This window comes from Peromyscus leucopus, chromosome X (assembly GCF_004664715.2).
Source record: "Peromyscus leucopus breed LL Stock chromosome X, UCI_PerLeu_2.1, whole genome shotgun sequence".
NCBI classification, from domain to species: Eukaryota; Metazoa; Chordata; class Mammalia; order Rodentia; family Cricetidae; genus Peromyscus; species Peromyscus leucopus.
Window position 1 is genome coordinate 16,717,016 of NC_051083.1, and position 121,896 is coordinate 16,838,911.

Consider the following 121,896-nt stretch of genomic DNA (forward strand, 5'->3'; position numbering starts at 1 on the left):
TATCCCAAAGTAAGATGTTGTGGGTATTTTGAGTCTTTTTAAAGGCAGAAGGTTTTAAAATGCTTTGACTATGTTCTAAGATTTGAGTTTGAGGTATGTCTGTGTTTGATGTATGTGGACATGGAAATCTGTTCCATGGTTAAGTCTGACTTATTTGTGAGGTCTGTGTTAAAGGCCTAGAGACATATTTTTATAGAACCTGTGTCCAAGTTTGGTTTTGAGGTATTTGTCATCCAATATTAGAGCACAATGTCCTCAAGCTCTTTGAGAGTCTGTGCTCCAATTTTGAGCCGGAGATATGAGAGGTTTATGCTACTGGTGTGTCGCCTCTGGAATATTGGAGGTTTATGTTTTAAGACATGAGCCAGAGGCTGAGGATGATATCTCAGGGGTAAAGGGATTGTATCTAGCAAAATCTGGTCAAGGTATGAAGTCACTGTTTGGTGCTGGGGATGAATTCTCTTTTAGCACATATTCATTTTTTTTTTTGATTATGACTGAGGTATGGCAAAGCAACAGATTAGGAAGTGTCATTGAAAAGATGGTGTGTGCTAGCCACAGATGCCAAGGGAAAGGGTGCATCGTGGATGAATTTGGATTTGAAAAGTCCTTGACTATTGTAAGCAGAGACTGATGAAACATTCTGGAGGGAATTTAGAAGACAGGATGGAAGAGGAAAAAAATGTGAACTGTCAAGACCCAGCTTATGAGGTTTTAGAGGGAAACAAGTGTTCTTGGGAACTGGACTAGTGGCCATTCAGGTCATATTCTACAATCTGGCTGCATTCTGCCTATGCCCCGATGAACTGAGTTGAGACTAGATTGAAAGGTAGCATCCTAATTTGCTGGAGGAAATTTCAAAGCTGCACCCCAGCAGGTTGTGTCGTGGCTGTTTCTCACTGTTCTCATTCAGAGGTACAGTGTGGAGAGCAACGAGTGGAGAAAGACAGTTTAATACATTGAAATAAGAATGAAAACACGTGAAGTTGGCTGAAGAAAGGTGTGCAGGTTAGCTTTTGTGAACTTGACACAAGCCATAGTCACCTGGGAAGAGGAAACAGGTTGAGGAATTTCCTCCATCAAATTTGACTTGTGGGTTTAACTTGGGGGCATTTTCTTGATTAATGATTGGTGTGGGAGGGACCAGTCCACTGTGGGTGGTGGGTGGTTCCACTGCTGTGCAGGTGGTCCTGGGTTCTATAAGAAAGCAGGCTGAGCAAACCATGGGAGGCAAGTCAGTAAGCAGCTCCCCTCCATGGCCTCTGCTCCTGCCTCCAGGTTCCTGTCCTGACTTCCTTTGATGATGAACAGTGACATGGAAGTGTAAGCCAAACAAACCCTTTGTTCTCCAAGTTGCTTTTTTTTTTTTTTAAATACAGGTGTTCCTGTGTAGCCTTGGTTGTCCTGGAACTCACTCTGTAGACCAGGCTGGCCTCGAACTCACAGAGATCCGCCTGCCTCTTGTCTCCCGAGTGCTGGGATTAAAGGAGTGCGCCACCATGGCCCAGCTTCCAAGTTGCTTTTAGTCAGTGTTTTATCACAGCAACAGCAGCACTAACGTGAACAAAAGGTGTGTGAGTACACTTGGAGTTTCAGATAAAGAATTTGTAGGCTGGGCATTGTGGTGCACACCTTTGATCTTAGCAGTTGGGAGACACACTCAGGCAGCTCTGTGAGTTAAAGGCCAGCTTAGTGTAGATAACAAGTCCTAGGAGCCACATAGTCTTTGATTTGGGTATTTAATTTTGCAGTTCTTCATATATCCTAGATATCAACCCCATCTTATGTATAGTTGTCAAATATTTCCCTCATTCTATTTTCCTATAAATAAATAAAATTTAATTTAATTTTAATTTTAAAAAATCTTTATTTTTTAAAAAAGATTTATTTATTATGCATACAGTGTTCTGTCTGCATGTATGCCTGCACACTAGAAGAGGGCACCAGACCTCATAGATGGTTGTGAATCACCATGTTGGTGCTGGGAATTGAACTCAGGACCTCTGGAAGGGCAGTCAATGCTCTTAACGTCTGAGCCATCTCTCCAGCCCTGGGGTGTCTCTTTAATATCAAGAAGTCCCATTTGTGAATTCTTCAGATTATTTTCTCTGCCAATGGAATCTTTTACAGAAACTCTTTGCCTATGGTTATTTCTCAAAGTTTCATTATGTTTTCTACAGCACTTTCACATTTTGGTTCCTACATGAAGATCTTTGATCCATTTTGAGCTGACTTTTGTTTAGGGTGAGGGATATGTGTGTGTAGTTTCCTTTTTCTACATGTGAATATCTGTGTTTCCCAGCACCACTTGTTGAAGAAGTTGTCTTTATTCCAATATAAGTATTTCATACTCTTGTCAAAAATCAGGTGTCTATAGCAGTGTGGGGTTATTTCTGGGCCCTTAATTCTGTCCCACTGGTCCACACACTTCGTTGTTGTTGTTCCAGTACCATGTTGTCATGTCACTGTGGCTCTGTAGTATAATTTGTGGTCAGGTATATGTGTAAGTAATTTATATATTTTGATTTAAATTTGGTATGTCATATGTATTTGGGGGTTTCTTCATTTTGGATTTTTCATTTTTTTGCAATGTAGCTTTTCAAAGTATTTCCTAATGAGTCTCTGGATTTCATCCATGTCTGTTGTATAACATTCCCATGTTTACCTCTAATTTTAATCTTTACTGTTTCCATTGTTTAGTTTGGCAATCTCTTTTTTTTTAATCTTTCCAAAAAAAAAAAAACCATTTGTTTCTTTGCATTCTTAATTTTTTTTTTTTTTTTGGTTTTTTGAGACAGGGTTTCTCTGTGTAGTTTTGGTGCCTGTCCCGGATCTCGTTCTGTAGACCAGGCTGGCCTCGAACTCACAGAGATCCTCCTGGCTCTGCCTCCCCCTCTTTGCATTCTTTTAGTCTCCATTTCATTAATTTCTAATTGAGCTTTGTATTTTCTTGCTATCTACTGCTTTTGGGTTTTGCTTCTTTTTGATTTTCTAAGACCTTGAGATACATCATGAAGTTATTTATTTGATATTGTCCTGATTTTATAATTCTATGAATTACTTATGAAATATTTATGAAATTATAATGTTGTTTATCAGGTGTGGGTGTAGGTTCCTGTGGTTCCTTGGAAAGAAGTTCAGAGGCACCTCAAGGATGAATTTTAGCCTTTCTCAGCTGCAGGGGCATTGTCTCTATGGATTGGTCCACCCTAGCTTAGCAAAGGGCCCTTTTATTGTTATACAAGTCACACCTTTAGCAAGTTAATTTCTAGATCCCCAAACCTCTTATCTAAGCCCCCCAAAGGGACAATGCCAAATGCAAATTCTCAGTAAAGCAATACCACAGTGTCCTGGGTTGTCCCTAACTAAGTTTGTATAGGCTTTGAACTCCTAGGAAACTCAGATAAGACTTCCAACAGAAGGTACTGGAGACAGGAGGTAGCAATCACAAAGGGCAGATCAAAGCTAGGTGCTAACACTCCAGAGTCAAACCGGCTGTAGCTCTGTGGGAATCTTCCCATCATATAAGCATTCATAAGTATAAAATTTTCTCTTATAACTCTCTTAGCTGTATCCCAGAGGCTCTGATAAGTTGTACTTTCATTTTCATTTGATTTTATAGATATTTTAAATGTTTTCCCTGATTTCTTCAATGACCCAACCCCTCATTGCTAGATTTCCTTTTCTACTTCAGTGGTTTCTAAAATCCAAAAGCTTCCAAAACAGGGACAGGACATATAACATAGGAGGCCACACTGAGGATCCCCTATGTAAATTAGTATAGCATGTGTGTTAGCTCTGTGCTGGACTGCCAGTCATTTTCTGAGTCAACCAACTTCTTTTTACCTGTCAATATGAGCAATTACAGCACACAAATGACAGTGGAGATAGCCAATTCTTTTCTTTTTTAAGATTTATTTTCCTTATTTTTAATTATGTGATGTGTGTATGTATGTGTGTGTGTGTGTGTGTGTGTGTGTGTGTGTGTGTACATATGTGCATATGTGAATGCATGTGCCCAAAGAGGCCAGAGGATGTGGGTCCCACTGGAGTTGTAGTTACATGCAGCTGTGTACTGTCTCACACACGTGCTAGTAACTGAACTTGGGTCTCTGGAAGACAAGTTCTTCACTCCTGAGCCGTCTCTCCAGCCTTCTTTCCTTTTCTTAAGCTTACATTCTGAGACACTTATGAAATCAAGGCATTGTCAAGAGCACTGTTTCTCTTTTCTCCTCCTCCAACTTTTTTTTTTGTTACAAACATCATCTGCTAGTCTTTAAAGTATAAATGATCACCTCCTCTCGCCCTCCACAAACAGGAGGGACCTGAGAAGTCCAACAAAGGGGAGACCAAGAAAGGCATGGGTGCTCTGAAGTGGATTTGTTTTCCTCACAAGAACTGACCTTCCAGAGAATGAATATGGAGACATCCTTCCTCTTCTTCCTTGTGCACCCCAGGAGCCAGTACCCCGATTTGTCCTTATTATCTGAAACCAGCGTGCATCTCTTCTCACACTGAGCTAGCACATTTATTAACAGTGACTAATCAAAAGCTTGGGTTGCTCAGGAAAAGCAGTTTCGGCCGTGAATCATTCTTCTGCTTATAGAGGAACAAAATGTCTTTTTCCTTTACAATTTTTTTCCCCCGATACAGAGCTTGCTGTGTTGCCTGGGCTGGTCCGAAATTAATTCCTGGACTTGTACCTTCTTCCTGCCTCTGACTCCCAAGGACCACTCTAAGGCACACACCCATCTCATGTTCACTAAATCTAACACCTCAGGTAAGGCCCAGTGTGGTGATAGCAAGTGTGGTCCTCCCAGGCAAGCAGAATGCCCAGCTTGCACATACTATTCATTTTCTTCCATGCTTCCATCAAAACCCCCAGATCTGGCTATGTCATCGTTGAGGTTTTAGCTTTTTGAGACAGAGTCTCATGTTGCCCAGGGTCTCGTGTAGTTCCAAACTCTCTATGTAGCCAAGGATTATGGTCCTCTAACCTCCACCTTCCAAGTGCTGGGATTATAGACATGGACCACCATGTTTGGTTTTATACAGTGCTGGGGAGCAAAACCAGGGCTTCCTGCATGCTGGCCAAACTCTGTATCAAATGAGCTACACTTCCAAACCCTTCAGTGAGGTTTCTGTGTTTAGCCTTAGTCCGTGAGGCATGAAGAAAAGAAAAAGAAACTGATCTTGGGATGTCTGCAAATCTGTACTGAGTAAATGTTCCATGAGAAATCTTGAATATATGGCCTGTAGTAAGTAACATCGGGTCTTTCCCAAAGATGTCTCCCAGTCTGTGAATGTGATGTTATGTGGACACAGGGGTAATTAAGTTGAGATTATCCCAGATTTATGGTGATGTCCTTATGGGAAAGAGAGGGATGTTTGAGGTGGAAATGGAGGGCAGAGCGGTGCAGCCTCAAGCCCAGGGACATCTGGAGCCACAAGAATATGGGTGAATGCTGGGCAGTGGTGGCACATGCCTTTAATCCCAGCACTTGGGAGGCAGAGCCAGGCAGATCTCTATGAGTTCGAGGCCAGCCTGGGCTATAGAATGAGTTCCAGGACAGGCTCCACAGCTACACAGAGAAAACCTGTCTCAAAAAAACCAAAAGAAGAAGAAGAAGGAGAAGGAGAAGAAGAATAATTTGGGTGAAGCAGGGCAGGACTTATATTCCTCAAGCCTTAAGAGGGAGTACAGGTCCGGCCACAGCCTTATTTTGGAGTTCTGGCTTCCAGAACTATGAAACAAATACCCATTGTTTTAAATCACCATGATTGTAGTAAATTGTTAGGGTAGCCACAGGACACTAATACATGGCCTGAAGGAAGGATGATTATTCATGTACTGGCATGTCCAGAGAAACCAGCATGCATGTTTGCTAGTACATTTCCATCTGTTATGCTGAGAGGCAGGAACCCTCCCAACCATCTGGTCTCTCTCCCTGGCTCCAGGCAGAGTTGCCCTCTACACATAGATGGTCCTATCTTTTGCTCTGGTTGTAAATGATACAGTTTCTGACCACGATGCTTTACATAGGGGATAGCCGTGCACCTCCTCATGTGTAGGTGCAACAAACACACAGCCTTGTAATGTTTGCCCGGACAGTGCTGGGCAATGCAGGTGTGACGCAACTGTGTTTCCCTAGGAACACAAACGACTAGCTACCACAGTGCTAATGAGTAATTCATAACTTGCTTCCTGTTTCTTTCCTTTAAAATATTTCTTGAAATTGCTTTGGATGAAACAGGATCAATACTATCAATTACAAAGGAAAGAAGAAAAATATTGCTGTCCCCTGGGTGTGTGTGTGTGTGTGTGTGTGTGTGTGTGTGTGTGTTTATGTCTCCCTCCACCTCCCAGAATTCATAGGAGCACGTGGAAAGCAGGAGTTAGAATGCTAAGTCCATATGTTTTGAAGGGAAGATAAGGAAGCCGGAAGCCTGCTGGCTCCCATGGACAGCCCTGTGTCTCCACCTGCAGGTACGCAGTGTGTATGTCAGGGAGAATCCAACCGCCGGTCCCACAAGTAGTTGTCCCTGTCACGCCACGCCTTGACACTGGGGAAAACCTATTTGAAAAATCTTGCATCTGAAAGTGCTAAAGTGTTTAGAGCTGGCCTGTGAGGCCCTGAAGCTGAAATCAACCAGGAGAGAGCAGGGCTCTCAACACTGCCAAAGTCATGGCTACTCCCCAAAGGTGATATCAGGGAGGGGAAACCCGTGGCCTCCCATTCATTTGCTGGAAGCCACTTTAGTATCTTAGCACTGAGGTACACTTTGAGGAAGAGGGAGAGCAATTTTGGGAGTTTTGACAGTGGATTCAACCTTCTCTCGCCAGGGAAGTGGAAGGATTTACTTTCCAGAAGAGCCAACTGACCCTTAAATCACCGTGAATTCTGTCCATCTTTCTCAGTGGTGCTAACCAGCAGGGCTGCTGTCCAAGTACAAGGAACAGGAGCAAAATCCCCAGCAGCCAGGAGTCCGAGTGTTACTCACCCTGGGCACATGTTCATTTAGTGCGTGTAAAGAAGCACAGTCACCAGTGGAAAGACGCCGGGTGTGAATCTGTCATGTCCTTCGTCATCCTTGTCCAGTTCCTAAAATCTGACAGAGCAGAAATGTTTGCACAAGTTTGGGGAAAAGAAACTCAGCTTTATCTTCTTTCTCACTTTTTTATTTTTGAGATTATAATCACAACATTTCCCCCTTCTCTTTCCCCCTCACAATATCCCTCCTTGCTCTCTTTCAAATTCTTCTTTTCTTTCTCTTGTTTTTTTTTTTTTTTTTTTTTTTTTTTTTTTTTTTTTTTTTTTTTGATAAGAGTGTCATTATGTAGCTCAGGCTGGCCTGGAACTTACTATGCAACCCTGGATGTCATGATTCTCCTGTCCTGCCTCTCAACTGCTGGAGTGACAGGCATATGCCAGTACATCAAAATAGCCTTAAATTTTTATTTGGGTAGAACCAAGGCTATCTGAAAGTGTTTAGAATGTTTATCTTACCCATGAAATACACACACACACACACACACACACACACACACACACACACACATCAATATATATCTCAATGCAGAGTGTGCATGCATGATGCAATTGTAGGCATGCCCATGTATGTTCGTACTGGAGGATACAAGAGTGTTAGAGTATTTACACCTTCTATTTGTTGATCCAAAATGACTTACAAAGTTAATCTTGCCACCTGCATAAGTAATATAGTCAGAGAATATTACAGAGATCCACAAATGTTTAAAATGCAGAGAACAAGTGCTTATGGGGTTCACAGCTCCCCATGGAAACATCTACAACACAATTCCTACACCTAAGGTTTGGGGAACACAGGGGTGCGGCAGGGAGAAGATTGTAAGAATCTAAGAAACAGGAAATCTGCTGTGAGATTGTGTCTCCTAGAAACATCAGAGAAGTTATGCCCATGATACCTCACCAACATGGCTGCCTAAACAAGACCTCAACAAGGATGATGCCAATAGACACGCTAGTGTGGAAGGGAAACACATTGCTCCTGGTATTTGTTGGCCATTTGTATTTTATAGTTCTTTATATGTCTTGGATATTAATCCCTTGTCTGATGTCCCACTCTGTATGTGGCTTTTGCTGTACAGAAGCTTCCTAATTTCATGGAACCCCATTTATCAATTGGTGTTCCTTCTCATGCTACTGGAATTCTGTCCAGAAAGTCCCTGCCTTGCCACTATTTGAAAGTGTTTTTACCTATGCTTGTCATCTATCAGTTTCAAATTTTCAGGTCTTACATAAAGGGCACTAATATGAAGTAAAATGAAAAATAGAAAAATTATAGACGCACAGACTATTGAGGAAGCTACCACACTCAGTACTGTGAGCTCACTTCACAGACAGCCAACAGTTTTAATCTCCTTGGTAGCATAATGGAAGTCAGAAAATGGTAAACAGAGAATTTTTTAAATGTCTTTTTCTTTCTGAGATTGTGTACATGTGATGGGTTTGTCAAAATGTCACAGGGGGCAGTGCTTCTAAGAGCCGGAACTAACACATCCTCTGTCAGCTTAGGAGAAACAAATTCCAAATATGCATGAAGCCAGGGGCCAGTGAATATTCACATCCTCATTGCAGCTTAACCTTTATTTGTCACCTTGGCCTTGGCGAATTCCGCTTAAAGGAAAGCAGGATTCTAACACTTTTCTCCATTTATAGCTAAGTGAGGGGCTGAAGAGATGGCTCGGAGGTTCATAGTGTGTACCTGTGCTTCCAGAGGACCAGGGTTCAACTCCCAGCACCTACAGAGCAGCTGCCGCATACATGTGATGCACTTACATACAAAGAGGCGAAACAATCATAAATTTTTAAAAATAAAAAATAGGTAAGTGTGAATATTTACATAAAAGGATTTGTAAAATTATTGGAATACTAGCTGATATATACTCTCAGGTGGCAGGAGTGCACTCAGCACATGCATGTGTTCATGCATGTACACACAGAGAGACACACATACACACACAGACACAGACACACACCATTTGATATTCATGGGAGGTTTGTTCAAGGATCCTTGTATATACCCAAATCTACACGTGTTCAATCCACAGCCTTGTTCTCTGGCCTTGTCACATTTGTTTAATGGAACCTTAGCCCTTTAGGGTATATGTTGGCTCAGTTCACAAAATCACCGTGAGTGATTTCATTTGGCAGAAATGTTATGTTATTAAAGTATTTTATGGAGTTCCTTCATGAAATGTATACTTCTGGGAAACAGAGGTAAAAGCAAGTGCACAAGGCAACTCACTGTTGTTTTACTTTCTGCCTTCCCATTACCAAAGAGTCAGAAGAAGTTTACATTAAAAATATTAATAATAGGCTGGGCAGCAGTGGTGTACGCCTTTAATCTTAGTTCGAGGCTAGCCTGGTCTACAGAGTGAGTTCCAGAGCAGCCAAGGCTACACAGAGAAACCCTGTCTCAAAGAAACAAAAAAATATGAATAACAATCTCAAACAGTCCAGAGGAAAGTTTGGGCAAAGAAGTCTATGGGAAGCATGTCTACAGGAATAATGACTGACAGATCACTATTCTGTCTCTTTGTCTCTTTCTGTCTCCTTTCTTTTTTTATTCCTACTCCCTTCTTGGTTTGTATAAATCCCTTTCTCTCTTCTATTTCTTTTTTTTCTTTTCTTTCTATCTGGTTTAAGGCAAATTAAGCCAAGTTTCTGAAACCTGCAGCCAAATAGCACTCCCGGGGACATGTCATTTAAGCCTCTGACAGTTCATTAGATCTGAACTATTATTACCCTCATTGGGATGATGGAGAATCTAAGGAAAGAGGACCTGAAAGCTTGCCTAATGTCACATAAATGATGGAGTGAGGGTTTTTAGCAAGATAGTCTTCATCCAGTGACTGCACCATTAATCATTATAACATATGATGGCTTGATTATTAAACCCTGCTCTCTATAATAAAATGATGATTAAGATAATGATAATAACAGTAATATTTAGGTAGCGGACATTTTAAACTTTTCCAATGCAGTAGCATTAGTCTAAATTAGAAAAGAACTCATTAAAATAAAAACTGTGAAGTAGGTACCATTGCTGCTCACATTTTAGAAATTCTCATGTCTATTTATACCCATAAACTAAAGAACGGGTCATTTATTTTTTTAAAAAGAAAATAAGATAAAATTCACATAACATAAAAATTACCTTTCCTAAGTATATGATTCAGTGATTTTTTTTAGTATGTCTCCTGTTACACAGCCATTATCAACCCTCTAATTTTAGAACATTTTCATCATCCCCAAAGAAATTGTGTCCATTAGCAGTCACTCTCCATTCCGTCTTCTCTCCAGGCCTTAGCAACCACTAATCTACTTTCTGTCTCCATGGATTTACCTATTCTGGATATTTCATATAAATGGAATCATAGACTATGTGATCTTCTGTGTCTGGCTTTTTTCACACGGAACAGAGAAAAACAGCTACCTTTTAATGGTTGCTATGACAACCGTGGCGCAAGCACCATTATTGGGAGCTTTGTGTGCATTATCTTTAATCTTCCAATAACCCTGTGGCAGAATAGAAGTATGCTCTTCATTTTAATGAGGAGACACATGCATAGAGCTGTTCAGTTAGTCCCATAATGCATTACAGCTCATAAATGACATAGTTAAAATGCAAACCCAGGTCAGTCTGTCCTCCTGTATCTAAATTCTACACCTTTTGCACTCCATCTCAAGGTTACATGGATGTGGGCTAGTAATGTGGCATTACTCAAGCAGGGCTGTGGTGGGTAGTGCAGTTTAAGCCCTTGGACTTGGTGCCTTGTAGTATGAGGAGGGCCAAGGACGGCCTCTTTCAAGCTTGGCCTCCACAAATTTGTCTGCTGAGGTCCTGCTTGCCTTATATTCTCTGGAGCTCCATGGAGGCCTCCATTGCATCCCTTAAATTTTATTCAACTTAGATGTGTTGTTTGAAGGGCTTGTGTGGTGGAATTTCTGTAATTCATCCAACTTGGGGTCACACAAGCAATCACATCAAAGCAAGCTAAGATCTCTACACAGTGAAGGGGGGGTGGCGGGAATCAATGAAGTTTCTTCAGACATTTCCACAAAAAACTCTTAGTTCAGGAACATTTCCCTCTGGGCTTCACTGAATAGCAGCAGCTTGCTTTCTGGGGATGGACTCCCAAGGCTGACAGCTGATGTTTGCTTCTACAGGAGGAGGTATCAGAGTCTCCCAAGATTTGGTGTACAGAGGGGCTTTTGTGCTGTTAAGTGACACTGGCACTTTCTCTGAACATAAAGCTCTTTACAGTGTGGCCTGTGAAATGTAGGGGAATGCACTTCACAAAGAAAGGATTATACCCAAACTGATAAAGCTGAGATTTTCACCATATGGTGGTGATAATTATTCCTTAAATAGCACTGGAGGATTTCATGTGAGAGTGAAAACCATATCTCAAACAGCAGCCTCCTAGAATGTTAGAGCTAGAGGTGACCTTCAAAACAGTGTTCCACTTTACTCTTTAGAGACAGCTACATTTATCAAGTCTGAGAAGACAGTGTGGTGGGGAGGGAGTGCACGGGAGTATCCACAGGTGTCAAGGAGACAGCCACAGGGATTATCATGCTCTGGCCACTTTCCAAAGGGAAGCATACTGTGGCACCAGTGATTCCTCAACTTTGGTGACATTCATGTCAATGAGCCTCAGTGATGATGCTCTTTGTGTTGTGGGCTCTCTTCGCTCTTGGTACTGGTATGCCAGTCAATGGTTTTCTTGGGTGATAATGGGGTCTCTACAGGGTGGCTCTTAGTGACTACCAAGAACACTGATAACGAGAAAAGCCGAAAGTGGTGCAGATGACATCTGCTTAGTGATTTGCAAGGCTGCCTGGGGTATTAACCCTCCTTCCCTTCCTGACTGCCATCCCTTTTCAAAGCCGTTCACTGAATTTATTCCCTCTTCCTGTTAAGGAACACCAAGGTGGTGTAACAGCAGGAGAGGAAACCACAAAGGCCCACAAAGCAGGACCAAAAATCTTAGTTAACACTGACAGCTTTGCCCTTGAACCAGCCTGGGGACTCTTTTGTCTATCATGCAAAGATGTACATGTTCAAACCAATACTTAGGAGCGATAAATAATTAAGTGGAGTTTCCTATCCTCTGTGTAATACAGTAGAGAAGTAGATACTTGTTTTCCAGAAGTAATGCCTCCCAAAAACATTTGTTCAATGATTCAGAAAATGTAGGTCCAGACAGCTCATTTCTTCAGATCACTGAGCCGATGTGCCGTTAGTGCAGCTAGCAACCTCTGAGAGTCACTGTGGAGTTCTCAAAGGAATTCAGATGCTGGCAGAAAATACAGGTTCTGAAAGAAATTTTTACCTCTTTGAAATTAGGAATAGTGTATCTCAGCTTCTCTTTATCTTTGTTTCAAGTAACTATGGGATTCATATGAAATGTCTGTCAGGTGTTGATCTTGCTATAGTACTATTAAATTACAAAAGTTATTTAGATTTTAACCATCTTGCATCGCTTTTTTCTGTTCAGGAATGGAGGACAGGCCTACATTGCATTTGTTGTTAGTTGTATCATGTCTTCCTATCTCTTTCCAGTCTGTGACAGTTCCTTGGTCTTTCCTTGTCTTTCATGAACGTGGCATTTTTGAAGAGTAGTACTTGGACATTTTGTAGACTGTCCCTCAATTTGGGGTTATGTGATGGTTGTCATGGATGGGATAGAAATTTCTCATGATTAGACTGAAATTGATTGAAATTAAAGGCCAAATTTAAGGGAGGAAGAAATTGTTTTTCTCTGGCCTTCTCTTTCTTCCCTCACTGTCTTTTGTTCCCATCTCCAGCTTACCCTCTCTATCTTCAATGGCCAACCCTTTCTAAGCACTGGCTGAATGTCCAACTCCATGATAGAAGATTTAAGTAGTGGAAAAGGATGGGCCCACCTCTCTTCCTTCACCAGTCCTTCCAACGAAGCTACCAAAACTCTAGGAGAGAAGCCTTGTCTCCTCCATAGAGAGTTCATGGAAGCAGCATGCTGCTCATTTTGCAAAGGTTAGAACATGGTGGGGGTGGGGTGGGGTTCCTCCTACAGCTGTACTCTATCACTGCGTTATTTATTGGGGAGAAAACAATGCACCAGCAAATTATTAGACCTTCAATATGTGCCCTGAATTCTGGAGAGAGCCTTGAGGTTGCCTTGGCAACTGAGCAGTGTGATGTTTCATTTCAGTGTTTCTGACTCTTCCTAGTTTTGTGGAGGGGAAAGAGTCGTCTTAGGTTTCTGGTGCTTCCAGAGAGATGAGAAATATGGAATCTTCAATTTTGTCACTTAAAACATGATCTTTTTAAGTCATGCCAATGCTGAAAAGGTATTATTTTCTTCCAATAAACTCAGAACATTAAAAAATTATCATAAGCTGTAGACTTTAGTCGTGGACTCATACACAATACCCACCTACCCAGGAATTTTTCTCCAGGAGCCCAGCCCTCCAGATCTGGACCTCTCATAGCAACTAGGGAACCCTAGCTTCTCCTGCTCAGACCTGCTTATGCTACTGGGGAACCTCCTATACCAGGAGGCAAAACCCTGCTCCCTGCTTCCACTGTTTAGGGTTGCCTACAATGCCCAAGAACGTGCTCCAGGTTCCAGCTCGTGGCTTCTTGTTCCAGGCTCACCTACAGCTCCCAGGAATTTCGCTCCAGAGCCCGGCCAGTATAGTCCCCTGCACCAAGTTAGGAGGCACCAGCTGCCCTCTCTTGGTCCACCTGCAGAACTTCCTATACCAGCTTCACAAGTAAAAATCTAGTATACAGCCGGGCGGTGGTGGTGGTGGCCGCGCAGCAGCGGCGGCGGCGGCGCGGCGGCGGCGGCGGCGGCGGCGGCGGCGGCGGCGGCGGCGGCGGCGCACGCCTTTAATCCCAGCACTCGGGAGGCAGAGGCAGGCGGATCTCTGTGAGTTCGAGGCCAGCCTGGGCTACCAAGTGAGCTCCAGGAAAGGCACAAAGCTACGCAGAGAAACCCTGTCTCGAAAAACCAAAAAAAAAAAAAAATCTAGTATACATACCTTCAATATGTGCCCTGAATTCTGGAGAGAGTCTTGAGATTGCCTTGTCAACTGAGCAGTGTGATGTTTCATTTCAGAAGTTCTGACTGTTTGTAGTTTTGTGGAGGGGAAAGAGTCCTGTTAGTTTTTCTGGAGCTTCTAGACCTCCAGAAACTAAAAGCAGCATTTCAAATCTACTAAAATGTAGTCCTCTCCTGAACATTATAAACACCTTCACTGAATGAAGAAAAATGACTTGAACAAAGAAAGATAGAAGGGGGAAAAACCCTCAACTAAAACTACTCCAGATGAGCAAGTCTAGGCACAGAAACAGCCTGAAAAACCAAGGAATTACTAATCTTATAATAATAGTATAAGTGGTGGTGGCTCACGCCTTTAATCCCAGCACTCCAGAGGCAGAGGCAGGTGGATCTCTGTGACTTCAAAGCCAGCCTGGTCTTCAGAATGAGAGCCAGGACAGGCTCCAAAGCTACATAGAGAAACCCTGTCTCGAAAAATCAAAAAAAAAAAAAAAAAAGAATAAATAATGAAAATGACCAGGAAGAACTTCCAGACAAACAATTCAAAGGACCGAATGTAAGTATGTTCAAACAACTCAAAGAAGTCATGAATATTCTCTAGGAGGAGAGAGAGAGAGAGAGAGAGAGAGAGAGAGAGAGAGAGAGAGAGAGAGAGAAATGAATAAGGAAGTCAATCTAAGATAGAGAATTACTGAAGAAAGTCCAAACAAATAATATTAGAAATGAAAAACTCAATAAATCAAATAAAAACTGCAGTGCAAAACTGCCTTACCTATAGAATAGATCATGTAGAAAAGAGAGAATCAGGGCTGGAAGACAAATTAGAGGAATAGGATCAGTCAGTAAAGGTCTTATGATAAATTAAGAAAAAATGAACTAGGGGCTGGAGAGATGGCTCAGGGCTTAAGAGCACTGGCTGCTCTTGCAGAGGACCTGGATTTAATCCCCAGTATCCACACAGTGGCTCAAAGCAGCCTGTCTCCTGTTCCAGGGGATCTGATGCCCTCTTCTGACCTCTACAGAGACTAGGCACACAAGTGGTGAACAGCCACACATGCAAGGGAAAACATTCATACAATAAAAATAAATAAAGGTATGAAATTTAAAATATGTGAAAAGAATGTGAGACAGCTCTGGGACGCCTTTGGATTATGGGCATAGGAGAGGGAAGAAAACATAGTGAAGATAGAGAAAATATTTTCAATAAAAATAGAAGACAATTTCCGAAACCTAGAGAAACAGATGTCCAGGTACAAAAGGACTGCAGAAAACCAAACAGGATCAGAAAAGAAGTTCCCCACAACCTATTATAATTAGAGCATTAAAAAACACACATAGTAAAGAAAGAATAATGAAAATTGTAAGAGAGAAAGGTCAAGTCAATTATAAATGCAGGCCTGCCAGAATAACATCTAATTATTTAACAGAAACTTTTAAAGCCAGAAAGGCCTAGAAAGATGTATTTCAAGTGATTAAAGATCACAATTCTCAACTCAGACTATTGTACCCAGCAAAACAATCTATTAAAATTGAAGGAGACATAAAAAGTGTATTAGTGACTTTCCTGTTGCTGTGATAAAATACTCTAAAAAAAGCAACTTAAGGAAGGATTTATTTTATCTGCTGATTCCAGAAGTATAGAGTCCATCCGTCATGGTGGGGAAGGAATGGTGACAGTCAGGAAAAGCATGATGTCAGGAGCAGGAAGCTCAATGACCACATTTTTTTGTACCCACACAGAAAACAGAGATCAGGAAATGGGAGAATTCTATAAACCCTCAAAGCCCTCAACAAGTGATGTTCTTTCTCTATAACCTCTCTGTTGTGGGATGTTCTCTATGCTGTAAATGTGTTGCCATGATTGATGGATAAATAAAATGCTGATTGGCCAGTAGCCAGGCAGAAAGTATAGGTGGGACAAGCAGAGAGGAGAATTGGGGGAACAGGACGGCAGAGTCAGAGAGACGCTGCAGCTGCCACAAGGAGAAGCATGATTTAAGATACTGGTAAGTCACGAGCCACGTGGCAAGGTATAGATTTATAGAAATGGGTTAATTTAAGATATAACAACTGGACAGCAAGAAGCCTGAGCCATTAGGCCAAACAGTTTAAATAATGTAAACGTCTGTGTGTTTATTTTATAAGTGGGCTGAGGGACTGCTGGGGCTTGACGGGAGCTGGAGAGAAACTCTCCAGCTACACCTCTCCAAACAGCACCACCAACTGGAAGATCAATTGTTCAAATCCATGAGCCTATGGGGGACATTTTTTCATTCAAACCACCACACATAGCTATTCTAATATCTGACCAAACAGACATGGAAACTAGTCAGAAGAGATAAAAAGCTCTACTCCATACTCATTAAAGGAACAATTCACCAGAAGAATATTGTAATTTGAAATATATACATACTGAAACAACTACATCCAATTTAATAAAATAAATACTATTAAATAAAAAGTGATAGATAAACACCAACATAGTGATGTGGATGACTTTAATACCCTACTCTTATAGGTCATCCAGACAAAAACTAAACAGAGAATATTAGAATTACATGACAATGCTAGTCAAGTTGACCTAACAGACATTTGCAAAATGTCCTACCCAAATGCTAAAGAATACATTCTAAAGAATGCACATTTGTAGAAGGGTATAGTGGTGCAAGCCTTTAACTTCAACACTTGGGAGACAGAAGCAGGAGGACCTCTGTGAGTTTGAGGCCAGCCTGGTCTACAGAGTGAGTTCCAGGATAGCCAGGGCTACAGAGACAAACCCTGTCTCATAAACACCCAAAACAAACAAAACAAAAACAGAAAAATGCATTCTTCTCAGCAGTCCATGAAACTTTTTACAAAATAAAGCACATATTAGGACACAAAGCAAGTCATCAATCAATCCTGCATTCAATCTGACCATGATGGGATAAAGCTCAGGGATGAATGAAAGAGAAATTTAAAAAGATACAAAACAAGAATGAATGAAATGAAGACTTTAGTCTTTGAAAAGATTCACAAGACTGACAAGACTTTAGCCAAATTAACCAAAAGAAAGAGGGAGGAGGTTCAAATTAATAAAATTAAAGACGAAATTGGAGAAATTACAATAGACACAGAGGACATTCAGAGAGTCATAATGACTAGCTTTAAAAATGATGCAACTGAAGGCCTTGGAAAAGCAAGAACAAACAACACCTAAAATGAGTAGGTGGGAATAAATAATCTACCTCGGGGCTGTATTCGACTAAACTGGAAAATATAAAACAAATGGATGAATTTCTAGATTCACATGACCTACTGAAGCTAAATCAAGATGAAACAAAGAATTTAAACAGACCCTTTACAACCAATGAGATAGAAGTAGTTCTTGAAAAACTCCCAACTAAAAAAAAAGCCCTGGGCCAGATAGATTCAGTGCAGCATTCTACCAAACCTCTAAAGAATTGACCCAACACTCCTCAGTTTATTCTATAAAATAGAAAAGGCAATTTCCAATTAAAAAAAAATTATTTCATGTGCATTGGTATTTTGTCATGGGTGTTGGGTCCCCTGAAATTGGTGTTACAGTTGTGAGCCACCATGTGGTTGCTGGGAGTTGAACACAGGTTCTCTGGAAGAGCAGTCAGTGCTCTTAACCTCTGAGCCATCTCTCCAGCCCCCTCTTTTTTTTTTACAAAGCCAATATTACCCCAATAACAAAACCAGATAAAGACACCCCCACTTCTGTCTTAGTCAATGTTCTATTGCTGTGAAGAGACACCATGACCATGGCATATCTTATAAAAGAAAACATTTAGTTGGGGCTTGCTTACAGGTTCAGAGGTTTAGTCCATTATCGTCATCATGATGGGAAGCATGACAGCATGCAGGCACACTTCCTCCAACAAGGCCACACCTACTCTAACAAGGCCACACCTCCTAGACCCTGTCAAGTAGCGCCACTCCCTAATGACCACGCATTTAAACATATGAGACTCCAGGGGGCATTCTTATTCAAACCACCACATTTCCCCCAAAAGAATTATATGGCCTATATATACTCTCCCTAACGAACGTAGATGCAAAATGTCTTGATAAAATGCTCGTAAGCCAAATTCAAAAACACATAAAAAAGTTCATCCACCATGATCAAGTGGGCTTTGTCCCAGAGTGGAAAGGATGGTTTAATACATGTAAAGGATAAAAATTCTACAGCTGATAAACACATACAAAGTAGCAGGATACAAAATTCACATAAAATTAGTAGCCTTCTTATATATAAATGACAAATACAATGAAAAAGAAATGAATGAAATGGTACCAGCCATGATACCCTCAAAAGTATCTTGGAATAAATCTAACCAAAGAAGGGAAAGACCTCCCCTGCTCCTGGATTGATAGGATTAATATTGTGAAAATGGCCATACTGGTGGTATCATCAGCAGTTTTTATTTATTTATTTTTTCATTCAGGATTGCTTTGGGGTCTTTTGTGTTTCCATATAAAATTTAAGATTCTGTTTTCAATTTCTGTGAAAACTCAGGATCTAAGTTAAAATTCTCAGAACTTCTGAAAAGTTGGCACTGGCCTTGCAGGCACCTGCCACCCCACACTGCAGTGGAAGGAGACAGGCAGGTCACTGGGGCTGCTGGCTGCCAGTCTAGCTTGAGGTTCAGTGAGGGACCCGATCTCAAGGGAATGAGGCAGAGAGTGGGGGAGCAGGATACCTGATGTCCTCCATTGACCTCCACACACACCCCACACACGCCACATTATAGAAGGCCCCAAAGACCATGTAGAAAAGGTTGAAAGACTTAGGGTCCATGGGGTGGAGCAGTATTTACAGAGGCTTAATCTGACTGAGGTCTGATGAGGGGCTGATTGCACACTGAAGAGTCATTGCCAGGCAAGAGTGATAATTATTCCATTTATATCCCAGAGGTAACACCAAAGTACTGTGGCCTATTAGCAAGACAAGTGATTGGATAGGAAAAGAAAGCTGTGCTATATCGAGCCAGCAAGAGAGACTTTTTGGAGTAAAGTATCCCTGGGTGTTCCTTAAATTTTAATTGAAAAACACACTGGTTAACATCCTTAAAGTATTTATTATGTGCTAGCCCTTACTTCTGAGCATTTGTTCATGCACTCAGAACACCAAGGCTTGGAAAAGAAGCAATTTCCTTCTCATCATAAGGGACTGCAAATATCCTTGTAAAATCGCCCAATTAATAGACCTGTCTGATTTCAGGGTCCTATCTCCCAACACTCCCAACAGGGCTGTATTATTTCTTCTATGTTAAAGCTGCAGGAACCTGAGAATTGTAGTCCAAACTTGGTTTTAAGGACAAGCAGGTTGAAATTCTGAGAGGCAGAGAGGTGCACCTAATCCAACATTTTGCTCTTCAGAATGTTGTCTCCAAATATCCAGGTTCTAAGGATGAGATCTCCTTCCCTCCCTCCCTTCCTTCCTTTATCCTTCCTTCCCTCTCCCCTCCTCCCTCTTTCTGACAGGGTCTCCTTATGTAGCCCAGGTTGGCCTAAAACTTGCAATTTTTTCTGCCTCTGCCTCCCGAGTGCTAGAATTACAGGCATGAAGTAACTTGCGGGGAACAAACCCTTTTGAAAGAGCCCAGGTTTTTAGATCTTGCTGATTAAAGTTGGGGTCCACATGTTTTCCACCGGTCATACCTGGAGATCCGGTTATATAGGAGGCTTAAAGGGAGCCCAGGACTGCATACTCCATGTACCCGGAGCTAGGTAACCAGTGGTGGGGCTGGTGGGAATGGAAATTCTCCAGCGTTTGTATCTTCCCCTTTCATTTGGTTAGTGCTTTGCAGCCCCTGCATGTCTTCTAGACATGAGCTGCCACCGCAGGGGACACCATTCTTCCTGCTCAGTTATTGGGTTCCTATTATATGGCAGATAGATTCACACTTGCCACATTTCCAAACATTATGGGCATATATAAAGGGTAGGCTTGGGGCCAGGTATTCACTTACTAGGATTAAGGCTCCATTCCTTACCAAACTTTTCACCCTCCCTCTGCCTGTTAGGGCTTCACCCACTTATGAATATTGTATTGTAATGTTTTGAAAGTGTGGGGCCAGGCCTGGTAGTGAGGGCCAGTAATCTCCGTTAGTGAGAAAGCTGAGACAGGAATATCACAAATCCAAGGCTTACACAGCCCCGCCTGGACAACTTAATAAGACCCCATCTCAAGATAAAAATAAGAAAGAAAGGGTTGGAGATATAGCTCAGTGTCACACTGCTTGCTTGGTATATCAGCTCTTTTTCTTATTGCTCTGGCAGAAGCAAATTAGGGGAGATAAGGTTGATACTTTTGTGGCAGGAAAGACATCACAGCTAAACTGTGTGAGGCCCTGGGTTCATGGAACAGTACTGCTCATCCCCCCAAAAACCACTGCTGGGGAGAGGGTTTCAGTGTATGGAGAAAAGAAAACAAAACTAAGTGCACAATTTTAGAATTATGTTTTATATTCCATGCCAAAATTAATCTAAGGTAGATTAAACATGGACATATTTTAAGAAACTTAAAATCGAAAGCAGCTTTACTAATAAAGAGGAAAATGAGGAGACAACCAGGCTAATAACCAAATCTATGGCCTTTGAATGCAAAAGTTTCACTTCTAAGAAAGTAAATATTTATGAGAAGGTACTCAAAAGGATTTCATTCTAAAATACGAACTTATGTGATACAGCACACCCAGGGGAATCCCTCAATGTTTATGTTAAAAAGCTCCTGACTTATCTGAGAACAGGCTTAGGCATAATTTATCCAATGTATGGATGTGGCAAACATAGGTTGTGGATTTATATGACATTTACTAGGTGAATATACATTGCTAAGCTGTAACAAAAATTGCATGTTAATTATGCCTGACCTATCACAGAGAGGTACTGGCAAGTCCTATATTAATTACAGCTTCTAGTGTGTAGTAGATGCTCAAGCTTTGTTGTCTATTCATATGCACTATTTTAACTTATTCATCATTCTAAATATATATGATCAATAACAAAAATAATTTATTATGAATTGAGTTTTAATTACATATCAGGCACTACACAAAAGCAGCTGTGTTTATTAACTCATGCACTCTTTACAAAAAACCAATGAGGGTGAGACTATTTATTCCCTTCCTTTGACAGAAAAATGAAGTGGAGACATGCGGAGGAGAGCAAATGTTCTAAAGGTCACCAAGCCTAGACTCTTTCAAATATTCCACATGTCAGATAAGCTTGGTGAAGATTAGCATGATGCATGACACGGGGTCTTGAGAAAAAAATAACTTGTTTTAATCTCAGAGGCAAGTAAACTCATGTACACAAATACCTAACATGAAGTGTCTAGAATCTCCAAGAGTGTACATGTGGAATGTCATGAAGTTTCACAGAAAGAAGCTGCTTTCAAGTTCTACGATCAAGCCTACTTCACACAGAAAGCGTATTGCAGATGTAAAGTTGAAAGAGAAGAGGGTTAATGATGTGGTTCAGTGGTAGAGTGTTCTCCTTGCATGCCTAAAGCCCTGAGTTGATTCTCTGGTGTCACACACATCAGAAGATGTAAGAGTCCTAGACAGAAGGCATTGAAGAGTTACCATCTGGAAAATATAAAGCTTCCAAGTAGGAGCTGATGTAGAGGGAGTACTCAGTATTTTCATGGACTTCTACTATTCTAGCTATTGTAACGCATCTTTCCTCCTGCAATTACTATTATTATCACTGTTAGGGATCTATGTGTGTACGCACATGTGTATGTAATGCTTTATAGCATTTATGATGAGATTCTCTAAAGTCACAAAGTAGATACAAACCCATCAATGTCACCTTATATGTCCATGTGGTCATTCTGGGGGACTTAATAAAAAACTACCTTCCAGATATGAACTGCCTCCCCTGACACAGTGATTGTCTAGAAGACTATGAGATATCTTACGAGTTTTTTTGAACTCATCCAAATATTGTTTCAACTATAGAGTTGAGATGACTACTTCCTTTGGAACCACCTCTGAGGTCGAGGGTTACATCACAGTCCAGGGGTGCTTTGTGGAAGTCTTTTTTTTTTTTTTTTTTTGGTTTTTCGAGACAGGGTTTCTCTGTGTAGCTTTGCGCCTTTCCTGGAACTCACTTGGTAGCCCAGGCTGGCCTCGAACTCACAAAGATCCACCTGCCTCTGCCTCCCGAGTGCTGGGATTAAAGGCGTGCGCCACCACCGCCCGGCTTTGTGGAAGTCTTATTGCAAGGAATTTCTTGACCGCATTCACAGAATAGGTGCCATCTTTCAGAGGATGATGATAACTTGCCAATCTTTTTTTGCAGGTATTTGGATTAATTTTTCCCTAAGCTTTACTAATACATCAAGTAAACCAAAATATGTAGGTTTGGAGCCAGGCAGACTTTCAAAAGCCTGGGCAGTACAGGGTAAAGGCAATAAAGCCATGGGGCAGAAAGTAAATTAATAGAAATGGGTTCATTTAAGTTATAAGAGCTAGTTAGAAACAAGCCTAAGCTATTGGCCAAAATAGCCAAGAAGTCTCTATGCCATTATTTGGGCGCTGGCTAGGGCAGAAAAATATACCTACAATAGATGCCATCAAAAAAATCAGAGGATTTGCATTCTAGGATGACTCAGACCACCAAACAGTAAGTAGATAAATACCAGACACAGAACTAGATCTCAAAAGTCAGTGCTATGGGAGAAAGACCCTCCAAGAGCTGGAAGACTTTATTCTACTCATAGACTAGGATATGTTAAGAACTCAGAACCTCCCATCCTGCATGCAAACTCCTAAATAGTCAGCACCCTCATACTCCCAAAGTAGGCTTTTCACAGATACCAAGGATACAGACCCCAAAGAAGTCCAAAACCTCAAAAGTTGGGATACAGGTTCTCCCAAAAGTACAAAAGAAAATATCTACATATCACAGACTTTACATCCTGAATTCAGACTACACAATTCCATGCTAAAAGTTTGCGACAGGGGCTCATAAAATTTCAAGTACCCTCTGTGTACTCTCCTCTGGAACACAGATACAAATTCCTCAGATTCATACCCTGAGACTCAGATTCTCAAAACTCAAGCTCCACACAGTTCAGAACATATGTACAGTTAGAACATATGTACAGTATTTTCTAAGAAAAATAATCTTCAATGTGTATCAATATACAAAAATCCATACAAATGGAAAGTATCTAAGACTAGTAGTTGCTTTTTAAGTTTAAAAGTAGATTCAATAATCTACCCTTTTATCCTGTCATTTCTATATAACCACTTTTCCTTTTCAGAACGAGATCCCTGAATCTAGTCTCCCTTGACCATTACTTTTTTCCTGACCATTACTAATACAATGTGTAACCAATTCCCCTAAACAATGACAAACATTCATAGCCCATTGAATGACCCAAAACCACCCACCCCACCTCTTGGGAATGTGGGTATTGTGTTCTCTAGACAGCTTCCTCTTGCCTGAGAGTGCTGGAATCTTTGGGGGACTCTGAGAAAATTAGGATAATGGTCAAGTTCTGGCTGCAGTAGTCTGTGAGGTTGGAGCATCTTAGTCAGTAGCCGTGAAGCTGTTTTGGACGCAGAACTCTGGGAAAACTGCAACAGAGTTGCTCTGAGAGGCTGGGTTACCTGGGCTATCATTTTCATTGATGTCTTGTCCCCTCATTCTGAAAGTACATAAACTTTCAAAGGTAACATACATATGTGCATTAACACAAGTATGCAATGTGTGGTGTGCACAGGCCAGCCAAAGGTAAAATATGTGCCACTTATCTTGTAGGTTTTTGGGGGTTATTTCTTTATGTCTGTAGCCAGGATTTTCAGGGGGTCTTCCCTGATCAAATCTGATCTCTATCAACCTTGAATGAATCCACAGCATAACTTTTTCCCCAGTGTAACATATTTTTGACCTTCTTTTTAAAATTAAGCCATTCCTAGAGTATCTAGAATGGTTTAATTCAGCAGTTCCTGTTACAATGCCATGTCTCCCAACAGCTATCATTAGGTCATCAGCATTAAAAAAAATTTAAAGACAACTCAATGCAATACAGGACCCAGACACCCTGTGTATCTCCCATCTCTATGTGGCTTTTTTTTTTTACTTTACTCATTCTTTAAAAATTTTACTCTATTATTTTTAAACTATTTATTTTTATGACTGTCTATATAATTTTTTTAAGCCTACACACATCGTTAAACACACTGTAAACTGTTTAGAGTCTTGGTTTTTTTTCCCATCTGAACCTGCTTTACTGTGTATGTGTAACCTTTTCTGTCTGCATGAACAAAGTCTCAAACTACTGCACAGCTTAGCTTATGGCAAACTGGTGGCTGGCTCTGCTCCCCTTGGTTTCCTGAGAGCCTAGCCTCATGGCAGAGGTATATATGGGAGCCATACTTACCGCCCCAGCTCTGGGAAGTTTCTGGGTCCACACTGCTGTAGGTGTTTTTAACTAGTCTCATGCCACTGGGTAGCACGCTGCCCGCTGCTTATAAACCCCATTCAAGTGCTCAATAGCAAGGCCTCTTAAGAGTCATGCCTCTGCTGCTAGCACTGAGCCTACCCAAGAGATCACGGTCACCGGGCAGCCATGTTTGACTCCATGTTCCAAACTTTTTTTTTAAGCTTTCTCTGGCCTTATATGGATATACGTGGCTGGACCATGGGCACCATAGTCTATGTTCAAAATGTGTGCCTATTAACCAGTCTGTGAAGTCTCTGTAAAGGACTCAAGGGACCCAAGCTATGTGCATATGAACCCTAAGCTAATAGGGGTGTATTGTAAGCTTCTGAAGTGTTTAATGATCTAGTTCTTTTTTGTTTTGTTTCGGTTTTTGTTGTTGTTGCTTGTTTTTCCAGACAGGGTTTCTCTGTGTAGTTTTGGTGCCTGTCCTGGATCTCGCTCTGTAGACCAGGCTGGCCTCGAACTCATAGAGATTCACTTGGCTCTGCCTCCCAAACACTGGGATTAAAGGCATGGGCCACCACTGCCCAGCAATGATCTAGTTCTTGGCACAGGCTTTCTGTGGCACTTTGAGGGGTCTTTCTGTGCCCCAAAGTATAGTGTATCTGAACTTAAAAATTTTTTTAAATAATTTTAATTTTATGTATATGGGTGTTTTGCCTGCATATATGTACCACATATGTATATATGGGCATGCCTGGTGCCCATAGAGGCCAAAAGAGGGTGTCAGATCCCTTGGAACTGGAATTATAGACAGTTGTGAGCCTCCATGTGGATGCTGGGAATTAAACCCAGGTCCTCTAGAAGAGCAGCCAGTGTTCCTAACTGCTGGGCCACTTCTCCAGCTGCAGATATCTTAACTTTTGTTGAATGTGTTTAGTCTGAGAGGCCTGTAAGCCTTGAAGTCCTTGAGATCTTTTGGCATTCTGTGTCTAGGAGATGAGTTTTCTGAGCTATTCACATGTCTGTCTAGAGTGTACATTGTTGGGTTACTGGGAAGGAGTGGTCCAGAGTGTGAAGTCTCTAGTATCCTTGAGTCTTTGTGTTAAGGGTTTTAATTCTCTGAAATAAAGTTAGGATATCTTGTCTAGGCTTGGAGCTTACATGGTATTTAGACATCCATTCCCCAGATTGTGAGGTTTGTGGATGTTTAGGAACTTAAATCCTCAGGGTAAAATGCCCTAACTTTAAGGAGGTATTTTCTCTAATATGGAGTCCCTTGAGCTATATCAGTATGTGTATAACCATAGCTGTATAGGTAACCCAGGCTGCAATGCTAATAAGCTATTTGAGGCTTTGGTCTGTACCAGGATGTGAAAACTCTTTGTTCTGTGAGTGAAGTCTGTGAGATTCTTAAAGGTCTGTATCAATTTAAGATATGTGGATCTGCAGTAATAGTGTGAAGTAGTATAAAGTCCTAGAGGTCTTTTTCTGTGTTGTGAAGGAAGACTTTAAGTATCTTCAGGATCTTTAGTCCACGGCATAAAGTCTATGAACTCTTTAGAGTCTGAATCTGGGGCATGGATTTCTTTGTCTTCGCTTCTGGTGGGCAATATCTTTATAATCGCCACTTCACTGCTCTTAGGACACAACTGCCCTCATTTTTACACAGGAATACCTGTATTTCTCATGGCAGCAACTGTTCTGAGGATTCGATGTGACTGGACTTTGTGAAGGTTTTGGAGAAGAACACAGGACTTTACTGGTCTTCACGAACAGGAACCCTTAATTGTGTGTCCCCTACTCCCATGTCCCACTTGGAGAGATCTGCTCTACAAACCCATGGCACAAGATTTCAGTAGTGTGAACTGAAGCTCTTCTTGACCTTTCAAGTTGTTCAGCAGGTGTCTTCTCCCCTTATCTAGCCATCATCCCCAATGGGATGGCCTGTCTCCTCTTTGGACCCTTACAGTCTGTGGCCCCATCAGGGTGAGGTAGAACAGTCACAAGCTGCTTCTGTGGCCTGAACAGATAGTTGTACAGGGCTTGAATAGTCTTGGCTAGGACCCACATTTCTTTTATTTTGTTACTGATAGTTTAGCCCCGACTATCATTGTTATAAGTAAATATCCCACTGGGAAGGCAATAAATACACAGGAATGCACACAAAATGAAGCATAAACGCACCAAAAGAGAACACAGTGAAAATAAGCTTCTTTCTCCAACTTGTTGTCATGGTAGCTTTTTTTGAGTGTGACTCTCTCTTGAGATAATCTCTATACATGCTAGTGTATGTGTAAGTCTCTCTCTGTGTCTGTCTGTCTGTCTGTCTGTCTGTCTCTCTCCACTCACTCCATTTCTTTTCTGTCTCCAAATGGAGACACGTGGTCTGCCCTTTGGCGGTGTTACTGAACAATGTACCTTGGAGTCTGCTGCTCAACAGTCTGCATGCTAACATTTGTCTGTTGTCTCAGACCTGTGCTACAAAGAGGAACATTTGTCACATGCATCTCATTCTTTGTGTATAAACAAACAGGCTATTTCCTGACATCTGCAACTCACAGAACATTCAGATGCATCATTGTTGAGCTCTGCTCTGAGTGGGGATTCTTCGAGCTGGAGGATTTTGTGTGAAAAGGACCTATGTGAGATTGCAATAGCAGTTCCTGCCTTGGGATCTGGGGACCGATGACGACAGAAGCATGGCAGAAAGGTGAGGAAGGTATTCTGCCCTTGGGGGAGTAGCAAAATGATCAGGATGGGGAAAGAAAGCCTTCTGAGGTATCTGAGTATGGAGAGGCTCACATGAGGGTCCTTTATTTGGGGAAGGGAGAGATGCCACTGAAGCCACCTCTCCCAGACCTGTGGTCATTGTTTCTGGCCACTGCAAGTGTGGACTCCTGGGCCCCCATAACACAGTGAACTGTGACTTCAAGTAAGAAGGAATTATTATCAGAGAAGGAGGTGAGGAATCCAGGAAGCTGGGATGCCCTTGTTCCACATCCTACAGAAGCTGGCTCTGTGAGGGAGGGAAGATCTTTGTGAGGAAGGCTGTACCATTGATCAGAGAGGGTTTATGCAGTTGTCCACATCTGTCCACCATCTACAAGTTTCCTTTCTCACATGTCTTATAAGCCCCATGTCAGGTGCTCCCCAGATTGTTGACATTCTTAAGGTTTTCTTATTCTCTCATATCAGAATGGAGCAGCCCTCTCCCCTTCCCAGCTTGAAGGGCATTGGCTGTCCGAGTCATGATGTCTGAACTGATGGACTATGTGCCCATGAGAGGAGAAGGAGCAGCTCAAGATCACAACATTGGCGACAAAGCTGAGAACCCATGGTGGTCTAGGATCTTGGGAGTGCATGGGTACACCTGGGCCTGACACCTTGGTCTCTTTGTCATCATGCTCTCCTTCAATACCCCAAAGCCACCCTTAATCTCCTAACAGCATATCCTGCTCTACAGCAGCTGAAGATAGTTGGGGGTGGTGGGGTGTGGAATGGATCACTGCTTGCCCACCACCTTTTTGGAATTGGGGTACAATAGACTTAAGACTTCATTGTTTCCACAGGGGTACGAGCTACCTCTGTGTTTCACCTATGTTACACTCCCATTCTCCTTTCCCGATCAGACTACCGAGATATCTCTTACTTCTAAGTGATGTCCAGTAGAGTTCATGGTCTTGTTGGTCAATGGCTTTGAACTATTTAGATAAGACTCTCTGGAAGGATACCATAAGGGACTCTTAACTATATGAGTTTCTTCAGTGCTGGGTATTGGATCAGAGTCTTGTATAGGCTAAGTAAGTGACCCCCATCAAATCACTTCCCAGCCAGTGGAGTATTATTTGTGTGTGTGTGTGTGTGTGTGTGTGTGTGTGTGTGTGTGTGTGTGTGTGTGTACATGTGTACGCATGCCATGTGGAGGTGAGAGGATAACTTGCAGGAGTCAGTTCTCTCCTACTGTGTGGTATCTGGGGATTGAACTCAGGTCATCATGCTGAGCAGCAAGTGCTTCTGAGCCATCTCACTGGCCCTGGAACATTTTCTTGATTAATTATACCAACTTACAACTAGAAGCTTAAGGAAGTATTTCGATTGTGTTAGAATCCTATAGCTTCCCTCTGGCATTAAAGCGGAGAGGAAGTGCCTTAGGGTTAGGGCTATAGCTTTCTCCACTGCTGCTTGTACAATGGAGGTAACTGTCTACAAATAGAAACATCTACTTTCCACATCTGTAATTGCTAACAGTTTGTTAACAATTCCAACGTGGCAAAGAGAGGTGTGTGAGAGACTCTTCCTGGTGAGATGCAACACATATCTGTTTACGACAGAAAGGGAATCCAGGAGAGACGAACATAATGTTTGTACTGAAGTCAAACTTGGTGAGCCAGTGAGTTTTTCTTGGGGTTACTTACAGGGAGAATTTACTTAAAGGAGCAGGGATGACTCCAAAGTAGCTGCATCACTGAGAAGTCCACCCCAGCACAGGTGGCAGCTGATGAAAGGTGCAACCATGGAGCTTTCTGCACAGCTTGCAGGGGTAGCTGGAAATTTCTCCGGTCCTGCCTTGCCAACAATCCAGAGGAATCTCTCCCACCCGCAGTCCCACAGAAGCTTAGTATTAATAATCACTCAGAGACTTAATATTAATTAATTACAAACTGTATGGCCTATGGCTCAAGCTTCTTGCTAGCTAGCTCCTTCATCTTAAATTAACCCATTTCTATAAATCTGTATGTTGCCACATGGCCGTGGTGTTACTGGTCTGCTGACATCTTGTTGCTCCTTCAGTGGTGGGCTTGGGTCTCCCCTGACTCCACCCTTATTCCTCTCATCTTCAGTTTGAATGCACTGCCTAACCTTATCCTGCCCTGCCATAGGCCAATGGAGTTTTATTTATTATCCAATGGGAGCCACACATATTCACAGCGTACAGAAAGACATCCCACAGCATGAAGACAGCTCAGCAATCCAAGACTCTCTCCTCTATAGCTCTTCTGGTCAGAGCCTCTGTTTCCAGCAGCTGTTTACTGCTTCTGTAAAGCTGGGGAGGAAACATTCATAGATCTTACTAGATCTTTGTTTCTTTCATAGCTCCAGTCAAAGGCCAGATGACACAAAGGCCAGATGATTAGTGCTCTGATAGAAACACTACCTTTTGGGTCAGGGGAAGCAGAGACCTATATAAAGCTTGTAAAGGTCTCAGCCCAATGCCTGCGCTACACCTGAGCAGGACAAGGACTAATATAGTCAAGACAGGAGAACTGGTCTGAGATTTGAACTGCCTTCACTAGTGTTAAGACTAGCATCTGAGCTAGTGGGTAGATAGACACAGACCGACCAAGGTAGCCACTACTTAGAAAGCTGAACTGAGATTAGAATCATTACAGAGGAAGAGACAGGAGTTATTATGATATTGACTTGGTTGATTTTTCTACTCAATCTACAGCCTGCATAGGACTCAGAGTCTGTAAAACACAGCATCTAGAGTGTCTAAGGTGCAATGCAAAATTTATAGAACTTCAGTGACATGCTATACTCATGCAAAGTAAAATTTAAAAATGAAATGCATAATTATTTAAACTCAAAACAAACAACACCAACAAAGAAAAGCAACCTCTCACCAAGCTCCTGGTACAAAGGAAACCAGTTTTCAAGGTAAAAGACAGGTCTATCTAAGATGAGAAAGATGTGGAGAATTTCAGTCAGAGACAGTCACTTTTTATGTACATTCCATGGAGTGGGTAAAAAAAAATTCTTGGAATGAATGAAAGCATGGTAGTTTTCAGAAGAAAAATAGAAACCTTAAGGAAATGGAAAATTTAACAGTGGGGAAAAAGAAACCTGAAATACAGATTTTATTGGATGGATTAAAGTAGGAAAATGGGGATGACAGAAAGGCAGCAAACCTGAAGCTACATTGATAGAAGCTGTATGACTTTAGAACAGAGATTTCATTGTTAAATGGATGGGTGGATCCTCCGAGGCTAGAGGGATGGTACCAAAGGGTTGAGCATTAGTGTAGCCAAAGCTCTAGGAGGAAAGAAGGGAGATGTGAGAACATAAAAAGGTTATTTAAGATCAGGTTGAAAGCTCCCCACATTCAGTACAAGATCTTTATATTTAAAGACAACAACAGCAGACTTCTGGAAACAGAGATGCAGAAGTTGTTAGGGAGAAATGATACATTTCACTGAGAGGTACAATTCAAATGTTGGGACATGGGCCATTTAAAAGTTCAGAGAGCTTATGTGTTCAACATTTATTCCCAAATAGCTCAAAACTTTGACTTTTAAAACAAAGCCTGTTATGTTTTGAATGCCTCACGGCATGAACACTATATCCAAGTTTAACACCTTGGAATGCAGCCTAGAAAGTGGCTATACTATACTGTGAGCAGTTCAAAATAGAACCTGAAATACTTAAGAGAACCCATACCCTGAACACAAACTCTCCTTTACCACACACTCAAATCATAGAACACAGACTCTCCAAGTGTTCCAAGACATTACACCCTTAACTGAGACAAACATATGCTTCTAAGTCTAACTTTGGAACATGGCCTGTCAAAGACTTCAAAAACATTACACACTCACCACTGACCTCCAGATACCGAAGGAAAATAGATCATTGGTGAGTTCTTAGACCATTCATACTGTATGTAAATTCCCAGTTATGTTACACTTAAACCCTGGCCAAAGGTCACTACACTATTTAGAAATTATAATACTGAACTCATAAATCAATGTATTGGAATCATATCTCAAGAAAACATACTGAAAAAGTTCAGAGATTTCTTATATGAATATAGATGCCCAAATGCTTTAGATTCAGTCATTTAAACACATACAATGAATTAAAATACCTTCTATTCTCACAACACAGAACCTCCAAAAACTCTGAACAAATTTGGGACAAATACTAAGCAAGAATTGGAAGAATCCATGCTGTCCATACAAATACCCAAATATGACATATTCAAAAGTGTTCAGAAATGTCACATATCAAAATCTAGCTCAAAGAATTGACCATCTCAGACTCAAGTCTTAGATCACAGACGTCATGGGAGTTTGGTGGCCTCTCAATCTGAAGCAATACATTCAAATACCCTCCACAAAAATATCTGGAATACAGACCTTTAGAGATATTATAGACCTCATGCTCATAACATGAATTTTCAAGTACCTCTGACTGACAGGTGTGGCTGTGCCTGCCTGGAATCCTAGCACTCGGGAGGCCAAAGCCAGAAGATCCAGAGTTCTAGGTCATCCTAGGCTACATTGTGAATTCCTGTCTAAAAAGATACCTCAGTCTCAAAACCTTGTGATGACAATTCTCAGCAATCTGAAACTGGGAATAGAACACAGGACTTCTCAAATACCTGATATACAAATGTGGACTATTGGATACAAAAGAGTTCAGAGACATATTATATTGGGCATACAATCTCAGTGTCTCACATTCAACATTGAAACCACAGATTCTAAAAGATCTGTGAGCTCTTATCTCTTGAACATGCTCTGATACCAGAGATTCAAAAGCATGGACACAGCTATTCAAAGGCTCCAGGGAACTCAGCTCTTAAACAGACCAGAAAATAGATCAAATTGAAATCTGAGGACACAGACCTAGAAGAATTCAAATACCTTTCACTTTGAAGATGATCTCCAAATACCTTAGAATCAATCCTAGGAAACACCCTTAGGAATGAGAGAGTGACCCCACACCATGTGCATACACTTTTAAAGACCCCAGGCTCTTGCTGTACAACACAGAACCTCAATGAGTTCAAGTGCCTTACAACCTAAATACAGATCCCTAAATATCTCATTTAAAGTATAGTTCATAAAGGGGTCAGGAACGTTGTGATGCATTAATACCTCCTACTAAAACTTTAGAACGAAGACCTTCAAAGAATTCTAAGACTTCCTAAATTTTACATTGTAACACAGATCCAGAAATGCACATGACTTTGCTCCCTTATGCAGAACTACAAAAACATCATACTCAGGGCACAGATCCTCAAAGAGGTGAATGATCTCACACTCTAAAAAAGGACATTCACATACTTTAGACTCCATCCTGTGGGAAAAAAAGGGCTTCAAAATGCTGGACACTCTTGCTCTAACATATAGCAATGATCTGGCAATAAAGGTGCTTAAAGAGAAGTTCAGAGCTTTCACGTCCTAAATATATGTCCCCAGATTGCTCAGCATGAAAAGTGTAGAACAGATACTCAATGACTTCAGAACCCTCTGAATTCCTAATTCCAGATTCCTAAACACATTTATTAAAATTTTAGTGTGCAGAACCTCAAGAAATGCAGATGTCATTGTATAAAAACACACCAAAACCTTATGCTTAAATGTTTAAACAAGGAAGCCTAGTAAATATCAAGAGCCTCAGACTCTAGATTGAGAACCAAATGACTCGTAAGCAAACTCTGGCTAAAACCTCTCACAGACTTGGGAGACTTTCTGCCTTCAACACTGACCTCAAGCACCTCTGACTAAAACCTCCTAAGTAACCCTTCATGTGTTCATAGAGCATATGCTTTGGACATAGGCCCTCAAACACCCTGGTTCACACATTCATAGAAACTTCTTAATTAGTCAAAGGATTTTACATTCTGAATTCAGAATCCATATTTCATACTCTGAATATGAACACTAAACACTTCACACTCTAACTTGGGGCATAGACTTCCTAAATGCCAGAGAACTAATACGTTGAACCCAGAAACCACATAATCTCAGTCTTATCCCTTGGGAAGTAGAAAATACATGTACAAATACAAATACATGTACATCGTGATTTGTACAATGAAATCCTATAACTCCAACTCAAATTTTGGAGCACAGGCTCAATGAGATTTTAGAGGTTTCAAATCCTAAACACAAATCCAAAAATGCTCAACTCTTGGAACAGAGACCCATCAGAGATTATGCTGATATTTTATTTGTACTGAAATGTGATTTTATTTGTATGTTAATAAATAAAGTTGCCTGGGAGTCAGAGCTAATAGCAAGCCATCGCAGAGGCTGGGCGGTGGGGGTGTACGCCTTTAATCCCAGCTCTTGGGAGGCAGAGCTAGGCGGATCTCTGTGAGTTCAAGGATACAGCCAGCATGGAGACACACACCTTTAATATCAATACCCACCATAGAAGACCTGGAGGTCTGTACAGAGAGGCAGTGACTAGGAGGTCATGTGGTTGGGTTTACAACCAATGAGAAGGCAGAACAGGAAACACTATAAAAAGACAGACACACAGGAAGTAGCTCTCTTTCAGAGAGGTAGGCAACAGCGACAGTGAAGGGTAAGGTTTTTAGCTCTTAGCTATTGCTCTGACCTCTTGGCTTTCATCTCTATATTGGCTCTGTGTTTCTTATTGAATAAGACGGTTGGTTCCATCTACAAAAGACCTCAAAGATCTCAAACTGGGGTGTACCCTGCCTCTGAGAATTCACACTCAGAACACATACAGTTTAAAAATTCAGAAAGGTCACACCAACCAAAACACCAACCAGAACACATATCCTCCCACTACCTCCCCTTGAAAATATGGGCCACATAACTTCAAGTTTTTCGTATACCTGATACTTTGAACAGTGTATCTGAAACCCATTGGATTAAAATGTTGAAATACAGATGCTTAATGATTACAGAGTTCTGACACACCGAGTATTGGCCTCCGACTACCTCAGAGTCATGCCTTGTAACACAGGTCATTGATGTGCTTCTTTTAAAAGATTTTCTTCAGTTAGCATACAAAATGAGTTTCATTACATTACACATATGTATATCATTATATTTTGTTCATATTTATTCCTCACTGTTCCCTTCTTCTCCCTAATAGTCTTGCTTCTGCTTTCATGTAATATATATATATATATATATATATATATATATATATATATATTCATTCTGGATATCACACATGATAGAAAACATGGTATTTGTCATTCCCCCATTACCATCTCCTATTTCCCTTTCCCTAATCTTTTAATATACATCCTTTGCCAATATAGTATGTCTTCTAGTTTCATGTCATATATATATCATCTAGATTCCACATATGAAAGAAAATGTGCAATATTTGTCTTTCTGAATCTGACTCATTTTGCTTAACTAATGGTCTCTAATTCTACCTATTTCCCTGCAATGGCATAATTTTATTCTATATGGATGAACAAAACACCATATTTTCTTTATACATTCGTCTGTTGATGGACATCTAGTTTTATTCCATACCTTGGCTATTGTGAATAATACTATAATGAATCATCAATATATTTTGTGATCTCAAACCTTGAATACCCTGCCCCTGCACACACATATCAGAATCAAAGCTTAGAGCAAGCATCTCATCTTCACCACAGGCCCCACAAACATGCTAAAAAATCTTAGAGATCTCTCAGACCACAAACCCCTTTAGTTTCCAGACTCAGAGAACAGACTTAAGTGAGCACACCTCTCTCCTACAACACAGAGCCACAAATACAGCTCATTTAAATTGGAGCACAGCTGTGCAAGGAATTCAGTGACCTCACATTCTAAGTAAATTCTCAAATATGACAAGTTCAAATCTTAGAACATGAAAATCCCAAGATTTCAGTGACATCACATTCTGAACACAGATACCAAAAATGCCTGAAGAAAACTCTGGACATATACCCTCAAGGCCTTATGTTTTGACTATTGGCTCAACATTACCAGATTCTAACTCGGAAAGAGAGTTTTCTGATCACTCAACATGTACATGCATCTCCAAATACTTCACCCAATGTTTAGAGCTCAGACCCTAAGTGTTCATAGAGCTCAGACCCACAGAATGGACTTGCAAATACCCTAGACTCAAACACTGTGACACAAGGCACAAAGGACTCCTAATCATACACAGCTCATCAGTAATTCAACAACTTAAGTGACTTCCACGCTGCTCACAAATCCATACACTACATATTTAAATATTAAAACACATACCTGAAAGATGTGTGAATATTCTTTCTTGAATACTGATCAAAATACATAAAACTCACTTAGGAACAGGAATCCTCAAAAAATGTCACAATACAAACACATACTGCAAATATATCAGCTTCGTTCTTGTAAAACATCCTTTATTTTTATTTTTATTTTATGTGTAAGAACTTTTTGCCTGAATGTCTAGCTGTGTGCTATATTCACACACAGTGCCTGTGGAGGCCAGAAGAAGGCATCGGACCCCGTAGAACTGGCATTATAGATGGTTGTGAGTTGCCATGTGGGTTGCTGGGAATCAAACCTGGGTCCTCTAGAAGAGAGAAACACAAGAAACTGAGAAGAAAACTTAAGAGGAGTTCAGATTTGAGGCATGGACCTGGACACCTTGGACTCTTACCAGAGACCAGAGACCCTGTTGCTCACAAATGGTACACATACCTCCCAACAGAGCACAAGCAGACTCTGAAACCAGGACATTCTATACTTGATATATCGCAAAACCAGTAAAGAAATGTCCAAATACCCCAAACTCAGACTTTATAACAAATCCTCATGGAATCCAGAAATCTCAAACCCTACACACAGAATTCATATGCCTCATACTCAAATTTTAAAATGAGGGTATTGTGGTTAATATGGTCAAACTGACTACATTTAGAATCACCAGGGAAACACCTCTGGGTGTATCTGCGAGAGAGTTCCAGAGAGGTTTAACTGAAGAAGAAGAGCCACCCTCAATGGGGTGTTTTTGAAACATGGTTTCTCTGTGTAGCTTTGGAGCCTGTCTTGGAACTCACTCTGTAGACCATGCTGGCCTCGAACTCACAGAGATCCACCTGGCTCTGCCTCCGGAGTGCTGGGATTAAAGGCATGCAAGAGTTTTAAAGAACAGAATTTTAAACAAAAACCTCCAAAACCCATCAATCCCAGTATTTAATGTCATAGACTCTCAGAATTCCAAGAGTTTGCACTCTAAACACAGAGCAGCAGACACTTTAGACTCAAGCCTGTGAACAAAGACCTTCAAAGATTGAAGGTAGCACATGTTGAACACAGATCTCAAAATGATTCGTGTTTGTACCCTAGAAAACACACTCAGAGACCTCCTGCTCCCTTTCCAGAGAGCAACAAACATATTTGATTGTAAAGTTGGAACAGTAGCCCTAAAAATACTAAAGACTCTGCATTCTTTTTATAAACCCCCAAATACCAGTGAATTAGGAAAATAAACCTTTAGGAAAAATAAACCTCTTTCTCCTATTAGACTCTCATTATACTCAATATTTAATTTAATCTGATACCAGATGTGTAGGGCTTTTCTTTTAATTTGCCTTTTGGGTTAGCATACAAAAAATGGGTTGCATTTGGGCATTTTTATTACTGCTTTATTTTGATTTGTACCCTTTCCCCGTGTGGGGATTTTCTGCACACATTAGTGTTCTGTCTTCTGCCAGATAATGCTGTCTAGCTGGAGGATCTCACGGGTTAAGGGCTCCACTCACATAACTGTCCTTAACTTCAGATGCCAATTGCAATCCAGGCCTCTGGTACCTGTGCCTAGTCCACTATAAATGGAGAGTTCCCGTGACCCTTTTCTCTCTTTCTCTCTTGTGAGACAGGGTTTCTCCGTGTAGTTTGGGTGCCTTTCCTGGATCTCGCTCTGTAGACCAGGCTGGCCTCGAACTCACAGAGATCCACCTGCCTCTGCCTCCCGAGTGCTGGGATTAAAGGCGTGCGCCACCACCGCCCAGCCTCTCTGTGAGCCCTTCCTTAGGTTCATTTCTTTGCTAGAACTGTTGCAGATGTTTGCAGGGGTCTCTCGGTTCTCAAGTTCCTGAGAAATGAATTCACTCAGGAGTCATGGAAGGTTTGAACAGATGTTTATTTAGGAATGCACCAGAAACAACACTAAGCAAAGCAGATGCTCTGAAGGGAGAGTGGAGTGTGCTTTCCGAAGGCAGGACTGGCATCGTGGGTTTTGAATTGTGGATTTTAAAGAAGTTGGTATGAATATTTATGAAGTGCATGTTAAAGCATTAGGGTCTTTCAGGACTTAAGCAGAGAACTCTGTAAGCAAGCCTAGCTCCCAATTCTGCTGCCTGCAGGAGCATGGCAGAATAACAAGCTCAGCTTCCTGCTGCCTGGGTCTGAGGCAACCTGAAATATAGTCACTCATTAATCAGCCCTGCTCTCCTATCTAGTGCCCCGGTGACTCTTAGCACGTAGACCATGTCATAAGCACGTCTGCAGGTCATATATTAACTTAGAGGCCCCTCACCTTTAGAGACCTTTAAGAGCAAGAATGTAATGAGTGCATGCTTTCTTAGAAGCTCTTTTTACAATTCAGTCTGTTGCAATTAGATGAAAGACTACGGGAAAGGTCAACAGCTTCTGTAGTCTGGCAGCTGGAGACTGTCTAAATAAGCTCTGGGTGAACACCCAGAGCCCTGTTCTTTCTCTTATCTGCTTGCCTGGCTACCTCATACCCAGCTGCAAGCCCTTTTATTTCCAGTTCTCATCCCTAATGTAGCTGACCTTGCTTTTTCAGCCCTAACATGTATTTTGACTTATGTATTTGCTTTGACAGCAAAAGAGTGGCTGACAGAATTCAGGGACACACTGTTTTACATTTACTGCTTTATTTATTTAGTTTTGAGATGGGCTTTTAGCCTGACTGACAGAGAATGAAAACACAAAATCCAAATCAATAAAACTGCAGATGAAGAAAAGGAGATATAATAACTGATAGCACAGAAATTCAAGGGATCATTAGGAATTACACTGAAAAACTATGTGCTAACAAGCTGGCTTACTTGGGAGAAATGGAGAAATGTCTGGATACATATGACTTACCAAAATTAACCCTCAAATCAAAAAAAATCATCAAAACATACCATTGAACTGAAATTGAATCAGAAATAAAAAGTTCTCCAACAAAGAAATGTCTAGAAGATAGTTTCACTACAGAAGTTTAGCAAACTTTTAAAGAACATGGCTTTTTCTTAATGTATTCCATAAAACTGAGAGGAAAGGAGCCTTTCCAAAGTTGTTTGAGATCAGCACTAACCTGTTTTCAAAACCAGGTAAAGATGCAACAACAAAAAATAAACATAGACACAAAATTCTTCAACAAACTACTAGCAAAACAAATTCAATTAAGATATCAATGAAGATCATACTCTATGATCAACTTGGCTTTGTTCCCGCGATGCAACGTTTACATATTCAAATCAATAAATCTCATACATTAAGTCAACAGAACGCAGGATTAAAATTATATGATCATCTCAATAGATTCAGAAAAAACATTCAATAAAATTTTGGCATCCTGCATGATAATAATCCTGAAAAATTAGGTACAGAGACATAGAACCTAAACACAAATAAAATGGAAATACGAGGAACTCATAGTCATCCTTAGGAAAATGCAAAGTATTTCTTTTAAGATCAAGAATAAAATAAATGGTCTGCTCTCATTGACTTCATTCAACATAGTACCAGAAGTTTTAACAAGATCAATTAAGCAAGTGAAAGAAACAGAAGGCATACAAACAAGATGGGAGGAAATCAAATTATTCCTGCTTGCAGATGATGATTCTGCTCCTGGAAAATCCTAAAGATTCAATCAAAACACTATTAGAACTGGTAAGCAAACCCAATTAAGTAGCAATATACGAAAATCAGTAGCCTTTCTATATTGCCAGTAACTAATTTTCTGGGAAATAAATTATGTGAGCAATTCATTCACAATAGCTAAAAAATCTAGGCATAAACTTAACCAAGGCTGCAGATCCCTGAAATAAACTTGTGTGCCTACAGCTGATTGAGTTTCAAAACAGACATCAAAACATGGAAGTAGAACTGAAACTTTCTTGGGAACCAAAGAGAGTAACAAGAGTGAGAGGGGAAGATAGGGTCTACAGGAAAGAGTATGTTGAAAGTATATAATATGCACTTGCATGAAATTGTCTTTATGAAACTCAGTATCATGTCCAATGACTATATGCTACTGGCAAAAATAAGTAAACAAAATCAAGCTGTGTGTGGTGGTGAATGCCTGTAATGCCAGCAGTTGGGAGGTACAGGCAAGGGGATAAGGAATTCAAGGCCATCCTTGACTACACAGCAAGTATGAGACTAGCCTGGGCTACATGAAATCTTGTTCCAAGAGTAAAGAAAGAAAAACAGAAAGAAAACTCTAAAACAATTGCATAATATGCACAAGACCCTGTGTTCCACTCCCAGTTCCACAAAACATAAAACAATAAAACAAAACAAAACAAAACCCAAATGAATAAAAACAAAGGTATCAAAATATATACATTGCAGAAAGGACAGCATCTTCAACAAATGATGCTGGGAAAATGGAATAGTCACATGTAAAAGACTAAACCTTGACCCCTGTCTCACTCTGCCCAAAATTCAATTCAAAATGGATCAAAAACTTAAGGGGCTGGAGAGACGGCTCAGTGGTTAAGAGCACTAGTTGTTCTTCCAGAGGACCCAGGTTCAATTCCCAGCATCCACACAGCAGCTCACAACTGTCTGTAACTCCAGTTCCATGGGATCTGGCATCTTTACACAGAGCATATATAGGCAAAACACTGGTGCATATTGCATAAATCAATCAATCAATCAATCTTAAGAAAACTTAAATGAAAGCTGTGAAACTCCAGAAGAAAATATAACAGAAACACTCCAAGACAGGTCATGACTTTTAAAAAATAAAAATTGCCAAATGGGATTACCCAAACTACAAAGCTTCTGCCTAACAAAGGAACTAATCAACAGAGTGAATGCCCACTATGCATCTGATGGGGTTGTTAATACTCAAAAAAATATAAATCACTAAAAAGTAACAATAAAGCCCTAAGTATCCAATTAAATAGGTAAATGATCTGAATAGACATTTCTCAAAAGAAATAATACAACTTGGCAAAGAATGCATAGTAATTGTTCAGTATCAATAGCTATCAAGGAAAGGCAAATAAAAACTACAGGGAAATTCCATCTCAGAATGGCTATTATTTTTTTTTAAATGAACAGTGATAAGGATGTGGGAAAAAAGGACCTCTCATACACCACTGGTGCAAATGTGAATTAGGACAGCCATTATGACAAACAGAGAGACTCCTCAAATGGTAAGAACAGAACTACCATGGAATCTAGCAACCCCATTCCTGACCATGTATTAAATGGAAATGGAATCAGCATACCAAAGAGATAGCAGCTGTTAAGGTCCCCGAGAAGTCCCATAAAAGACCATTAGTCATGTACGCAATCAACAAGAGCATTTACTAAAATTACCAACATGTTGGGGTTGAACCATCTGACAAAATGGCAAATGGAGACCTCAAGAGAAGCTTGCAGGCTCCTTTTAAGCAGGGTTAGGGGAATTCCAGGGAGAAGAGATTAGTCTGGGGGTTGATTGGTGGGTTTAAACAAAAAGTTCAAAGGATTGGTAGGTGGCTCTAGTGGTTAGGGACTTTCTAGTGGCAGGGTAGGGAAAGCTATCTTTAGCTGGCAAACGGCTGAGGGGTGCCTACTGAACTAGCAGAAGGCTATGGGGCACCTGCTGATTGGTTGCTACTGAGTTTAAGTTTTCCTGAGAACCGCTTGCTCAGCTCCAGCCAGCTCCAGTAAACTGAAACTAAGGCCTGGTCTCTGGCAGGGGCTGCTAGGAGCCTGTTATGGCTCTTGTCTGGCTCCCTGGACCTCTCAGCGGCATAGCTGTGTTTACTGTGATGCTATTCACAATAGCTGAGATATGGAATCAGCCTCCATACCCATCAACAGATAAAAAAAATAAGTAAAATGTGGCAGATATATACAATGGAGTGTTATTAAGTTATAAAAAAGAATGAGGTTGGGATATATAGCTCAGTGACAGAGTGCTGGCCTAGTATGTGCAAGGCCCTGGGTTTGATCACCAGTACCACATAAAATAAATTCATCCATTTAGCTGTTATTTGCAGCAAAATTGATGGAACTTGGGGGCATCATGTCAAGTGAAATAAGCCAGACCCAAAAAGATGGGTACCATATTTTCTCTCATGTGAAAAATAAAAATTTTCTACCTAAAAGAATAGTTACTAGGAATTGGGAAAGGTAGGGGGATACAGCAAAATAATGGTTGGATATTTTCAGTGAACGCTACATGAATGTAGGGAAATACTACACTTAACTCCATTAATATGTATAATTAATATATGATAGTAAAAATAAACTCAGAAGCATACTTAGGAAACAAACCCTTAAAGAAGTAAAACAACCTCTAAGCTCTAAAAGAGACCCCACACATGTTAGATTCCAACCTTAGAACATGTCCCATAAGAGTGTGCTTCAGGCTCTTAGCCCTCATGAAAGAAGTTTCTTTGTGTAGCAGACAATGGTTAACACAGAAACTCACGATTGAGGTTCATTGCATACATGCCTGTGGAGTACCCTGCTGTACATGTGACATCTATTTCACAGCCCTTTCCCCCATGGCTCAGGTCACTTGGCAGAAAGGGAGGCAGAAGTGAGAAGTTTTGGAAGACTTCTGAGGAACAGGGTCTTCTGGACATGACAGGTCACTTGCACTTATGGACTCAGCTCAGCTCTGGCGTCACAAGAACTATACAAGTTCAAGTCAGTCAACAGTCCATCACGGATGGGGCATGGGTGCTGTGGGATGGTCTGTTATCTGATTGGTAAATAAATAAAACACTGATTGGCCAGTGGCCAGGCAGGAAGTATAGGTGGGACTAACAGAGAGGAGAAAAGAAAGAACAGGAAGGCGGAAGGAGTCACTGCCAGCCACCGCCATGACAAACAGCATGTGAAGATGCTGCTAAGCCATGAGCCACGTGGCAAGGTATAGATTTGTGGAAATGGATTAATTTAAGCTATAAGAACAGTTAGCAAGAAGCCTGCCACGGCCATACAGTTTGTAAACAATATAAGTCTCTGTGTTTACTTGGTTGGGTCTGAGCGGCTGTGGGACTGGTGGGTGACAAAGATTTGTCCTGACTGTGGGCAAGCTAGGAAAACTCTAGCTACAGATGGGATCATGGGACTCTCCTCAACAAGGAGCTATTGGCAATTAATGGCTGCTGGAGGAGGGAGAGTCAGTTCTCTCCATGAGTGTGTACCCTGTTGGGTTGTTCATGCTCCAGAGGATGGTCAGCTTTATATTCATGCACAAACATGTAGCATTAATTGGACTCTGCTGCAAGCTGCAACAATATACAAAGTAGGATTTCAGCTGATTATGACAAAGCTAACACCTGAAAGAAGCCAAGGGCCTTCCAGAGGTCAAGCTGAGGCTCAAGGAGCCTTGGTGATATTTGGCTTTTGATTATCAGCCATTTCCTGCTATGAGTTTCTTGTGTGCTATTGTAGTTTTTCCATCATTTATTGGGCACCATTTCCCCTCTACTAAAGGAATATTTAGATAACCTTGTGCACTAACAGCTATGCACAGCCAGAACCCCAGTTCAAGCCTCCCTGTAATTATCATCATTGGCAGCATCCAGCCAGGACCATCCCCAGACGGAGGAAGTACCTTATCAGAAATACCTTTGTATTCTCTAAGAACAGACTTAAGCATCCAGACTACCATTTGAAAGGGCCTGGCGGATGTGCCAATTAAGCTTAACTTCCTCCTTTCCCAAATCTTACCTCTAGTTCCAGATCTCCCTTTAACTATCACTAGAGGCATTTAGCTGTACACAAGTTGCCTAGTGACCAAGCACACTTTCCCCCACCCTGCAGAAAAACGGCAGATAGCTTGGACAGATAGGAACCACAGGAAAAAAGAAGGCAGTTTTATTTTCACCCGTTGACCTAGCAACTTACAGATTCTTTACATTTTCTGAGCACATAAGATCCCTCTTCTTAGATATTACCCAAATTTAGCCTTTAGTTAATTCATTAGTCATTTCCCTTTTGGGTTGCAAGTGATAATTAACAATCACTGCCCCTCTATGTGATTCTTATCACCTCTCCATTTGACCCTGGAAGCCTGGTGGTCACTGCCTGAGGAAAATTCTTACCTGCCTTGATGACCCTGTAGAATTCAAGCCTGGTGACCTTGCTCGACCAGAGGTTTGCTATTGCTTGGGTTTATAACTAGATTCCTGGGAGACTTAGGAGGAATGTGGAGAACGGAGAGATGGAGAACAGAGAGGGATAAATAGAGGACGTGTGGATGAGATGGAAGATGAGGAAGAGTCAGATGGGAAAGTACTAGCTGGGTAAGAACAAGATGAAGAGGACCTAGATGAGGCAGAATTATGATGAGAGAATTAATATAGAACTTAGAGAGAACAGTTGATAAATATAGAGAGAAATCAGGCAAGAGGAGCTAGGCACGAGAACAGAACTGAAGCTGTGTAGATAGGATGATATCCCAGAGGAATTAAAGCAAGTTGACTATAGACCTCGATGTGCTGAGATTCTATTTCCCAAAAATAGTCCTCGCCATTAGCAATTCTGTCTCCTGAGCCCCTGGAATGTATAATGTTAAGGCTGGTCCCTCTAATATTATACAAGAGGACTCAGTGGGTTATTTAAAGAAAAAAACCCTATGATGTTGCGGGAGGGTATGGTGATTGAAATCAAGGAAGAGTTGGAGGGAAATAGGGTAGATACAATCAAAATATATTATATGCATATATGAAATTCTCAAAGAATAAAAGGTACTTAAAAAGAGTCACAACTTGAACAGATACCTTTGAATATTGGTAATTTGATATATGGATTCATTGACAAGCTTATAAAATTCACACTCAGTGCATGATTCAAATCTTGTGATGCAAAACCAGAAAGATTTCAGAGACCACACACCCTGAACACAGACCCAAAATGCTTCAGCTATAACCTTGGACCACAGACCTTCAGTGGGTTCAGAAAAATTCCTCTTTTTAAAATTGACCTATATGGACCAGGGGAACAGCTCAGTGGTTATGAGAAATGGGTGCTCTTCCAGAGGGCCAGGCGTTGATTTCCAGCATCTACATGTCAGCTTACAACCATCTGTAACTCCAGTTCTGGGGGATTCAACACCCTCTTCTGGCCTCTGCAGGCACCAGGAATACACATAGTGCAAAGATACACATGCAGGCAAAACACTAATATACATAAAAATAAGAGCTTAAAAAATAGCCCATGTCATACCAACATTAAAATAGATTTAGTGACTCTTCCACTCAGAACACACACATGAAATATCTTTATATCATAACTGGAATATAGACCCTCAAAGATTTAAAAGAAATGAAATTCTAAAAAATGAGTATTTTGCTCATGTGTATGTCTGGTACCAAATGCATCCTTGGTGCCTGTGGAAGTCAGAAGAGGCTATCAGATCCCCTGGAATTGGAGTTATGGACGGTTGTCAGCTGACATGTGGGTGCTGGGTATTGAACATGGGTTCTCTGCAAGAACAATAAGTGCTTTTAACCACTGAGCCATCACTCCAACCCCAGAACTGAAATTCTAAACATAGATATGACAATACACTAAAGTCACTATTGTAATACACATACCTTCATAGTTTTCAAGGACCTCACACTCCCAATGTAGGTGTTCAAATACCTAATACACAAACCTATATTGTAAAAATGACCTTCCAAGAGTCAGGTGCTTTGTATCCTACATACTACTAAATTCTTAATTCATCTGCAGCAATGCAAAAATTCTCCCCATAGACAGTGGTTCTCAACCTTCCTAATGCTGTGATCCTTTAATACAATTCCTCATGTTATGGTGACCCCCAACCATAAAATTATTTCATTGCTACTTCATAACTGTAATGTAAATATCTGCTATGCGACCCCCAAAGGGGTTGTGACCCATAGGATATGAACTGGTGCCATAGACTCTTAGGTTGCAAAATCCAGATTAACAAGAGAATAAGAAGCTAAAATTTGTTAACATTACCTGTATTTTAATATTTATATAGAGTAGTTGGGATCTTGAACTCAATTTTAACCTAGACAAGTCTTGAATTTGGGATTTGCAGCCAGGAGCTGGGAGTCTATGGCTGATCTAGCAAGCCTGGCTCGGTTTTTAAAGGGTAAGTTCTGTGAACTCATTAAAGGTTTGTGGTCAAGGTTAAAGCCTAAGTATTTGGAGTCAGAGTTTGACTTGCAGTTTATATCACATTTTCAACAAAAGCAGTACATGTTTGAAGGAAGAAAAAAAAAGACACAGAAGAAAGGACGTCTTTAAGTTTCTTAAGGAAACTTGGGAAAGGCAAAAAAAAAAATGCCAGCTAGCAGAGCCTACTAACATACATTCCTCTGGTAACCAATCATCTCCAGGTACATGAGAGTCTTCAGTGATTTACCTTTGTTCTTCCTGGTGAGGGCAATGAGAGAAAGAGACCTCTTGTTGTATAAATTGAAGTCTTGCTTTTAGGTAAACAGGAGAGTAGAGAGCTGTGTCTGCTTTTCCTTAATTGTCTTGAGCTCAATGATTCTTATTTTGTTGGCCACAACCTTGGCTTGAGAACATCAAAGATTTCAGAATCCTCACATCATGAATAAACACTGTAGCTAGAGTTTTCCTGCCTTGCCCACAGTCAGGACAAATCTTTGTCACCCGCCAGTCCCACAGCCTCTCAGACCCAACCAAGTAAACACAGAGACTTATATTGCTTACAAACTGTATGGCCATGGCAGGCTTCTTGCTAACTGTTCTTATAGCTTAAATTAATCCATTTCTATAAATCTATACTTTGCCACGTGGTTGGTGGCTTACCGGTATCTTCACACGCTGCTGGTCATGGCGGCGGCTGCAGTGTCTCTGCCTCAGCCTTCTGCTTCCCAGAATTCTCCTCTCTCCTTGTCCCACCTACTTCCTGCCTGGCCACTGGCCAATCAGTGTTTTATTTATTGACCAATCAGAGTAACAAATTTGACATACAGACCATCCCACAGCAAAACACCCCTGAAATCTCAGATTCAAAATATATACTGAAGACCTTCACTGATTTTAGAGACCTCAAAACCTTAATACATCAATTACAATTTTAAGACATAGACCAGTGGTTCTCAACCTGTGAGTCCTCGACCCTTTTTTTTTGGGGGGGGGGGTCAAATGACCCTTACACAGGGGTCACCTAAGACCATCAGAAAACATAGACATTTACATTATGATTCATAATAGTAGCAAAATTACAGTTATGAAGTAGCAATAAAAATACTTTTATGGTTGGAGGTCACCACGACACCAGGAGCTGTGTTACAGGTTCGCAGCATTAGGAAGGTTCAGCACCACTGATCCACAATATGGCTTCTCGACAAGGAGTGACTCGGCCTCTGGTGATATTTGGAGACATTTTTCCTTATCGTAACTATAAGTGGCACTTGTACATAGTGGGTAGAGGGCCCAGAAGCTGCTTAGCTTTCAAGCATAGCACCTTCTTGATAACATAGAATAGCCAGATCCCAAATATTTCATGTACTGAGGTTAAGAGATCCTGTGTTAGATTTATTGGAGTAGGATTTGGTTGGAATTGCCTTTGAATACCTAGGGATTCAAAGCCAGATCCCTGTCCAACCTAATATTCTTAATAATCTCCCCAATATTTTGGCTTCTGAATTGCTTGCACTGTCAGGAGCCTGGATAGTCTGGTAGGATCCACCCATCAAAGGGCCAGGCATACCACCTGGAAGAATAGACACCCATGTTCCTCATCGAAGTGGAGCTCTGTGTCAGGCAATACAGGTCCCTGATGCAAGGCTGGGTTTAACAGAGCCTGAGCATCATGTGGGACTGACTCCATGGAACAAGTATGAGAAGGACAGACAATTCTCATTAAAGAGCCTGCTTGGGCTGAAATTCTGGTCTGTAAGCGTGTCTGTTTGCACAGATCGCACATTCATGGGGTCTGTGGCTGAGCTTTCAAATCCCACTGTCCTTTTCTGTTATAGGTGGAGTGACGAGGATGACAGTGTCACTGGTGGTCATCATGTTTGAACTGACTGGAGGTCTGGAGTACATTGTGCCCCTGATGGCAGCCGCTGTCACCAGCAAGTGCGTGGCTGATGCCTTTGGAAAAGAAGGGATTTATGAAGCCCACATCCATCTGAATGGGTACCCATTTCTCGATGTGAAGGATGAATTCACCCACCGTACTCTGGCCACTGATGTGATGTGGCCCCGGAGGGGAGAACCACCATTGTCCGTGGTCACCCAGGACAGCATGACTGTGGAGGACGTGGAGACACTCATCAAAGAGACAGACTACAATGGCTTTCCTGTGGTGGTATCCAGAGACTCAGAGTGCCTCATCGGCTTTGCCCAGAGACGAGAGCTGATATTGGCTATAAGTGAGTACAGACATGGAGGCTCTCACCTTTCCCTCAGAGGTTAATGGTAGCTTTTGTGACCCTAGAATCAGCACATGGGTCCCAGGGAGTTCACTAAGTCAAGGGCTTCCTTGACAAGCCCCTCATATGTCACTCAAGTCTAAATGGTCAGTCCTAAACCTGTGCTCATATGGGCAACAATAATTGGAGTCAATACATTATGTGTGCATTCATATGTATATGTATATATGTAATAACTATAGAAGCAGAGAACACGAAATTTAGAGGAGGATATGGCAGGGAAACATAGGGGGAGCTGAAGGGGGAAGAGGGGTGGAAATGATGTAAATCCAGTACACTCCTGTTAAATTCTCAAAACAAAATTTATGATTTAAAGAAAAATATTTTAAAAAGCCAAAGGCTTTCTAGCTTTGATTTAAGCATATTTGTCGCCTGGCAGTGGTGAGTTCGAGGTCAGCCTGGGCGACAGAGTGAGTTCGAGGACAGCCAGGGCTACACAGAGAAACCCTGTCTCGAAACATAAAAAAGACACAAATTCTGATTGAACTGGCCCACTGGGGCCTGAGACTCTATATTCCTTCCGAGCTTCCCAGGCATGCCAGTGTTTCTGCCTCCGACTCACATTGTGAAGCCCCGGGGTAGATATTCCTGGTTAGAAAATGGTTCCTGTGGGTACAGGCAGACATTGGGGGGTCTATTCCTGCTAGGAGGTGTGCTGCTGCTGCTGCTGCTGCTGCTGCTGCTGCTGCTGCTGCATTTTTAAAGGAATTGTTGACTAAAGCTGAAAGGAAGGAGTGCTGTGAGAATGGTTGAACAGCGTGGCTGATGTCAAAAGTGGACTTTCAGGTAGCGTAGTCAGCCCACTGAAGTGGGGAGTTCAGCACTGCACAAGTCTTTGCTTCAGTCTCGGCCATGATTTCAGTCCAGTTAGGGGCCCATGTGGGGGAGCAAGCAGCATCAGTAGAAATTAGTTTGGTTCAACTGAAAATCTGCAATGTAGACTATCATGGCCTGTGTACTGATCCACACAGAGCTCAGAAACCTAGGGATCCTGCTCAAACCTTTGTGACTCTCAGACATTTAGACACCCCCTTCTCTGGACATGGACCCCAAAGTATAAGTGACAGAGATATACAAGTACCTCATATCCAGACCTTACGGTATAGCCACTCAGGCCTTCAGAGGTTTATATTTGGAAAGCATTCTCAAATATCTTCGAGTCAAATGTTGAACAAAATTCCAGAAATCAGCAAACTCACATTCTCAGTGGAGAGGCAAAACTCACATCAAAAAACGTGAAATTCAAAAGTTTCATCCTGAATGCAGAATGAAAATATCTGATGTCCTTAAAACTTGAGATACAGTTTACAGTTTCAGAATTCACATGCTCAGCGCAGACTTTCAATGAGCTCAGATTCAAATATTAGAATGCAGATTCTGAAAATTTCGGATTTCATGCCCTGAACACAAATCACCAATTTACCCAAGACTCGGACCTCTGGACTGACCTTGAAAGATTTAAGAGGCAGAGGCCATAGCCATGTGTATCCCAGACTTATATTGTGCAATGCATGCCCTTTGAAAGGCCAGGGAACCCGCACTCTGAATGTGAACTTCCAAACACCTCAGACAAAAGACATGCAACAAAGGCCCCAAAGAATTCACTTACTTAACAAAGACCCAGGAACAAATATGGGATTTAGATCCCCTAAAAATTCAAAGACCACACACTCTGAACCCAGGCCATCTAATCCTTAGGATTAAAACGTTGGAATAGAAACTGAAAACTTTGGCGGTATTATTCTGGAATAAAGGCCCCCAAATAACTCAGACTGAATCCTTGGAACATAGATCCTGTTTTTTAAAAAAAAGTAGAGAGACCTCACACAATGAATGTAGACCCCTCCAAACATGCAAACCTTCAACATTTGAGAACGTACTTCCATAGATTTCAGAAATCTTTCACTATGAGCAAAGACCCCTTAATGCCTCAGAGGACTCAGACACTGAGACTCAAATATTACCAATGCAAATTCACAGTGACTTTAATTTCAAACCTTACCATGTAAAATTTGAAGACTTCAGAGACCCTGTACTGCACACATAGATCACCAAATGCATCAGAGTTCATTTTAAACCCTTGGGTCCCAGACCATTGTGATTCCAAAGACCTTGTAGCCTGAAGTTAGACCTCCAACTCCCCAAGGATCAAACTTCAGAACAGAGACTCTCAAATGATCCAAGACTTCACAGCCTGATTATGGGATCTCAAGTGATTCCAGTGGCATCTTTGGGACACAAATTGTCTATCGTTTCATAGACCTGACACCCTGAAGACAGATCCCCCAAATATCTCACATTTAAAACTTGACAGAGCACTCACCTTTTCCTTATCACCTATTTGCCTTCTATTGATTTCCTTTCTAGGTTTTTAGGCTGTACCCACATTTGTGCTCTGTAGAATGTGAAGGTTTTTACATTTCAAACTGTGATAAGATATTGATTAAAAGTATAATTTGAAAAACTTTTGGTTACCTATTATTTAGTTACGCATCATTTCTAGCTCAATCACCAAAATGATATGTAAAGATGTGCTCTGAATCACAGCAGAGGAGGACTGGAAAACAGAGGGAACTTATGGGAGGAGGGGGAGGAGAGCAAGTGAGGATAATGGCGGCGGCAGCAGCAACGACAAAAGATGTAAGCCCAACTTGTGACAGATACGTTTCAAAAGAATGCTTTAAACAACCCCAAACAAAGCAGAAAAGAAATGAAAAACAGAAGAAACAAACAGAAAACAAATATTAAAATGGTATCCTAAATCCAAATGTGTCCATGATAAATTTAAATGGTCCAATCATTCCGATTAAAACAGCTTATCAGAACCAATTTCAAACCATAAACTAATTATATGCTATCAGTAAGTACAGTCGGCCTGTCTTATCTGGGGGTTCCATACTTTCTGATTCAACCACCGTGAACTGAAAAAATATTTTGGGGAAAAGCAGCATGGCTAGGTCTTGAGCATGTAAGTAACGTTTCTTATCAGCACCCCCAACAATGCAGTGTAATTACTGATTGTGTAGTGCTTGCAGTGCATCACACACCCCAAGTCATCTAGAGATGAGTTAAACTCTGTGGAGGATATGTGCACGTTCCATGCAGATGCTGCGCTACTTCATATAAGGGACTCAAGTGTCCTTGGTGGAGTGGTTTTAGAAAGAATCCCTTCTGGATATCCAAAACCAACAATATAAGCCGGGCGTTGGTGGCGCACGCCTTTAATCCCAGCACTCAGGAAGCAGAGGCAGGCGGATCTCTGTGAGTTCGAGGCCAGCCTGGACTACCAAGTGAGTTCCAGGAAAGGCGCAAAGCTACACAGAGAAACCCTGTCTCGAAAAACCAAAAAAAAAAAAAAAAAAAAGCAAAACCAACAATATAATAGGTCAAATAAAAATAAGAGCTTCTATAAGGAACAAGAAATGGAGAGTATATGATAACCAGTTCAGCATGAGATACAGGGCTCTGGAAAAAGCCACATTTACACACTTACGAGAAAAATACTCGGCAAACTGCAAATGAATTCTCTAACTTTCTGCGTGTGCCTAGGGAGTGTGTGTTTGACTTTGGCCGTACTTGGGATGGAACCCACTGTTTAGTGAGTGCTTGTGTTCACTCTGCCACCAAACTATACATCCAGCCTGACAAAATGCAAATAACATACTTTTGGAAAACCATCAATGAAATCAATTTTCTGGGAAAAACATCTGAAATCTAAAGAGACAGGCAGCCAGAGGGAGATACAGTACCTGAGTATCTGATTGTCTTGGATAGCTAGCTCTCAATGCCCTATGAGCCAGTGAAGAAAACTAAGGTTGGCTGAGTTCAGTCCAGTGTGAGTGTGAAGTCCTGGGGTCCACAGACATTGCAGTCGCCTACAGTTTACAGGCTTATCCTCTAGAAAAGCCTCCAGGCACTGCCAGGAAGAGTCCTGAGAAAATAGAAGGGCAACAAACTGCCACTGTTGAAACTCTACGGAGACCAGTCGTCAGTCTCCCAAACGAAGCCAAAGTCTTAACTCTGAGGCAGAAAATCATCAAGATGTATTGGCTGAGGTCTTTGGTAGCGACCCACTGTAGCTGGGAGGAAAGATGGAGGCCACCACATCTATCCAGACTCACCTTCACTGCAACAGAATTCTTGCGGTCTCATGTTGGTCCTTCCTTTAAAAAAGGTAGAGGAGCCGGGGCGGTGGTGGTGCATGCCTTTAATCCCAGCACTCGGGAGGCAGAGACAGGCAGATCTCTGTGAGTTCGAGGCCAGCCTGGGCTAAAGAGTGAGTTCCAGGACAGGAGCAAAGCTACACAGAGAAACCCTGTCTCAAAGAAAAAAAGAAAAAGAAAAAAGAAAAAAAGACATAGGGGATGTCCTAGTTTGCTTTCTGTTTGCTGTGATACAACACTGGTTGTTGTATTTTTTTAAATGGCAGGAAGGAGTCACACCATATAACAGGGCCCACGTGGGAGGTTTATTGAGGAGAGAGGAGAGAAGGGGCAGAGACTGGTCCCCAGGACTAGAGCAAGGGAGGAGAATGAGAAAGGGGCAGGAGGTGGGCAAGGCCCGCCTTTTATATGGAAATGTAGCGAATGCGCACAGGGGGTGCTCTTAGTGGCTGCCACTGAGGTCTATCCTGTCAGGACCCTAAGGGCAGGCCAGCCCAGATGCCTATATGCTAACACTGGTGTAGCTTGAGTTTTCCGCCTTGCCCACAGTCAGGACAAATCTTTGTCACCCGCCAGTCCCACAGCCGCTCAGACCCAGCCAAGTAAACACAGAGACTTATATAGCTTACAAACTGTATGGCCGTGGCAGGCTTCTTGCTAACTGTGCTTATAGCTTAAATTAATCCATTTCCATAAATCTATACCTTGCCACGTGGCTGGTGGCTTACCGGCGTCTTCACATGCTGCTGGTCATGGCTGCGGCTGGCAGTGTCTCTCTGCCTCAGCCTTCTGCTTCCCAGCATTCTCCTCTCTCCTTGTCCCACCTACTTCCTGCCTTGCCACTGGCCAACCAGTGTTTTATTTATTGACCAATCAGAGCAATTTGACATATAGACCGTCCCACAGCACACTGGCCTAAAGCAACTTGGGGAGGAAAGGGTTATTTCACATTACAGGTTATGATTCATCATTGAGGGAAGCCAAAGCAGAGACCATTTGCAGAGGAATGCTATTTACTGGCTTGTTCATCTAGCTGTCTTATATATCCCAGGCTCAAATGCCTAAGAATAGTACCACCCACAGTGGACTGGGCCCTCCTACATCAATCAACAATCAAGAAAATGCCCTACAGATGTACCCATAGGCCGATCTGATGGAGGCAATTTCTCGGTTGAGGTTCCCTCTTCCCAGGTATGTCAAATTGATAACCAAGATGAGCCATCACAGGGCTTGTGGGTCTGATGGAGTTTGGCAATAGAACCTGTTATCCTCTTGCCAGTTCCTTGGAGGAACTTATCTGGATTTGCTGTGTGAGCCTAGTGGTACCCAGAGGAAGAACTCTGTAAGTAGGAAAGGACCTCCTATGACTGAGTAGTCTAGGAGTTAAACATTCTCGTGCTATCCCTAACTTGGTGTCTTAGTCAGGATTTCTATTGCTGTGATGAACCATCATAATTAAAAGCAAGCCGGGAAGGAAAGGGTTTATTTGGCTTACACTTCCATATCACACTTCATCATGGAAGGAAGTCAGGACCGAAACTCAAATGGGGAGGAAACGTGGAGGCAGGAGCTGATGCAAAGGCCATGGGGCAGTGCTGCTTACTGACTTGGTCCTCATGGCCTGCTTAGCCTGCTTTCATTTAGAATCTAGGACCACCAGCCCAAGGGTGGCACCACACATAATGAGCTGGGCACTCCCACATCAATCACTAATTAAGAAATGCCCTACAGCCGGATCTTACAGAGGCATTTTCTCATTTGGGGTTCCCTCCTCTCTGATGACTCTAGCCTGTGTCAAGTTGACATAAAACTAGCCAACACACTTGGTGTGCAGGAATTAATACAACATTTCTTGTTTAGTCTCTTTAAAACATTTTTATTACATTTACTTATTTATTTATGCGGGAAGATGATGGGACTGAGATGGGAGCCAGGGACACAGGGTTGGGAGGGGGTTGGGAAATTAAGAACCATTGACAGATGCGATATATTTTATTCATTCCAGGCCAGAGCGTGTGCCCATACAGAATCACACAAAAGTGGCTTCTTGCCAGAACTATTTACATAATGAATTACTTAACAGTCACACTTATTGCTTTCTCATGGGTCCCTGGATATCTGGTACAGGCCGTCTTAACTAAGTCATTCCAGATATCCACACTGGCATGAAGTTGTCTAAACCTTTACCAGGCCCTTAGCTCTTTATTCCCATTATTCCACCCCTTTTAGACAGGAGGTACTTTATTCAAATAGGCATGGAGAAACTCCTTGGACTCATAGGGAACAACAACATATAGATAATAAGTAAGCCATGCTTCCTAAGGGTAGGATGGTACACTTCAGATGCTACCCTATTATTATTCTAGGGAGTCCCCAATCCACTGCCAGATTGTCTGTACCCCATTGTCTACTTCTTGGAAAGCAGCCATTGCATGTCTTTGGTTATCTGGGAATATGTATTTATTATATATTTTATATATAATACTTAGTGTGTAACATAGTACAAATTCCTCCCTGGGCAGCTGTCAGCAAATCCAGAGAAACTGTCCTGTGACTCCATCTGTCTCAACTGCATGGTCTGTCTCATCCGTAGAGACAGCCAGAGCCTTACAGATCTGGTTGTGTGCTGGTGCACTCTGTTTTACCCCTTCCCTGGGCAGACACACTGCTAGGGAGTAAAAACCACCCCAGGGTGCAGTTTTGTTGGCATACACAGCATCCAAGTTGTGAGATGGCTGGAGGAGTATGTCGAGAATCCCTGGTCACTTCCCACAGTATAGGGCTGGCCACACACTACACAAAGGTGCTGTGGGACGGTCTATATGTCAAATTACTCTGATTGGTTAATAAATAAAACACTGATTGGCCAGTGGCCAGGCAGGAAGTAGGTGGGACAAGGAGAGAGGAGAATTCTGGGAAGCAGAAGGCTGAGGCAGAGACACTGCCAGCTGCCGCCATGACCAGCAGCATGTGAAGACGCCGGTAAGCCACCAGCCGTGTGGCAAGGTATAGATTTATGAAAATGGATTAATTTAAGCTATAAGAACAGTTAGCAAGAAGCCTGCCACGGCCATACAGTTTGTAAGCAATATAAGTCTCTGTGTTACTTGGTTGGGTCTGAGCGGCTGTGGGACTGGCGGGTGACAAAGATTTGTCCTGACTGTGGGCAAGGCAGGAAAACTAAAGCTACACAAAGGTATGTCAAAGCCTGTGTGGTTGCCTTCTGCTTAGTCCGGACAGTGGGGTAAGCAAGCCAAGGGCCTGTACCATGGTGCCAGCATAAGCACACAACTCCCAGACCCAGGAAGGGATCCAATGTAATCGACTTGTCATGCCTTGAGGGTGCTTCTCCCCTTCTGATCTGACCAGGTGTCATTCCTGGTCACCCCCACTTGAGGAATGCCTGGACACACACTGGACATTGTTCACAGGCATTTCCCGTCTCTTCTTGAAAGAGCCCTAGTCTCCACTGGGCGTTTACCTCTGTCATGGCCTTGCTTCCTGCATGCCCAGGTTATCACAGCAGTCTCCTCCACCACTGGCTTTTGTATCAACGGCATCACTCCCCGGGTTGAGTAAAGGTTTATGGCCTGCTACTTGATAGATGGTCACAGACTTCTATTTTCCTAAACACCAGAGAGCCTCTCACAGGTAGTGACCCCACAAGGACCCATGGCCCAATTCCCAATCCCGCAGGTGCCATTTGGGGATCTACAAAGAACCCCCTTATGCTCTGTCCAACTATCTATGCACACAAGAAGAGGGGAAGGCTCATTTGTAATTACTAACAGTGCATCTCTTAATTTAGCCCACTGACTGCTTTGGCTGACCCCTGTCTTTATCCAGAGGTCAGTGGAGAGCTGGACTGCCACTGCTCTCCATGTGGCCCGTGGTCCCTTGCTGCAGCTATCAGTGTATCAGGCATCGGGGGCCAGAGTAGCCCCTTCTTGGTAAGGACTTGGTTCCATGGGCCCCATGTCCTGGAGCCCCATGTCTGCCATTGCTACTTATTCTACCCGTCCCAGGATGTCCTGCAGTTCAGCTGTTAGGGGATTACTCCTCGGTGCTTGCTCTGGTCTAGGTAGGCCCCTCATGTAAGCCATCCATGGAGTGGCTAATCAAGACCTTACCTATCCAGCAGTGGGATGCAGTACACACTAGACTATACCTCGTCCAGTGATAGACTCCCCAGCCTGCAAGGCTATGTATACCACTGTCCACTGCTTCCCGATAAGGGCTAGGCAGGCCTTAACTGCATGGTACCTCTTCCCCATATGTTGCCATAACCCCAACCCAACCTTGTTATGTGCACTTCAAATGAATATGGTTGATGATGCTGAAGTGAGGAAAACGTTTGCTAATTCCTTACCTGACCTCAGTTCATCCTGTCCCTTAGGCATGCATAGTACTTAGCTCTCCTGCGTTGTTCCACTTCTGGAACTACAAGGGTTTCTGTTCCCCTCCCTAATCAAACAGTGATGCCATGGTAACACAGCTATGCCCCCTCTTTGTAAAACATTCATTCCTGTCATACTTATCAACAGCCACCACACCTGTGTCAACGGAAATACCCAACTTGTGGCTTCTACCTTTATAAACCCCCTGCCTTATGGAGTTGGGGCTGCCTCTTTAGATGTATAGTCACAAGGGTGCATGCCCCTGGCTGGGTCTGTGCGGCTCAATAAAAACTCCCAATTCATAAAGCGCTCATCCTGGTCTCCTTCCCTTGGGTGAGAACAACTCAGCTCCTACAATCCTAAGCGTCTGTATTTGGTCAATGGCCCATTTAGCTGCCTCAGTCCAATCCCATGCTCCTCTTTTTTGACACAAGAAATACAAAGGACTCAATGTCCGGGCCAGGTGAGGGGTAAACAATTCTCCAACAACCCCACAATCTCACAAAGGCTTGTAATTGCTTGACTGTCATCTGTTGGGGGTACGGCTTCACTTTGCCAAACAGCCTCGGGTAGAGTTTTAGTCTTACCCAACCAGATAATTGCACAGGAATTTGACAGACAAACCCGGCTCCAATACTTTGTAGCTGCTCGCGGCCCATTCCCATGATTCCAGAGCAGCTCTCAGACTCTCAGCCGCCAAACCTGCAAGAGCATCAGGGGTCAGCCTGGTATCCTCAATATGATACAATGGGATTGCCTTAGGCCATTTCCCGGAATCCGAATTCTGAGTCACCCAAGTATGACGAATATGTAGATACCACAGGGGCAAAACAACAGCTGTCCATTGTTGACCTTCGTTGCCAGCTGGGGGTCTGGACTCGTTTGTTTCCTCTGCCAGCTAAAGAAGTAAAAGGCAGGACAAATCTTGAGTTTGTCAGGCAGCAGCCGTGAATCTCAACCATGGTAAACAGGAAACAGAATCAGCGGTTGAAGAAAGGCTTTTATTAGGGCAGAGGAAACACACACACACACACACACACACACACACACACACACACACACACAGCAGGAATATAGAGAAAAATCTTATACAAGGCGGGGGTGGGGGCGCTCAGGAAGTTGAAAATCCAGTCCTTCTTTGAGGGCCAGTCCAAGTTTTTTAAGCCCCTGAAGAGTCTTCCCACCCGTCCTTTATGGTTGGTCAGTTTGAAGAAAGACAGGATGACGGATTGGCCCACAACCATTGTGTAAACACATACTGAGGCGGCCACAGACTTGTTGAGCCAGTCTGTCCGCAGGGGGCCTATTGGCAGGAGAAAAAGCCTCTGTTTGAAGACCTTTTGTTTCAGACCAGGACGGTGAGGAAGAAGGCAGCCACTTGTATTTCCTTGCCATGGCCCCTCTCCCTATCTGTCTGTCTAGCAGGGCGTCTAACTCTTGGTCCTTCATTCTCGGTGAAATCAGACTGGTCTCGACTCTCCCAGGCAGTGACAGCAGAGAAGAAGAAGACTATGACCACCCCATCCCAGTATTGACCCCAAATCAAAGTCAATTGCTCCATGCGGTTCGTGATGGATGGCACCCGAGCATGCATGGAGAGAGTCACTTGGTTCAGTTCCTTGTAGTTGACAGTCATTCTCCACCATCCACTCACACTGACCACAGCGGGGAGCTGTAGGCGCTGCATGCTGCCCATGTTATATCAGCTGCTTCTGATTACAAAGTTGACTGAGGAATCTCGTCCTGCTCCCAGGTAGCCAATATTTCTGGACCCAGACTACTCTTCTGGGGGGTTGGTAGCACTGGTGGGCCTTACAGTTTTGGTGGCTTGGGGAGTTACTAGCCCTTAAGAGATGTCCACCTCCAGGATATATTTAGTTACCGGAGAAACATACATTACTATGACCGGAGGCTCAAACAGCTGGTATCCAAAGTCATGGACACTGGCTTACCCTTAAATGCATGGCAGCCATATCTGTCTATGTATGTGGCCAGTCCAGGAGCCTACAGACTCACGTACTCAGCTCTAGTGTTAGCAAGGACCACTACTCTGCACATTGCTGGAGGTGGGCGGTAATGACAATGAAGAGTCAATCTCACATTATGCCTCTGGTCTTCCAGACTCTTAAACTTCTTCTTACTTCTAAACGGAGCTGTTGGGGCTCAACAGAGGTCACTCTCATACACCCCAGTTGTACCTCTCTCCAAGGCTGATGTTTGTGAGTTCCCTCAAGTGAAGCTGGTTGTGGAGGCGGGGCACTAGCTCCCTCAGGTCTGACGGATGCACAGACCTATGGGTAATGGCTAGGAGAAGTCTGTTCTCCAGTTCTGGGCATTTAAAACCTCAGAAGAGTCTTCCTCCCTTAATTTAGGGTTGGTCAGTTTGAAGAAAGCCCTATAGGATATCCCACAACTGCTCTGTGACATGTCTTGAGCAGGCTTTGAACTTGTTGAGTTAGTCCATCAGCACAGGGGCTGCTGGTGGGAAACAGAAGCCCACAAGGACTTTGTTTTAAGCTACCAGGCTTTTGTCTCAGGTTAGGAGGGTGAGGAAGGAGCCGGCCATCTTGGAAATTCACTTCCTTTATTACCTAGGCATGGCCACTCCACCTATCTGCCTACCAGGGGGTCTGTCTAAGTCCTAGTCTCTTACTTCCTCCTCACAAACACATAAAGGTAGTATCCATCTGCTGCTCAGGCCACAATATAGTCCCGCAGCCTTTCCCTCTCACAGACACTTGACAGGCACCCTATGGAGACACGTGTGAATCTCTAGCTAACAGCCTTTCAAATGCCTGGTTTCTCACCTGGGGAAGTGAGCATACATTGACTCGGGTATTGGCGACTACACATCCTGCTCCACATCCCCTTCCCTGCTCCCTGCTGGGGAATCAGAGAGTCTGGCTACCACCCCCATCTCAGAAAGGTGTAAGAAATATTCCCACTTCTGCAATGTAGGCCCTGATTTCCTTTCTTTGGAGCCCCCAACATGCTGTGTGCTTCTGATGCTGGGGCCTGAACTCTCCTCAGAGCCCCTCCATGCTGTTGCCTATCTGTCTATCCATGGCATCAATAAATCTAATAAACTCTGTATTCCCCACGATACGTTTCAGTCTTCCCTGGGTACCTCTATCAGAGAGCTTTCACCTCACCCAGCTATTGAAAAGGTGCCTCAAGTCATCTGACATGGCACAAGGTCATCTAACATACATTTAAAGTTAGCCTTTGAATTCTACATGCACGCACCAAAGCATGCACATGCACACCTCTGCGCGTGCACACACATGCACACACATATGCACACATACATATACTGCACACATATTAAAATGAAAAAGGGGTGGATATGATTAAAATACACTGTATACATGGATAAAAATCCCCCAGATAAATAGAAAACATATTTGAAAATTAAAATAAGAAAGACACCTGGAATAATCAGAAACAACCAAATGTCCACCAGAAGAGAGCTGGCTGAATAAATTATGGCATATCAACACAATAGTACCATAATGTCACTCTCTGGGGATGGTGATACCTCCTGTAGTCATGTCTGCGCAGCTCTGGCAGGGCTTCCCACATTTGCCCCCTGGGGACTCTGGAGAGGCTTCACAGAGTCTACTTCCAGCCCTGGCACTGTTCTATTTCAGACTGGGCACAATTTCCTGTCCCTATTTTTTTTTAAAGGATCTTTATATGTATCTCAGACTAACCTGGTGCTTATTAAGCACCCTGGGTCGGCTGAACTTGTGATCCACCTGTCTTAACCTCTCAAGGGCTAAGATTCCAGGTGTGTGCCACCATGCCCAGCAGTCCTCATTCTTAATATGAATTCTGACCCAGTACATGGAGAAGCAGAGTGTTTGCTATACTAATGTAGGAGAAGGGTGGGTGGGAGGAATACCTTGGGACACTTTGTGCTGAATGCAATGATGACAAGACAGTGAGACTGGACATTAGGGACTGAATTACTTGTAAGGAGCAGATAGCGTGTCATAAAAGTGGGATCAATCATCATCACAACGATATAAATAAGGCTTGGAAGCACTCAGGCTTGCTTTGTACTGATGCGGCCTGAGCATCAATGAGGTTGCCCAGGAGGGCGCCTATATTTAGGCAAATGGGAGTTTCTTTTGTATTTCATCCAGCTCTCCCACAGAAAGGGCCTCATTTCCCCGTAACTCCTGCGCAGTATCATGGAGAAACGTGATCTTACATGGAGAACAGGGCTGCTGCTGCCAAAAGACAGGCGCTGTCGGAAAGGCGATGGCTGGGGGGGGGGGCAGGAAATGAGTAAGAACCCATGAAAGCACTTTGACCTGAGGAGACACACAAGGCTGAGATTACCTGCCTGGATATTAAAAGTGATTATCCCTGTGGGTAAAATCTAGGCAGGACAATTGTGCTTGTCTCTTTCTGGGCTCTGCATCTTATCCGTGCAAGGCAGGAGGAGAGGGAAAATTGTCTGGGAAATTTACTTCTGCTACAGGAAATCCTGCTTTACTCACAAAGAATGTGAACTTCTCTAAGGGTAACCTACAGAGACCGGGGTAGCCCTGGAAATGCAGAGCCAGAAATGTTTTTCTTGAGAGGTCAAGTGTGGGGGAAGAACAGGCAGAGCAAACACCCCGCTTCCTTTGTTTGCCAAAAGCCTGAAAAGTGGGCGGCTGTCCCCTACCCCCACCTCCTGTTCCACTCACTACTGCTTTGTGACAATGCAGGACCGGACTGCCTGTGGAGCTCTTTGCAAGGCGCCGGATGTAGTGACACCTACAACCCCAAGGTTGTCCTTCATCCACTGGCTCATCCTTGGAGAACCAAAGGGCTGTAGAACCAAGAAACACATTGGCTGCAGAACAGAGCGTGCTTGCTGGCTCTCTGCCTCTCCCTATTTGACAGACAGCCACATCTTTTCATGCAGTGCCAGCCACATTCCTGAGACATGATGTCAAGGTCTGAGTAAATGGATTTAGCTGTATTGAGCATCTGGGCACCGGGGCCGCATTTAACTCCGACAAATTGGCAATTTGTGCCACCAGTGGTCCCTTCATTGACCTTAACAACACAGTCTGCATGTTTCAGTATGATTCTACCCATGGCAAGTTATAAGGCACAGTTGAGGCCGAGAAAACAGGAAACTTGCCGTGAATGGGGCCAACGTCAAATGCGTGATGATAGTGCTCAATATGTTGTGGCACTGGTTTCTGTAGGAATGTTGGGGAAATGGGGGTTCCCTGGAAGGGCCGAGCTAAAAGACAAATTATCTCTGCTCCTTCTGATGTCTCTGTATTTATGATGGACATGAACCATTAGCAGTACACAAGATTCTCATCAATGCCTTCTGTACCTCAAACTTAAGTACTCTTCCAAACTTAGACCATGGTATCAGAGAAGGACTTCTAGTCACAATTCCTGCCATGGATGATTCCTCAGGGAAACTGTGGTGCGATGATCCTGTAGCTGCCTAGAAGATAATCCCCCTGGTCATTAGTGCTGTTATGGCTGTTGACAAGGCCATCCCTGATCTCAATGGAAAGCTACTGGTATGATTGGCTGTGTGCCCTCTTTTAATGTGTAAATTATTAATCTGATTTGCTGCTTGAGAAAGCTGCCAAATATGAGGATATCAAGAAGTTGGTGAAACTGGCATCAGAGGATAGATAGCCTAATGGGCATCCTAGGTTACACCGAGGACCAGATTGCCTCTTGCGATTTGAAGAATGACATGAGGCATACATGGTGGCATACACCTTTAATCTCAACACTCAGGAGGTAGAGGCAGGCGGACCTCTGTAAATTGAGGCCAGCCTGGCCTATATAGTGAGTTCCGGGACTATAAAGAGACCCTGACTCAAAAACAAAACAAAGCAAACAAACAAAAAATCAAAACAACAAAAAAACCTCTAAAAAAAAAAAGAAAGAAAGAAAGAAAAGAAGAAATGGAGAAGGAAGAATCCAGCTGTGAATTTATTCTTGTTTGTAGAGTCTCTTTCTGAAAAGCTCGTTCTCGAGAGTCATGTGCCCAACCTGGCTTTAAGAGGAATAGAGCTGTTTACAAAAACAGTTTCTTTTAATCTCCAGCTCACAAGTTATTTTGGAAATATGAAAGGAAAAGTTCATATTCAGAAACTGGCTATAGAAAAAAACCCTCTCTGGTTTCAGTGTGAAGCATGTGGGGTCTAAAGGAAAGAAAGCCAGGCAAGAATCTACCAGTTGGATTCAAGCTGGGATTGTATTTTTTTTTTTTTACATTAAAAAAATTGAGCTTCCAAAGTGGCAGGTTTCCTTATGACATTTCCATGGTTACTTAGGTTGGGTCGATCGGTTCCCACTGCCTCCTCTCCCTCAGCTCCCAGTTCCCCTTCTCCACTTAAACACTGAACCTCCTCTATTCCCCCCTCCCACTCTTCTAGTATGTTCCCCACTCCTCTCCATTAAGGCCTCTTTTGTCTCCTCTCGTCTCTTCCCAAAATTATATTTCCTTTGGCAGATGCTCATTTTCTCTGAAAAAAGTTGAGAAGCCAATCTACATCGGAATCAGGGTGCTTGTGCGGCATGAAGGACTTCCTTGTTGATAATGGTCGAAGACTGAATTCCATGAACGAGACAGTAAGCAAGGAGACTTACGTTCCAACAAATATCTGAGCATGAATGCTATCATCCTGGAAATAGTGGCCATGTCTTTCCTGTCATAACTACTAAGAAATATCCCAGAGAATATTAAAATGGCTTCCAAGTTATTGGTCCTTGCAGTTACTTCCTTTCTTAGACTATTTTCTATGTAGGAAGAGCAATTTCTTTTTATTTTATTTATTTTTTTAACTTTCTTTTTATTTATTTTGTGTGTCTTTTACATCATGTATCTTGATCCCATTCATTTCCCTGTCCCTTTGCATTTGCCCTCTGTCCCTGTACTCCTCCCCCCAATAAAATTTAAGAGGGAAAAAAGAGAAAAACAAACAAAAAAAATTTAAAGGGAAAAATTAAAAATCCCATCATAGAAGCTGCGGCGTGACACAGTGAGTCACTCAGTAAACCCCTTTGTCCATGTATCTTTACTTGCAAGTGTTCATTGCAAAGAGTGGTTGATCTGGTTCAAGACCTTTCGTTTTTTTTTTTTTTTTTTTTACTACACTATCAATGCTAGGCCCTCACTGGGACTCTCCTCTTGGATATCCTGTTGTTGCCTGGTGTTGTGGAGATTCTGCAGCTTTGGGTCGGTGGGTCTGCAGGACAGAGCCCCTTCACGTGCTCCAGCAGATCACAGATGAGGTGGATGTTGGGGTGGGCCAACTCTTAACTCTGATTCTGGGCCTGGGCAGCTGCAGGGTTGGTCAACCCGCCAGCTCTCCCCCCTGTCCTCACCAGGTGAGCTCTCCAGTATTGCTCCAGCTAATTCACCTCTTGCAGCAATGAGGGAAGGATGGGGCCAGTTCTCCTGCTGTGACACCCTCAGGGGCTGCTCCCCCACACCCACATCATCAGGGCCAGCTCCAGTGTGTTGTCCAGGCGAGCACAGCTGCAGCTGCCGGGAGGGAGGCAGCGACGGCCCTCCTGCTCTTATGACCCCAAGGCCAGTTCCTCCACCTGTCTCAGGTGCTGATGGTATCTCTTCTCCACCCATACCACCACATGTCAGATGAGTAATGGGGACAGCTCTCCCTTGCTCACAATGTCAGGGCTTGGTTACCTTCACCTCAGACCACTGACCACGAGGCCAGCTCTGCTCTACTGCCTACATGAGGAGCAGGGCCCAATTTCCTGATTGCTGCAGCTGGTAAGGGGGAAGGTCAGCTCTCTAGTCTGCTGCAGATGACACTACGTGCTGTACGCAGGTGAGGATAGCCAGGTCATATTCCAGAACTGTAAATGAGGCCCAAAGGCCAGTGTGGTCTTGCTCACATCTGACATCAGGATACCATTCCAATTGGAAAAAGTATGCTATAGAACAGTGTATAGGATATATTTGTGTGTGTTGTAAGATAAATATATAAAATATGCTTACATATTTAAAAACTTTATGAAAGAACATGACAGGAATTAAGTGATTTTATTAGTTCTGGTGGGATGGTGGGCAGGGAAGAGAAGGGACTTTTTCCTAATTATTATCATTTGAAAATTTTACCATGAATACATGTTTCTTTTATAATAAAAACCTTTAAGCAAAAATATAGATGAGAAATATGTAATCATGTGCCATATAATGATGTTTCAGTCAACAGATCATATATGATGGTGGTCCTATAAGATTGTGATGAGGCTGAAAAAATTCTTATTGCCAAAGGATGACCGAGCCATTGTAAAATAGTGACACAGTACAGTACTCACATGTGTGTGGTATGCAGTGCTAAAAATATAGGTGACAGCTAAACTACACAGGTATCTCCGTATCTTGGTTTGCATGTGTGAAATAATAGCTAACCCACAGGATCACGGTGATGATTGAATGACTCATGCGTTCAAGTCTTCAGAGCAGTGCCTGGCACACAGTGAGTGCTCACTTAGAAAAAGAATGGTCTGGACGAGGCGGAAGGCAGGCTGCTTTGACGTGATAATCTCTTTCACCACCTTGTGGTAGGTGAGCACAAGTCAGGAAGCAACGCGTGCTAACACAGACTCAAGCTTCCTAGAAGTTTGGACCTTAGCTGGATAGATGAATTGGGACTTGGAGAGTTGAGAATGTAAGGAAATAAAAACGCAAGTAGGGTATCTGCATGAGGATCAGAGTCCTTTACTTCACGGTCATCTTTGCTCCCAGATGTTCCTGATCCCTAGCCATGATGGGGGGGGGGGGGAGAAAAGTAACTCACGGCTGTTTCTTTTTAGGTCCTTCTTTTTGTTGTTGTCTCTGTACAGTCCTGGCTGTCCTGGAACTCACTCTGTAGACCAGGCTGGCCTCCAACTCACAGAGATCAGAATGCTGGGATTAAAGGTAAGCATCACCACCACCTGGCTTAGGTCCTTCTTTGTTGGCTAGACTTTAGTTTTACACACACACACACACATACACACACACACACACACACACACACACACACACACACACCTTGCTACTTAAGGTAAAACGTGTGTGTGTGTGTGTGTGTGTGTGTGTGTGTGTGTGTGTGTAAGGTGTGCCTGCCTGGTGCTTGCAGAGGTCAGAAGAGGGCCTTGGATCTTTCCTGGAACTAGAGTTGTGGACAGTTGCGAGCCACTCCATGGGTCCTTGGAATTGAACACATATCCTCTGTAAGAACAAAGTGCTCTTAACTACTGAGGCATCTCTCCAGTCCCAAGAGTGAGTTTTCACAAACAGATGTCCTGGGGGCATAGTTCTGAAGTCAGACACAGTAGTGTCCATGTGGAGAAAAGGAGGGATCACACATGTTTCTACCACTTAGCCTTCAAACAGATTTCTGATAGGTATTATTCACATACACACATACATACACACACACACACACACACACCATCTATCATCTCATCTATCTATCTATCTATCTATCTATCTATCTATCTATCTATCTTGCTACTTAAGGAAGCTTAAGCTGGTGTATGCATGCACAGAAATACATGTGAGCAATACACTCAAACGCATAAAACAAAATAAATCTTAACTTTTCTTTTTAATCCCTACATCTCTTGGTCACAATCTACCACATCCGTGAGATGTGGCTTCCACCAGGCAGTTGTGCTCACTTGTTTGATCCAAAGTTTCATTGAAGAGCCTCTGGTCACTAGAACCTAGCTAGGGCTAAGCCTCTCCCCTAGGCTAAGCCTGGGTTTCCATCCGAGGGAGGCAGGACCCTTAGTGCAAGGATTTCTGAAAATCCTCAAGGACTGTTTAGAAAAGGTTGGGTAGGGCAGGGCAATGTTCTGCTCTGTGCAGGGGAGCACGAGGAATTCAGAGTCCTGTCTTCCTTCCCCCGGTCCTGCTCTTCCAACTGTGGCCTTTAGATATGGCCCAGACACACCTGGGAGTCTAGATCTGCCTACGTGTTGGTCCGATTACCAATAGGTTATTTGCTGGGTGTGCAAGCTGTTAACAAACGGGAGTTTAGTTTTTTTTGGGGGGGGAGGAGGCTTGGGTCTCCACTGGAGCATGGCCCGTGTTGCCTGATTGGCCACTGCACTGCACAGAAGCAAGCTCAGTGCCTCATGAACAAACTGAGCTGGCCACTCGCCTCGGACTTGTACAATCTTGACATTTCAGGGTCCTCATCTCAAGAGAGGACTAAGGGATGTTGTTTTGGGGTGTCTTGATAAATAAGGGAAATCAGAGGCAGTGCCAGTCTCAAAATCTACACTTTTGCCCAGGGCTTCTGCCCCCCTCCCCTACAGGAGAGGACTCTCCTCCGCATTCAGTATCTCCACTCTGGTTCTTCGGTGCCAGAGCCAATTCCGCACTCAGGGCATGTTTCCAGGAGGAAGAGATGAAACATTCTAGCTTGGGCATTGCTGCATCTGAAATCCTTTAGGCATTGAACTTTATATCCAGGGGGGATGGCTAAGCCTGCAGCCTTGACATTTGAACAAATGTCAATCTCTAGTTCTGCCCATGACCGTTGATAGACCACTAGAGGGGGCCGGTGTGCTTCTGCTTTGGTGGAACAGGGCACTTCCTGTTTGCACCCCGTTCCTGTTCTGGAAAAAAAAAAAAAACACCGTTGCTTAGCAACAAGGAAGCCAATCATGCCTGTACCTCATGTCTCTGTCACTAACCCCAAGTGAGACATGGAACATAGTCTCCTTCAGATATTACCTACTGTAACAGTTTGGAACTTACTAGTTTACTTGAAATGTGGCCTGTGAGCCACATTTGAGGGGACTCAAGGCAGCCTACATATTCAGTGCATTTGCTAGGAGGACTCGTGGGGCTTAGTATATCATGGCATTCATAACTAAGGTTTACTATAGCAAAAGGACGTCGAATAAGACCAATGAGGGAAAAAATATTTGGGGTTTGGAGAAGTTTATGCACAGGCTTCTTCTTCTTCTTCTTCTTCTTCTTCTTCTTCTTCTTCTTCTTCTTCTTCTTCTTCTTCTTCTTTTTTTGTTTTTTTTTTTGGTTTTTCGAGACAGGGTTTCTCTGCGTAGCTTTGCGCCTTTCCTGGCGATCCGCCTGGCTCTGCCTCCCGAGTGCTGGGATTAAAGGCGTGCGCCACCACCGCCTGGCTGCACAGGCTTCTTTATGTACTCTTCCTCTTGTAAGGGGACATACAAATATACCCTTTCTCAGGAATGAAGTACACACTATGTAGGTGATATATTTTTTTTTTTTTAACCCAAGAAAGCTTGTTCCTGAGGACTGATTACTAAACGCTCACTACCTAACACGTACCAAATTCCGGGCTCTCAGGAGAAAGCAAGCAGAGTAGGCCTCACGGTTCGTACAACTTGGTTTGGCACATTGAGCCACCCTTATATTTAGAGGACATGTCAAGTGCCCTATTGCTTTTGTACTTCTGCTTTAGCCAACTATCCCAAGCACGTGCTTCTAACCCCAGAATCTGGGCAGCTGAGTCAGGAGGACTAGGAATCCTGCCTGAACTAAGATACCCTGTCTTTAAAACCCACAAGCCAAACAAAATCTCTCTTAACCAAACTAGTCTCAATTACCCCAGCCCGGAGGCTCAAACTCTACAGCTTCATCATCTTAGAGTTCAGTAGGTCACAAAGGCAACCTTGGGTTAAACTGTAGTTGTTGACAGGGCCGTAGTCCTTTCTGAGCTGCTAGGAATCAAGTTCCTGCTTGCTCAGGTTGTTTGGCAGAACCCAACTCTTTTGGGATTATAGAAGTCTGTTTCCTTGATGTCAATAAACTGAGTGCCATTCCTAGCTTCCAGAGGCCACCACATTCCTTAACTTGTGGCTCCTCCAATTTCAAAACCAGAACAATGAGTTGAGTCCTTCTCGGGTCACATCTCTCTAGCCCCATCTGGGAAAGATTCTCCCATCTTTAGGAGTTCATGTGATTAGATTGGGCCCACCCAGGTGAGCCAGGGTAATTTTTCCATCTCAGATCCTATAACCTTGATTACGTCCCTCCTCAAAATCCCTTCTGCCAAGGGAAGTAACAGACTGTGGGCGTGGAGATGCAAACAGCTTTGAGTAGGGGCCCAAGACAAGTGCTTTCCAGATTGCCACCCTGAAAGCACACATTTCAAAAGGTAACCATCTTAAGGCTGTTGTCATAACTCTTCTGCATATTCATGTATCATATGGAAGGAAAGATGGTATCATGAGTGATAAGTGATACTGCATCTCAACAGCCACTCTTCTGCTTGCTATGTTCAGCCCACAAAGATGTCTATATATCAGATTCCAGTATGACATACACAATCTAACTTTGGGACTGGGAAGGGCTGTCTATTCTTCTTTCAAAATCCAGTTAGGAGCTAAGGTTAAGGAAATGGTTGTCTCATGATTATGAGCACAGAGATTGGCAGAAATATAGTCTACTAAGAACTCTTAGCTATGTACCATGAGCAAAATATTTTTGTAATTCTTACCTTCTTTAATATTTCCAAATATAATCTTACTGTTTTATATAGGCTTGGGATGGAGAGAATAGATGTAATCTGTGGTGTTCCTGGATGGCTAGCATCAGTAATAGTGTGGAAACCATTGGAAGCCAGAGGCATGTGCTGCGTTCTTAAAGAGTGAGAGTTTGCCTAGAGTCCTCAGCAAAATAATTTAGGGCCCCAAGAAAAACACTCCACTGCCTTGATGGCGGTTTTCAAATGAAGATCCTACTTACCCTTTGCTAGACTAGCCACGAGTTCCCCTGAGAGAAAAGCACAATGTCTAGATAACACAGCGGCAGTGCAGTGTCTCAGCACACCTGCCGTCAGAACCATTTATTCTAGGGTCAGCCGTCCACTGAGGCAGAGACCAGGTTCTTCCATTTCTGTGGAAGAGAGCCTGGTCACTGCAGTGAACAAAGAAACATGTCAAGACTGAATTTTAAGGGATGAAAATCAGGGCAGATTAAAATTACTAACTCACTGATGTGTGAACGCTCTTCTTATCGCTGTAACACCTTGTGACTCCTAACTTAATAACACTCCGAATTGCAGGGAAGTTTCCCATGACCACTGGAGAAAAAGAAAATAAAAATGCTTGTGGAGCATCGTCTAGCGTGGTTAAAAGCTCTCACCAGGGCAAAATGAGTCGTCCCTTTGAACAACAAGCGGAGAGTAATGTACTGAATGGTGTTTTGTGGGTACAATTTTTAAGGGAGAAGAGATGGAGTGTGGTCTGATTATTAGATCGTTCTGACACATAAAGACATTTGAGCAGGAGGGAATCCTGGTCTGTGTTTTATTAAGCTGTGTGCCCTATGAAAACACACTTGCAAATTGCTGCATCATACTCTTCTTGCCTATGGAGTGGAAAAAATACCCAGAGAACAGTGTTATTGTGAAGAACGAATTAGAAAGTGCATTCTACAGAAATTGATTTTTAAATGAGACATATTCGTGTGTTATCCCTCTTCCTCCTGCAAATGAATAGCTCTATCAAATAAAGAGAAATTAGGTGAGATTTAGGGTAGTGGGTATATATTTTTTTCAAGAATGTGTGTATGTTACAGTTGCTATAAGAGTATGGTGCTTAATTCTGTATTTGCGTTAAGAATCATTTTCATAGATATTTGGTATTGTGTGCTGGAAAATAATGATGGGGATGATGGGGATGACAATTCCGTGGACTTGCGGAGCTGGTCGTCTTCTCGTTTATCTCATCTGTTGTTGACAAAGCCCTCCTCTTACTCTTGTAAATGAAATGAAGCTATTGCCGGGTCTGCAGTGTTTGGTTGCCATGGTTTGAATTCGTTTCATAAGCTGTTGCTTGGCAATCCCACGCGTCAGCTGGCTTTTTTTCCTCAGCACTCTCGACACACGCTGTCTGAAGTATAATGAGACTGAGGCTGGGCAAGGGAGGACAGCAGTCCCCAGGCACTTTCTGTCTTCCCACACAGCCCTGTTGATTACCATGATGCCTGATAAATGCATTGATAGCAGAGCAATGAAGTGATTACAAATGTGGGATTGGGGGTTTATATGTTGTTCTGCTCTAATGTTTCCTTTAGTCCTTCACTTAGAACCTTGAGGCACCAGGTCCTACAGTGGTACAAAATATGGAAGAGAAAATCTATTTTAAGCACCTGTACACAGTAGGTTTTCAGCAGCTCTGACCTGTACTGAGAAGGACAATGGAAGGTGTAGTAGCAAGAACTTCCTTTGTTCGATAGTAAAATCATCTGATGTAGTTTGGATTTGCTTTGTGCAGTTGTAACTCACTTTCCACTTTACATAGTGTGAGTGGGCCTACTGTAAATCTGTAGAGCAAAATATAAATTTCTAAATAAACTATGAGAGCCAAGGGGGAGAATGGGGTTATTGTGATTAGAAGAAGGTAGCTATGGATGAGGCAAATGTCAATGGACACAGTAAGTGGCCACTTTGGGTTTTGGTTTTTCAAGACAGGGTTTCTCTGGCTGTCCTGGAACTCGCTTTGTAGACCAGACTCAACAAACTCTCCAACTCACGGAGCCTACCTCTACTGGGATTAAAGGCTTGTGCCACCACCACACCTCTCTCTCTCTCTCTCTCTCTCTCTCTCTCTCTCTCTCTCTCTCTCTCTCTCTCTCTCTCTTTTCAGTAGGTGTCCACTTTGGGGAAGAAAATCATGATTTATATCAGTTGCCTATTTTCATGGTGTAAATATTCCTGTGAAGGCCCAGGCCAAGCTATCAATGATATCCTTGAATGGAATGTGGAATTGGAAATTGCTGCTTGTGTTAGCCTCTTACTTAATAGCCCTTTGGAACCTACCTCAGCACAGGACTAATCCCTTTCCTAGAGGCAGCTTTACTGGATTTTTTTTTCTCATTTGTGGACATTTCCAGAAAGTTCCTGTTTTTATGGCAGTTAGGGGAGAGCCGGTTCTTAGGAATGCTCTTTTGGCTGTCAACTGGAAAGAATGTGGCCAAGGAAATCTCTGTTGTGCAAACCCAGCGTGTTCCTCTACATGCTGGCTCCTGTGCTTTTTCTGTCCAGGGATTGGCACTCCATGACCTTTGGGAGCTCCAGAGAAGGTTTAGTGCTTAGGGGTTACTTTGTGGTAGAAGCCTAAGACAATGTCTTTTTCCAAAGCCATCTTCTTCAATTTTTTTTTTAATTAAATGTGTCCATGTGGCCGACAGTAAGTTCACATGAGTGCAGGTGTCCAGAGAGTCCAGAAAAGAGCATCAGATCCCCCGGAGCTGGATCCTCTAGGGCAGTGGTTCTCAGTCTCCCTAATGCTGTGACCCTTCAATACAGTTCCACATGGTGTGATGACCCCTAACCATAAAGTTATGTCATTGCTAGTTCATAACTGTCATTTTGCTACTGTTACGAATTGTAATGTAAATATTTTTGGAGATAGAGATTTGCCAAAGAGGTCTCAAGCCACTGCTATACGGTGATTGTGACCTGCACACCATGAGAGCTGGGAAGATCATGTGGGTCCTCGGCAAGAACAGTACGTTTCTAACAGCTGCATCATCACTCCAGCCCCCAAGGCTATATTTTAACCTGTTTTAAACAATATTAGTATCTTTATACTAGACAGAAACCAGTTTTAAAACAAACCACTTTAAAAATTAGGGCACGAGGGGCAGTTTAGTGATAGAGCACCCTTACTTAGCAAACATCTTGCCTAGCATACACAAGAGCTGGCTTTGACCCCCCCCCCAGCACTGCATTAATTAATTAATAAAGTAAGTAAGTATGAAGTTAAATGTGCCCCTCCCCTGCAGTTGTTTTAACTAGTGGAACTTTAGTGTAGCTGTCTGATTCTGAATGCTGGAGTAAACCAGACATGTACATGTAAATGCCCACGCGTGGGCTCATCAGTTTCGAGTGTCAGGGCAGCGAAGGTGGCGTGGGAGGAGAGGCGCCTTGACCAGCTTTCAGCAAAACCATGTTATATGTATTTCACTTGACCCATAATGTGTGTTTCTGCCCTACTTTCTATCTGACAATGTCAAGTTTAATGACTTCCACGGATGGATTCCCCCAAACACAGTGCCTCCCCTCCATATGAGCTGATAAAATTCTATGGTGTCTATGTGGTACACGTAGCACACAAGAAATCAGATCTAACACAATATTAGCTTTGTGAGAGGACTAAGCCCAATTAACAGAGTTTTTCATTTTGCTTCTTTGTTTTGTTGATGGGAACCTTAGTGCAAAGTTATCAACATCAATAAAATTAATGATCCCAGTTCTAAGGAGAGTATCCAGCAGTGGGTAGAGCATACAAGTAGAGAGATAGACGGAAAAGAGGTTGAAATGTCCCAGGAAGAGCAAGTAGAGGGATTTTTGAGGAACTGGGTAAGCTACCTGATGGCGGGGCAGAAGCCAGGGGAGATAAAGGCTGTTTGGGAAATGGTGTGGCTGGTGAAGAAAAGTGGATCACCAGAGATGGGAAAGGAACACTTGGGAGAAGAAATAAGGTTTCTGAGCACTTTTTAGGATAAACATCTATCACGCTTTCAGAAACTAGGTAGTTTCACATCAAGGTTCCAGCAAATCTTGTGTTGGGTCACTTGGTCACTTTCTAGTTTATAGATGGCTTAAAGAACAAATCTGGATTCTTATTCTCCCCTTTGGAATCTTTTTCATGGAGGCAATGTGATCATCAGTCTTGGTTGTCTGCTTAGCTGGATCTGGAATCAGCTAACAGGCAAATCTCTAGGTATGTTTGTGAGTGATTTCTTTTTGTATTTTATAATTTAATTTAATTTTACATATCAGCCACAGATTCCCTTGTCCTCCTCCCTCCTGCCCCCACCCCAGCCCACCCCTCATTCCCATCTCCTCCAGGGCAAAGACTCCCCTGAGGACTGAGTTCAACCTGGTAGATTCAGTCCAGGCAGGTCCAGTCCCCTCCTCCCAGGCCTCGTGAGCCAAGTGTCCCTTGCATAAGCCCCAGGTTCCAAACAGCCAGCTCATGCACTGAGGACAGGTCCCAGTCTCACTGCCTGGGTGCCTCCTCAAACAGTTCAAGCCAATCAACTGTCTCACTTATCCAGAGGGCCTGATCCAGTTGGGGGCTCCTCAGCCTTTGGTTCATAGTTCATGTGTTTCCATTCATTTGGCTATTTGTCTCTGTGCTTTTTCCAACCTTGGTCTCAACAATTCTCGCTCATACAAACCCTCCTCTTTCTTGCCAATTGGACTCCTGGAGCTCCACCTGGGGCCTGGCCGTGGATCTCTGCATCCAGTTCCCTCAGTCATTGGATGAGAGTTCTAGCACGAGACAGTTAGGGTGTTTGGCCATCCTATCACCAGAGTAGGTCAGTTTGGGCTGTCTCTTGACCATTGCCAGTAGTCTATGGTGGAGGTATCTTTGTGGATTTCTGTGGACCTCTGCAAGATTCGAGGGAAAGAGAGCTTAGGGGAGCAGGAGATTCCAACTGGATCAAGAACAGAGAGGGAGAACAAGAAATAAGAGACCATGATAAATGAAGACCACATGAGAATAGGAAGAAGTGAGTGACTTTCTTAATTAGGTTAAGGGAAGCGAAAAGACACCCTTTAAATGTGAGTGGCGCGTTCCAGTGGCAGCTTAGATGGGGGAGGTTGAAGGGGAAGCTTTTGCTTTTCTGCTTGCTTTCCTTTGTGTCTTGCTGGCAAGTTCAACTACTCTATCTGTGAGTTGGTCTACCCTGTGGCTGCCTCTGCTATTGTTGCTGACATCAGAATTCAGCTTCTTTGGTCTTCCAACATGGTCTGAAAATCAATGACTCCCTATGAACACTCAAGGCACCAGATTTGGACTTTGGAGACACCCAGCCTCATGGACTGGGCAGCTAACCCTTCTCACCTGCAGTGTAGGGACCCATTGCCACCAGAGGACTACCTCGACCACATGGCACAAGCCAGTCTAATACCCCCTTTAATACATCTTCATCCTAATGGTTTTGTTCCTCCCAAGAACCCTGAGAAATAGTCACTAATTCCAGCCAGGAAGTTGTCCTGACCTAATTAATAACGTCCCAAAGGCTCTACTTTCTAACACCATCACATTAGGAGTAAGAATTTCCACATATGAACAGCAGGGCACAAACACCAATGTCTTCCAAATATTTGAACATTTCTAAAGTCAAGAGGGAATGCATACCAATCCCAGTTCCCCCTCCCTTCCCTTCTCCCCATCCCACCCCCCATCCACTCCTCAGAGAAGGTAAGGCCTGCCTTGGGAAGTCAACAAAGTCAGGCAGAAACGTTTAATTTTGTTTGTTTTGAACCCTTTAAGCATCTGTGCTTATTTCAGTGTTGGTGAAAAGTGGGAGGGCTATTTTTTACACAATGAAATATTAAAACTTCTGAAGACCAGTTTTACATTTGGGGCCACTATTCAGACCCTAAGGGAATATGTTTCTAATTTATTTTGAAGAAATACTACCTCACGCTGCCTCTTGATAAGTTCTGAAATTTTATTCCTAGCTAAGATTTATTTGGAAACCGTTTATTTGAAAGAGAAAGGTGGTGTATCTGAGATGATCAGTCTCTACCTAAGATCACATGCCATTTCTATGGCATGAGATGTTTGCTAGGAGCAGCTGCCTAGCAACAGATTGTGCTTGTCAATGCTCACCCCACCCCTTCCATTCAGACGACTAGTGGAGCACCAGAATTACTACATGACAAAAAAAAATGGTTGTGCCGTCTTAATGGTCTGTTTCTCTCTCTGCCTTCTAAATAAAGGAAACTACTGAGGGTGATCTAGAGAAAGTGAGGCACTCACTGGCAGGCAAGAACATTATTTTTTGTTTTATGGAATGAGAATTAAGCTTCTGTCATGTTACCCCGATTAAGTTGTGCCATGTTTTGTTTTTTATTTGTTGCTTTTTATTTTTCGAGTGTAGCCTGGGCTGTCCTGGAACCAGCTCTGTAGACCAAGCTGGCCTCGAACTCACAGAGCTCTGTCTGCCTCTGCCTTCCAAGTGCTGGGTTTAAAGACGTGCGCCCCCCACCCAGCTTTTCTTTTTTAAATTGTATCATGTTTTATCTGCTATAATAGATAGTGCATCTGTTACCTTAACCAGTATAGGGAAGTATCAGAGATTTTACTAACCAATCATTAATTTCATACTTAATTCATGATCTTGCATTTTGCTTCTCCAAACCCTCCAGCTTTGAAACACATTTCAGAAAACCATGCAGAGGAGCTGCTGGGGGAATAGAGACCAATGGGAAGGGGGTTGGGGGTGGGGAGGCAAGTGGAAGAGAAGAGTGGGAGAAGAGGATTAGTAAGATGAATTATATATATGCGCAACATAATGAAATCTACTACTTTGTATGCTAATTTTAAAAACCTAATAATAAAAATCGAAACCATGTAGAAACAGTTCCTGTGTTGATGGTGGATGACTACTTTACCAAGTTCTTGGTTCTCTCTCTTGACCTGGGCCAAGTTCCATTAAGGTTGTCTTCCAGGAAAGGTCATAGGTGATCCAATACTAGACCCCAGTAGGGGGCTGTTCAGGAATTTTTGGTTGGAAAATATTTGGTGTGTTGATAGGAGATTAAAAATGCAACCCAAAGGTAGAAAACTCCAAGCATATGTGAAACAGGAATACCATTCTGGACAAATAAAGCTTATAAAATAGAAGAAAGATACATTGAAAAGCAGCTGAGATGACTTGAATGTAAGTGGTAGTGAAGGACTGAATAGGAGCACATTCAGGGAGTTCCTATTTCTGGACTTGGGCCTCATCTGTACGGCCTACCATCTTCCGCACGCTTCCCTTTGGGCTGCGCAAGATCCTCACACTCCAGTAGGTCTATAGCCGACATCTGGAAGTGTTGCATATACAAGGATTTTGCCTAGGAGTGTGCATTTCACTTTCTCTGAATGATGAGGCACAGTCTGTGGAGGAGGGCTGGGGTGAGAATGCAAAGTAAGCCAGAAGCTCTGGCTGGAAACTGTTCCCTCTGCAGAGGGCTCCTAGGCTGACTCCCGTGCAGCATGGTACACTTTCAGACAGCTCAATGAGCTGGGAGCATCTATTCGACCAGCTCTCAGGCCTAGTGCCTTTGCTGCTGACTATTCTTGCTCGGTCAGTGGCTTGCTGAAGATGATCTGTACATTTTACTTGTTCCCTCATTTTTCTTCTTTTAGACCCAATACTTGGGTGTTAAGCAGAGAATAGTAAGGTAGTTCTCTACTAGATCAACTTATTCTGATAATAATATCTGACAGGGAGGATACTATGTGTAATTAAAAGCAAATTTTATTGAGGGTAAGGGACTCAAATTGCCCAAAGAAAGGAGTTTCTCCATTAGCATAGCACAGACTCCTTTCCTTTCATCTGTGGTTTGTGGGTCATGCAAAAAGGATATGCACCTGATAGGCCTTAATGAGGGTTCTTCAAAATAAGAGCAAGTTGTTGGAAAGGACACTGTGTTGGTGTCTATAAGGACTTTATTTTGATTAGCACATATATCAAATTTCAGTTGTACATAACAAATTACTGTAGCTATTATAACATCATATATAACATCATATACATTTAATACAAATAATCTCGTGCTTTCAAGGTCACTGAGAGGCTAAAAGAGGAGGCATTAAGCACTTGAATGACTACTAGGACAGCTAAAAGAGCTGCCCCAGCAGGAGACTGCTACCTCTGCTACCACTGAGAAGCAGAAAGTTACTCTCCTAGCAGCTGTGTGCAGGATCACATAATCTAAGCCTAAACGGCAAGATAAGGAATCTTCCGGGACAGCTTTTGCTTGAGGAGCATACAACCTCAGCTGTGATATGGAGGAGCGGGACTGCCTTTGTGTCTGTTGTTTCAAAACCACAGCAGCAAGATGGAAGGCTCTCCTATGGCTGGCTTCCTCCCCACTTGACTGCATTTTGAAAGGTAATTTTCACATGAGTATACCTGATTAGTAGAACCCAAATTGCATACACTCTCTCGTTTCAGAGAAGTAATAGAGCCTTTGGCTCTCTAGCCTCTATCATAAAGGAAGGCACACTGTAAATGATTAGAAGAGATGTTTATCAAGCCAATTACAGTTTGCAACCAATCATTATTCCCTGTCCAGAAAGCGGCTTGCATCCCTGACCCTGACACACTGAGACCAGTCTTTCATGATGCAAAACAGGTCCAATTAGATAAAAGCTTCAATTTTGAAGCAAAGCAAATAGTAGCAACACAATATCAGTGGATTGAGAGACATTATGCTTAATAAACCTGCACTGATGGAAGTGATAAAGGCAATCAAAAATGTAGCAAGCCTAGATATACAGAGTGAGGGAATATTTCTGAGAAAGAAACTAAAATTTGAAAATACAAATTCTGAGAAATAACAAGTTGTGAAACCCACTGGATGTGTTTTTAAAGCAGAAAAATATGCACACCATATTGCATATGCCGTGTTTATCTGTGGTGGAGACAGAGACTGCAGATGATAACAAAGAAAATAAAATAGCCGACTGTGGTGGTGCACATCTGTAATCCCAGTACTTTAGAAGTGGAGGCAGGAGAATTGTGGTTTGATGCAAGCCTGGGTTATGTAGTGGGATCTCTCTCTCTCTCTCTCTCTCTCTCTCTCTCTCTCTCTCTCTCTCTCTCTCTCTCTCTCCTTCTCTTCCCCCCCTCTCTCTCACATACACACACACACAAATCCAAGAAGAAAGAAGAAAGAAAAATAAGATAAAATAAAGAGACTAACCCATACTAATTGATGATAAAAGTGTGCCGTGATCTTTGTAGTATGTAGCTCCACTCATGATTTTGTAACAGTTAATTCAAATATTAAAAGTTACTGAGGGTAAGGTTTCTGCACAGCAAAAGAATCAGTGGACATAGTGAAAGGGAACATGTGGAAAGGAGAAAGTATTTGTAAACCATGTATCAGATGAGAGGTTAATATGCAAAAATATAAGAAACGCATACAACTCAACAGCAAAACAATAAAAAGACCAGATAACTGGCTTCAAAAATTAGGCAGAGTTTGCTTGAAGAGACATAAATGGCCACCATGTGTTTGAAGGAGAAGCAGCAGAACCAGCATTTGAAAGTGCCATAACGAAACCACACTGTACACGATAATTCAAAATAAACTAAAGGTAGTCAATATCACTGATCATTAGGGGAATGAAAATCAAATCCACACTGAAATATCACATCGCCCCTAACAAGATGGTCATTATCAGGGATGTGGAAATCATTAAGACTCTAGTATGTTGTTGGTATAAATGATATAGAGTCTATGGAAAATGACAGAGAAATGTCTCCAAAAAAGTAAATGTAGGTTTCGTTGCTCACTCTTTCCTGACCGCCTCCCTCCCCTTTGTAGAGTCCCCTTTCTAGTTCCCTTGCCTATATGCCTCTCACCCCACAACATACTTGTAAACATCAAAAGCCAGGATTTGTGTAAGTCTGGCTCACTGGAGTAATAGTATGCTTTCCAGATCCATCCATTTTCCTGCAATTTCATTTTTCTTTACAGGCAAGAGGAGTTCCAAAGAGGACAGAGGAGATCAGAGGGTGGAGAGGAGAATCAACAGAATGAGTTTTGACTTAATGCTTTTTATGGTAGTTTTAAAAAATAATTAAAGAAAGAGCTATACCCTTTCACCTTGTAAATGTTATGAATCATCATGAGGCATGTTTCATAGTAACTTCATGCATTTCAATACCGTTCAAAAATATTGGTCTGGGAACATGTTTAGCATACTCGAGGTCCTGGATTTAATCCTAAGCACCAGAGACAGACAGGCAGGCAGGCAGGCAGGCAGGCAGGTAGACAGACAGACAGGTGGCCAAAGGGACAGATGGGTGGATGGATGGTTAGACAGGCAGACAGGCAAGCAGATAGACAGATGGCTGGAGGCTTGGTCAGACAGACAGACAGATGGCCAGAGGGACAGACAGATGGATGGATGGTCAGACAGGCAGACAGATGGACAGACAGACAGATGGAGGAGTGGTCAGACAGACAGACAGACAGATGGCCAGAGGGACAGCCAGACAGACAGAGGGACAGACAGATGGATGGATGGTCAGGCAGACAGACAGGCAGATGGACAGACAGACAGCTGGAGGGGTGGTTGGACAGATAGACAGATAGATGGCCAGGGGGACAGCCAAACAGCAGAGGGACAGCCAGATGGATGGATGGGCAGACAGGCAGACAGACAGACAGATGGACAGAGGGACAGACAGAAGACGGACACACACACACACACACACACCACAACACCACATATATAGTGGCATACAGCTATAATCCTAGCTCTGTGGAAGCTGGGCAGGCAGATCATGAATTGGCAGTTGCATGTCTCAAATAGAAAAAATACTGTGAAGTATGACAACGTGGATGAAACCTGAGGACATTATGCTAAGGGTGGTAAGCTGATTACAAGACAGATACAATATGATTCCACTTGCATGTGGATTGTAAAATAATCCAATTGAAGCAGAGAGCAAACAGCAGTTGGCAAGGGCTAGGATGGAGGCAGAAATGTGAAGCTGCTATTCAGGGTGGGATGGGTTTACAGGGAGACACGAATAGGTTTTAGAGATCCACTGTGTAGCTTTGTGCCTTTAATTACCAATACTATACTGTACACTGGAAAACTGTTACGAGAGTAGATCTCACATTAAATGTTCTTACCACAAAAGAAAAGTAACTGCAGATAGAAGACACTTAGTGAGAACACTTCTAAACTGAGCAGGAATAATTAACTTACGTAAATTAGATTTACGGTCTAAAAAAAACACTAAAAGAATCACTCCCTAAAATTTTGAAATACATAGTTATTAGTACATATAAACATAAATGGTTTACACAGCTTAAAACATGCCACACACGCTTAAAAATTTGATCAAGTATCTCCAAGTGGAAAGTAGTTAACATTCATTCCCTCAAAAAAAAATTTTTTTTTTTTTTTGGTTTTTCAAGACAGGGTTTCTCTGTGTAGCCATGCCTGTCCTGGAACTCACTCTGTAGCCCAGGCTGGCCTCAAACTCACAGGGATCCGGCTGCCTCTGCCTCCCGACTGCTGGGATTAAAGGCATGCACCACTACCTCCTGGCTTACACTCAATTTTGACACAAAATCATATGGTATCAAAATAATATCAGAGACGGATAAAAAGTTGTGCAAATGAAAAACTTATCAAATAGCAAAGAAATATACAATGCAAAAGCATTGAAAGATTTTTAAAATTTCACAAGCAGGAAAAGCAGAACAGTAGCAAAATTGTTACTTAGAAGCAGAAACTGTTGCTGTAGACATTTATTTTCAGCCCACATATAAACTTAGAAGGGTTGAGGAAAAATGTAAGAAACAAAGAGACAAAATAATACTACCTACCTTCAAAAGAAATTGAACTAAAATACTTTAAAAAACTACAAGAAGAAGATTTGGTTTCAGGTTTTGAAGCATTATAAGGAAACAGTTCTCTTAAAATCTATTTTATTAATATAATCATTGCAAACTGGACTCAAAGGTATTCAAATTTACTGAAAGAGTGTTTATTGATCAGAAACATTTCATTTTGTGTGATTTAAAATTTTCATACATTCGCATGCATTTCCCAATGGCTACAGCTAAAATGCCTTCTTTTACAATTCCCCTGTATCTCCTTCCATCTGAGGCTCTCTCAGCGAAGCAGTTGCTGAGCGGGACTGCAGACTTTCCTTCTCACACATTCAAATTGCCCACACAAGATCAGGCTGACCCTGGGCTTTTCATGAAATGCTATGGCTTTGCTAAGATCAAAAGTCTCATATCTGCCCTTCCCATCACCAAATAGTTTCTGCTCACATCAAGGCCCAGGAGAGTTTCCAACAGTGTCTTCCACAACAGGGATGATGCTATCACTCACAAAAACTGTGACAGCATGCAAAAGCCCTGCTCAAATTCAAGCCAGAAAAAAAAAATCCCAGCACAGAGGAGGGAAGTGGGCACCAAGTCCCACCCATAACCAAGAAACTATTTGCAATTACTACCTGCTGGGAGAGGGACAAGCTCCCTCTGAGTTTTCTCCAGTGGAGTGACTCTGGGTATATTAACCGCACTCCAGGGAAGGACTCGTGTTCAGTAGTAGTTGACTAACACAAAATGGACTCCATTATTTTTGTGTGCTTTTAGTTGTTGTTGGTACGGTTTGTTAGGTTTTGTTTTGTTTTCTTTTTTGAGAGAGAGAAAGAACATGGAGATGTGTGGGTAGGGAGGCAGGAAGGATCTGGGAAGAGTTGGGAGAAGAAAAAGAATATGATCAAATATATTGCATGAAATTAAAAATATAATAAAAAGAAACTGGACAGATAAAAATAAAATGAAATGAAATGAAAATGGACAAAAAGAGTGACATACTACTTTAAATGGGATTTTCATCCAAGCTCTTTCTTCCTCCTCCCTCCCTCCCTCCCTCCTCCCTCCCTCCCTCCCTCCCTCTCTCTCTCTCTCTCTCTCTCTCTCTCTCTCTCTCTCTCTCTCTGTCTTTCTTTTTGTTTGTTTTTTGTTTTTTCGAGACAGGGTTTCTCTGACAAGCTTTGGTGCCCGTCCTGGATCTTTCTCTGTAGACCAGGCTGACCTCAAACTCACAGAGATCCTCCTGGCTCTGCCTCCCGAGTGCTGGAATTAAAGACATGCGCCACGACTGACCAGCATCCAAGCTCTTTCTAAGTTGCAAGTTTTGACATGGAATTTTCTTGCTTGGCCTGTGGAAAGCAATCTTGTTGAAGATATAGCAACAACAAAACATATCTTCCTTGTTTTGGATCCAAAATGCACATAGTTGTTGATCTGCATGAAATGTGGACTTTCAATAACTCCTCTGTGTTTTTGGTAACTATGCCTCATCGCAAAACACAGTTACACAGATCACTGTTTATAGCCTGAGGACTGCCATTAGTCTTTATGCTAATATGACTTGGAGACGTTTTTGCAACTTTTGCCTTCATATTTCATTATGAAAAAAATGGTTGTAGAGACCATCGTAATAAACTATTGTGTACCAATAACTCAGTTTCATTGTTAACAAGACACGACCTACTTTATTTGATTAATTTTTTTAACCACTACACATTCCCCATGCAGTCAATTGAAAACATACAGATTCTTTTAAAATGAAATCATCACATTACTATACATCTAAGATATTAACATATATACAACAATGTTTGAAGTTCCCTATTGTATAAAAAGGTTTTGTAGGGAGTATTTTTAAATTATGATCTGTAAAAAGCCAAATGTGGCATAGCCATGTCTCAAATCCATCAGGTTTCCCTAGTCATCTTTTTATTTTTGGAGTCTTTTTTTTTTTTCCAGACAGGGTTTCTCTGTGTAGTTTTGGTGCCTGTCCTGGAACTTGCTCTGTAGACCAGGCTGGCCTCGAACTCACAAAGATCTGCCTGCCTCTGCCTCCTGAGTGATGGGATTAAAAGTGTGAGCCACTACTGCCAACTTTTTCGAGATTTTTAAAATTATTTTCTGACAACTTCCAAGATTTATTTTTATTTTATTTGTGTGTGTATGTGTGTGTGTGCACATGTGTACAGTGTACAGGTCCATGGAGGACAGAAAAGGACATTGAGTCACTTGGAGCTGGAGTCATAGGCAGTTGTGAGCCCCCTGATATCGGTTCTAGGAACTAGACTTGGTTCCTCTGGAAGAGCAGAAAGCAGACTTAACAGCGGAGCCGTCTCTGCTGCCTGTATGTAATGCATTCTGACTATTCTCAGCCTCATCCTTTCTCATCTCCTCCTATTCCTGTCATCCCCTAGCCCCTCTCCTTCCCATAAGGCCCTCTCCTACATTACATTTATTTTGTTTTGTTTACAGACTTAAGTAATCTCACTAGGAGCTCTCTGTAAGGGAGAAGTCATCAGGCCATAAATAAGTGGGGAGAGAGAGCTATGATGGACATTTCCTGCACAGACTAGCAACATCCTTATATGGACTGGAGGCTTTTGCTCTGGACTTCACCCCAGGGGGAAGGTGTTGCCATTTTCCCATGGGTCTGAGGCTCTGGTCCTTACCATGGCTGGCTCATATCAACAACTCCCATTTACTCAGGATTTCACACTTCCAGGGTTTCCACTGCTCCCCACAGGATTCCACGACCCTCTCCCTGATCCACAGTTGACAGCCGGGTCTTGTGGGAGTTCAGTGCACTAACTCTGGCTACTGTGAATTAGTGATTGCAATGACTGTTTCATACACAGAAGACAGCATTTCTTGTCTTCTGGCTTACATTCTTTCCACTCCCTTTTCTTCTATGTTTCCTGAGCCTTAGACAGAGTTAAATGTCCTCTTTAGAGGGATGAACACTCCACTGTCACTTATTCTTAGCACCTTAAGAGGCTATGTCTTAGTTCGGGTTTCTATTGCTGTGAAGAGACACCATGACCATGGCAACTCTGATAAAGAAAACATTAAATTAAAGTGGTTTGTCTACAGTTTCAGAGGTTCCGTCCATTATCATCATGACGAGAAACATGGTGGCAGGCAGGCAGATGTGGTGCTGGAGGAGTAGCTGAGAGTCCTACATCTTGCAGGCAACACGGAGTCAACTGAGACACTGGGCAGTATCCTGAGCATAGGAAACCTCAAAGTCCACCCCCACAGTGACACACTTCCTCCAACAAGGACACACCTACTCCAACAAGGCCACACCTCCTAATAGTGCCACTCCCTATGAGATGATGGGGGCCAATTACATTCAAACTACCACAGTCTGTATTCACTGACATTAACCACAAAGAGAAGTTTCTTCTAATTAAGGCTGAGAGTAGCATTTGTCTATGGGTTAAAAACACAACTATTTAGAAGGCAGTTTGGTGCCATGTCAATTCACCTAAATAGCAGTAGTAAGTGCTACACCTATGATCAGGACCTATGATACTCAGTCATGTTTGTGACCCAGTTCAGTAGCAGGCATGTATTTCCTCCTGTCAAGTGGGCCTCAAATCCAAGCCAAGTGTGGTTGGCTACCTTCGTAACAGTCATGCCACTGTTGTACCACTGGGACATCTTGTCTAATAGGTTGGCATTTGTGATGGTTTGGATGAAAAATTGTATTTCATAGGCTCAGGTATTTGAACACTTGGTGGCATTGGTTGGGGAGGTTATGGAACCTTTAGGAGGTAGAGCCTTACTAGAGAGGGAATATCACTGGGGAGACAGCTTTAAGATTTCATAGCCTACCCTATTTCTTGTTTGCTCTCTCTGCTTTGTGTTTGTGGTTGAATATGTACTCTCTTAGCTTTATACACCATCCACCTGCTGCCATACCTCTCTCAGCATATGGACTCTCTCTCTGGAACCGTAAACTCAAATAAAGTCTTTCTACTTATAAGTTGCCCTGGTCATGGTACTTTATTACAGCAGCCAAAACTAACTAATGCAGCATTGGAGTTCACTGGGTCCACAGGTGATTAAGACTGTTGATGGTTTTTCTCTCCCAGAAGCATAGTACCTTCTAGCAGTATGAAAACTAGCCAGCAGGGAAGAAGATTTCAAGTCAGTTTCAGGTGATTTCTCTATAATGTGCAATCAGGGTGTTTGGTATCTTCAACAACGGGGTCTTAGCATCTGATTCTGATTGGTAACTAAGAGTAATGGCAAGAGCCTGTATTGGGTTTTTTTTTTGGGGGGGGGTGCTTCTGGGGCTTCCCTGACCAAGAACTCATAAGGAGATATCTCAGGCTGGTACAGGGATTTTTGTGTAATATACAATGGCTTCTAGGAGCACCATTATTCAACCATGTAGGACATTTTCCATATAACTCCTTTTTAACTCTTTGTTAATCTTATTTGACTAACAAAGTAATAGGCTTCTGTCCTATTTTTTTCCAATCTGACACAGCTGGAGTTATCTAGGAAGAGGAACCTCAATTTTAGAAAATGCCTCCATCAGATTGTCTTTAGGCAAGTCTGTGGGATGTTTTCACCATTAATGATTAATATGGGATGGTCTAGCTCACTGTGGGTGGTACCACTACTCAGTAGGTGATCTTGGGGTATATAAGAAAGGAAATTGAGCAAGCTAGTAAGCAGCATCGCTTCCTGACTTCTACTTCAGTTCCTGCCTCCAGGTTCCTGCCTTGACTTCCTGCCATGACTTCCCTCAGTGATGGACTGTGAGCTGAGAGTTGTAAGATGAACTAAACCCTGTCCTCCCCATGTTGCTTTTGGCCATGGTGTTTGATCACAGAAACAGAAACCCCAATGAAGGCACTGTCATTTTTTCTTTTGGATTACCTGCCTCTTGGTTTGAAGTCACCCACCATTATTATATAAGGCCAATCTTTACTTCCAGTAACCTTCCTACATTTTATTATAGTTAAAAAAATCAGAGCAAGGAAAGAATACTGTTGAAAGCAGCAAGAGAGAAAACATCAAGTCACACGTAAATGCAAAGTTATCAGAATAATAACATATTTCTCAACAGACACTCTAAAATCTAAGAGGACATGGAACAATGTGTTTCAAGCCCTGAACGATAACTTCTAACACAAATTACTAAGTTCATCAAAACTATCCTTAATAGTTGAAGAAAGAAAATCATGCTATGACAAATACAAACCAAAAGAATTGATGACTCCTAAGCTATTGAGAATGCAGTAATAACCAGTGAAAATACTACTCTCCCCACTCCAATATCTTTTGAGAAATAAAGGAATAAGGGTAGTATGGTGTATACTAGAATATTAGTTACTAACAGCAGACATGGGAAGAAAGTAAGCTGAAGAGGACCAGTTATCAGTACTAGAACAACAGAGCAGAAACAGATAAAAATATAAACAGGAGAAGAAGAAGGAAGGAGACAAGGTAGCTCAAGGTAAGGATAAGTGAGAAAAGAAAAGGGGAAAAGGAATGCAAACAGACAACGTAAAACAACTCCAGCACCGAGAGGCTGAGGCTGGGAAGATTATAGCCCAGGCCCACCTGTGCCCCATATTGAGAAACTGTTGGGTGTGGAGAAGGTGCACAGTAGGACAACTCTGGTTCATGAATCTAGTGTCTGATAACATTAGATATTAAGTAAGGGAAGTATAAAAGTGAAGAAAATGAGCAGGAGGAAAAGAGAAGCAGAATAGCTGGGTATAGTGATCCTTGCCTGTTATTCTAGTATTTGGGGAAGTGGAGGCATAGGATCATAAATTCACAGTCATCCTTGGATTCACATGAAGCCTGAAGCCATTCTGAGCTGCATCTCAAAAGCCAAGGGAAGTAAAAAAAAATGAATAAAAATATATGTATATTTGAACTGCTTAGTCTGGTTTAATCTGTCAGAACTAAACAGCCTCTATTAAAGGTCTATAATCAAAGAAAGAAAATAAATCAAAGAAGAAAAAGAAAATGAGAGTACAAATAAAAACCCTAATTAAATGTAGCTGGGCACACGCCTTTAATCCTAGCACTTTGGAGACAGAGTCACGTAGATTTCTGTGAGTTTGAGTCCAGCCTGGGCTACAGAGTTAGCTTCAGAGTAGCCAGGGCCATATATAAAGATCTTATCTCAACTCCCAACCCCCCCAAACCCAACTGTTAATTAAACATAAAAATAGAGAACGCACTTGTGGCAGGGGTGGAGAGGGGCGGAGAGTCTATGCCATCTTGCTTTCCTTTCTCTGGCTATTTGAGTTGTCAATTGTTGAGCAGAACATTCATATATATTGTCCTGCTTTTTGAATGCCAGAACCATTGTATTTAGAAGGTTGATTTAGTCTTTCAGCCGACAGTTTTGTAAGGTCATAGGCCACGGGTGAACTGATCAGCACTTGGGTTATTCCCCTATGTGAAGGGCTATCTGCTTTCATCCACAAGTGAGGATCTCCTTCCTTCTATCCATCAGCTGTTGAGGGGCATAGTCCTCATATGCCACCAGACCATTTGCTTTCTTAGACTCCAACAGTAGTACAATTTATGTGTGCTTAGAACTTTCAAGAAGCAGCTAAGGGGCTGGAGAGATGGCTCAGAGGTTAAGAGCACTGCGTGCTCTTCCAGAGGACCTGGGTTCAATTCCCACCACTCACATGGCAGCTCACAACCATCTATAATGAGATCTGGTGCCCTCTTCTATATACATAATAAATAAATAAATACCCTCTTCTGTATACATAGTAAATAAATAAATAAATATATCAACAACTACATGAAGAAACCCTGTCTTGAAAAAAATAATAAAATAAGTAAATAAAAACAAAAAATTATTTTTTAAAAAAGAAGCAGCTAAGAAGACAGGATCAGATACATATGAGATTGTCTGGGGCAAAGGCCTGGAGGTGACAAGGAGGAAGAAGTAAGCAGAGGGAACCTTTGCACTACAATTCTCATACCCGTGGGGAACGGGGAGGAAGGAAGTAGGCCTGGCTTGGACGTGGCCTGGTCTTTAACACAGTTCAATGGCAATTTGAGCCAGAAAACTGGTGTCCCACACCAGCAAAAAAATGAATCACTTTAGACGTTCATCACTTGAATGGATAATGAAAGTGTGGCACATTATACACATAGGAATTTAATTCATACACAAAGAAAAATGAAATCATGAAAAGGGGTGTAAGTGGAAAATATTGTAGCGAGTAAGGTAATTCAGGCCAGAAAGACAAACACTGCATGTTTTTTTTTTTCATATGTGCATCCTAGCCTCTAACTAAATGAATATGTACATTTATGTGGAAGTGGGTGTGTAGAGAGCTCAGGAAAGTAGAAAGGTAAGGAAATGCATGTGATACAAAAGTGAAAAGGGAGAAAACTGGGGGGAGGAAGGTTTAAGTGAGGAGTGGGGTCAAGGAGATGGCGGGAGAAGAGGCTGGGGAAAAGTTCAACCAAAAGTAATATAGACAATTTTTACTGCTGTAGCTTACCCACCTAGAGTTACGTGGTAAGATCAGATCCTCTTGCTGAAGATGATACACGTGTTGGTCACAGAATGTAGAGAATTCAAGCTAGAACCAGGCTAGTAGTCCTTTTTGCTGGCCAGCCCTTATCAGGCTAGAAGATGCTATGTCGGTTGCTGGAAGTGAATTCTTACTAATAATTTTACTCAGCTGTGGACCCTGTGTGCAATAATACAATACAGGCAAATGACTACACTGGTATTGAAAGGATAAACGGCGCTGGTGGGTCGGCAGGCACAGCGGAAAAGTTACGAGCCACAGCTATGACTACCAGAATTAGAAAGAACTTTATTAGAAAGAAACCAGGCCTGGAGAGACAGAAAGATGGCAGGAGCAGACCAGAGGAAACAGAAAGAGAGAGGTTGGGGTCCCAGTCCGACCTTTTTTAAGACGGGGACTGTGTGACCACGCGGCAGGTACGTCGCCCGCGTCCCCCTGATGACGTAAGACCTTAGACCCAAACTGTGCATGTACAGAATCCTAACAGGTATAATAGTGGGAAGTCTGTTATGGGGGTAACCAAACACTGTCTAATTGCATTTGAGGCCCTCTACCTAGGGGGGAATTCATACCTGGTATTATAAATCCAGTCAAAAGCCCATGGCTGGGGAGGTCTTAAGCCCTAGTTGGGAAGCTACTGTTGCTTTACTAAATGAAGATGCTATACCTGTGAAATTGCCTTCTGAATAATGCTGCTTATATCCAGAGTAGTGCTGTTGTCATTTTTGGAGAAACTGCTTTTTGCAGTGGTCAGTGGTAAATGCAGAGACTTAAAACTACTCAAAACATTGAGATTAAGATACAGTTGGATGCTCAACAACAAATAAGACATCTATATCACCCCTTTTAAGGCTCAGGGAACACAGCAGAAGGAAGGATGGAAAGAATGTGAGAGCCAGAGGTATGAAATACTGGTTTTTCAGGCATGCCACGGCTTTGCACTGTTCTTGAGCTCATAGCAGCTGTGATTGCTTGCATAAGATCTACATATGACAGGACCATAAAACCCTGCCACAGAAGGGAGAGATTCCTCTCTGAAGAGTCACAGGCAATAAACAGTTGAAGCTGGGGAAGAAAGACATTTCCTTTCTTTCTTTCTTTCTTTCTTTCTTTCTTTCTTTCTTTCTTTCTTTCTTTCTTTCTTTCTTTCTTTCTCTCTCTCTCTCTCTCAGTGTGTGTCTTTCTCTCTTTCTTTCCTTTCTTCTTTCTTTCTTTCTTTCTTTCTTTCTTTCTTTCTTTCTTTCTTTCTTTCTTTCTTTCTTCTTTCTTTCTTTTTCTTTTGGTTTTTTTGAGACAGGGTTTCTCTGTGCAGTTTTGGAGCCTGTCCTGGATCTCACTCTCTAGCCCAGGCTGGCCTCGAACTCACAGAGATCCACTTGGCTCTGCCTCCCGAGTGCTGGGATTAAAGGCATGTGCCACCAGGGCCCTTCGAAAGACATTTTCTTTAGTGGTGTAGCCGCTGGTAAGGTGTCTGTGCTCTTGTAAGCAAACTCTCACCCATGCTCCTGTAAACAGCTTTAATGAAAATCACTGGGTCACACACACATAAAAGAAATGAAAATATAAGGGGGGCTAGTTGGGGACAGGAAGAGGATTAGCAAGAGTGAAGTGGAGGACAAGAGTGGATAATATATGTATGCTTGGAATATGATCAAAATATATTATGTACAGTTATAAACTTTTTATAACAAAACTCATGAGCACATTTAATTAAATTATGCTAGTAACAACTTTATTATTATTATTATTAATTAAATTTACTCATTTATTTTTACATCTCAACTGCAGTTTCCCCTCCCTCCTTTCCTCCCATTCTTTCCTCTACTTCCCTCCACCCCCACCAATCCACTCCTCCTCTGTTTCTGTTTAGAAAGGGGCAGGCAGGCCTCCCATGGGTATCAACAAACACATGGCATATCAAGTTGAGGTAGGACTAAGCACCTTCCCATGTGTTAAGGTTGGGCAAGGTGACCCAGTATGAGGATTCCCAAGAGATTCCCAAAAGCCAGCAAAAGAGTCAGAGAGACAGCCTCTGCTCCCACTGTTAGGTGTCCCATAAGTAGATCAAGGTACACAACTGTCACGTAAATGTAGAGGGCTTAGGTCAGTCCCATGCAGTCTCCCTGGTTGTTGGTTCAGACTCTATGAGCTCCTATGAGACCAGGATAATTGATTCTGTGGGTTTTCTTGTGATGTCCTTGACTCCCCTGGCTTGTACAATCTTTCCTCCCTCTCTTTAACAGAATTCTCTGAACTCAGCCTTATTCTTGGCTGTGGGTCTGCATCTGTTTCCATCAGTTGCTGGATGAAGCCTCTTTGATCACAACTGGGGTAGTAACCAATCTATGAGTATAGCAGAATATTGTTAGGCATCACTACTTTGACATCCCTCCCCAAGTTATATTTGGTTCTATCCTAGGTCTCTGGGTCATCCAGCCTCGGAGTCCTGGCACTCCAGGCAGTATCATGGATGGGTTCACTCTTGTGGGATGGGTCTTAGGTTGTACCAGTGTGGTGATATTGTGTTCCCCAATATATTGTTCACTCTAATAAACTTATCTGGGGTCAGAAAACAGAATAGCCACTAGATAGACATAGAGGCCAGAAAATGGTGGCACACACACACCTTTGATCCTAGCATTCTGGAGACCTCTATGAGTTCAAAGCCACACTGGAATCATCTGGGCATGGTGACAAACATCTTTAATCCCAGGAAGTGATGGCAGGAAGCAGAAATGTATATAAGGTGTGAGGACCAGGAACAAGAGGCTTTTTAGGCTCATTTAAAGCTTCTAGCTTTTAGCAGCATTTCTGCTGAGATCCATTCAGATGAGGATTCAGAGGCGTTCAGCCTGAGGAAGCAAGAACAGCTGAGGAATTGGCAAGGTGAGATTGGATGTGGCTTGTTCTGTTTCTCTGATCTTTCAGCTTTCACCCCAATACCTGGCTCCTAGTTTTTTAATTAATAAGACCCTTTAAGATTCGTGCTATAGACCAGTCATTGGTTGGCCACTCCTACAATCTCTGTGCCATCCTTACACCCCGCACTTCCCATAAGCAGGGCAGACTGTAGGTCAAAGGTTGTTTGGTGGTCCAGCATCCCAATCCCTCCACTTGAAGTCCTTCCCCATTACAGGAGATGGCCAGTTCAAGTTGTGCATCCACCATTGCTAGGAGTCTTAGCTAGGTCATCTTGGTAGATTCCTGGGAGTTTCCTTTGCACCAGGTTTCTACCTGACCCCCAAATGCCCCCTCTTTCCAATCATCTCTTTCAGTACTCTCCCCCTCCATCCACCCCTAACCCCATCCATCAAGTTCACATCCCCACCCACTCCCAGCCCACCCATGAGAGCTCTTCTATTTCCCCTTTCCCAGGAGATCCATGCATGCTCCCCTTGGGCCTTCCTTGTTACCTAGCCTCTCTGGGTCTGTGGATTGTAGCATAGTTTTTCTTTACTTTACAGCTAATATCCACTTATAAGTGAGTACTTTCCATGCTTGTCTTTTTTTTTTTGAGCTGAGGATTGAACCCAGGGCCTTGTGCTTGCTAGGCAAGTGCTCTACCACTGAGCTAAATCCCCAACCTCCCATGCTTGTCTTTTGGGGTCTGGGTTACCTCACTCAGGATGATTTTTTTTCTAGTTCCATCTATTTGCCTGCAAATTTCATGATGCCATTATTTTTAACAGCTGAGTAATAGTCCATAGTGTAAATGTAACACATTTTCTTTATCTATTCTTCAGTTGAGGGGCATCTCTGTTGTTTCCAGGTTCTGGCTATTATAAATAAAGCTGCTATGAACATAGTTGAGCAAGTGTCCTTGTGGTATGATTGAGCATTCTTTGCATATATGCCCAAGATTGGTATAGCTGGGTCTTGTGGTAGATTGATTCCCAATTTTCTGAGAAACCAACATATTAATTTCCAAAGTGGCTGTACAAGTTTTCACTTCCACCAACAGTGGAGGAGAGTTCCCCTAATTCCACATCCTCTCCAACATAAGCTGTCTTCAGTGTTTTTGATCTTAGCCATTCTGACAGGCGTAAGGTGGTATCTCAGAGTTGTTTTGATTTGCATTTCCCTAATGGCTAAGGATGTTGAGCAATTCCTTAAATGTCTTTCAGCCATTTGAGATTCTTCTGTTGAGAATTCTGTTTAGCTCTGTAGCCCATTTTTTAATTGGATTATTTGGTATTTTGATGTCTAGTTTCTTGAGTACTTTATATATTTTGGAGATCATCCCTCTGTCGGATGTGGGTTGGTGAAGATCTTTTCCCATTCTGTAGACTGTCATTTTGTCATTTTGATGGTGTCCTTTGCCTTACAGAAGCTTTTCAGTTTCCTGAAGTCCCATTTATTGATTGTCAATCTTATTTCCTATCCTACTGGTGTTCTATTCAAGAAGCTGTCTCCTGTGCCAATGCGTTCAAGGCTATTTCCCACTTTCTCTTCTATCAGGCTACTAACACGTTTTAAAAACAGTGGTAACTGTCAAACTGTGCTTTCCTTCTGGAGTCCATTCTTGACCCCACCAGTGTATTAGAGCCTCTGCAGACTGTCAGTCTGGTCTCATTATGCATTTTCCTTACTTTTTCAGTCTCATAAACCTGAAAGGAAAAGTGTTTGTCTCAGTGTTAGCATTAATATAGTAAGTCTTGGGCAGTTCAGCCTTCGGGTCAGACCTGCTCTTTGACAATGTCTACAGGATCAGAGATGTGAGGAATGTGATCTGTGAGCTTTGTAATTGATTAGGCCATTTCTGAATTTCAAGTGCTCCTCTTGCCTCCAAGCTCAAATATCTTGAGTGTTTCCAGGGACGGGACATCTCTCCTCAAATTTAGGCTAGCCTCAACTTCACTATTGAACTACCACCAAGAAAGGGCGATTATGAGACGTGTTTGGCAAACTTTGCCTCAAGTGATAACCCTATGTCCCTATGTAGGGGTTCAGCTGCAAGCAGTTCTTAGAGTTGTTCATTTGGGACTATTTTAGGAAGCAGCTTGTGCAAATAGAAAACTGGATTTCCTCTCACTGTTCCCTTCTCCCCATTATCCAGTCTATGACAGCATCACAGTTGCACTAAAATGTTCACTGTACAAAAGGTTGTACTAAAATGTTTCTTGTCTCTGATCTGGTTTTGTTGGACTCTATAGTAGTACCTGTGAGGGTGAACTTTGGAGGCATTGTCTTTGCTGTGAAGATGGGGTTATGAGTAGCCCTTTGTCCAATGGGACCCCTTTTACAAGAAGAGACACATAGACAGCAGGGGCGGAGCTGAAACGGTGTGTCCATAGACCCTGAATGCCTGGGACTGCTCAAAACACCAGAACCTAAGGGAAATGCAGGGAACACATTGTTTCCTGCTTTCAGAGAGATTATAATCTACCACTTGTGGTTCTCAACCTGTGAGTCTCGACCCCTTTGGGGTTCACATTATCAGATATTTACGTTATGATTCATAACAGTAGCAAAATTACAGTTATGAAATAGCAACGGAAATAATTTCATGGTTGGGGTCACCACAACCTGAGGAACTGGATTAAAGGGTCGAAGCATCAGGAAGGGTGAGAACCACTGCCCTGCCACCATCTTTCTTTTTCTAGTCTCCAGAACTGAGAATAAATTTCTGTTGTTTAAAGACATCATGTCTAGAACTTTTTTTCCCACAGAAGACCTAAGAAACTAAGAGATTCTCTCTCTGTTATGTATATACATGCATGCATGAGATGGTATGGATGCATATATGTGCACATGCATGTGGAGAACAGATGTTCATATTATTTATACCAAAAGGTCATTTTATAAGTATAATTTGATTTCTCCTGTGGTTGTGAGGTAGTTATCTCCTAAGATTAGTCAGAGAATAATGATAAGTAAGACATACACGTCAATTGATATCCATATAGCTATCTCTGTGGAAATGATGGGAGCTTTTCCAACTATTTTTCCACCCAATAAATGGCCATAGGTTATCATTAGTGCAGAAGATTTTATTGACAAATTGAAGACTTAAATTGAAATGAAATAACAGAGAATACTCCTTCTATGAGAATACCAAGTTCTATGTTGACTCCTCCAAAAGAATTAGTGGTGTAGTGGCAGGTTTTCTTTTTATACATTATATGATAAAGATGGACACACTGTTAAGTTAGAGAAAAAAAAGGCCCTGGGGGGTGGGGGCTCTCAAGTCATGAACACTTTAAACCCAATTTAATCTTAATGTAGGTGTGTTGAGTTCATACTCCAGAATTCACCTCAGAGACCCAGTCTATGGGTTCTTGGGCTTTTGAACAGCCCCTTGTGGGACTTCAGGTACTTGTATATATACTTGTACACACACACACACACACACACACACACACACACACACACACACACACACGAGAGAGAGAGAGAGAGAGAGAGAGAGAGAGAGAGAGAGAGAGAGAGAGAGAGAGAGAGAGAGAGAGCCCATCTCATAAACAATGCCTACTGGGAGAAAAGTTTAATATATTAGACCTCAATCCGAAATTCAGTGGAGAAACCCAGATGTTTGTGCCTTTTAAATTCATCTTGTAACTCCTGTGTAGCCTTGGGAAATAACTATGTACTGGGGACCCTGCATTCCTGCTTCCTTAGTTTGAAATTTGTAAGTGTGTAATGATCATATGTCTGTTGTAGAATATTATTTCAAGGTGTGTTACACTTGTTTATACTCTGGAACTTTTATTAAATGATGCAATGATGTGTTGCATTTTTTTATGTTGTATTTGTTTAACTGTGTGAAGCTTGTGTTACTTTGCCTGTCTAAAACACCTGATGGTCTAATAAAGAGCTGAATGGCCAATGGGGAGGCAGGAGAAAGGATAGGCAGGGCTGGCGGGCAGAGAGAACGAATAGAAAGAGAAATTTGGAAGAAAAAAGAAGAAAGAGCGAGAGAGAAAGGAGAGGAGGATGCAAGGGGCCAGCCACCCAGCCACCCAGCCACCCAGCCACCCAGCCACCCAGCCATAGCCAGTCACTGAGCAGGAGTGAAAGTAAGATTACAGAAGTGAGAAAGGAAAAAAATCCAGAGGCAAAAGGTAGATGGGATCATTTAAAGTTAAGAAAAGCTGGCTAAAAACAAGCCAAGCTAAGACTAGGTATTTATAAATATGAATAAGCCTCCATGTGTGACTTATTTGGGAGCTGGGTGGCAGGCCCCCAAAAAGAGAAAAGAGACAAAGAGCAAAAAAGCAAAACAACTAACAACATTTTGGCATTCCAACGTGGGACCGTAGAAAACAACAAACAACATATATCTGCATATTCTTGCCCCAGAATGGAAACAACTTCCTTTTCTTCTTAGATGCAGTGTCTCATATGTGGAGTTAATAACAGGCAGACACGTTTTATTCTAATCACATGCTTCAGGAACTAGGTCTTGAAGGGGAGAGAAACTGGTCTCCAAAATAACAGGTGAGTTTATATGTATTTTCAAAACTTAGCATGCCAAGTAGTGCGTTTCCTGATGCTATTTTTATATGTATTTTGTGTTTGTTGCTCTTCCCTCACTCCCACCACACCTCTGCAACTCTCCTGAGGGCCCTGCCTCCCCACAACAACCTCTTTTCTGCTTTCGTGATGTGTATTCTGTTAGTCTTCCCTTCCCCTCGAGGCTTCTTTTTCTGATTTCATGGTCCCCTTTCTACTTTCATGGCATATACCCATTCCTACCATTTATTAATATATTTAAAAATCTAGGTCTGCATATGAGAGAAAATATGTGATATTTGTCTTTCTGAGTCTGCCATTTTCCTTAATGTAATAATTTCTAGTGCCACTCCCTTTCCTTTAATGATTTCATTTTTCCCTATGACTGAATAAAATCCATTGTGTATGAATCATATATTCCTCATCCATTCATCTGTTGGTAGACATCTAGACTAGTTCCATTTCCTAACGATTGTGAATAGTGCAGCCATAAGCATGGATATCGCTTGCTTTGACACTAGGTTTTCCTCACCTAGTCCATTCAAAATTTAAAGCATCTGGGTTTCTAGGTAATTCATGATCTAGTCAAGCTGACACTTCAAAATTACCATCACAGCTATCAAAATTTTTGTTTTATAGATGATTTCTAGAAATCAATTAAAACAAACATTTTCTTGTGCTTTTTTGTTTTGTTGTTGTTTTTGTTGTTTGTTTGTTTTGAGACAGGGTTTTACTATGTAGCCCTGGCTGGCCTGGGACTCACTTTGTAGATCAAGCTGGCCTTGAACTCACAGAGTTCACCTGCCTCTGACTCCTGAGTGCTGGGATTAAAGGCATGCGCCACCAACTCCTGCCAATGGTAAACATTTTGTTTGGCTTTTAAGTGTATTTGGTTGCAATGATATCGTCCATATTTCACTTAATGGGCCGTCAGTTTTTAAGTGGGGTTTTGGAGAGGTTATTTTCATTCCTGGTTCCATCCTAATTGAGTGGAGCACCCTTGTGATGACTAGCAAAATGGCTTCCAAGTGATTCTCTTGAGACCTCTCTCATGGTTTACCATTACCTTGTGATTGAGCTATCCCCAAATGTTTCTTATGTGTTCTCTGACCTCCTTCTACATATTCCTCTATTAATTGTCTGAGCCAAAAGGCCCAAGAAACTTCCTCTTGCCTTCACTGTGATGTCATCTCAGTCCTTATCTCACCTCCATTAGCCATTTGGAAAACTCTTCTGTCCTTAGGACATCATCCCTGACATGGGAAACTTCCCTGGGATCAAGGAAATTTTAAGGTTCTCTGTGATAAATGTTCATACTCCTTTCAGGGTAGGTGGTAGCTGAGAAAAGTAAGTTTCTGTGAGTTCCTCAAGCTTCCTGTCCCCCTCTGCCCTGCAAGTTCTCTTTCTTGCTTTGAAGGTCTCCTTGGCCAACATGCCCTTTTAGCGGAGCTTGCATGGGGACACACAAACCATAAAGACGGGGTTTGTCTCTTGTCTTGGCACTCTCTGAATACCTCGTCACTTCAGATAGATTCCTTCCATAGATTTCTTAGAATGGAGTCACTGGTGAGTCACTGTGACTCTCTTCCCACAACTTCCCCTCCATTTGTTAGTGCTACTACCTTTTGACCTTTGGAAGGGAAATTGATTGGACGGCCACTTCTACCAGTACACAAAAACAAGTCCCCTACTTTTATCAATACTTGCACACCCTCTCTACCTGATGAAAAAGAACATGCTCTCACAGACGCAAATCATATGATTTCCTTCTGCTGTTAATTCTCCACTAGGAGTAACAACATCTCCATCCAACAGAACATAGTTCCAGAATCTTCTGCCTAAAATTCCTCCAGTATAGTAGATTTACCCCTATGCCTCATTTCTTGGCGGTAGATTTTTCTGGTGTGTTTAGAACTCCCCAAATTTGTACTGACAAGAGGAACATGTCTTCCCAATCCATATTTGTCAACTCAGAGTTTGGCGAACTCTCATCTGCTACCATCGTTTCCACTCAGTCATCACCCAAGATTAGCTTGTAGCAGTGCAATTCTCACATTTTAAAAAGTTGCCGTCACAGAGGCTTCTGTGATTATAGAAAGAGCCGCTCCTCAATCCACTCCACTAAACACCAGTTCTTTAGAGGTAGGGAGAGTATCATGCCTAAGCTCACCTGTGGCATGGTTTCATAAAACCAGGCCCCCAGTTCATCTTTCCAGCAGGGCCATTTTACGAGTGGCAGATGATGGCTCTTCATGGTTAGTGAGAAAGTAATGTTTTATAGTTCTGCACCATGCATGTTACCAATGGAGTTACTATGAAGGATTATAGGAATAAAGTCAATAAAATATGAAATGCTATGAAGATAAGCATGCCACAGTTTAAGGTTTCTACTCTTAAAAGTGTGTGGTAATTATTGATCCATATCTTTCTGATCTAATATGTAGGGGAATGTGGTATGCCCTTTTTGGATATTGCTTTTTGCCCAAGATGCAGTGGGGGTGGTCTTGAACAGGTTGTTGCCACACTGGCTTTATGAGATAGAGATGAAATTGGGTCATAAATTGTCAAGTTGTGAGAAGAAATTATGAATATTCTGGTCTGAGAATGTTTGGAGGCTTAGAGTGAGAGAGTTCTTGTCTGGTGGACACTCTTTTTCCTCAGGAAAAGTAGATAAACCCATTCCTGGTCAAGGTTAACAGCTAATAATACCAAACCAAATCTTGTGACCTGATTCTCTGCCCATGTTGCTTCTCTTACTACTAGCTGCTGTTGACCAATAAAGAAATCCCGGATCCGGGATACTCCCTGCCCCTCAATCTATGTAACAATCAGTCCTCCTTGTAAATGGCCACATTGCTATGTAGAGCCTAGTCATTATTAGTCTTTATGGAAACGACCTGGGTAGTCTCTACCTCCTCCAGGCCTGAAGACAAAAGGTATGTCTAGAGTGAATTCCACATCTAGGTATTTCCATTGTTTCCCTGAAGAATAGCTGTTCAATCCATTGCCATGGTGTGCAAGGTCCGCTGTAATCTGCACTTAGCTTAAGGCTTCAGACTTCTTTTCTGTTTTTTTTCCTTTTCATTGCCAATTTTGCTCTACTAGCAGTTTCTTAGAACTAACTCTTTGAGGTCTCTTGTAGCTCTGAGATTTGACGCGCATTCCTCTCTGCCTGAAATAAGTTTCCCTGAATACCTTGCTTGTCTGCCTCACAAACATAAACTTTTTGTATGGTCATATGTCAAATACTAGTTTTCCAGGGAGCCTTCTTCATAGCCCAGCCTGACTCCTTCCTTCCTTCCTTCCTTCCTTCCCTCTTAAGCCCTGTGCTGTAGAACAATTGGATTCACGAGTTAGCTACCCATTTACTTTCTCCTGGGTAGTCGTAACAGTGAATTGCACACTCTGTAAATTGAACTTTTGAAACATGAAGGAAACCCATATGCTGTGTGCATGGAAAAATGGCTGATAGAAATGCCTGGGTCACTGCCTCAGACATATTCCCTCCCCCCAGCCACCAGTGTGAAAGTCTTCCTCTATTTTGATTATTCACATAAGCAACAAATTAGAAGCCAAATTTTCAATAATAAGGAGGACCAGGGGACATGATACTGTCATTGTGTGAGCCTTGATGAAAAGGCCCGTGGCAAAATACAACACCCCTTCATGATAATAATAGTCCTGGAGAGGTTAGGGATACAAGAGACATACTTCACCATAATAAAGACAATATACAGCAAGTCCATAACCAGCTTCATCTAAAATGGAGATAAACTCAAAGCAATCCCACTAAAATCAGGAACAAGACAAGATTGTCCACTCTCTCCATATCTATTCAATGTAGTACTCAAAGTCTTAGCCAGAGCAATAAGACAACGGAAGGAGATCAAGGGGATACACATTGGAAGAGTGGAAGTGAAAGTATCTTTATTTGCAGATGATAAGTGACCCAACAAATTCCAAAGGGAACTCCTACAGCTGATAAACACATTCAGCAAAGTAGCTGGATACAAAATTAACTCAGAAAGTCCGTAGCCCTTCTGTATACAAATGACAAGTGGTCTGAGAAAGAAATCAGGGAAACAACTCCTTTCACAATAGCCTCAAATGATGTAAGTATTCTGGGCCATCACTAACTGTGCTGGCTGCTTTTGTGTGTCAACTTGACACAAGTTGGAGTCATCAAAGGAAGGAGCCTCAGCTGAGGAAATGCCTCCTTGAGATCCAGCTGTAAGGCATTTTCTCATTTAGTGGGTGGTGCCATCCCTGGGATGTTGGTCCTGAATTCTATAAGAATATAAGCAGGACCCTCCATGGCCTCTGCATCAGCTCCTGCCTCAGGAATCCTGCCCTGTTTGAGTTCCCATCCTGACTTCCTTCAGTGATGAACAGCAATGCTGAAGTGTAAGCCAAATAAACCCTTTCCTCAACAACTTGTTTTTTGGTCATGATGTTTCCTCACAGCAATAGAAACCCTAACTAAGACACTAACCAAACAAGGAGAAGACCTGTATGTTAAAAACCTGCAGTCAGCCAGGCGGTGGTGGCGCACGCCTTTAATCCCAGCACTCGGGAGACAGAGGCAGGCGGATCTCTGTGAGTTCAAGGCCAGCCTGGGCTACAGAGTGAGTTTCAGGAAAGGCGCAAAGCTACACAGAGAAACCCTGTCTCGAAAAACCAACCAACCAACCAACCAACCAAACAAACAAAAACCTGAAGTCCTTGAATAAATTGAAGGAAATATCAGAAGATGGAAATATCTCCTATGCTGTAGCATTAACATATAAAAATGGCCATCATAATAACAAAAGCAATCTACAGATTCAATACAATCTCCATCAAAATTCCAACACAATTATTCACAGACCTTGAAAGAACAATACTCAACTTCATATGGAAACACACAAAAAAACGCAAGATAGCTAAAACAATCCTGAATAATAAAATAGCTGGAAGTCTCACCATCCCTGATTTCACCTTGTACTACAGAGGCATAGTAATAAAAACCACATGGTGTTGGCATAAAAACAGACGTATTGATCAATGGAATCAATTGAAGACATAGACATAAATCCACACATCTATGGACACTGATTTTTTGATAAATAGGGCAGAAATTTACACTGAAAAAAAAAAGGCTACTTCTTCACCAAATGGTCCGGTTACACTGGATGATTGCATGTACAAGAATCCAAATAGATGCATGCTTATCACCCTGAATAAAACTCAAGTCCAAATGGATCAAAAACCACAACACAAAAACAGATACACTGAACCTGATAGTATAAAAAGTTGGTGATAGCTCTCAGACCAGGCGGCCTTGGCTGTGAGCAGCGGAGCCAAGGCCAAGATTAAGGCTCAACTTGCGCTGCAAGAAGAAAGAGGAGCTGCTAAAACAACTGGACGATCTGAAGGTTGAGCTGTCCCAGCTTCGTGTAGCCAAGCTGACAGGCGGCGCCGCGTCCAAGCTCAAGATACCAGTCGTTCGCAAATCCATCGCCCGTGTCCTCACTGTCATTAACCAGACTCAAAAAGAAAACCTCAGGAAATTCTACAAGAGCAAGAAGTACAAGCCTCTGGACCTGCAACCCAAGAGGACTAGAGCCATGCGCCGCTGGCTCACCAAGCACCAAGAGAAGCTGAAGACCAAGAAGCACCAGCAGAAGGAGAGGCTGTACCCACTGCCCAAGTGTGCGGTCGAGGCCTGGTGGGAAAGCAATAAAGTACAAGACTGGCTGAAAAAAAAATAGTTGGCAGTAAAGCTGGGCCTTTAATCCCAGCACTCAGTAGGCAGAGGCAGAGACAGACGGATCTCTGTGGGTTCAAGGTCAGCCTGGTCTACATAGTGAGTTCCAGGACAGCTAGGGCTGTTACACAGAGAAACTCGGTCTCAAAAAAACAGAAAAAAAGCGGCGGCGCGGGGCGGCGGCGGGGGGGGGGGTGGTGTTAATAACCTTGACCTCATTTGCACAGGAAAGGACTCTCTGAACAGATCATTGTTAGCACAGGTACAAAGATCTCCTTAGGAAAGGAAAATAGAATAAATAGTTATGGATGGATTGGGGGGCTGAACCGGAGGATCTAGTGGGGTTGAGGAAGGGACTATGGGGGAGAGAGACAGATAAAGTTAAGGGGGCATTTGAGGGATAGTATGAAAACCTAATACAGTAGAAACTCCCTAAAATATATACATATATGAATATGATCTAAAGCAAACTGCCAAATAATGGGGGAGACAGAGATATACCAGGCCATCTCTTCTCCCCCAAATGAAACCCAGTACTGGGACTGGATTACATCTAATTGAGTTATTGGCCAAAGGGGTCCCATGAGAATCCCCAAACAACCCAGGCTGTTGCCAACACTATAGATTGCTCTCCACAAACCGACAGCAAGGCCCCACTGCTGAAGACGACACCCACACAACTCATTGAACATGGAGATGTCAAGGTGGTCCCTACATGGAGCCTTCACCCCTATTTTCCAGCATCTGTGGTACAGGAATGTACTCTGCATGATCTCAAAAGAGAAACGTAACCTCCAAGGCAGCCACAAACCCTCTGTCTACAATGTGTCCTGCCTGCAGATGTGCTAGTGCAATGGAGGCACAAAGCTTGTGGGAGTACCCAGCCAATGTCCCATCTCACTTAAGGTCCACTTCCCAAAATGAAACACACACCTGATAGTGCTTGGGTGACTAAAAACCTGAGACTGGATAGCCCAGAGACCCAGGGAAAAACAAATAATACTGATCTAAAAAAATAGTGATAAAATGACTCCTAACGATAATGTGATTTACTCACAGATCAGCCATCATCAGAGAAGCTTCCTCCTGCAGCAGATGAGAATAAAGACAGAGACCCACAGGCAGACATGAAGCAGAAAATGAGACTTGGAATACTCAGCCCTAAATGGGATGTCTCTATCAAAGCCCTCCCCTCTGAGCTCAGGGAGCCCAGTGGAAGAGGAGGTGGAAATAGTATAAGAACCAGAGGGGATGGAGGACACCAGGAGAACAAGGCCCTCTAAATCAACATGAGCAAAGCTCATATGAACTCACAGAGACTGAAGGAGCATGCACAGGGCCTACATGGGTCCATACTAGGTCCTCTGTGTATATATCATGGCTTCCAGTTTAGTGTTTTTATGGAACTCCTGAGTATGCAAACTGATACTTGTGCCTTCTCTTGAGGCTCTTTTCCTTCTGTTTGTTTATCTAGTCCAACTTTAATGTAATAGTTTTTGTTTTATCCTATTATATTTCATTATTATCTTTTAGAAGACTTTTCTTTTCTAACGAGGAAGTGGATCCAGATAGGAGTATGGGTTGGGAGGAACTGGGAGGAATAGAGGGAGGAGAAACCATAATCAGAATATATTATGCGAAAAAAGAATCTATTTCCAATAGAAGGAAAAATAAAACGAGATATCTTCTAAAACTACTTACTAGCCCTATAAGAACATTCCTTGACTCACACTGAAGTTATATATGAATAAACTCATTTTAAGTGAAAATCTTGTAAGTAAAATACATTAAATAAGCCGGGTTTAGTGATGGTACATGCTGCAGTCCTAGCAATCAGGAGGCCAAGGCAGGAACATCATGAGTTTGAGACCAGCCTAGGCTACATAGCAATTTTCAGGCTAGCCTAAGGTACAAGAGGAAACCCCACCCCCACCCCAAAATGAAACAAAACAAAAACAAACAAAATCCTTGAATCCAAATAACTACTGCATATCACAGGTTAGCAACACCATACAGTGTTGAGTCTTTGGGGTTTCCCCTAATGACTGCAAGAGTGACTGGGCATTGGAAGAGAGTATCCCAGTATATATAGCTAGCCTGCAAAATATCAAAAGTCAAAATATGCAGTACTGCTATTGAATAAATATTGTTTTTGCACCATCAGCAAGTCAAACTATTATAAATCAAGGCCATCTGTGCTAGTAAAAGTAAGATTAGTATTAATGGCTTCTGCTAATACTGGGTTTTGTGGTCTTAAGGAAATATGAGAATATTGCTAAGTTTTAATTAGGTTAACTACTGTTCAATTTAAGTGATCCCAATGTTAGTGATGCACATTTACAAGGAACCAGGTGGCATTAAACACTTTCAGTGAAATAACTTATATAATGTTTCAATATTCGGTCTGATACATAGCTTTTATCTATTCCAAATAAATATTTGAGCATGCCATGAATAACAAGATGAAATGTCTGGGAGCACATTGCCTATAACAAACAAAGATGTGGGAGCAGCCAGATGGCTTATCAGGTAAAGTTACCTGCTGCAAAGCCTGATGACCTGACTGATTCCTGGGACTCACATGAAACGAAAGAAGGGACTTGCAATAAAATTATGCACTTTTGTTGTATGTAAATAGTAAAAGAAAAAGGGACTTAAATTTTCATCACATTCTAGGGAGAGTTAAGTCTTGACAACTCAGGGATTTTTCTCTGTGTGCAGATGATACCTCCAGAATGGTGGTCTTTTCTCCATTTGAAGTCATAAGTTCAGAATTCATGCCCAATCTAGAGGCTGACAGAAAACAGAGATAAATATATCTGCAGACTTAAAGGAAGGTGAAATCCCATTATTTGTAGCAAATTGAATGGAACTGGCCATCATTATACTAAGTGGAACAGAAAAACATGTATCACATGCCCTTATATGTGGGAACTAACAAATGTTGACGTAAATAAAGAACAGAGTTTGGGGATGACACATAAAAGGAGACTGAATTTCTTTTACAGTGCTGAGCGTTGACTCCAGGGCCTTTCAAATGCTAAGCAAGTCCTCTACTTCTGAGCTGTATTTGCTCAACGCACACTCTATATATCTGATAAAATATTATATTGCATTTCATTTGTATGTAAAATTAATATATATCAATAAAAATAAAGCTTCAAAGAAATTGGAGACTTTGGAAACCCTGCTAAAATTATTGACTTTTCAAATCCCTTCCCTAAGATGCCCTTGAGGTCCGTCCAAATTTTTTTTTCATATAGTTTTGTGCTTTCATTGGTAACTGGTATTCCATGGCATAAATGTACCAGTCTTTTTGTTTAATCATTCACCAGTTAAAGGATATTTTGGTTCTTTCCAGTTGGCATGTCAAGGCTTAAATCTCACCAATTGTATTTATTCATTCTTGTTGGCTGTGTGTTTTGTTTCTCTACATTTTTTTCCCTTGCCTTTCTGTGAGGTACTTGAACATTTTTTAAAAACTAGGTTTTATTTACTCGTTGTATCTTTTTCATAGAAAAGCAATGTATTCCATTATAAGCACTTACACAGTTAGTCATGGAGAATAAAAGGCCGGATGCTGAGACAGGTCAACCAAAATGGAGAGGGCATCAAACTATAGTGGTCAAGGACTAACCCCTAAAAAGCATCTGTTATCAAGGATTAATTTAATTTTAAAAACAAAGACAAACTAGCAATTCACTCTTTCTCAACCTGACAGTTCATCAGTGGTATGACTGTCAGTTAAAAACATATATCTTACAACTTTAACAACAAAATAGAAAACCACACAAAACAAAAACCATTTCACAGAAAGGAAAAAAAATAATATGGAAACAGCTCAAGAAATACACTAATGATCAAAAATGTAAGGGGAAGAAGGCACGTGTAGTCTTAACTAAAAAAAAAAAAACAAAAGGAGTCTGGTTTTACACAGGAAAATGTGCATCCTGGAAAGCCAGGCATGAGGACCTTATAGTAGGTATCTATGACTTGACTCTCCCCTAATTCCTGAGTCAAAATGACATCTTGCAATAGTGATACTCATGGCTCAGACACCTATCTCACTTGGCTTTATTCCTTATCCACTCTGGCCTCTTACTTGAGAATCTGAAAAACTTGGGGATATAGCATAAGAAGAAAAATAGTCATACATAATATACCCCATTTCTGAAGCTGCTTTAGACCTGGTTTGTTACTAGAAAATTCCTGAAGAAAAATTTAAATATAAGTCTGTGGTTTTGTTGAATTAAGTCCCTCAGTTAGGATTTAGAAAACACCCACGATTTGGGATAATGGCTTCGCTGGTGACACCTTTTGGCTGAACCAAGTCTGTGACTTAACCCAGTGTTCGGTCCATCTCAGGGTTCTGAGGACAACAAGGGGAGTCTAAAGCACAAGTGCAGACATGTCTAGGATCCTTGTCCTTCTGGAGCCACGCTTCCTTCAGGCTCTTCATCATTATAAATGTTCTCTGCCACCTGCCACACTTGCATGATATTGTCTTCTGATACAGAACGAATCACCCAAGGTTCGTTGGGATTCCAGGAGAAATCAGAGATCTTGGCAGGGTGACCACCATGAATAAACAACAACTCTGGTGGGCCATCTTCTGCATCTTCTGGGGACTGTTCTCCAGTTTTACTTAAATCCCAGATGTGCAGCCTATAATCAGTACCACTAGAAGCCAAAATAGTCTCATTGTGAGGAGACTAGTGAACATGGAATATTTCATCCTTATGTGATTCAAAGGAATATAACTTGAGTCTCAGATTTCTCAGATCCCACAAGGCACAAAACAGTCTTGTCAGCTGATCCTGTGGCAAGAACGAACTCACTATGAGGACTGAAAGACAGGCAGTTCACTTCAGCAGTGTGAGCATCGACCCAGTGGCTTGGCTTGGAAGTATTGTTTGAATGAGTATCCCAAATCATAAGTTTCTGATCATCAGCAACTGACCCAAACAGAGACTCATGGAGCAGATGACGGGAAACATCCTCTACTACTGCTGTACGGCCTGAAAAGATGGTCTTTGCATCCACCACTTTTCCTTCTTTTGGAACTGCACTGATGTCCCATAGGCAGATGGTATGTATGGTCATCAGAAGCACTAAGTAAGTGCCCACTGAGCTTTGGATTCCAAGACAGACCATAACTTTCCTTCTGATGTCCACAGAGATGAAAATCTGGGTTTCACTCTCCAGAAGGGTCTGGGTTCTTCTTGTAGTCAAAAACAAGCACATCACTGGATGGAGTCTTTGTTACAATGATGCAAGTGTTCTGGGGCGTGTACAGAGCCCTGTTTACTTCTCTTTCATGGTTCATCTTGTTTTCTATTTCAATTTTCCCACTGACAGAGCCAAAACATGCAAATTCTCCTTTTTCAGTATCGTAGTGTGATGCATGAAACTGAGCATCATCATTAGGGATCTGGACACTGGCTATCACCAGGAGGTTTTGTTCATCCGATGTGTGTATTCCCAGGACAAAGCCGATGAGTGCTGCAATCTTTCCCTTCAGACCTGATTACATCCGGAAGCCACTGGGCAGTTAAACTGGACCACTCCAGGACATGGGTCATCACCAAATCATAAAGAAAAAGGGGTTTTCTCTTCCATATTTTGTATTCCTCTTTGATCACATGTTCTTCCACCAGGTCAAAGGCTTGTCAGCCATGGCAGCAGGCAAACTGGAAGGGGTTGAGGGATCCCAGGGCCTGGCATTGCAGGAGGGGCAGGGAGGCTACGGACCACTCATTGTGTTTTTGAAGTGTATCTCTTTTCATCTTTTTATTGGTCTGGCAGCAGAAAGGGGATGTCATTTTGCTACTACTAAGTGTAGAACAAAATACTGAGTGGTTCCTGTATTAGTTACTGCTCTGTCGCTCTGATAAAACAGACTAAAAGCAACTTAGAGATGAAAGGGTATATAGTTGGCTTACAGGTTACAGTCCATCATCTAAGGAAGCCAACCCAATAACCTGGAGATAGGAACTCAAGCAGAGGCAAAAACTGAAGCAGAGATCATGGAGGAATGCAGTTTACTGGCTTCCTCCCCAAGGCTTACTCAGTACCTTTCTTATACAGCCCTGGGGTGCCAGGGATGGCACAGTGAGCTGGGCCCTCCCACATCAACTAGCAACCAAGACAAATTTCCCACAGTTAATCTGATGGAGTCTCTTTTCTTATATATGCGTAGCTTAGCGTCAAATTAACAAAAACTCCCCAGTACAGTTCCCTGTTCAGCTTCCATTGACACTCGGGGGAAGGGTCTCATCTTTAGTACTTGGCAAGTGAGAGAATTTAAGTTTTTTTTCCTGTATCTTGGCCAATACAATCCTAGGTGAGAGAGGCAGAAGTCCCTTGCTGGGTCCCTCATGACCGATAATTAATGGTGATGTGGAGTGTGCTTTTAACTAACAACTATAGTGGTGAGAAGAAGAGGGATCCTCTCATCTCCATGTAGTCATGAATGTCAGGTTTACGTAGTCTCCACTGGCATCCTATCAGGGGAATTATGACTATCACTGCCAACTTGCCTTCCCTGATACCATTATGATAGAGGGTTTGGGCTCTTTGTTTCAGCCAGGCAGAAGCGAGAGTCTATATTTTCCACTTGTAATTTTTTTTAATTTTTGAGATTATAATAAAATTACATTTTTCCTTTCCCTCTCCTCCCTTTGAACCCTCCCACATACTCCTCCCCAATCTCCTCCAAATTCATGGCCTCTTTTTTCATTACCACTTGACTTTTGTTGGCTTAGGTGGTGGGACATTTTTTTTTTTTCTGCACTGTTTGCATGGAGTAGAATGTCAGCTTGTCTAAAATGAATGTCAGGGAAAGTTGTTCCACTCCCTGGTTCTTTACCTAGAGAGCAGAGGCTTTTCTTCCACCTATGCTCACTGAAGTTTCCAGTCTACCAGCTTCTTCACAACCCAGCCTAGGAGTCGTGAGCAGGGAGGAAGCTGTGAGGGAACTTGTTGATGTTTCAGCTGGGGTTTCTGTGGTCCAGAACCAACTTGTCAGATTTTGCTCACCTTTCCATGTTTTCTTATGTTTTTGTTATATACAATGTTCAGTGTTTACAGTTCTACTCGGAGGAAGAGGGCTTAAAAGCACATGCAATCCATTTCTGGGGAGCAGAAGTTTCCCTTGTTTTGTCTTTAAAAATCATTTTGTAATGGAAAATTTAATATATAAAATAGAGAAATTAATAGAATACACAAACCTACATTAGTCAGCTACAACAGTTTTTGAAATTCCGCTACTCTTGCTTCATGTATCTCTCACATACTAATTTTTATTGTGATTAAAAACTCAAAGCCTAGATATATTATTTTATTCAGTGTAAGTATGCATCTCTAACAAGAAAATATTGTTTATGTTATCATATTACCATTGTCATAATTTACTCACAGTAACCCTTTAATGTAATGAAGTAGCAATTTATACTGAAAGTCTCTTGATTGTCTCAAGAAGTGGGCTTTTGTTGTTTTCATTTTTGAGATAGACTGATCCTAAACTCACTATGTAACCCAAGCTGGCCTCAACCTCATAGTCCTCCTGTCTCAGCCTCTTGAATGCTGAATTATGGGTATGAGCCACCACATCAATTTAGGAAGTGATTTAAAAGTTGATTTTTTTTAAATTTATTTTTTAAAAAGTTTTTTTTTTTCATTTTACATACCAATCCCAGTTCCCCCTCCCTTCCCTTCTCCTACCCACCCCACCTCCCCCATTCCACCCCTCCCCATCCACTCCTCAGAGAGGGTAAGGCCTCCCTTGGGGAGTCAACAAAGTCTTGCATACTAAGTTGAGGCGGGATCAATCCCCTCCCCCCTATGTTAAGGCTGAGCAAGGAATCCCTGGCCCAGAGAATGGGTTCCAAAACACCTTTTTATGCACCTGGGACAAGCCCTGGTCTCCCTGCCAGGGGCTCCCCAAACAGATCTAGCCACATATAAAAACTGATTTTTTTTTTCAAAATAGTATCCAAGCAAAATATTATATTTGGTTGTTAAGTTTCTTTAAAATTCTGTAACTTTACCATTATTTACCTCATTCCTTTCAAATGCAATTTATCATTGAATAAATCAGATAAGTGTACTGTAAAAATTCCATATTTGGGATTTGGCTGATTGCTTTAGTGAGCTTGTCCTATTTTCTATATTTTCCATAAACCGTAAGTTATTGGTGCTAGACAATTGATTGGATTTCGTTTCCATTTTCTTCTTACTTTTGGCATTGATATCTAATAGGAGGTGCTGTAGGCTCCCTACTGTATTGTGCCAGGAGGTACATAACACACATTTGCCTCATCCACTGTGGTAATTAAACCTTGAGCAATGTTTCAAGTTGGAAAGATTCCCACATCGTTTTACTTATTTAAAAAATTCATTTATGAGTATTGTCCTAGACTGATGGTTCTCAACTGGAGAGGATTCCATCCCCCAAGGGACATTTAACAACATCCAGAGATATTTTACTCCTAACCACCATATAAAGATTTCTCTCTGGGCCAGCAAGATGGTTCAGTGGGTAGAGCACTGACTGCCAAACCCAGCAACCTGAGTTTAATCCTTGGAACCCACTTGGTGGAAGGAAAGGACTGACTCCTGTAGATTATCCTCTGACCTCCACACAGTTTCCATGGCACATGCTTCCCCGCCCATGAATAAATCATTCTTTAAATGTAAAAAAGTTTTAAAAATCTGCTTTGTTCTCCAAACATGGATTTATGTTTCCATCATAATTTCTTCAACCAGCTCTTTAATAATGACATTTCCCCCTGCGGCCTGTGCTAGCGCAGACCTTTACATTTGTCATTGAGCACGCCTTGCTCAAATGAGCACACCTTGCTCATTTGTCATTGTGTACTTCAGCTAATGCATTTTTGGGGTTGATTCCTAAAAGCAGGATTGTTAAATTGGATAATGAACACATCATTTTTGCTTCACATACTAAACTTCTCTCTGTTGAGGTAATACAATTTTGTTTGCCTTGTTCTTTGAGGGTTTAAACAGATAAAATGGTGGTTAAGGTTTTCTCTGTCATTTTGGGTGCAATCTGAAAACCTCTACTAGCCTACCCAAGCTTTCGAACCTGGAAGAAGTGTTGCGAACAAGCACAAGAAGCTGGAGTCTACAGTTTGGTGAGTAAAATTGCGGAAAACATCTCATTGTGCTTCTTTTTCTGCTCAGGCCCAGGGTAAATCTAGATTTCACAGGGCCAGCCTCCAACACTAGACACAGAATTGAGGACCCCAGTGTTTGCATTTTTTTAGGAGGCAGGATCTCATGTAGTCCAGGTGGTCTCAAAGTCTGCAAGAATAACCATGAACTTCTGTGTGCCTGTTTTATGCAGTGTTTGGGGATCCAGGACTCCTTGCATGCTAGGCAAGCACCACACAAACTGAGCTACGTCCCCCACCCCACCCCACCCTCCCCCCACCTGCCCTATCCCCCCCTAGTATATTATTCAGATGCAAAGTTAAGGTAGGTGGTTGTACCTGCATGCAGAAGGATTACTAGAGAATATGCAATTCAGGTAGGCAGAGGATCAAGAATGTAAGCCAAATGAGCTTGTAAAGCTAAAGTCAGAGCTCTTGGAGATGGAAACTAGAAACAGACTATCTGGTGGCAATATGTGGCAAAAACTGAGGAAATGGCAGCTTGGGGCTGGATGCCATCTCTGTGGCAGCGCCATAGCCATGCATTTGTTTTCTCTTTTCATCCAGAGAAGGGAATAGGCTATTGGAATTGCATGCATGCAAGCTATCTGGAGTCAGATAAATGTGTGCTAAAAGGAAGCCTTCAGTCCCTCACTACTGTTTTCTGCAGGCCAGATAACCCTGATTTCTAGTTCCCTGGTTACTAGTAAGACTGTACTGGGGTGGAGGTGGGTGGGGAGGTGGAGGGGGAGGTGGGGGGTGTGGGGGAGGTGAGGGAAACAGGAGCTGCTGAGTTGACTCTTGGTCATCATAAACGAGCCCATAGATTGGCTAGTCCTGAGCTTAGAGAAATTTGATATGGTCCAAATGGGCTGGGCAGAGCTCAGCTCCCAGACTTACAGGTTGTTTTGTGTGTGGATTTGCTATTTTCTTTTTCTTTAGCTTATAGAAGACTTGCCGGCCGCTGGTGAGAAAACAAGGGCATGGAAAAAATAGAAATCAAACACCTCATTACTGAAATTAGATGTATTCTGAATGGGAAGAAGCATAGAATCTAGAGAATAAACATAAGCAAATTCAAGGTATTTCATTCGTAAAGAAAGTTTACATGGTGAGAGACTAAACCAGTCTACTGTATGGATGTTAAATAATACCACTGAACTACATCACCAGACATTTAAGTATTTTCGTGCTTTAGTCCTCCCATGAAGAGTTAGAATAACACAATAATATTAGTACTTATATCATCAGTGTGTTATAAAGTTAAATAACATAGTAAATGACTTATAAAACAGTACTTGGCATACCATTAGCTATGTTTGTTGCTATTATTATTAGATTGTAATTATTGTATGAAAACCATAAATCATACCATGGCATTGCTTTAAAACCCACAAATAATTCTCAATGCAACTGCAGTAAGAGTCAAGTGTAACATGATGTTCTCCGAGGCTCCAGATGATCAAGGCCCTGCTTGTGCCTCTCATCCTTGTCTTATACCACTCTCCTCTTTCTTGGCACAAATCTCAAGCTGCTCTTGTCTTATTTTCATTTCCTGAAACCAAGGTCTCTCTCTCTCTCTCTCTCTCTCTCTCTCTCTCTCTCTCTCTCTCTCTCTCTCTTTCCCCTTTCACCCTCCCTTCTTCTCTCCCTCCCTCCCTCCCTCCCTCCCTCCCTCCCTCCCTCCCTCCCTCCCTTTCTTCCTCTTTCTCTCCTTCCCTCTCTCTCTCTCCATCGCCCTCCCTCTTTCTATCACCCTCTCTTCCCCTCCTTCCCTCCTCCCCTCTTTCTCTTCTTCTCTCCCCCTTCCACCCCTCCTTCTTCCTCTCTCTCTCTCTGTTTCTTTTATCTCGTGTCCTTTGCCCTTGCTCTATACTCCTACAACAGGCAAAATAATGTTCTCAAAAATGAGAATCCACAAGAGGGCTGTAGAGATAACTCAGTGGTTAATGTATTTGGACTCACTGTGTAGTCCCGGCTGGCCTCAAACTCACAGAAATCTCTGTGAGTTCAAAGCCAGCCTGGTCTACATAGTGAGTTCCATTACAGCCAGGTTACGCAGAGAAATCCTGTTTCAACAAAACAAAACAACAACAAAAAGAATTTACAAGAAAACTAGGCAAAGGGTGTGAGTAAGCAATTCACAAGAAAAGGTAAAACAAAGCAATCAACAGACATGAAAATACAGAGGACTTCACTTCTGATAAAAATTCAGTTTTACATTCCAGAAATATTTAACTATACAAAAGGCCAAAGTAGATATCAAGACTAGATGAATGAGCAATTCATATTCATGGAGCTAGATTAATTATGTGAACCTATATGCATGTATAATATTTAATATCTCCATGGAGTGTTATTTAATACATCATGTGGTGATGGTATTATAAAGAAAAATAAAGCAGGGACAAGATACTATTTAGATAAGGTGAAATTTAAGGCCATTTAAGCGGTGAACTGAAGCAAGTAAGAGAGAAAATCATGATGAGTTGCTTTTTATATTAAAAATAGTTACATATATTTACTTATCTATTTGTGCATGTGCATACGTATGTGCACATGTGCATGGCTTACATGTGGAAGCCACAGGGCAGCTTGGTCCGGGAATGATTCTCTCCTCCCATCACGTGAGTCTCGGGAACCGAACTCAGGCTGTCAGGTTTGATGGCAAACACTTTTACCCAGGGAGCCATGGTGCTGGCTCAAGCCATGAGAATTTCTAGGGAAGAGATTTCCAACCAGAAGAAATAAGGGCTTAGGCCTGGAAGCAGTAGTATGTATCATCTGTTTGATGCAAGGCCAAGCTGATAGATAGGTAAGCAACCAATGAGAGATTTGGTAGGGCCTGAAAGTCCAGAAAAAGGACCTGAGACTAGACTGGGAGTAACATAGAATACCTATGGTCACTTAACACATAATATGGACCCAAATAACAATGACTTCAAAGGATGACGTCAATTTTAGAATATTATTATTTTAAAATTTTATTTTATGTGTTTATGTTTTTAATGTTTATGTGTTTTGTCTGCATGTATATCTGTGCACCATGTGTGTTGCTATTGCCTGCAGAGGCCAGAGGGCATCAGATCCCCCTGGAACTGGAGTTACATACAGATGGTTGTGAGCTGCCACATAGGTCCGGAAATTGAACCCAGGTCCTTTCGAAGAGATCCCAGTGTTTTAACTGCTGGACCATCTTCTCTTCAGCCTCCGAATCTAGGATATTATTGACTGTGAGACATACCAGTATTTTATGTACCCACAACAAAGAAACCAAAATGCTGCTGAACATAATCATAAAGTATCATTCAAAGACTCCAGCAATATTTTAACATGAAGAACCATGTGCCTCTTAGGGTTGATAAATTACAATACTCTTCTTCATGAAAGAATACACTCAGAAGTGGTCAGATTTTTGGTCTTTCCACTGTGATTGGTTACAAGATGGTTTCTACTATAGTCACTAATTCCTCATTTCCAGGAGGAAGAAAGGAGAAGGGAGAAGATGTTTTTTAGACTTCCATTAATTTAAAGATTGCCTTGTAAAGTCTCTCATAAAAAACTCATTGTAATTTTATTGGGATTTCATTGGATGTGTACAGCAAATTTAGAGAAAACACCTGCATAGGCATAGTCTCATTTACATTTCATAAAAGATATATGTATAAAAATGCTTATATTTGCATAGAAACTTTCTCACACATTTCAGGGAAATGGAATTGAGTATGATTGGTGAGGGAGAGAGGGACTTTCACTTATCACACCATTTTTTTAAAAACCCACAAATATATAATATATATGTAACTTTTATCATAAGAAATATGAACCAGTGACTTTCAAAATGGAGCGTGCCTTGCCCAGGAGTATGGGAAACTAAAGGGAATCAATTTTTACACCCTCCAATTTCATATGTAGTGTTTTAAGATTGATCTGCCAGGGAGCATAGCTGTGATAGAGGAGTCAAGCTGGTTCTCTTTTTCCCATCTCCAGTTTCACATGTTTCTTTTTGCACTTACTAAAGAAAATCATCTTTTACCATCCTGAGTCTCTACCTCCCATGCACTACCCTGCAGTGTAAAATCCTCAGGGTGCCAGAGAGACAATTCCGAACACCACATCTACGGTGAACAAACAAATTGCTCTAACAGTGCATGGGAATCGAATCTTTTCGAACCTCAGATGGTTCCTAATTGTTTGCTTCCAATAAAATTGAAGAAAATCCCAGTGAAGTCCTCAGCTGATGAATCACAAGAAAGAGTTTTGAAGCTAAACCATTGTGTGATATTTCCAAAAAGGATTCAAAGGCTTGAACAATGTTTCTAAAAGAAAATGCCTCTTCCCATTTTGTATATGAGAGGTTTCTCTGTGTTAACATTTAGCCAAACACAGATTAGGAAGGACGTGATGCTTAGTCCTGTCTCATTTGAGCAATAAGCAATATTAGTCCATGGAAACAACCCCTAGCAAGTTGCTCTAAGTGCAAAAATACATGTTATTGGGTCAAAAATTTGTTGGAAGAATACAGTAGAATTAAGAACTCCAGGAGAAAAGGGAGAAGATACAACTGGCAACTGGCAAAAGGGCTCTATTGTGAGTTTTGAAAGCAGATGATGGTGGCTCTTAGCTCACTAACGTATTTAGGTTTCACCAGATTTGTGTAATGTACTGACGTAACAGTTTTATTTCTGAAGGTTAACACTTGTCAGAAATGACGTTTGTGTAGCCGAGTGACATTTACGATGCAAAATTTTAGATGTCAACCAAGAACTGTGTGAGAGAGACCACGTTTTCCAAAATATTTTTAGAGAGCATTTTGATATAAACCAAGTTTTATATAAACATAGAAAACTGACCAGGAATTATCATTTACTCTTTTGCCACCTTGTGGTCAGGACAGCATTGAACTTCTAGGCGCATGAACTGTGAGGAAGAGCTGTCCTTCTTGAGGTCTTCTGTCCGTGTTTCCCAGGTCTTGGTGAGGCAGAGATGGTGACATCTGCCCAGGTCTCACTTCAGATTACACAAGCGCTGTACGTGTAAAGATTATGGTGGCTCCCGCCACCCCACCACCCGTGATTAAAACAAAAGCGGAATACAATGAGGGAATGAATGTAAGAAAGTAACAGCTAAGGTGTGCATTTATCAATAGGGGAGAATTTTTTAAAGGAAAGTATGCAGCTAGGTTTTGGTATACTTATTTATTTTTTTAATGATTCCTATTTGGTGCTTCTTTCCTGCTAGTTGTCCTAAAGACACTTCCTTAGTGTGTGTGTTCTTTTTAGGGAAGCCAAATCTGATTCTAATCCCGGGGTGTCTTTGGCTCAGTGCTGGGTCTCCAGCTCTTAGTACAATGCCTGGCTGTGAACAGGTATTGAATAAACATCTGTGAGGTGAATGGTGGCAGAGCCATCCACTTTCAGAACTTGCTGGCCTGGGTGGTGTCCAGGTGCCTCTGTGTGCTTTACAGGAAGTTGATTAGTTAGGCAATCGGGTTACATAGCTATTATTCAGTGGCAACACTCCTAAGCATGGGGATCTTCAGGTTTCTTTGTTGGTTGTTAGCTGGTGAAAACAGGATGAAGGTACTCCTTGCCCTCTGCTCCCGTGCTCCATGAGCTCAGTCATTTTTAGCAGCAGCGGCAGCAGCAGCGGCGGCAGCATTCCTTTAGTAGCCATACCGGTTGCATTTCCTCTAGTTGCAGGCAACAAAAGGCAGGCATTTGTTGGAAGAATGATTCAAGGAACTGAAAACACAGCTGCCTTAGGAAAGGCTGGCACTAAGGTAGCCTTAGGCTAGATAGGAACCAGACAGCCTCCCTAAGGGCTCCAGATTCCTGATTAATCCCCAATGACTCTGTCTTCGCTTCCTCTATGAAGTGACTCAGGTGGAGGCTGATTTCCAGGGGAAAGCAGCGACAGCCCAGTCCCTAAAGTGCACCAGGAACAGCCAGCTGCCACCTGAGGCATCCCATTCTTCTTAGATCACTGTCTCCCTTTAACCCCACATGCTGACACCTGCCTTTGGCTGAACCCTTTGGAAGCGGCAGTTGCAGTTGCTTCTGACACCCCCAGCTCTACCCAGGACCTGAGGGGCTTGTTCTGGACTCAGTCTTCCTGGGCTCCATGCAGCAGCACCCACCCCAGACTGGTGTCCAATCTCTCTCTTCACTGGCAACTCCGCAGACATCCCTTCTATTTCTACCTGCTGCTCACCCCAAACTCTGCTAAACCTTAAGGATCTCAGACTTTGTAGTTTGGGTTCCTTTCAGCCTAGGGGAGGTGCCACCTGTAGGGATGGCCTTGCAGTGTCTGGTTTCCCTTACTGGCCTTGGAGTGATGGTTTCTGCTCAGTGAGGGTTGTATCTGGAGACTAGCTGTCAGTCATTGCATCCAGGGCCATTGGAACCTGTGTGTGTGTGTGTGTGTGTGTGTGTGTGTGTGTGTGTGTGTGTGTGTGTGTGTCTTGGAGTGATGGTTTCTGCTCAGTGAGGGTTGTATCTGGAGACTAGCTGTCAGTCATTGCATCTAGGGCCATTGGAGCCTGGGTGTGTGTGTGTGTGTGTGTGTGTGTGTGTGTGTGTGTGTGTGTGTGTGTGTGTGCCAGCCCAGGAAGTTTAGACCACTGATATGATAATCAAGGGGACATGCCGCTTCTGGTGGAGCGGCCTTGAGGGCATTGTCTTGCCTCTAGACCTGGGGTCCAGGCCTGCCCCCTATGGAGTTGGAGCTTTATCCTTCCTGGGAGGGCAGGAGTTGGACCCCGAGGGGAGAATGGGACTTGCTTTGGGCAGGTTCAGCTGCTGGAATGATGGATGTCTGAGCTTCTCTGTCTTTATTCTCTATGACCACCCTGTGAAGGGATATTTCACAGCCTCAGAAACATTTCTGAACCAGACAACGATATGGCCCCGGGCTCCACACGCCAGGGGAAGCCTGCACCCTTGAGGGCAGTATGAGAGGGGAGGAGACGGCCAAGGGGGTCAGAGCAGCGATTGGAGCTGAGAGCTGGAAGCGCCTTAAAGAGACTGCGCGGTCCCCGCCCCACTTCCCGCCAGCCTCAATGAATTAAAGCTGTGTTTCCCAAACTTGCCCGATCACTAGCAGCCTCTCCAACCCTCGTTACAGATCGAGGTTCCGGAGTACCTCCCTTCCAGTGTCTGATTCAGTAGGCCTGCGGGTGGAGCTGAGGAATCTGTAATTTTAACACGCTCCCCACGTGATTGTCGTGAACAAGCAAGTTTGGGAAATATTGAATTAAAGGAAACGGGGCCTGGCTGCAGAAGCGGCCTCCGCTAGGGGGCTTCGGCTGGAGCATTCCCGGGGGCGTCGCCTGCTTCCGCTGCCGCCTCCTTCAGTGAAAGTCCCTTTTGGGTCCAGCTACCACAGCCACCGCGCTCCCTCAGGCCGGACCGGGGACACCCCAGGTCTGCGTGGCCCCCGCCACCACGCCCAGTGGCCGCCGGAGCCCCGCGAGCAGGGGGAGGAGCCGCAGCCAGTGGAGGCGGAGGAGGCTGGAGGAGGCGGAGACGGCGGAGACGGCGGAGAAGGCATAGAGGAAGGTGGAGGCGGCTGGGAAGGTGGACGCCACCGAGAAGGTGGAGACAGCAGGGAAGGTGGACGCCACCGGGAAGGTGGAGACCGAGGAGGATCCGGGCCGCGGGGCTGAGCTCAAGCTGGAGCCGGAGCCAGAGCTCAAGCCGGAGCCCGAGCCCGAGCCCGAGCCGGAGCCCGAGCCGGAGCCCGAGCCGGAGCCGGAGCCCGAACCGGAGCCGGAGCCGGAGCCCGAACCGGAGCCGGAGCCCAAGCCGGAGCCCGAGCCGGAGCCGGAGCCCGAGCCGGAGCACGAGCCGGAGCCCGAGCCCGAGCCCGAACCGGAGCCGGAGCCGGAGCCGGAGCCGAAGCCGAAGCCCGAGCCCGAGCCCGAGCCCGAGCCCTTACAGGAGCCCGAGCAGGAGCCGAAGGATGAGAACCCAGCGCGGAGCGGCGGTGGCGGCAGCGGCGAAGAGGTTCCTCCCCCCACCCTCCCCTCCGATCCACCGCGGGCCCCCGATCCCTCTCCGCGTCGCAGTCGTGCCCCGCGCCGCCGACCCCGGCCCCGGCCCCAGACTAGGCTCCGTACCCCGCCGCAGCCTAGGCCACGGCCCCCTCCCCGTTCCCGTCCCCGACGCGGTCCCGGGGGCGGGTGCCTGGATGTGGATTTTGCTGTGGGGCCACCAGGTTGTTCCCACGTGAACAGCTTTAAGGTGGGAGAGAACTGGAGGCAGGAATTGCGGGTTATCTACCAGTGCTTCGTGTGGTGTGGAACCCCAGAGACCAGGAAAAGCAAGGCAAAGTCGTGCATCTGCCATGTGTGTGGCACCCATTTAAACAGACTCCACTCTTGCCTTTCCTGCATCTTCTTTGGCTGCTTCACAGAGAAACACATTCATGAGCACGCTGAGACAAAACAGCACAACTTAGCGGTAGATCTTTATTACGGAGGTATATACTGCTTCATGTGTAAAGACTATGTGTATGACAAAGACATTGAGCAAATTGCCAAAGAAGAGCAAGGAGAAGCCTTGAAATTACAAGCCTCCACCTCGACAGAGGTTTCTCAGCAGCAGTGTTCAGTGCTGGGCCCTGGTGAGAAATATCCCACCTGGGAAACGACCAAACCTGAGTTAGAACTGCTGGGGCACAACCCACGGAGAAGAAGAATCGCCTCCAGCTTTACTATCGGCTTACGAGGACTAATTAATCTTGGCAACACGTGTTTTATGAACTGCATTGTCCAGGCCCTGACCCACACTCCAATACTGAGAGATTTCTTTCTCTCTGACAGGCACCGGTGTGAAATGCCCAGCCCCGAGTTGTGTCTGGTCTGTGAGATGTCTTCGCTCTTTCGAGAGCTATATTCTGGAAATCCATCTCCTCATGTCCCCTATAAGTTACTGCACCTGGTGTGGATACACGCTCGTCACTTAGCAGGGTACAGGCAGCAGGATGCCCACGAGTTCCTCATCGCTGCCCTAGATGTCCTGCACAGGCACTGCAAGGGTGATGATGTTGGCAAGGTGGCCAGCAACCCCAACCACTGCAACTGCATCATAGACCAAATCTTCACGGGGGGCCTGCAGTCAGATGTCACCTGTCAAGCCTGCCACGGTGTCTCCACCACTATAGACCCCTGCTGGGACATCAGTCTGGACTTGCCTGGCTCTTGCACATCCTTCTGGCCTATGAGTCCAGGGAGGGAGAGCAGTGTGAATGGGGAAAGCCACATACCAGGCATTACTACCCTCACGGACTGCTTGCGAAGGTTTACCAGGCCAGAGCACTTAGGAAGCAGTGCCAAAATCAAGTGTGGTGGTTGCCAAAGCTACCAAGAATCTACCAAACAGCTCACTATGAAGAAGTTACCAGTTGTTGCCTGCTTTCATTTCAAACGGTTTGAACACTCAGCCAAACAGAGGCGCAAGATCACTACATACATTTCCTTTCCTCTGGAGCTGGATATGACCCCATTTATGGCGTCAAGTAAAGAGACCCGGATGAATGGACAGTTGCAGCTGCCGACCAACAGTGGGGACAACGAGAATAAGTATTCCTTGTTTGCTGTGGTTAATCACCAAGGAACCTTGGAGAGCGGCCACTACACCAGCTTCATTCGGCACCACAGGGACCAGTGGTTCAAGTGTGATGATGCCGTCATCACCAAGGCCAGTATTAAAGATGTGCTGGACAGTGAAGGGTATTTACTGTTCTATCACAAACAGGTCCTGGAACATGAGTCAGAAAAGGTGAAAGAAATGAATACACAAGCCTACTGAAGCAACACACAGGCCTACCTGTAATGGAAGACGACGACACTCGACACTCGTACTACAACAGGCATCGAGATTTAATTGATCTACTTGACCGAGGCCAATGGGCCTGACAGAGTAAGAATTTAACAGTACCCAGTGTCCAAAAGGTCCTGATCGGAAGAGAAATGGGGGAGGGAGAAGAGGCTGTAGTCTAAGCAGTCATGTGAAAGAAATTAAATGGCAGGAATGTTCTGGGTGGGGAAGACAGAGCAGGGAAACTGTGACACTGGTTCATATCCTATATTCCTCCAAAAGATTGTGTGGGAAGGTGTAGGGGGGAGGGGGGTGGTGTTGGGGGGGGTGTGCCCTTGTAACCGTAAAACATCTTTCTCCATGGGTGTTTCAGCTTCAATTGACCAATCACAGAACAGTTACACATTTGTGGGAGGACAAGGAAAAGTTGATTAAAATGTAGCCCATTATGTACATGGGGATGAAAGCAGAAAAGTGGAGGAGGCAGGGATAGCCCATTGACAAACACCTTTGCCAGTTCCTTTGTATTCGTGATTTTCGTGCTATTAAGTGCAGTATTAAAAAAGACAGCCCACATGGCCTAGTGGAAGGAGGAGAAATGAGGGCTTGTGGAAGGGGAGCAGGTGCTCCAAAAGTAGAGAAGGCTAGAAATGCTTTAAGATAACAAGGACAGGCCTCAGCTGACAGTGTAGTGTATGTTTTTGTTAAAAAGCTGTATGATATACTTGAGCAAATCAGTGAACCTCTTTGCGATTGTTTTCTCATCTGTAACATGCAGGTAATTCCTACCTTAAAGGGTTGTTGTTAAAGATTAAATGATATAAAATGTGTCAAAGTCAAAGTAAAGGCTTGGAACTTTGTAGGGACTCAGTAAACATTTGTTGGATCTGAATCTGAAACTTATTTGGACCGGGCCAGAATGCGTCAGAGGCGAATGTCAATTCCTACCTAAGACCCAAGGACAGAAATGACATACATGTCACATGCAATCATACACATGAACTCCCTCCCCAAGGCAGCAGACTCCATTGTTGTGCATATGGCATCATATTCAATGTCCCACCTCAGATTGGTGGTTGGGGGAAAAAACACAACTATCATGTTTTGTCCATTTGAAAGACAATGACATTGTTTTAATGACTCAGCAATCCAGTGGTGGGATTCTGGGGACAGTATGCTACTAGGTATCCACACAATGGTGTTTGGTGGGTTTTTCCCTTCAGAGAGTATTGTGACAATAGCTTCAGTATTTACCAACAGAGAGCAGAAGAAAGGCTTCCAAAACTCACTGGTCCATCAGTTTAGAGATGTTGGTAGAATGGCTTGCTACACTGGACAGAGCAGCCTGCTCTAGAGAGTTAAGCTGA

At 42.7% G+C, this 121,896-nt stretch overlaps 2 protein-coding genes and 1 pseudogene across 2 annotated transcripts; 2 read left to right on the forward strand and 1 right to left on the reverse strand.

Moving 5' to 3' along the window:
* The first annotated feature begins 62,989 nt into the window (after positions 1-62,989).
* LOC114701332 (60S ribosomal protein L35-like) lies at positions 62,990-101,542 on the forward strand. Its single transcript, XM_037199258.1, has 3 exons — positions 62,990-63,043; positions 98,556-98,613; positions 101,127-101,542. The coding sequence occupies exons 1-3, from the start codon at positions 62,990-62,992 to the stop codon at positions 101,540-101,542; spliced, it is 528 nt and encodes a 175-aa protein (XP_037055153.1).
* A 4,384-nt stretch (positions 101,543-105,926) lies between these two features.
* LOC114701267 lies at positions 105,927-107,135 on the reverse strand (annotated as a pseudogene).
* A 10,525-nt stretch (positions 107,136-117,660) lies between these two features.
* On the forward strand, positions 117,661-121,421 carry Usp27x (ubiquitin specific peptidase 27 X-linked). The gene is made up of 3 exons (XM_028881431.2): positions 117,661-117,758; positions 117,969-118,218; positions 118,262-121,421. Exons 1-3 carry the CDS (start codon positions 117,661-117,663, stop codon positions 120,518-120,520), a joined length of 2,607 nt encoding a protein of 868 aa, XP_028737264.1. The 3' UTR covers positions 120,521-121,421.
* The last annotated feature ends 475 nt before the right edge of the window (positions 121,422-121,896 follow it).

Coding starts and splice junctions, on each gene's coding strand:
- Usp27x (XM_028881431.2), top strand. CDS start 117,661: ATGAGAGGGGAGGAGACGGCCAAGGGGGTCAGAGCAGCGATTGGAGCT. Junction 117,759..117,968: donor CGGTCCCCGCCCCACTTCCC/GCCAGCCTCAAT, acceptor ATTGAATTAAAG/GAAACGGGGCCTGGCTGCAG. Junction 118,219..118,261: donor AGCCAGTGGAGGCGGAGGAG/GCTGGAGGAGGC, acceptor GAGAAGGCATAG/AGGAAGGTGGAGGCGGCTGG.
- LOC114701332 (XM_037199258.1), top strand. CDS start 62,990: ATGAAGGACTTCCTTGTTGATAATGGTCGAAGACTGAATTCCATGAAC. Junction 63,044..98,555: donor TGAATTCCATGAACGAGACA/GTAAGCAAGGAG, acceptor TCTTACTACTAG/CTGCTGTTGACCAATAAAGA. Junction 98,614..101,126: donor CTCCCTGCCCCTCAATCTAT/GTAACAATCAGT, acceptor GGCTGTGAGCAG/CGGAGCCAAGGCCAAGATTA.